The sequence below is a fragment of the Microcaecilia unicolor genome, chromosome 4 (assembly GCF_901765095.1).
Source record: "Microcaecilia unicolor chromosome 4, aMicUni1.1, whole genome shotgun sequence".
NCBI classification, from domain to species: domain Eukaryota; kingdom Metazoa; phylum Chordata; class Amphibia; order Gymnophiona; family Siphonopidae; genus Microcaecilia; species Microcaecilia unicolor.
Genome location: NC_044034.1, coordinates 119,188,757 through 119,332,935, shown reverse-complemented (window position 1 = coordinate 119,332,935; position 144,179 = coordinate 119,188,757). Strand labels below are relative to the sequence as shown.

General features: G+C 41.9%; 1 protein-coding gene across 1 annotated transcript; it reads right to left on the bottom strand.

Annotated features, from left to right (window-relative positions):
* Positions 1-34,481: 34,481 nt before the first annotated feature.
* On the bottom strand, positions 34,482-109,417 carry EDNRB (endothelin receptor type B). Its single transcript, XM_030200575.1, has 8 exons — positions 109,252-109,417; positions 105,734-106,304; positions 50,958-51,070; positions 49,981-50,185; positions 45,557-45,706; positions 43,585-43,718; positions 42,223-42,331; positions 34,482-39,055 (listed from the first exon to the last, which is right to left on the bottom strand). Exons 2-8 carry the CDS (start codon positions 106,211-106,213, stop codon positions 38,924-38,926), a joined length of 1,323 nt encoding a protein of 440 aa, XP_030056435.1. The 5' UTR covers positions 106,214-106,304; positions 109,252-109,417; the 3' UTR covers positions 34,482-38,923.
* Positions 109,418-144,179: the final 34,762 nt, after the last annotated feature.

Genomic DNA, 144,179 nt, shown 5'->3' with positions numbered 1-144,179 from the left:
CCCCTCAAAAAAAGCTCTGGCTGCAAGGCTTCCTGTGTGTGGCAGGCACACACAGGCAGAAGGCAGTATTGGTCTCCTGCTCGTGTGTGCCAGGACCCGAGTTATTGTGTTAACGTGTTAACACTACTCTGCCACCACAGGTCCTTCTTCCTGCCTCATTCCACCGCTACCTGTGTGGCGGGGATGTGGCAGGAATAAGGACCTGTGGTGACAGAGCAGAGTTAACGCATTAATGTGGTAACCTGTGTCCCAGCACACAGGAGCAGGAGGGAGAAGACAGACTGAGGGAGCAGATACTGCCTTAACTATTCAGGACAGTGCTGTGGTGGCAGAGTTCGAGCTGGCTCATTTTAGGTGGCGTGGTGAACTTTGTCTTCAGTGACAGTCTTAACATCTTCAACAGACTTCATTTGCACTTAAAGTACTAGTACTGCCTAAAAATTGAAAGTAAGCAGATCTCTGAACTCCTATTTAAAGCAACTAATATAATTTGTGGGGAGGGGAGGGAGGGGCAGGCCAGCAGCATGGAGAATTTCTGTTTTCAGTTTTCACAGTGCAACTGCAACTTTGTTTGGAAATGGTATGGAATGTAATATTCAATGGTGTTCCTTGGTCGGCCTCCACCTGTGGTGGATCGCTGCTGTGCACCCCCAAGCACATTACATCGCCTCCCCATCCCCGGCACATCGCATCACATCACATGGCCTCACCTCCCCCCCCCGGCACATCGCATCGCCTCATCTGCCCCCTGGCGCATTGCCTCCAACCCCCCCCCCCCCGTGCATTGCTGTTACCTCCTGGGGGTGCTGGGAGCAGCTGCGCGGTTGCAGGGCCGCCAAGAGACTGGGCTGGGCCCAGCCCCCCAAGGTCGCTGCCGCCGCTACCCCTCCTCCCGTCCCCCTCCGTCTGCCACCGGGCCGGGCCCCCTGCATTGAAATCACAGTGCCTCTCACCTCTGTGTGAAAGCACTGCAGGCAGCAGATCGCCTCCCTTCGGCCCTCCTTCCCTCCTTGTGTCCCGCCCTTGTGGAAGTTACGTCAGACGAGGGCGGGACACAGGGAGGGAAGGAGGCCCGAAGGGAGGTGATCTGCTGCCTGCAGCGCTTTCACACGGAGGTGAGAGTCACTGTGATTTCAATGCAAGGGGCCTGGCCCAGTGGCAGACGGACCAGACGGTCGATGACGGAGAGCGGGTGGGACTGCTGCGACGGGCCCCCCTTGGAGGCCCAGGCCCAGGGAATTTTGTCCTCCCTGCCCCCCCTCTCGGTGACCCTGCATGGTTGTTGGCTCCACCGGTTCCCTGCCCCGGAACAGGAAGTAACATCAGAGGGAGCAGGGAACTGGTGGAGCCACAGCCACGCAGCTGCTCCCTGCACCCCCATGCAGTGTGCACCCGGGGCGGACCGCCCCTACCACCCCACCCTCGGTACACCATTAAACCCTGTTCTCAATTAAACACATTTTCTACTTTTGTTGTGAATCAAAAGAGTGCCCTGCTTTTGACTAATGATGTGTGTGTGTGTGGGGGGGGGGGGGGGGGGGGGGCTCTTGTTTGCCCTGGGCCCAGCTTTGTCCCTCGATGAACCTGGCCCAGCCTGGTTGTGAAATGCAGCCTTTACCTTTGCTCCATTATCTGTAACGTAAAAATCATTTTGTTGGTTTGCATCAAAATCAATCAGAATTTTATGTATGACTGACCTGATGTTGTCAGCTGTCTTCACTTCCTTCATGTATTTCGTAGCCAAGATGTTTGCCCAAAGTTCCCAGTTTAAATTAATGTAATGTACAGTTACAGTAATGTAGCTGGTGTTGGTTGATTCTTGGGTCCACACATCAGCTGTCACTGCCAATCTGTGAAGTCCAGACAATTGCTCCTTCAGCTTTATTTCTTCAATGTTGGCCAAGATGGATAAATGACAAGACACAGTTTGAGTGCTGGGAAAAACATCATGAACTGGCACCTTTCCATGTTTTGCCCCCAACGAAATCAACTTTGATGCCAAAGCTTTAAAACCTGTACCTTTGATAATAGTGAATGTTGTAATATCTTTGGCGCCCATTTCAGCACAGTCATTGACAATAATGTTCTTATCTAAAATCATAGGCTTTGGTCTATCTGGCACTTTTTGAAAGCCTGGCATTGAAGTTATGGACTATATCCCTTCAATCTTGTTCTTTTGTACATGGCAAGCCTTCAGATGAGCCTTCAGACCAGTTGTGCCATCCTGTGACTTCCACTTCAGCACACCACAGCATTTCACACAGACCACATGACAGCAAAATTCACCGTCATTGTTGACTTTTCACAGTGAGGCCACATATCGTTTCATATTTCGTAAACAAGACACAATCACTCTTTGAATTTAGTAGTTTTTTGACATTAAATTTTTCAAAAAATGCCATCAAATGCATCAGTGATCTGTAAAATAAATAAATAAATAAATAAAATCATATATTAGCATCAATTTAAATACCAAGATAGAAACCTAAATCTATGTTATAAAAACATCAGCATTGCTTCATCTAGAGTTGAAAGAGGAGGTGAGGGGAGGGGAGCTTTTTAATTTAAATAAACTTATCTTTGTAATTATGTGGAGTTAGCAATCAGCAGTACAAAAAAATGGAAGCTTAATTCACGCCTCAATTTTAATTACTTTATCTATATTTCTGCTGACCACAAGAGAGGTTTACAACAAAATTGTAATAAAAAATAATAATATAATGCCAACGGGTAAATCTTACAGTAACTTATGATTGATTTTTGAGCAATTTCACCTAGCATAGTATTAGAGAGAAAGGAGGAAGCAGGGGAAACGGGCAGGCAACCCTTTGTACAGAGTGGCTGAAAGGGAGAGAGCCATGTGCATACCTCACTAGGCCCCCTATCTGCCAGTCAAAAGAGAGTCCAGCAGGTCTGTGCTCCTCTTCCCAGGGAGGGTCTGCAGTGCCTGGTTGTGAGTTCTTCGCTGGCTTGAGCCCTGCCAGCTCAGTCCGAGGAGGTGGCGGCTGACAGTTGCTCAGTGAGAAGATCCAGGAGCAGCACACCCTCATGCTCTTCCTCACTTACTCCCTTGTGATCCTTTCCAGCACAAGCTTGCCCAGAGCCTCAAATCATTGGAACTTCGCTTCCGCTGTTGTTCTCCTTCTTATTGTTGATGCCTCACCTGCTTTCCTCCAGCATCTACTGCCTCCGTAAAACCCCAACTACTCTCCAGCGCTCCGCCAGGTGAGGCCAATCCTAGCTTACTCAGGCACACTAACACCTCCAGACAATGAGAGAGAGGGAGAGAAAAACATGCTTATGTGCTTAGACAGAAGTCAGAAAGGAGAGCACAAAGCAAGATGGGATGGCGGAAACGTTGTAGCTGAGGTAAGTTGTGCATGCTGGTCTGGCTTGTCCACATTACTTTGGAATTACCGCTATGATGCTCCCCGTTCCATATCCATATTTCATAAAAAGCACACACATGAACTATGGATATATAGAAGTAAAGTTAAAAAGTAATAAATTAAAAAAGAATTTTTGATGTTCAAGGATAGTGGAGAGGCTTTTGGCCAATGACAGAAACATTGTCTGTAGGGTGCTGTATGAAGTATTGTGTACAACAGACTTCTGAGGCCTTTTCCTCTCTTTTTTTCTGAATATATATATTTTTTTCACTTAGTATCTGGATGCCTCTATTTTGGTTTGGATTGAATGAAGAAGGTAGAAATTATTATTTTCTGCAAGGTGTTTTTAGTATATTATTCTGTTTTCATTTGTAATGTTATGTGATTTATATATTATGTATGTAGAATTGTGATCTGCCAAAGACTTTTGGATTGTGCAGAATATAAGTTTGTTAAATAAATAATAAATTAATAAATTACTGTGGACTTACACTAGCATTCTGTAACAGATTTGGCAATGCAGTTGTGCTGTTATAGAATACCAGCTTAGTGCCCATTTTTTTGGCACCTGAGTTATAGTGCTATTTATTGAATTGAGCCCAAAAGGTCAGTCAGTAATCAGCAGTAATATAATATATTAAAAAAAAAAAAAAAAAAAAAAAAAATATATATATATATATATATATGTATATATATATAGTTAGTTAGTTAGTTAGTTAGTTAGTTAAGTTGGAGCATTAACTATATAGTCCTAAAATTAACTGGATAAGCTATCTATTTACATTACACACTGTGATACCCGCACTCTGGAATGCTTTGCCTGAAAGGCTCCGCTTAACACAAGACTATCTGTACTTCAGGAAGCAGGTGAAAGCTTGGCTGTTCAACCAGGCCTTTGATGGAAGAAGTAACTTAACTTGTTAGTCTCACTCACACACACAAGGAGTGACTCGGGCTGCACATACTGCAGCGGAACATGTTTACCACTTCTACCCTAGCTGAGATAATATTTAACCATCTCTATGACTCAATGTAAAACTTTCTTCAAATCAATCACCTTACTTTCTAACTCTTCCTACTTTCTTACCCATCTATATGTTACAACTTTGCCCTACCCTTCACTATCAATTATAATGTTCTATTACGTATTGTGTTGACATTGTAAGTAATATACCATGCCATACTTTGTATTGTTTGTTGAATATTTTTACTGCTGTAATTGCCTATTGCTCATGTTTGATCTATTCTTATTGTACACCGCCTTGAGTGAATTCCTTCAAAAAGGAAATAAATCCTAATACATAACTAACTAACTAACTAACTAACTAAATATTTAACATTTATACTATCCAACTTAACTTCCTAATGTTAACTGGATAGCACAAAATATCAGGGCTATCAAATTAGAAACATGCCCAAAACAGCTGCCAGCCCTTTTGCACTTATCCAGAAATCTTCTGGCCAGACATCAAGATGTCCATCCAAATACTTCTGTTCCCTGGCACTGCTCTAAGATACTGTACCCTCAGTTGCCACTCCCTTAGAGACCTGTTGACTCAGGGCCTCTTCCTGGAAACCTCTTCACTTTGAGCCTCCCTGAACTGTTCTGCTTTTGAGCATTTAATCCCTGCCCTACCTGAGCCCTGCCCCTCTGACACAGCAGATTAGCACCAACCTGTCACAAGGTGCTTCAACTTCAGCCTCATTGAGGGTGTGATCCCAGGGAAACCCAGCCATGTACTACCCACTCCATCACAGTGGATTTGCAATTGAATAGCTGGTGTGAACCATCATATAGTAGATTAGAAATACTAGCCTGGACACTGTATAAACCTATTTATATTCTTCTTTAAACTTTGAAGCTATCACACATGAAGGCATGGATAATGAATTCTTCCTGTGCTGGCAAAAATAGAGGCATCTTTCGTTCTTTTGCTTTTCTAAATAAAAATGCAAGTGAACCACACATGGTTTTGATTCAGACCCCTTCTATTGCCAAATGGTTTATAAAGTATCTTACTAAGATATGTAAGCAAGATTTAATCTGACCCTACCTCTAATGGAAAGCTTTTGAGACAATACATTACCACATATCGTATGCTTATTTTTTTTCAGTGTTCCCAGGATTCCTTAAAGGAAAGTTTAGCAGAAAAATTATTTCAGCAGGATCTGTCACAGCTGTATCTTGGAAAAAAGGTGCAGAGGAATAAAAATACAGCACACATGAATGCATTTTGACTCATTGCATATAAATAATTACTCATTGATACATTCAGAGAAGTTGATTCCGGTTAATATGATCTCACACTGGGTGGAGACACCACATGAGACATACTGTTTATCAGGGGTGAGCTCAAAGATGATGTTTAAAGTTAGTTAAGCTGGATTTCACTGAGTGGTAATTTGAAATGGGAAACAGAGAAAAAGTACGATTTTTAAAAATTAAAGAGCCAAATAAGCATTTCCACCATGGACACAAATTAAAAAAAAAAAACCTCAAACAGGGAAGGTGGCACCTTGGCACTCTCCTTTCATCAAACCACACATTCTATAGACCCACATGACAAATTATCCGAGATGAAGTGTGGAGTTTTATTATGGCCAAGTATTCTATTGCTTACACATATGAAGACATTTACAGTTTTGTGCAAATATATACATGCATGCAATTAACAATATCTAGCAATAACATATGTATAGATCTGTCTAAAGCATTTTTTGGCAGGGTGCCTAACCTTCTGAGTCATACAGCTCCACTGAGTTCCACCTTACTCATGAGGCTCCTTTTCTGTTCTGCCCGAGGCATATACCATTGACATGCCTAGGCGCTACCATCACATCCTTGATGAGGTGTTGCCGTAAAGCATATCCTCTTTTAAGTTTTGACTCTCTTTCTTGATGCCTTCAGCCTCCCCATCCTGTAAAAGTCTGAGGCGGGCACCATCGACTCTTGATGCCTTCAGCCTCCCCATCACATAAAAGACTAAGGTAGGTACCATTGACTTTCTGTTATGCTGGCATAGGTCCCCTTCCATAGAAGAGAGGAACCACCCTTGGTGTTGGCGTCACCCATGCCACTGCTAGAATGTGACCCAACTACTCATCAGTGGTGTACCAAGGGCAGGGAAGTGGGGGCAGTCCACCCCGGGTACACGCTTCTAGGGGGTGCAGGGAGCAGCCGTGCAGCTGTTGGCTCCGCCAGTTCCCTGCTCCTTCTGTTCCGGGGCAGGGAACTGACAGAGCTGACATCCACGTGACTGCTCCCTGCACCCCCTCCCAGGAGGTGATGCGTCGGGGGGGGGGGGGGTGATGTGCTGAGAGGGTGCACAGCGGAGATCCACCCTGAGTGGCAGTGGCCATAGGAACACCACTGCTACTCACATTTGCCCACTGTTGCAGCTTGAAATTGGTTTGAAACATACTGCTGTGTGCTCAGTTTGGCTAGGACCCACTGTCACAGACCAAGACAGTGACACCTCGCTTGTCACAGTCTACCCATCCCCCTATTCCTAGCTGTGGCCATTCCTTAACTCCTGCACAATCTGCAACCGCCACTTAAGGGTCAGCTTCATTGTCTATATCCTTAGTCAAGTACTCTCAAAGTCCTGAGCTACTGTATCCTAAAGGGACAGCTTCGCCATACTATGTCTGCAACTCATGTACTGGCAACATCCGAACCTAAGGAGCTGTAACCGTACTTAGGTCAGCTTCATCTACATATATGCTAAGTACTTACTGTGTAGTTGTGCATAAAGCGTCCTTAGGAACTCTAACTTTCACTTCTAGAAATGACCCCGATTACCCCTCTATATCAGAGCTATACTTGTATACATGTGTAACCAACCAACTTACTGATCAGCTTAGGTGTTAACGGGTTGACCCTTAGGTTGCCTGTTGTATTCTATAATTTTGCATAAAAACTGGGACCAATTCTATCAAATACGCCCTGATATAGATAATCCAGTGCGTAGTGTTCTCACCTCAATTGCTGAAGATATTCAAATGACGTAGCATGGACAAAACTTAAACACGGACAAAGGATTCTAATTTGGTGCACCTTTGGTGTAATTGGACAGCATGATGGCATTGAATATGAAGGTGAAGATGGTGATGAAGAATTATGTGGCACCACTTCTGATGCAGATAATGACTATGATGTAGTGTACATGCAGGATCAGTTAGTGTAGAAGCAACCTGTAAGACTGAAGGCTATTGAAGACATGTACCTTTTAGTACAGGTGGCATACAAGAACACCAGCAAGCTGAATGCTATAGAAGTAGCGGACATCCCGGTGTAGCTAGAATATAAGAATCTGCCAGCCCATGAGCTATTGAAGTCAGCATATATTAAGGTGCTTGTGGTACAGGAAACTGCAAGCCCGAAGGGTCCTCAAGTAGTGTACAATCTGGTGCAGGTAGTATATAATAAAAGATTCCTATCTAGGACTATAAGCAGGATAGCATCAAGTGTATGTGGTATATGATGAACCTACAAGTCCAAAGCCTCTGGAACACTCTCTACATTCGGCGACAGGTGGTATATATATGCAACCTGCAAGCTGGAAGGCTACTGACGCAACATGTTTGGCTGCATATAATAAACAGAATCGGAAGGCCGAAGTATATGGAAGCGATGCACATACCAGGCGCGAGTGGTATACAAGAAACCTGCAATAACCGAAGGCCGTTGATATAGTATACAGACAGGTATAGTTAGTCTATCGGGAAAACCTCGTAGGCACACCACACCAATAGCTGGTGGACCTGTAGAACGCGGGCTACTGAAGTGGTGTACCCCTAGGTGAAGGCGACTGAAACAGTGTGCCTGCAAGCCCGGTGTGCATGCAAGGCTGTAAGCTATTGAGGCAGTGTACTTCTAGGTGCAGCCAGAGTGTCAGAAACATATTTAAACGGGTACATTCAGGTGCAATCAGTATACAAGCAACCTGTGTTTTGAGGCTGTGGAAGCAGAGTATATTCAAGTAATCTTTCTCTATAACAGACCTGCAAGCCCGAGGCAATCGCATCAGTGAATTTTCTAGTACTGCTAGTTTATAAAAGCCTGCCAGCCCGCTGCTATTGAGGCAATTAACTAGCCCGAGGCTATTGAATCAGTGAACATTTGAGTACTGTTAATCTATAAGAAACCTGCCAGCCCAAGGCTATTGAAGCGGTGTACATCTAGGTGCAGTTCGGCTATCAGTGACTTGCCAGTCTGAAGGCAACTGACGCGTTTGCCAACTCGAGGGCAATTAACATGCTTAGTGTATAAGAAAAACTGCAAGCCCTAGGTGCAGTTAGTCTAAAAGTAACCTGTGATCCGAGGCTATTGAAGTGGTGAGTGTTTGACGCATGCTAGATGTGCGTAGGCCCTTAAGCACCATTGTAAAAGAGCCCCTAAGCATTTAATTACATCTGTACCTAACTCATGTTTTACTGGTCTAACATTATATGATGTATTTTATTTTCTGTTAATATATTTTGAACATGTTCATGCTTTTCTAATTGTTATGTAAGCCACATTGAACCAGAGTTCTACTCGGGCCAATAGGGGATATAAATGTTACAAATAAATAAACTTAACATTCAGGGCCAGATGCATCAACCAAACGTTAAAAAATCTAAAACGTAAAAGTCCCTAACGAATTTAAAAAACGAAGAATGCACAAAAAAAACAAGTCACACATGTTCGGTGCGGTATTGTAAAGAACAATGCATCAAACTGGTGTAATCCCTGTCGGTAATCGGCCCCTAAAGCATGCGCAGAGCAGCCAAGCGTTATGCTGGCTGCTGTGCGCATGTCCCAAACGTCAAAACAACAGCAAAAAACAAACAAACAAAAACACGTGTGTTTCGGGAGGGGGCAAAGGCGCTCGTCAGGAGCATCCTTTATAAGCATCCTTGCACCCCCCCCCGCCCGAGGTCGCCGCTGCTCCCCGCTCCCCCATGCTTAAGATCGTGCCTTTTGTAGGCAGCCCCGACTCCCCCTCTCCCTCCCTTCCTGCTTTTTTACAAAAAACAGCTCCTTCCATCCTCCGCCCCGAGGTCCCCTTGCGCCCCCACTGCCCGAGGTCTCCGCTGCTCCCTGCTTCCCCCCACTTCCCAAAAATCAAAACTTTAAGCTGCCCCGGCCAGCCCCCTCCCTTCCTCTCTTCTCTTTCTCCCCAGCTCCACCTCCCGCCATCCTCTGCCCCGTGCCCCACCCCTGCTGCCCCCCCAGAGGTCATCGCCGCCGTTCCCCCCCTCCACCAGTGCCCCCCTCCGTCTTACCGGGCCGTGCAGCACCTCTCACCTCTGTGTGAGGGCGCTGCACGGGGAAGAACAGCTGATCGCCTCTTTCCTCTGCCGTCTCCGACGCCCCTCCTTCCTCCTTCCTCCTGGGCCCGCCCTCGCCTGGTTACGCCCCCTCCCGATCCTTTTTTCATTTTGTTTTGATGCGTGTCTGACAGCTCAGGCCTTAAGGACAGCTCTGAACTGACGTTAAATTTATCACGGTAACTGATTCGGTGCAATCGTCGGTATGGTTAGTGCATTCCGAATTATCCTCATTAGAATGGTAGTTACTCGTTTGCTTTCCGTTTTCGTTAGCTGCTAGCATCGTCGGAAAATAGCCTTTAATGCATGCTATGGTTGAAATTTTCTTCGTTAAAGGGTCGTTAAAGCTTAGTGCATCTGGGCCTCAGTAAGGAACTTTGCTGTGCAGTAACTACAGGGGACATGCTGGACACATCACCAACAGTTATCTCACAGTCTTTGCACTTAATTTGTGCTATAAAAGTAAGGTAAATGCAAAACCTTACTACACTTAAGTAAACTGGCCACAAATAAGTCATCTTAAATAAAGCCAATTCTCTCTTTTTCTTTACATCGGGATACTATTGGCTATAATTTCATCATCACTTGCCAAAAAATCCCCCACTTGTATATAGAAAGATCCATAAATATATATCAGAAGATTTGTACATACAATGGAATTATCATAAACATGAACTCTTAAAGACTAATCTCATATATTTTTTTTTCACTTAAGTCAATATACAGTATGTAATGTAAATGTTATAAATTATGAGATACCAGACAGAAGAATCAAGATAACTGATGGTAAAATAGTGTCTCCCTGAGCTCTGCTGCCTGTCAAACTCTGAGGCCTTGAGCTCAGAAGGAAGAACTCTTCTGTTATCTCCAGCTTCAGCATCTGCAGCTGGTATAAGTGATGTGGTTTCTTTGTGCTGAATGATGATGACACCAGAGTGCTAGCAATACTGTCAGAGAGGAATAGAATTGTCTTCAAATTTGAAAGGAATATTTTCAACACCATGGATACTTCTGCTATCATGCTTTGCCTATACTGTTGTATGACCCAAGTTAATTTTGCTTCCTGGAATGTCAACAGTCTAAATCATCCACTGAAACAATGTAGGTGTTTGATCATGTCTCTAAAAATGAATCTGATTGCCTTAAACTGAAGTTTGCATGGGCTGGGTGCCATATCCACTTCACCGCTTTGGGTAACACAACACCCAAAAGAACATATCTCCAACTCATGTCTGGGAAGCTTTCAAAATTTGCTTATGGGGCGAGATTCTCAGCCATGCTTCTTGGCACCAAAAGAGTGATCTGGAGCATTATCATCTCATGGAGACTGAAATGTCTCGTCTTGAACATCTGTACATTCAATGTGGCAGATGAGATGTACTCACTGATTTACTGAAACTTGAGTATGAATGTAACAAGCTATGCAGCTCAAAGGTGCAGCAGGAGTTGGTCATACATACATCTGGCCATTGTGTATCTGTCAATAAGTCAGGTTGATTATTGGCTCTCTTTCTGGTTAATCATAAGCAACGTTCAAGTTTTGCCACGTTTGTCACTTATGATGTCTGCATGCTAAATTATGACTCCTCCATTGCCAAAGAATTTGAGTTTTTTTTAATGGAAACTTGTTTAAATCATCTGCTAACAGTGATGATACCTTAATCTAGTCCTTTTTGCAGAACTTACCTCATCCTGAGTTGGCAGAATCTTAAGCGATGCTTCTAGGGGCTCCTATATCTGTGGATAAAATTATATTCCCAATTCAATCCTTGGCCACTTACAAGACTCCTGGCCTGATGGATACCCCATTAAATTCTACACAGATCTTGCACCTGCCTCAGTGCGCAGCAAAAATGGTGCCCATCACTAGCATAGGGTCCTTTTTACTGCAGCATGGTAAAAGGACCCCTAAGATATGTGTGCATCTGCCCTTATTCTATAACTTGCACATGCAATTTTGCATGCTGGTCACAAAATTAGGTGTGCAACTTTACAGAATTGGTGGTATGTGTATTTCAGTTCTAAAGTATAGAATACATATATACCTGAAACATAAGCATCACTATGGGTGGCAAGTGCCACCCAATTTCAGGCAAGCGATTTTTAGTATTCTCTGATCCAGTGTCAGATGGATGCCAGATTTTGAAGGTGCCAAATATCCAGACAAAACAGAAGTCTGGCACTGTTTACTCTAGGTTATAAGAGACAGCTCAATGAAAAAAGTGAAGACCTTACAACAGTCTCAAGTGAACGGAGGAAAAAGATCTCATCATACTGTGGCAATGAGGACCTGTAGTTCTCCTTCTAATAACTTTTAGAGCACACAGTTAAAAAGTAATCACCGATCAAAAAACCTCCTAAAAAAGATTTTTTTAGTTCAATAATTTTTATCGTGCAAAATAGTTTTAATATTTATTTATTTGTGTGGTTTTTGTAAAAAGATTTGCTCAGTAATTCAAAATCACAGCAGACATCATCCTGCAACCAAATAATGAAAAAAACGGGACTTAGCTGAATGATGCAGCATTCATGTGAACAACCCCAGCTTCCAAGCACAAATCCATGTTCCCAACGGACCCGTTTCGCGGTAGCTTCTTCAGGAAACTCACTGGAAATGGCTGTGCTGCTGCTGGAAAAAGGTCGCTCCCCTGCTAGTCAAGAGCAAGCTGTTTACTCTAGGGCCATATGTATGTCCTGTTACAAAGGAGTGCCACTGTTGCACTATTCCCTTCCTCTGCTTCTTTTCTGGTTTTTCAATCTTCGGTAAGTGCAGACGTGTCATCGGCAGGTGTGACAGCCAGCACATGGTACTAACCTGCATGCTAACTGTCACAGCCAGCTACTCCTCTGACCTGCCCATGTTATACCCAGCTCCCACCCAATGGTGCATTAAGCATCTAGCGCAGGTCTGTTACTACGCTGGCTGTGGGTCCATATTAATGTCTACCATGCAGTACAACCTATGCTAGCTGTTTAACGCACCTTAGTAAAAGGGCTCTTTAGTATGATTTTATTTGTTTGTTATCCATCTTGAACTTGTGAGGGTTAAGCATGCTATAAATGCCATATTAAATTAAAATAATGTACTGATCTTTTTTTTTTTTTTTGGATCAATGCTTTTATCTGTTTTTCCACCTCACATCTGCCTTTGTGACAGTTTCTGTTTAGCAAGTTCCCTCTATTCACTCTCCAGAAGTTAAATTTTGGGTGAATAGAATGCAACATTTTTATTAGTGTTTATCAACTAGTGGCTATATGTGTCTTTGGAAGTAAAGAAAAACACTGCAGTAGGAACAGAGTAGGCAGAAGCATTCTTCCTAGCTATAGCAATGCTCAGCTCTTTCCAAATGGCCTAGTTACCTTGAAGGGTAGTTAAATTACATAGCAAGTCAACAATCATGCAGAAAACAGGGCACACCCAGCTGAATTTTATTGTAGCTATCACAGGATGTTATGTCACAGGATGCAATAAATTAACCAGTGGACATGGGTGTTGAATTTGGAATAGAATCCAGCTCTCCAAAGAAATAGACATTGATAAAGTGACTTTTTATTAGTAACTAGCCGTTGAGCCCGTTAAAACGGGCTGGTGGGTCGCCGCCCCCCCGAGTTCGCTGCCCCCGCCGCCCCTCCACCCGGCCCGTCTCTTCGCTATTCAACTTACATCTCCGCAGCAGGCAGAGATCAGCTGAGCTCCCGTCGGCCTTCCTTCTCTGCCTGTGTCCCGCCCTCGTGTGACGTAACATCAGCGAGGGCGGGACACAGGCAGGGAAGGAAGGCCCGATGGCAGCTCAGCTGATCTCTGCCTGCTGCGGAGATGTAAGTTGATTAGCGAAGAGACGGGCCGGGTGGAGGGGTGGCGGCAGCGGTGACTCCGGGGGGGGGGGGGGTACCAGTGGCGGCGACCTCGGGGGGGGGGGTAGCGGTGGCGACCTCGATGGTTCCCTCCCCTTCGCGCAGTTTCCCTCTCTGTCCCGCCCCCCGTCATCACGTATTGACGCGGGGGCGGGACAGACAGGGAAGTCTCTATTGCGCAATTGCGAGTGAGTACGGTCACTCGCCGTTTATATGTTTGATTGTTCATACATGCTTGGTAGAACTTGTCAATTCATAAGGAAGGTTGATCTATTAATATCCAGAGTTTGGCCAAGAAATTAGAAGTCAAACCTGTCATATTCTATTTTAATCTTACAATCTTTATTTTTTTACCAGTTGAAGTGTGATAACATCATTCCAATTTATTCCAGCTAATGTTGCACGAAAAGGAAATGACTACTATTTGTATAATCATAGTACAGGTTTTATTTATGCAGCACAAAAATTTATTTATTACAGGGATGCTGTATCCTTCAGCTCTGTTAAACTACTGTACCTTGATATGGCCCAGTACTGTCAGTGCTGAAAATGGCAAATTATCTGCTTGAAAGATTTCAGATTATCACATGGATGTACCACTCTGATTAACTGGTCTTGAGGCATACCTCATACATACTGTACTTACGAAATACACTACACTTTCTCAGAACTCCTCCGTGTTTAATTGAGCTCTTCCAAGTTGTTCATTGTTCTACAAGCCAGTGCTTTTCCTTTAACAGTTTGTGAGACCATCTTTTGTCGTCATAGGGTATAGCACACATTTGGTGCCTGGATAAACCCAGACAATGCTGCTATCCAATGGATATGGCTGTTAAAGGGTTCAGGCCCTATTCAGGTCCATCTAGTTAAAACTGAAGTTATTATTAACGATTCTCAAGTATTCAGCAAAAACAAGCTTTCTGTTCCACTGACAAACTCATTAGTGGGCAATTTTAATCAGTTGGAAGTGAAGGTTTGAGAACTGGCTGTAGCCCAGCTTTGATTCCAATTAGCTCCTTTGTGTCACATTTCAGATTACGGCATTGATGGTAGGGTTGATTATGAGCCACCTGGCATTTTGATTTGGGGGGGCCTAAATTTGGAGATTGATTTCATTGTGGTCTTTAGTATCTCATGTCATTTTTATAAGAAATAAACTAATGGGTACAATATTTGTGTGGGCAAAAATGTTTGGGCATGCAGCCTTGCAATGCATGAGTTTTTGCTTGCTTCTGGATGACTGAGGCTCTGCAACATTTGACTTCTTTTGTAGGAGAGTCAGAAAATTGATGGTGTTGGTGTTGAAAGCCTCTCTCCTATTCATGTATTCACTGATAGGATTTATCTTTGTGCCCGCACCATTAACACATTTCTCTTTACATAAAGTGTGAGAAAACGACTTATGCTAAAGGGGGTGATATTATTTAGAGCAATTCTCTTTCTTCCTCAGTCTGCATCTTGTTCCATTTCCTACTTTTCTGTGGCAACGAGACTATTTTCTTTTCTGCAAATGGCTATCCAGTGAATTCATAGCCTTCTGTATGAATGAACAAGATTTCCTTCTCTCTTAGTGACTACATATATTTTCAGCAGCTGTGTAGTTTGGGAACATTTATGAATTCATGAGGATGAAAGGTCCCTCAATGTTTGTGATAAAGATCTGCTACCAACAGTCAGCTTTTTTTGGAAACCAGCATTTACAGAACTCACCAATGTCAACTGCAGAACTTGCTAGAAAAGTTGCAGTACATATGAAGAGGCATTTTCGATATGATGTCCAAGTAAAAAAATAAATGCCTACCTCAAAACATCCAGACAAGCACAGATATAATGGATTGTCAAGAAATACCCCCCAAAACTGTCCACAATGAAGATGCAGATAGTCGTGTCCCACCAATGGCAAATAACCCTCATTAAACATCTACATGTGGAAGTAGTCCTGCACAGAAAAAACATTGTCTGCCATGTCTATATATGGTGCTGCACATGGAGTAGTCAAAACCAAAGAGTAGGGGTGGACCAAGAAGTCTCGCCAGCCAAAGGTTGATTGAAGTAACTTTATTGGCACCAAATATGTATATGACCCGACATGCGACCGTGTTTCGACGGCTCTACTGTCTGCCTCAGGGGTCAAAATACTACATACAAAAATAAATGCATAAAACTATGTTAAAATGTGTAAATAATTAACATAATAACTGTAACAATAATAATAATTCTAACAATAAATAAATAAAAATATTTATAATAATAGTAGGAAGACTAATATAATGGACTATTAAAATGTGAAAGAATGTAAAAAATGAACTTAGATGGCAACTAATAATAAATGTAAGGATGAAAACGTGATAAAAATGGAAATTTACATGAATAATAGTAATAATAAAAAACCATAACAGAACTGACCTTCTGAGAAGTATCCCAACGAATGGGTACATAAATGAAACAGAAATAGAAATGATATCTAAAGAAAAGGAACACATTGTAAAATCACAAAAGGGAAGAAAATTGGAACACATGGATCTAGTTACAATAAATATATAACATGGAGGGGCATTTTCGAAAGAAACTTCTATGTTTGGATTTGGACGTCTTTGTAAAACGTCCAAATTCGGGGGCGGGGAAAACCGTATTTTTGAAACAAGATGGACATCCATCTTTCTTTTTGAAAATACCGTCAAAGATGTCCAAATCCAAGGATGCCCTTAAATTTGGACGTCCCTAGATTTGGAAGTCCTTGGATTTCGGTGTCTTTGACTTTCGGCAATTTTCGAAACCAAAGATGTCCAAGTCAAAAACGTCCAAATGCAAGCCATTTGGATGTGGGAGAAGCCAGCATTTCTACTGCACTGGTCCCCCTGACATGCCAGGACACCAACTGGGCACCCTAGGGGGCATTGCAGTGGACTTCATAAAATGCTCCCAGGAACATAGCTCCCTTACCTTGTGTGCTGAGCCCCCCCAAAACCCACTACCCCCAACTGAAATCATAGATCAGAGACGCTGCTCCGATTTTCTCCGCTCGACTTCATTTTGAGTATAACTGAGTGCTACAGCATATATTGGTAAGACACATATATTGTTTTCACAGTTGGATAGAATTAATAATCAACACACGGAAAGAAGACTCCTGACGCAGGCCAGTACGGCCGAAACACAGCTGTGTCGAGTCCCTTTCTCCCTGCTATCGTTTGGCTAATAAAGTTGATTTTTTTAATTTTTACATCCAAAGTGTCGTCTTTTTAATGTAATTTTTAATCTTTATGTATTTATATTTTTTAAATACATATTTTATGATTATTTTTAAATTTTGATGTTTTTAATATATTTTGTTTTTTAGTTTTGATTTTTTGTTTTTTGTTTTTGTTTTTGTTAGTCATCGTCGCTGTTTTGTTTCCTCCACGAATGTAACAGGTAGGGGGGAGGTATGGACCTGGGTCCGCCTGTCTGAAGTGCACTGCAGTACCCACTAAAACTGCTCCTGGGACCTTCATGCGCTGTCATGGACCTGAGTATGACATCTGAGGCTGGAATAGAGGCTGGCACGAAATATTTTTAAAGATTTTTTTGAGGGTGGGATGGGGTTAGTGACCACTGAGGGAGTAACGGGAGGTCATCCCTGATTGCCTCCAGTGGTCAGCTGATCATTTTGGGCACCTTTTTGTGTCTTATTCGTAAAAAAAACACGTCCAGGTGACAACGTACAAGTGTTCGTCATGGACGTCCTTGGTTTTTTCAATTATGGGTCAAAAATGTTCAAGTGTTAGGCATGCCCAAGTCTCGCTTTCATCTATGCCTCTGTCATGCCCCCTTGAAATCTGGACATCTTTGTGACGGACTGCAGTTGGAGACATCCAACATCGGGTTTCGATTATAGCAATTTGGGCATCTCTGGGAGATGGACGTCTATCTTCCGATTTATGTTGAAAGATGGACATCCTTCTCTTTCGAAAATGAGCCTGATAGTAACATAGTAAGTGATGGCAGATAAAGATCTGTACAGTACATCCAGTCTGCCCAACAAGATAAACTCATTTTCCTTGATATGTGATACTTTATATATATACCCAAGTTTGATTTGTCCTTGTCATTCTCAGGGCACAGACCGTATAAGTCTGCCCAGCACTCTTCTTGTACTAAAAGTTCTGAAGCTAACGTTGAAGCCCCTTAAAATTTACACTCAAGCACATCCCTATCTATTCATAACTACATAAGTAATGCCACACTGGGAAAAGACCAAGGGTCCATCGAGCCCAGCATCCTGTCCACGACAGTGGCCAATCCAGGCCAAGGGCACCTAGCAAGCTTCCCAAATGTACAAACATTCTATACATGTTATTCCTGGAATTGTGGATTTTTCCCAAGTCCATTTAGTAGCGGTTTATGGACTTGTCCTTTAGGAAACCGTCTAACCCCTTTTTAAAATCTGCCAAGCTAACCGCCTTCACCAAGTTCTCCGGCAATGAATTCCAGAGTTTAATTACGCGTTGGGTGAAGAAAATATTTCTCTGATTTGTTTTAAATTTACTACACTGTAGTTTCATCGCATGCCCCCTAGTCCTAGTATTTTTGGAAAGCGTGAACAGATGCTTCACATCCACCTGTTCCACTCCACTCATTATTTTATATACCTCTATCATGTCTCCCCTCAGCCGTCTCTTCTCCAAGCTGAAAAGCCCTAGCCTCCTTAGTCTTTCTTCATAGGGAAGTCATCCTATCCCCGCTATCATTTTCATTGCCCTTCGCAGCACCTTTTCCAATTCCACTATATCTTTCTTGAGATGCGGTGACCAGAATTGAACACAATACTCAAGGTGTGGTCGCACCATGGAGCAATATAACTGCATTATAACATCCTCACACCTGTTTTCCATACCTTTCCTAATAATACCCAACATTCAGTTATGATCAGGGCGTAGACCGTAGAAGTCTGCCCAGCACCGGTTTTGCTTCCTAATTGCCAGTGTTGTCACCCAATCTCTGCTAAGATTCTGTGGATCCATTTCTTCTAAGCAGGATTCCTTTGGTGTTTATCCCACACATGTTTGAATTCCATTACCGTTTTCATTTCCACCACCTCCCGCGGGAGAGCATTCCACGTATCCACCACCCTCTCCATGAAAAAATACTTCCTGACATTACTCCTGAATCTGCCGCCCTTCAGCCTCAATTCATGTCCTCTAGTTCTACCACCTTCCCGCTTCCAGAAAAGGTTTGTGTGCAGATTAATACCTTTCAAATATTTGAACGTCTGTATCATGTCACCCCTATTTCTCCTTTCCTCCTTATAAATATATAAACCTCAAAGGTTAATAATATAGTTAAGAATATGACATGAGAAGAATAAATGAGATGGAATTAAGTAAAAACAACACTCAAAAGTCATATTGGTTGTAAAACATAGATATTGTGTGGAGGGGCATTTTCGATATGACATCTAAGTCCGACTTTGGATTTTTCGCAAAAAACATTCAAAATCTGAATAACAAAGAAGGTCATTTTCAAAAAAGAAAAGCATCTATCTTTTATTTTCGAAAATAGAAGGTTTTGTGATTTGGACATTTTATTTTTTGGTCCATTTAAAAAAAAAAAAAAATGTCCAAGTGGAAAATGCACAAAATCAAGCCATTGAGATGTAGGAGGAGCCAGCATTTTAGTACTCTGGTCCCTCTGACATCCCAGGAAAGCAATAGGGCACCCTAGGGGGGCAGTGCAGTGGACTTCATAAAATGCTCCTAGGTACACATCTGACCTTTGCTCCCTTACCTTGTCTGCTGAGCCCCCCAAAACCCACCCAAACCCCACTACCCTCAACTGTACACCACTACCATAGCCCCAATGGATGAAGGGGGCACCTATATGTGGGTACAGTGGGTTTCTGGTGAGTTTTGGAGGGCTCACAGTTTCCTCCACAAGTGTAACAGGTAGGGGGAGGTAGAAGCCTGGGTCCACCTGTCTGCAGTGCACTGCACCCACCATTAGACTACTCCAGAGACCTGCATGCTGAGCATAACATCTGAGGCTGGCACAGAGGCTGGCAAGTAATGTTTTTCATCACATTTTTTGGGGGTGGGAGGAGGTTAGTGACCACTGGGGGAATAAGGGGAGGTCATCCCTGATTCCCTCCAGTGGTCATCTGGTTATTTAGGGCACCTTTTGTACCTTATTTGTTATAAAAACAGGTCTAGCTCAAAACGTCTTAGTTTTAGTCCTGGACGGTTTTGTTTTCTTCCATTATGGCTGAAAAATGACCAAATGCTGCTTTATGCCACTGTTTAGACGTTTTTCTGTTTTGAAAATGAGCCCAATAGTCAACTTGTGAATTGTTAAGTAAGTAGGTGATGTATAACATATCTGTCTGAATATGAATGTACAAAAGAAAACTAAAATCTTGTGATAAACATCATGGTTGAGTTTTACCTAAGAAAAACAAAACGGTGAGAAACAAACAGTGTTATAAACAAAAAATGAAAGTAAGTAAAAAAGTAAATTAATTAATTAATTAATTAAATACTACTGTATGTTAAACACAGTAGTAAAATAAAAAACAAACAAATAAAAAGAAAATACAAATATGCAATAAGACAGGCCAAAAGGTCATATTACAGAACTCGTAAACAAACTACTAGACACCACCCTGGTCACCACAACCAACACAGACATCCCATCTGCAGATAAACTTGCTAAATATTTCAATGCAAAAATTGTAAATGTACGCAATACACTTCCTCTTGACAATACTGATATCGAAAACTTCATCAACGGTCTGGACCCAACCCCTGGAGAATACCCAGTGGACCAAATCTGGACAAACTTTGCCCCTCTCACCACCGAAACAGTTACCCATGCGATTAACAAGTTCTCCGACACTCACTGCAAATTGGATACACGCCCCAGCTACCTAATAAAATACGCCCCCGACTGCTTCATAGCAGATCTCACATCCCATCTAAACCACTTGCTCCAACAAGGTCTCTTCCCTAAGGAAAATGGTAACATCCTACTCATCCCAATTCCAAAAGACAACAAGAAAAAGACAAGTGAACTCACCAATTACCGCCCAGTAGCATCTATCCCACTAGCAGTCAAACTGATGGAAAGCATGGCAACCAAACAACTCGGTGATTACATAAACAAATTCTCAATCTTACATGAATCACAATCAGGATTTCGCCCCCTCCATAGCACTGAAACAGTACTCATTACTCTCCTGGCCAAATTCAAGCAGGAAATAGCAACAGGTAAAAGCATACTTCTCCTTCAATTCGACATGTCTACTGCATTTGACATGGTAAATGATAATATACTACTAAGACTCCTAGATTACTTTGGTATTGGTGGAAACATACTTAGTTGGATCAAAGGTTTCCTAACCACTAGAACATACCAAGTGAAATCAAATTCAAACATATCATCACCGTGGAAAGCCGACTGCGGAGTACCTCAAGGATCACCACTATCAACAATCCTCTTCAACCTAATGATGACACCACTAGCCAAGTCTTTATCCAACCAAGGCCTCAACCCATTCATCTATGTAGACAATGTCACAATATACATATCTTACAAACATGACCTGACAGAAATCACCAACGAAATCAAGCTCAGTCTAAACATCATGGACTCATGGGCAAATGCATTTCAACTAAAACTCAACACAGATAAAACACACTGTCTCATCCTCTCATCCAGACACAATACGAACAAACCCACAAATATAAACACCCCAGACTACACCCTCCCTATCTCAGACAGCCTGAAAATCCTCGGCGTTACTATCAACCGTAACCTTACATTTGATAGCCAAGTTAACTCTACAGCTAAGAAAATGTTCCACTCAATGTGGAAACTCAAACGCAAGAAACCATTCTTCCTGAGGGAAACATTCCCCAACCTGATACAATCAATGGTACCAAGCCATGCAGACTACTGCAATGGAATTTACTTGGGATGCAAAGAACAACTCATAGAGAAACTTCAGACCGCTGAAAACACAGCAGCCAGGCTTGTATTTAGAAAAACGTGATTCAAAAGCACCAAACCCCTCCAAGAAAAACTACACTGGCTACCAATCAAAGAACATATTGCTTTCAAAATCTGCACCCTGGCCCATAAAATTATCTACGGTGAAGCCCCGGGATACATGACAGACCTCATAGACCTACCAACAAGAAACACAATTGGAACCACACAAACATACCTAAATCTCCACTACCCAAGCTGCAAAGGACTCAAATACAAATCAACTTATGCATCCAGCTTCTCCTACATAAGCATACAACTGTGGAACGCACTACCAAAAGCCGTGAAAACAACATACCACCACCTAAACTGCTGGAAATCACTAAAAACCAACCTGTTCAAAAAGGCATATCCTATTGACCCAACTTAAGTGCCTAAACCCTGCAACACAATGAAACCAAAGCTTGTATTAGACTCTGCATAACTCTTCCTCTCTACGATTCCCCAATAACACATGAACCTTACTCGACCACAAGAACTCATTGTATTTGTCTCTCTACCGGAGATGGCGAACGCCTCTACCGTAAAATGTAAGCCACATTGAGCCTGCAAATAAATGGGAAAATGTGGGATACAAATGTAACAAATAAATAAATAAAATAAATAAAAATAAACTAAAAAAAAATATGTAGCTGAAAATGAAAGACAACGGCTAAAAAAAAGGGGTGGGGCATATCGTATGAAGTAACAGGGACACTATCAGGGGCATTTTCGAAAGAGAAGGGCGCCCATCTTCCAACACAAATCGGGAGACGTGTGTCCTTCTCTCAGGGTCGCCCAAATCGGCATAATTGAAAGCCAATTTTGGGCGCCCTCAACTGCAGTCCGTCGTGGGGACGACCAAAGTTCACGGGGGCATGTTGGAGGCGTAGCAAAGGCAGTACTGCGGTGTGCTTAAGAGATGGGCATCCTCGGCCGTTAATGGAAAAAAGAAGGGCGTCTCTGACGAGCATTTGGTCAACTTGGTCCATTTTTTTCATGACCAAGCCTCAAAAAGCTGCCCAAACTGATCAGATGACCACCGGAGGGAATCGGGGATGACCTCCTCATACACCCCCAATGGTCCCCCTCCCACCCTAAAAAAAATATATATTTTTTTGCCAGCCTCAAATGTCATACCCAGCTCCATGACAGCAGTATGCAGGTCCCTGGAGCAGTTTTAGCGGGTGCAGTGCACTTCAGGCAGGCGGATCCAAGCCCATCCCCCCTCTACCTGTTATACTTGTGAGCCCTTCAAAACCCACCAGAAACCCACTGTACCCACATCTAGGTGCCCCCTTCACCCGTAAGGGCTATGGTAGTGGTGTACAGTTGTGGGGAGTGGGTTTTGGGGGGGGGGCTTGGGAGGGGTTCAGCAGACAAGGTAAGGGAGCTATGCACCTGGGAACAGTTTGTGAAATCCACTGCAGTGCCCCCTAGGGTGCCTGGTTGGTGCACTACGAATGCTTGCTCCTCCCATGACCAAATGGCTTGGATTTATCCTGCTCTCATGCCTTTGACTGAGTAGCTTGAATTTGTTTCAATTTTATCAAGGTCGATACAAAAAAACTATGAACCCAATGACCAAAATTATTTCATTGATTTCTGGTGGTATCCTGATTTATTAAGATCATTCAACAAGCAGTTGCATGCAAATCTCTTTTAACCAGCTTGCGTCCTTTCAGGATATGTTTTAGATTTACTTAAATGGTTGAATACTTATTCCATGTTTAACTTTATTTTCCTGGGATTTGAACACATCAAAGTAAGAAGGGAATGGAAGCTAATGTACAATTATTGCATAATAAACTTGACTTTGGGCTGTTGTAAAGCCAAACAGCTAATGGATATCTGTTTCTGCTTTAAGCTGTGGGTCGAACAGCTTAAAACAGAAACAAGGCAGATATTTATGGCATTTAACAAGCTGGACTTCATTTTTCAGAAATAGTAGAATTGGGTGTGGAAAATTGTCATTTTCAAATGTGCATAAAAAGTGACAATGGAGGGTTAAGTAACTTGTCCAGAGTCTGTTCCCTTCTAGCCAACATCTTTGCTTTCTCCCCCTCCATGCAACATACACACTCTCTTTTATCCCCCCATAGTCCCTCCCCTTCCAAACATCATCTTTTTTCCCTGCTCCTCCACCCTGGGATTTTTTGCTTCCCCTTACCCTAGCTCCCTGGGCACCCGAGCAACTACTGTTTTCTGGGACCAGCCGCAGAGCTGCATCCCTTCTATCCACAGCTGCTGACTCTAACGCTCTCACCCTCCACTCTCTGAAACAGGAAGTGATTTTTTTTTTTTTTTTTGGGGGGGGGGAAGCAGCAGAGCTGGCAGCATAGGTATACAGATTGCGGCTCTGTGGCTCTTTTCTGTTCTTTTGCCGCTGCTGGTAACAGCGGGAGAGCAGTGCAAAAGCTCACTGTTTGGGGCTGGGAGGCTGAGCCTCCTCAAGCCTCTTATATCAGGTGCCTATGTCATGAAGTAACACAAAAACTTACAAATATGCTGCTCAAACTATATAGAAAACAGAATCTATGAAGAGCAGACCTGAAATATTTTTTATTGAGGGTAATAGGGAAGCAGAAATGGTGACCAGTTACAGGGATTTCAATAACCTGACTCTCAAGATTGCTGGCCTTCACAACTTGCAGACACTGATGGTTGTAAAGGAAGCACAAGCTTGTTGTCTACACCAACTGTTTTGTGACACACCTCCCACCTCTTGGGGACAAACAGGTATGTCCTGACACAGGTTGAGAACCACTGGTATAGAGAGAGAGAGAAGAGTTCCTAAGATGGAGCTCTGAGGTACACTAACAGTGGGATAGCAGTTGAGAAGGATCCATGAGAGCATACTCTAAAAATGTGAATGGAGAGATAAGAAGAAAACCAAGACAGAGTGGAGCCCTGAAATCCAAGTGAGGACAATGCTATCAAGGAGCAGATAGGTCAAGAGCAGCAGATAGTTCAAGAAGGATGGAGATTGAGTAAAAGCCCTTGAATCTGGCCAGGAATAGGTCACTGGAGACTTTGGTAAAGGTTATTTCTATTGAATGTAGAGGGTGAAAGCCAGATTGTAGTGGATCAAGAATAGCTTGAGATGAAAGAAAGTCAAGACAGTGGCAGTGAACAGCATGTTTAAGTAGCTTGGATAAGAAGGGGAGGCGGAAGATGAGATGATAGTTGGAAGGGTGGGTAGGGTACAGTGAAGGTTTTTTTTTAAAGTGGTGTAACCACACAATGTTTGAAGGCATCAGGAACAATTGTCGTGGAAAGTGAAAGATTGAGGATATGACAGGAGGGATGATAGTAGTAAAGACAGAGCTGAGTAGATGGGTGAGATGGGGATCAGTGGAACAAGTATTAAGTTTGGAGGAGGAAAGAAGATGTTCCGTTTCCTCTTCAGTGATGTTAGAGAATGAAGAAAGAGAGGCAGGGGTTGAAGGATGGTTGTGAGAATGAAGCTGGGGAAGGGGAGATGGAGGTGACCTGGTGGAGAATTCAAGGTTAATCTTGTGAACTTTGTCATGAAAGTACTCAGCCATAGTCTGGAGAGAATATGAAGGTGGGATTACAGGTTGAGAAATCGTAAGGAGAGAGTTCAGTGTGGCAAAGTGATTGTGAGGATTGCAGTCAAAAGACTTTGTAAAATGGATGTAGTAATCTGGTATTTGATATACAAGCCAACAGAGGACTTTCTGAGCTTATTGGGGTTGATATTCAAAGTGATTTAACTGGCCAGAAATGGCTCCTGGTGGGTTAAATCGCTTATTTAGAGCTATCTGATCATATTCAGTGGCACTTAGCCAGATGGTGCTGCTGAAAATGACTGATTAACACCCAATATGAAACCAGGTAAATACTATGAGCAAGGTTCTAACATTTTACACATTGTAGCTTGAATTTTTCTTCTAAAGTTTATGGCTTTCAGAGGATGATGCATGTTTGTTGGTCACTGCATGGGATAGTCTTGATCAGTATTGTGGGATACAAACAATACATTTTAATGTTTGTATCATATCTCCTCCTTCCCTTTCTTCTTGCTCGTTCAATATCTCTGTGTATGGTCTAAATAGGGCAATTCTATAACCTTGGTAGAAACATTTGCATGGCTACATGCATAAAGGTTCAGAATTCTAGCATTCAGATGTGTAAGTGTGCATGTATGAATGTTGATGCTAGCATGCCAGCATGGAATTCTTCAAATACCTGCATAACTTATAGAGCATATGTTTGCAAGGGGCTGATAGGCACACAACTACTGCGTGAAAACAAATAGAAAACATTTTATTCAATAAGATCATGTACATGAGTGCATCATCAAATGTCAATGACATTGAGAATCATTTGGGGATGATTCTATAATAGGGAGCCTATGGTAGGTGCCGGCTATGGCACCTATTTTAATCCTATTCTATGATATAAAGAAAAGTAGTCAATAAAAAGGGGTAATTATATAAGGAGCTGCCCAGTTTTGGGCAGGAAATATATTTATAAATACACACTCTGCCCAAACTCTGCTATGGTTTCAATGATGACAGCAGTTATTTGAACTTGTTCATCTGTGTGTATAAAGTTATTCAAGGTTCAAGGTTAGGTTTATTTGATATCTCACTTAGGGTCAAACCATCAAAGCAGTGTACAAGTAAAAAAAAGCATGATATTACAAGCAACATTTAATCAAATTATAAACAGGACAAACAAAACAAGCATAGAAAGAGAAAGTTACGCTTTGAACCAACAGACCCTGGCTGAATCAGCTGGTCACACTCAAAGGTGTGAAAATCAACAATTAAGCTTTGAGCATAGCTTTAAATAGAGAGAGAGAGAGAGAGAGTCCATTGTTTGCAGATCTAATGGTAAGGCATTCCACAGAATGGGACTCCTAACATGGAAGTGCAATAGCTATACAAAGGCACAGCTCAATGGGTGGGGATAACCAGCAGCTGTTGTTGACTGGAGCATAATGTGCTAGAGGGGATGTAGGGAAGCAGATATGAGAACAAAAAAGCTGGGGAACTGGAATGTAAAACTTTATAAACTAACAACAAGATTTTATAGTTAATCTGGTATTCCATGGGAAGCCAATGTTCAAGCTGTAATAGCGGTGTTCCATGATCAAATTTATGTGCTTTATAAAGCAATTTAACAGCAACATTTTGAATCAGTTGCAGTTGCTTGGTCTCCTTCTGGACAACCCCCACCCCCTCCAGGACGGTGTTACAGTAATCTATGCATGTTATAACAAGCACATGAATGAGAACACATAAGGCATCTTGGTTGAAGAGATGTTGGACAGAGCAAACACAGCATGATCAACTGTTGAAAAGGCTTAGTCAGATTGGAGTGAGTGGTACTGTTTTGAAATGGTTTAGTGAGTTTCAGAAAGGGTTCTAAGGTATCCTTGCAGTGGAATGCAGGTTGCAGAGTTCCTCAAGGGCCACCGTTGTTACCTTCCTTGTTCAACATCTATTTAAGTACGATGGAAACAGTGCTGTCTCCCTTGGGAGTATTGGTCTACTCATATGCTGATGATATTTTTCTTCTATGTGAAACTCGAGAAATGTGTGAAGATACTATGACTTTCTTGAGGGAGATTGTCATCAAAACTGATAACTGGGCTAAAGCTAATTTTCTGAAATTGAATAGTCTAAACACTAAGGTTGTTTGGTTTGGAGATTATGAGAAGCTGACAGCTAAGTGCTTGGAATTGAGTACAGGTGAGAAGCTAATGATGGAGGACCACTCAAAAGTTTTGGGAGTCATAATTGATTCAGGCTTAATTTTTGAATTACATATTAAAGCATTATCTAAAAAACATTTTTTCCGATTACGGCAGCTGACAGCAATTCGATCTAAATTACACCCGGATAGCTTTAGAACAGTGGCACAGGCAATCCTGATACCATACTTAGATTATTGTAACTCACTATTTGGGGATTTTATGAAAAAAAAACCAGTTATAAAAACTTCAATTTCTGCAGAATACAGCAACAAGATTGATTTACAGCTGGGGAGAGTATGAAAGATCATCCCCACTGTAGAAGGAGCTACATTAGCTTCCTGTATCTTCAAGAGTGAAGTTTAAGCAAACATGTGTGATGTACAAAATGCTGTATGGTGATGGATCTGGTAGACTGATGAATGATTTGGATTCCCCAACATCTTTTTCCTCAGGTAGAACCGAATGCTGTTTGAAATTAAATTATCTTTCCTTTAAAGGTATTTGGAAGAAATCCATGCTAGAGCATTCCTTTTTACATCAGGAAGTTAGGCTTTGGAACAGACTGCCTTTAGAAATTCAGAAAATAACAAAATATTATTCCTTCAGGAAAGCGTCTTTTTTGTTTGATGAGAAAAATGTTTTTTTAAGTTCAGTGTATTTGATGAGAAACGTATTAGATATACAATTGTAAATTCTCCTGAAGAAAGATTTAATTGTTTGAGATCCGCTTAGAATCTCTTTTGAACTTAGCAGAATATAAGAATCATATAGAAGAGCACTTTTCTGCTATTCAGTATTATACACGGGATTATTTATGCCCATAAGTACCTACTGACTCATGTAAAATGACTAGAATACCAGCACTTTGCTGTGTTCTTGCTACATAAAACTAGACCGTGCTCTTTATAGAATTAAGTCCAAATGATGTAGTGATGTGAACAGAAAAGAATTATGTCAAAATTGCATTCAGGCATAAGATCTGAAATGTATGATACAAAAAAAGTTGTTTAAATTCATTTTGATTTGGATCATGAAAAGTTAGAAGCCATCCCAAACAGTATTATTTTGAACCATGTATTCATATTTACTTCAATTCTTTGAAGGAGTAAACAAACATGTGGACAAAGGGGAGCCGGTTGATATTATGTATCTGGATTTTCAAAAGGCGTTTGACAAGGTGCCTCATGAAAGGCTAAAGAGGAAATTGGAGGGTCATGGGATAGGAAGTAATGTCCTATTGTGGATTAAAAACTGGTTGAAGGATAGGAAACAGAGAGTGGGGCTAAATGGGCAGTATTCACAATGGAGAAGGGTAGTTAGTGGGGTTCCTCAGGGGTCAGTGCTAGGATCCCTGCTCTTTAATATATTTATAAATGATTTAGAGATGGGAGTAACTAGCGAGGTAATTAAATTTGCTGATGATACAAAGTTATTCAAAGTCGTTAATTTGCGAGAGGATTGTGAAAAATTACAGAAGGACCTTACGAGACTGGGAGACTGGGTGGCTAAATGGCAGATGACGTTTAATGTGAGCAAGTGTAAGGTGATGCATGTGGGAAAAAAGAACCCGAATTATAGCTACGTCATGCAAGGTTCCACATTAGGAGATACGGACCAAGCAAGGGATCTGGGTGTCGTCGTTGATAATACACTGAAACCTTCTGCTCAGTGTGCTGCTGCGGCTAGGAAAGCGAATAGAATGTTGGGTATTATTAGGAAAGGTATGGAAAACAGGTGTGAGGATGTTATAATGCCGTTGTATCGTTCCATGGTGCGACCGCACCTTGAGTATTGTGTCCAATTCTAGTACTACTACTACTACTATTTAGCATTTTTATAGCGCTACAAGGCATACGCAGCACTGCACAAACATAGAATAAAGACAGTCCCTGCTCAAGAGCTTACAATCTAATAGACAAAAATAAAGTAAGCAAATCAAATCAATTAATGTGTACAGGAAGGAGGAGAGGAGGGTAGGTGGAGGCAAGTGGTTACAAGCGGTTATGAGTCAAAAGCAATGTTAAAGAGGTGGGCTTTCAGTCTAGATTTAAAGGTGGGCAAGGATGGGGCAAGACGTAGGGGCTCAGGAAGTTTATTCTGGTCGCTGCATCTCAAAAAAGATATAGTGGAATTGGAAAAGATGCAGCGAAGGGCGACTAAAATGAAAGCGGGGATGGGACGACTTCCCTATGAAGAAAGACTAAGGAGGCTATGGCTTTTCAGCTTGGAGAAGAGACGGCTGAGGGGAGACATGATAGAGGTATATAAAATAACGAGTGGAGTGGAACAGGTGGATGTGAAGCGTCTGTTCACGCTTTCCAAAAATAGTAGGACTAGGGGGCATGCGATAAAACTACAGTGTAGTACATTTAAAACAAATAGGAGAAAAATTTCTTCACCCAACGCATAATTAAACTCTGGAATTCATTGCCGGAGAACGTGGTGAAGGCGGTTAGCTTGGCAGAGTTTAAAAAGGGTTTGGACAGTTTCCTAAAGGACAAGTCCATAGACCGCTACTAAATGGACTTGAGAAAAATCCACAATTTCGGGAATAACATGTATAGAATGTTTGTACGTTTGAGAAGCTGCCAGGTGCCCTTGACCTGGATTAGCCACTGTCGGGGACAGGATGCTGGGCTTGATGGGCCTTTGGTCTTTTCCCAGTATGGCATTACTTATGTACTTATGTACATATTTGAATCAAGGCCCCTTACTCTGACATTGCTAGTTCCCTCTCCTTTGTGTTCACACTTAGGGGCCTTTTACTAAGCTGCAATAATCATTAATGCGTGTTTACCACAGGTTAACATGCACTACCTCGGGGCATGCTCAAGCATCCTGCGGTAGTTTTGGCATGTGCGTGCGCTACCCATTCATATTTGAGCATGTGCATTGCCGCACGCTGATTAGCACACAAACTCTTACCACCTGCAAAATAGGTGTCAGTAAGTGTTCACGCAGTAATGGCCACACACTAATGGGAAAATTAGCACATGGCCATTATTGCAGAATAGGGAAATTGGCCATTTACCGGCAGCACAAAAAGTAGCCTTAGCATGCAGCAAAGACCCGTGCTGGGGATAGCGGAGGCCACTTAAGTGCTGCTTAGTAAAAGGGCCCCTTACAGATTTGTGAGTTCGGTAATTATTACCACATTGCATGACACTGTGGGGCTTATTTTAGAAGAACTCTTCAGGCCCTGTTTACTAAGGCATGATAGAGTTTTTAACGTGCCTACAATTAGCATGCGTGTTAACCATGTAGGTGCCTATAGGGATATTATAGGTGTGTACACGGTTAACGTGTGACCATGGTTAACGTGCCTATAACATGGCTTAGTAAACAGGGCCCTTCATGTTTTAGACATTCATAAACTGGAACTTAACACATTCATATTGCATAGATGTCCAAATCCAGATTATACAAAGCCGGGATATGAATGTCTAAAACTAAAGAATGTGCATCTGACAAGAGAGTGTGTTTTGGATGGGATTTTGGGGGGGGGGGGGGGGGTTAAAATATAAATGTTCATTGCTGAAGCGCGCTCACACGCACACACACACAGTGGCACCTATTGCATATAGTGTAGCAGAACATGTTTATCTACTCCTACCCTGTCCCTCTCTGACTTAATGTGCAACTTTCTTTAAATTAGTCACCTTATTTTCTAACTCCTCTTATGTATCTATACATTCCATGTTTGCTTATACCCTACACTGTCTATTAAAATGTTTTATTACATATTATGTTATTTTTTTTATTACATTTGTACCCCGTGCTTTCCCACTCATGGCAGGCTCAATGGGGCAGGCAATGGAGGGTTAAGTGACTTGCCCAGAGTCACAAGGAGCTGCCTGTGCCGAGAACCAAACTCAGTTCCTCAGTTCTCCAGGACCAAAGTCCACCACCCTAACCACTAGGCCACTCCTCCCATCTTAAAATGTTGACATTTTAAGTAATATACTATCTAAATTACAGGAACCACTAGTTTAAATTCTATTTCTTAATACTCTTGCCAGTTGGAGTTTTTTACGTTGGCTTATGAAGACTTGGTCCTATGAGGATTGAAAAAAGAAATACGACCAGTGATAAGACTAGCTCCAGTGATAGCACTGGCACTCGTATACAAATACTGAGCAACCTTCATCTAATGGAGATTTGCCAAGCCTGGAAGCATTGAGGTCCATTTAGATAAATTAATAGAGATAAACACAAGCTGGGAGGAAAATACTTATGTACCAACTGGCAAGGGTATTAAGAAATAGAAGTAACATACTATGCCATATTTTGTATTGTTATTTGAATATTTTTACTGCTGTAATTGTCTATTACTTGCGTTTCATTTATTCTTGCTTTACACTGCTTTGAGTGAATTCCTTCAAAAAAGGCAGTACATAAATAAATAAATAAAATAAATAAAGGATATTGGTATTTAAGCCTGCTACCCAAGAATGTCCAGAGAGTCCTATTTGGAAAGAGCAGTAAGCATTTGCACTTACCCTGTGTTAAATGAAAAACATAACACAGGGTAAGTGCAAAAGCTGTGAGGTATTAGTGCTAGAAGGCAGACACTCCATTTTGGATCCTGATGCCCTCCTGGGCAGCAGGAGAGGGAGACTGCCAGTGGGAGCCCTACCATTAGGCCGGGAGCGGCATATCCCCCACACCGGTTGTGGTCTAGCATCTCCCCCTTTTTTTCTTCAATCCCTTTCCCCGAGCCTACCTTTGTTTATTAAAAGATGGCAGTGGCAGCGATTCCCATTGGCTGCCCTGCCACTGGCATGAGCCTCTTCTCTCTAGTGAAGCCCACCTCTGACATAACTTCCTGTTTCCTCAGAGGCGGGCAGCAGTAGAGAGAAGAGGCCGGGCAGCCTATAGGAACTGCTGCTGCCGCCATCATCTGGAAAACAAAGGTAGGCTCAGGGAAGGGGGGAAGAAGGAAGGGGGGAGATGCCAGACCACAACCAGAGGGAGGGAATGCCATCTCAGCCCTTGCCTTAGCAGCATCCCAGCCCTCGCCTCAGGTGTCAGATTGCCTTGGGCCACCCCTAGAGACTGCTGCCACCCAGGAACACTGATGGCCACACCTAGTTTCCTTTGTAGAATAGGCTGCATTTAGTCATTCTCTAGGCACCTAAATGTAGAGGCCCCTTTATAGAATTGCCCTCTAAAAGTATGTACATTGCTTCATACCTTTGGCAGCATTAATGAAGAGAGGGATAGCTGTGTAAATCATTATTCACATTATTAGATGCTGCTGAAAAATATCCTCTCATTTTTATAGAAATGAAATGTGCAGTGAGATGAATTAAATAGGAACTTTTGGTTGTTAATTTTTATGCAGAATCTACTAATGGAATGCATATAATTAGAAAAATGTTTTTGCGAGACTTTTAAAATCTGAGACATATTAAGTAAAATATCTTTATTGGTAATTCAGTTTTATAAAGTACTGAGCCACTATACAAAGCAAACTTCACTGCTATTTTACATTGTTATAACTGACTCTATAGTCAGTGATTTTACATTATCTTGTACAAACAGAATAAGAACATCTCAATGTATTACATAGTTAAACTTTAAATATAAAAAAACACATATAAAATACATGTACAATAGTGTTGTTAATATAATATAAAAATAAGATTGACCAATATAAATTTTAGGAGTGAACCTGCTTACCAATTTTTATTAATGATTTATTCAGGTACATTTAAAAAGAAAATTAAAACAGTATCATACGCACTTAGGAAAGCATGCAAATCAATAAAAATTGTTTTAATCCATTAGTCAGTTATAGCATCATATCAGTCAAACAATTTACCCATCTTTCAAGTCATAGAAAATCAATAAAATATATTGATATGATCTTCTGTTACTACAGGAAGTGATCTAACCCAAGGATGGGGTTTTGCTCCTAAAAACATGGAGATTTCGCCATTCACTAGACTACACATATATTGACAATTTCTATCACTTTTGGGGGGCTGAGTCCATAGGTGAGGATAACATGGAATAGAAATAATATTTTTGACCTCTAATCCAATGTTATATGTACAAATGACATGATAATAGGTCAACTTGCTTCTTGAAAAAAGAATCATGTTTCTTGCTTTTGATCACCTGGCTATTGGAACCTAAATCATAATAAGGGTTATCCAGCCTAGCTATCACTTATTTTTCTACAAGTCAACCTTGTTAAATTGGAACCACCCTTCACGATTTTCTGCCCAGAGAAATACAACATTTAATTGAAGTTGCCTGGCTTTATATTTTATTCCAGAGGAAAACTATAGAGAAAATCTAATCACAGTATTACCAGTGTGAAAGGACAGAGAGTGGCTTAATATATTTTCCCGAAAGCACCATACAGGCTAATGTACTAACATGAAAATTTGTGCATAAATGGGATTTTGCACAAATGGGAAAAAAAACCACAAAACAGCTCTAAAACACTCAGAATTTCCTAAGTTTAGAGATTTTGTGCTTTTTTTTTTGCTTGAACCCTATTAGAAAAATATTCAGACAATAAAGAATCCTTATAAGTTTAGTTTAGTTTATTAGATTCTTGCTAAACCACCTTTCAAATCAAATCAAAGTGGTGTACAGTCTAAAATCAGAAAGGAAAGGAACTTCAATATATCAATGGACAGTAAAGGGCAGGAAAACAACGGAAGAGAAAAAAAAGGCCATTAGGCTACTGGTCCTCAAGGCCCCAGCCAAATGAAGTCCAGAAATATTAAGACAAATAAATAAGGGTCCTGTTTACTAAGCTGCGCTAGAGGCGTGCTAGCATTTTTAGCGTGCACTAAGCATTAGTGTACGCTAACCAGGTAGATGCCCATAATATTCCTAAGGGGTCCTTTTACTAATGTGCGCTGAAAAATGGCCTGTGGTAGTGTAGGCACATGTTTTGGCCATGCGCAGAATCATTTTTCAGTGAACCTGTAAAAAATGCCTTTTTTGGGGGGGCCGAAAATGGACGTGTGGCAAAATGAAAATTGGCGCGCGTCCATTTTGGTTCTGAGATTGCCAGCCATTGTCTTAGCAGTAAAGTCTCATGCATTAACTTGACGGTAATGGTCAATGCACTTTCAAATGTCAATTACCACCCGCACGCAAGAAAATAAAAATATTTTCCAGCACACATAGTGGACATGCATAAAAAATGAAATTACTGCCCGGGCCATGCAGTAGCCGGGCAGTAACTCGGAATTCACACACGTTGGGTGTACATAGGCGCTTACATAGCTTAATAAAAAGACCCCTAAGTCTTTAATGCTCCTTTAAATTTGGGGAAGGAACACTTTGAAAGGAGGTCAGGTGGAAGAGAATGCCCTAAAAAAGGGGCAGGACAAAAAAAGCAGGATGACGAGTGGATTGAAGATGGGAGCAGTGAACAGGGGGAAGAGAAAGATGATTTTCATATGCCAACCAGGGAGCATATGAAGGCTGGTAGGGAGAAAACAAAGATGAAAGATAAGGTGGTAGACTGGTATAGAGAACTTTTTGAGTAAGAACCAAAATTTTATACTGCATACGGAAAGAGATGGGAAGCCAGTGGTGCTGGACCAAAAGAGGGATAACATGGTCCTAACGGGACATGTGAGCAAGAAAGGCGGATGGCAGTATGTCTCTTCAGAACAGATAAAGCCTTTTTATGAAAAACCATTGCATGGTAAATAATACAGCTTCTGAGCTGAGGGCATAGATTATTTATTTCATTTCAAAAATATTTAAACACAGAGGTACAATATGGTAGTGTACATGAACAAATATAGCTATATATAGGCACTCATTTTCAAAGCACATAAACTTACAAAGTTCCATAATAACATATGAGCTTCATAGTGTATCAATTAAGCCCTTTCTAGAGTGATGCTTTTATTTACTATCACAGTATAGCTTCTCTGATTCAGACCTATGTATAAACTTTGGATAAAATTGAAGATAAAATGCTCATCTAAAGAGGAAAGCTTTAGAACTTCATAGTCAAGGAGGATATTCTAATAACAGTCTTAAGCTAAAAAGAGAAGCAGCAGGAGTTTTGTTTAACTTGCCATATGTGAAGCTTTAATTTACTATTTCTACTGAAAATTGTGTACTGCTCCAGGCAATACCTCTGTTGTTCTAGAGACATAAGGGATCCTGCCCTCATCTCCATGATCTGGTTTAGTCATACATCTTAAATGCATGTTTAGAATACCATTAAACTATATAAAATGAACTGAGGGAGAGATGCATTAAACTTACTGGACCAGCAACATACGTTTTTGACCGGTTCCAGCCGCTTTACTGAACAAGATATTCAGCGGGAGATACACAAAGAGGTTCTGTGGGCTTTTAAATGTTCATGGCAGCAGACAATGGGAAGAGCATGCTAATTTATTTAAAAGAGATCATCAGGATTCAAATGTGCATTCCAAGGGATGCACAGCCATATATGAGCGATGTACAGAAAGGCCTGCCAACCTTTATTGAGGGAAATTTAATGGGAGGTCTGGAGCAGCCGTAGCAGGCAGTGCTTCATTGTTACTCACAAGTTCTTCATTGCTCTTGGCTGTCCTAGACAGGGCTGCTGGCAGAGTTTACAGAGTGCCGTGGGAGACCTTAGCTGTAGGGCTGACCAGCAGCAGCTAGTGTGTAGAAGGCAAAAGCAGAGTAACTAGCAACCCAGGAAGTGAAATCCCCGCATATTGATGAGTGTCTTCATCCTCTAATACCATCTTCCCTTTTTTCCCCACCACTTCACCCTTCTCCCTCCATCATTGCCATCTCCTCTTCAGCTCTGGTGGTGATGGGGGGAGGGGGCAGCTTCATACTTGTACAAAAGCCGTGTGAGGAGACAAGCTACACATGGCTTTCATACACAAACAAAAGAGGGACATAAGAGGCTTCTAGCCCTCAACCCCAAGTTAAAGCGCCTCCAGGAGAGGTAATTTGTAAATGCCAGGATTGAAAAAATAAAACAACCCCCGGGGTGCGAAAACTGGAACCAAAATGGTTGCCATGGAGTTGCTTCTACAGCACATACTGTTCAGGGCATGCATAGAGCAACCACGGTTAGCAGGTGGATGCTCTGCGCATGCCCTGCCACTTTCCCTAGCAAGCTACATGGTAAAATTCCATGTAACTCATTTGCATGTAGTTTGTTTTGAGAATCACTCGCTATTTCCACCACAGTAATTTTTACCGTGGTTGAAATAGCAAACAATTTTTTTCCGGGGACTTTTGTGCATCGGCCTCTAACTTTCTAATTGTGGTGAGAAACAGTTGTGTACTGTTTCTTTTCAAGAGTTTGGTCACCTATTTAGAAGAGCAGGCTGGATTTAAGATTTGAGCACTCATAGGCTGGACTAGAGAGTGAGGACAGGAATCCTCCCCTGGAGCTTAGAAAATAAGGTGAGACCCCATGGAGGCTTGAAAGCAGGGATGGAGGTGTTAGGCCAGGGTGTCATTATGGTGCCTTTTTGAAGTAGCACTAGTTGATGGCCCTTAAGTTAGTAGGAGACGGCTCTTTTTAGGCCTGGGTATTTGGCATCTTCAGTAATTAGAAGCCTAGGAAGTTGCCTATGCCCGAATCCAGGCCTGTACAACAAGTAATAGGGGAGTTCTAGTAGCCATATTGGTCCTGGAGATTAATAGCTAGTGATAGCTTTTCAATGACCAAGATACAATATGATATGGCACATGAGCTGCTGCAGAAAGGACTTCTCTGATCTTGAAAGATGGTTTTGAAAGGTTGTGCAATGCAACGTCTTTTTATTGGTGATCTGTGAAACAGCTATCATAACCTTTTAAGACCATAAGGGCCAACAGAACATGTTCCTTTCTATCTCTTTTCTATTGTTAATGCTCAGTGCTTCCCTCTGTTACACGTGAAGCCCCAATTTACATAGAATATGAAGATCAGAAGTGGGACATCCAGGTTGGGATGTATTCTATTCCAGTGGCATTTTAGAAAAAGATCTGCTGTCACAGAGCCTTTTCTAAGATACCTGCAGGGGTGTACATGAATTTGCTGACTCATGAAGCAGGAATAGTCATTTTAAAAATATACATGTTGAAATGAAGAGCAGGGGACTTGGCAGCTTCTGTGTGGAAGTGCTGACACTTCCACACGGAAGTGGCGATTTTGCAGCTTTTACATGTTAGCTGCCCTATTTTACCAACCTACATGTGTAAGTGCTGTTACTATTAAGTAGTGAGGCTGCAATTTTATTTCAAAAGGTGGACCAAAACCTACATGGGATTAAGAAGAATACCTATCTCAGGGGCCTTTTTACCAAGCAATGGTAAAAGGGGCCCTGCGGTGGCATTGGTGCTACCGCAGTGTTTTTTTTAAAAAGGAAATGGCTGTGCGGTAAGTACAAACTCGATGCATGGCAATTTCCTGGGGGATCCCTTACCGCTTCTTATTTAGGAGGTGGTAAGGCGGTAACTGGGCAGCGATTACTGCCAGGTAAGCCCCCAGCAGTAAAAATAAAAAAATATTTCTGGTTGTGCCGGAAATGGCGCACAGTGGGGGCGGCACTACCAGTGGCTCCTGCACTGGACTAGTGGTAGCTCTGGATTGGTGCACACCGGTGTCGTAGTAGCTGTACCGCGGCATTGTAAAACAGCCCCTTCATTTTTCGTATAAAGCTTTGGCCAAAACAAGCCCTTTTAAAAATCTGATATGTGCCATTGAGCAGGTGTAAAAGCTAACATGGAAATTTCCCCCATAGCCTTTGTGAAATGGGGAATACACATGTAGATTTTAGTCCTGTCCAGGCCCTGCCCATACCTCAACCAAACCACACCCCTTTGAAATCTTTATTTAGGGTGGACTTCCACGTCTAAATTGTATCTTTCAGACAGGTGCAAATGTTGGAAATAATAAATAAGGCTTCTAAAAAGAAAAAGCTCTTTATCTTTTCTAACATGCCTCTCATTAAATATAACTCCGATTATTCTTCCTCACTATTTTTTTCTTTATTTAAAGGTAAACTGAATATTTCCATTAATCTCTTACAAAAGAACAAAATGTTCTTAAAACTGTGCTCAACAGGGCTGCGATAACCCCTTAAATACCACGCCTGAGCAACAGTATAACAGCCTGCTTTAAAGAGTTAGAACAATTGTTTTCTTTTAATCTCTTCTACAAAAGATCTGTGGCTTTTGAAAATATGTTTAAAAAAAGTATTTTGTTAAAAGGCTTTCCAAAGTAAACCATAACCTTTAAATACATTCTCGATGTTATAGTAATCTGAAGCCACTGATCTTCATTCATGGGTGGTAATTATAAGAGCTCTTGCCCTCCAGTGCTTTAATGCAGGATATGATTGACTATTTCAGATGAACGAACTCAGGATGAAGTGTAGACCCCAAGTGCTTTAAGTGCTTTAACAACATGTCTTTAGTTCTATTATATTACGTCTCCTATGTGTTATCATTTTGTAAATTGATAAGGACAAAACCTGCAGGCATAAATGTTTTAGTGAATGGACTTCAGGGGAGTCTTTTTGCAAAAGACATTTGTACAAACATAGGTTTCTTGGGAGAAGTCGTATTGCTTTGATTAAGAAGAGCAGTTTATTAAGGCAGATCAAAGAAAAAAAGAAAGTTGAAATCAACTTGAAAAGGATCCATCCATCTACGATGAGCTGTCTTTGTTACTTGAGTGGAAATTGTCATATGCAGGGTCGATAGCTTTGAAATTTAGGCAGGAATGCTTTTCTTCCAAGGATAACATATCTTTAGACTGGCACCAGCAGCAAAGACAGGACTATTTCAAATAAATATATATAAAAAAGAATAATTATTTCTTGGGTCTGAATTACAGAAATTTTACAGATTTACGTTGAAGAAATGTCTGAAACTTTGAAGTAAGAGCTTTATTTTTTACATCTATATAACTGAGAGCAAAGAAGAAGAAACCTTTTATTAATATGTACTAATCAAAAACAGCAAAACTGGAGATGAATGTTATATAACCTATAAGGATGCATCATGAAATTAATTGTTCATCTTGATACAGTTAAAAGTATTTGGTTTATACATTATTCACAAGGGTAGAAAATATTTTTAAAACGTTAAAGCTAACCAAACATTTTAGGAGCTAGTAACTTTTGTGGCTATTCTTGATTTGATTTTGTTTAACTCAGATTATTTTTAAGGGCCCTTTTTATTAAAATGTGCTGTAGGTACGCTAACGATAGAAACACCCATTATATTCCTATGGGTGTCTCTAGCATTAGCACATACTAATTTTTAGCACACGCTAAAAGTTAGCGTGTCTATAGAGTAGCTTAGTAAACAGGGCCCTAAATGTTATTATTTTTTCCTCTTCCTCCTCTCTAGCCTTTCTTCCCTCCTCCACAGCTGCTAACCTCTTTTTGGTCCTCTCCTCTGCAACTGTTTATTTGAGTGGGGAAGTGGCAGTTTAGGCCACAGTACATTTTTAGGCCTGGGCCTTCTGAAGTAGCGGCAGCAATAGTTCCTCTCTAACCACAATAGCAGTGGCTCCGCTCATGCACATACTCACCACAGTAAAGGCTTAGGGTCCTGAAGGTACCAGCAGCCATTTTTTTAGGCCCACAAGTTTTTTTCCACATCATTTAGGGGGTCTTTTACTAAAGGTTAGCTTGAGTTATCTGCAGCAGGTCCCATTTTATTCCTATGGGCCCTGCTGCAGATAACTCAAGCTAATCTTTAGTAAAAGACCCCCTTACTTGTTTTTAGTTTTGCCATTGATAGTATTTCTTCCCATCTTTGCCTTCCCCTAGAACTTTCTTTATATGCTCAAAGAAGGGAGATTTATTGTACATTTAAATGTAATATTTGTGTTCATTTTCCTGTCTTTTTTTTTTTTACACTTTCTAATATGAGAAATACATTTCATTATATTTAGTATTTCAGAATAATCACTGAAATTTCACAGAAATTACTTTTTTCAAATTTAGGCCCTGTTTACTAAGGGGCCCTTTTACTAAAGTTCGTTAAGTTTTGGACTTAATGTGCTATAATGCAGGATTTTAATGCATAGTAAGTCCAAACCAAATGCAACATCAACAAGGGGCATTCACAATGTTTTTTATTGTAGGTCATGTGGCAACATTCAGATTAATGTGCAGTACCTACTCCAGGTTAACGTGGACGAACTTAGGACTAGATTCTATATATCACACCTAAACAACCTAGGCGTATTCTATAAACTGCACTTAAATTTAGGAGCGGTTGATAGAATACGCCTGGCGTCTGTCTGTGTGACTAAATTTAGTAGCAAGCAGTTAAGCCAAGTAAAACTTGGTGTAAATGCCTATGCCTAAATTAGGTTCGGACCGGGTGTATTCTATAGAAATGCTCATAGTTTTAAGAAATGCCCATGGCCATGCCCCTTTTCCAACTAAGTGCCTTAGAATTTACACACATTACTTTACAGAATAAGCTTAGATAGTTGTGTACATAAATTCTAATTAATGCTAATTAGTATCAATAATTGCTTGTTAACTGGCAATTATCAGCAGTGATTGAATCGTTCAATTAAGTTACATGCACAAATCCAGAACACGACCGGATTTGTGCGCGCGACTTTAGTCTCACTATATAAAATCTGGGGGTTAGTGCCTCCTATTTAGAAGATGGTAAGTGGTCCCACGTTAATTCTGCATTAGCAAGTTAGCACACAGTAAGTGTAATGTACTAGCGGACTAATGCTTCCATGTCCACTCTCTGCACATGCCATGTCCCTGACAGAAAAATTTGGTAACACACAGTTTAAAGTGTGGAAACAGGCAAACTAGCAGTAGCCTGTTTCTGCATGTTATTTGCACATTGAGGACTAAGGGGGTCTTTTACTAAGGTGCGCTGGCATTTTTAGCACATACTAAATAGGCGTGTGCTAACGCTAAAGAGCTAATATATTCCTATGGGCATCTTTAGTGTTTAGCACGCGCCCATAGAAATACATTGGCGCAATTCTATAAACTACGCCTAAAGTTAGGCGTAGTTTATAGAACATGCTCACACGCCATTCTTGTGACTAAAATTTAGGCGCACCCATTTTGGCCACCTAAAACCAGGACTAAATACCTGCACCTAACTTAGGTGCAGAATCAGGTGTATTCCATAATAGTGCGCATAGGGGTCCTTTTACAAAGCTGTGGCAAAAGGGGGCCTGCACTGGCATCGGCATGTGTTTTTGATGCATGCCGAGACCCCCTTTTACTGCAGTGGGTAAAAGGCAGGTTTCCCTTTTCTTAAGGAAATGGTCGTGTAGCAAGCGTAAGACTTGCTGCGTGGCCATTTCGGGGGGGAGCACTTACCGCCACCCATTAAGGTGGCAGTAAGGTCTCCCACGCTAATCCAGCAGTAACCGGGCAGCATGCGGCACTGCCCGATTATCGCCGGGTACACGCCAGCACTACAAAAATTGCAATATTTTTGCAGTGCCGGAAATGGCGTGCACTGGGGGAGGGAGCTACTGCTGGGCTGCTGCTGTGGTAGCCCAGCGGTACTTCCCTTTTAGCGACCAGTAAGCCCATGTTGGGCTTATTGTCACTTTGTAAAAGGCCCCCATAGTTTTTTGAAATGCTCACAACCCACCCATCCCACACCTATGGCCATGCCCCTTTCAATTGCATGCATTAGAATTTACACGTACCACATTGTAGACTACGCCTAAAAGGTTGTGTGCGTAAAGTCTAATTAAAGCTAATTAGTGCTGCTAATTAGTAGTTAAGTACCAATTAATGACACTGATTGACTTATTAATCAATTATGTTGTGCGTGCAATTTGACCATGTAGCAAAATTAGCGTGCACAACTTAAGGTGTCCTTTATAGAATTTGGGGGTAAATACAATAAAAAATGCCTCTGAAGGAACACAAGCAATCACTGTATCTGAATGGTAAATAACAGAAAAATAAGATGTGTGTTTGAATAACGTCTTACCTTAAAACAGTTCTTGAACCTTGTGCTCACCATGTACAATGCTATTGGGTTAATGCAGGAATTCAAGGAAGCCATATTGATACCAATGTAACCCATGATCAAAAAAACACTAAAATGCATGGAAAATATAGAACAAAACTGTCAGCTCACTTATTGGTCACCTCACAGTATCCAACTCTATTGATATCTTCAAAACAGGTTAACTTTTTTTTTTTTTTTTGGGGGGGGGTGTTCATATATGTTTGTTTGAGAAATCAATATGTGCTACTAAGGGCTTGATTAATCAGGGTCTGCTTCCATACAGAGAATGGGAGATAATTCTTAGAGGCAAATCTATAAATGGCACCGAAAGATAAGCCAAAAGAAGGGTCCACACAGCTTCCACAAAAAAGTCAAAGAACAACACAAGAGTGGAAGAATGAAATAGTCTAAAAGACACAGGCAAATATGAAGTAAGAGTTCCTCAAAAGTTTATTTGGCAAAAAAACAATGATAATCCACAATGTAGCAAAGAGGCAACATAAGGGACCCTACACGGGCCGTATTTTGGCATAACAGCCTTCCTCAGGGGTCCTTTAGGTCAGACCTATGAACTTCACTACTTGGGGACAAAGTGGATTCTCCAAAAATGCAGAGCAAAATGCTTAAAGTCAAATTGCTCCTGCCTTCACTTGTGGCTTATTTGGCCCCAAGTAGTGAAGTTCATAGGTCTGACCTAAAGTGACCCCTGAGGAAGGTTGTTATGCCGAAACACGACCCATGTAGGGTCACTTGTGTTGCCTTTTTTGTTACATTGTGGATTACCATTGTTTTTTGGCAAATAAACTTTTGAAGAACTCATGCTTCATATTTGCCTGCGTCTTTTGGACGGTTTTATTCTTCCACTCTTGTGTTGTTCTTCATCGAAAGATCAGCGTAAAAAAATAACGCTTAGATACCATTTATACACTAGCGCTTAGCGTCAGGATTCATGACTATGTGTGAGCATTTAAATAAACTGAACCTGGTTGTAAATCTATGTGCCTAAATTAGGTGAGGATCCCCTTATTCTATAAGAACAAACATAAATTACAGGAATACCCCCGATCCACCCATAACCCTCTTATGGTCACGTCCCTTTTTGGATCTGCATGCATAAATTTGCATGCGTAAATTTCCACTCATACCAATTAGCACCTATAACTGATTGTTAGGGCCCAATTATCAGCACTAATTGGCTTATTAATCAAATTACGCTCACACCCAAATTTACACGTGCAATTTAAAGTGCCATTTATAGAATTTTGGGGGATAGTGGGTCTGGCCTTTTTATATGTCATGCTTTTCTAACAAGCAACTACAGCTACTCAATGACACTCTTACCTTAGAAGCTCACATCTGTTTGGGTCCTTCTCGTCATAAATAGTGAGTTTCAAGATCCTGGTGAGATGGAGGGGAAACCAGCAGATAGCAAATACCAGCACAAGACAGAAGACTGTCTTTGCTACTTCACGTCTCTAGAAAAATAGATTGGAAACATAGAAAATTAGGAATGCATTTCCTCTGTCAGATTAGAAAACTACCCTGCCTCTGGATCTGTTAACTACAGATTAATTGTATTCCAGCTTTGAAGCTACTGAAAATGTTATTTTGGAATAATGCACTCTGGGGCCCTTTTACTAAACGGTGGTAAAACCACCACAGGCTTACCATGTGCCAATCTGGAGCTACCACTGGCCCAACATGGGTGCCGGTAGTAGTTCCACACCCCCAGTGCGCGACATTTCTGGCACTAGCGGAAATATTTAAAAAATATTTCCGCAGGGGGTTACCCGGCGGTAACCGGGCAACACCGCAAGCTACCCAGTTACCACTGGGTTACCGCGGAAGCCCTTACCTTCACCTCAGTGGGTGGTGGTAAGTGCTCTCCCCCACATGGCCACGCTGTAAGAGCAATCTTACCGCATGGCGATGTCTTTTTTTTGGCCTTTTTATCTGCTGCAATAGAAAGGGCCTTTAGCGCCACTAGCAGCCGGCCGATTTTACCGAAGCTGAGTAAAAGGGTCCCTCTATTTTCTTCACTTTTCATATTCCCTAGTTGTTCTCTGACTTCACACACATTAGTAGGATCCAGTAGGAGTGTAGTTTACTATGAAAAAGCCTATCTACTGGATCAATTAACGCTACCAAAGGGAATAAGAAATTGGACCTTGTTACTGTCTAATTATGGCTGGGTACCGTGAGTGATAAAGTATTGCCAGGATCACATCAGGTAGAATCCAGTGATTCCAGTTCCTCCAGCTCTACTCCACTTGTTGAGACATTCCATTTTCATAAAATTATGTCAATTGAAATTCTTGGGAAACTATCAATAAAACCAGCTCCTGTGCAGAGCTGGCTTTAGGATGGGGTAAGCAGGGTGGTTCCCCAAGTGCCATGCAATAGGGGGCATTACTGAAAACTCCAGAGGACGTGGCACAGAGAAAGAACAAGACAGATAATGAGAATACTTGTGAATCAGAGGAAGAAGTTCTCCCCACCAATTTCCTGCCTGTCATTAGTGTGAGGTACGCACTCATCGTAATATAGTCCGCAGCCTCTCCTGTCTTACCATTGCTTCTTCTAACATTTCCAACTACCATTTCTTCCATCACAAAAAAGGACCTTGCAGGAATTCCCTTTACCTTTAGAGGAGGGGAATAGTGGTGTGTGTATAGTGGGGGTGGGGGATGGGGGGGGGGGGGGAGAAGATGGCTAAGCTAGGCAGCCATATTATCCTAGTCTGTTTGGATACATTGCATTGTCCAAAGACAATACCACACACTCTCTATTCAATAACGTCTAGGCACACAGAGTAAAACACCAAAATGTTATATAGATGAGTAATGAGTCTTGTGACCTCATTATGTGCACAGTTGATTCTGGCGCCAATCTTTTTTTTTAAGACTACTGAGTGGCAGAGCCGGTGGTGGGAGGCGGGGCTGGTGGTTGGGAGGCAGGGCTAGTGCTGGGCAGACTTCTATGGTCTGTGCCCTGAAACTGGCAGATACAAATCAAGGTAAGGTATACACAAAAAGTAGCACATATGAGTTTATCTTGTTGGGAAGACTGGATGGACTGTGCAGGTCTTTTTCTGCCATCATCTACTATGTTACTCACGTTACTTTATGTCTCTGTATATTTATATGCATATTTGTTTGAGGTGTGTGTGTCTAATGATTTTTTAAATATGAGGACTGAGAATGTTGGGGATATATATATATATATATATATATATATATATATATGGACTTCAGATATGCACTTCACAGACAGTATATTGCTTTAATTTGTGGTGGAGCTATTTGTTTCATACCTGTTTGAGATGGTCAGTTAAGACCATCTGCATTCCGCTTTTTTTCTTCAGCATCTCACATGTCATAAGAGTATAGAAAAGTCCGGTAACAGCCAGTGGCAAACAAAAATAAAAGCTGAACAGCCACCAGTCCTTTGTTTCTTTGTATAGCTAAAAAAGAAATAAGAATTAAGGGTTTCAAGGAAAGTATTACCTCTGAAGGAGAATATTTTGCAATAATGAGGCATTTTGTTATTTAATTCATCTACCCATCTGCTATTGGTGGCACATAAAAAACTTCAACATCAACTTATAGAGGAACAGAGCAATCAGAAATTCAGTAAACTCCATTCATTCCTCTTCCAAAATATAATGGGAATTTGTTTTATTTTTCTTATTAATGGTCATGCACTAATTTTCTCATTAGTGCATGGCCATTAGTGCGTGGGTCCCTGTAGCCACCCCTTATGTAGGCAGTAAGGGCTCATATGCTAAGCACACGCTAATCGATTATCATGCAGCAATGTAGCTGTGCTAACCAATTAGTGCAGAACACACTCACTCTCTGCCCCCAGACCTGCTTCCAACTTCCATGAATAGTGGATGGGAAGTGTATAAATAGTCATTATTTGAAATTAATTTAAGTATTTTAGCACCCTGTTTACTAAGCTGCACTAGAGATGCACTAGCGTTTTTAGTGCGTGCTAAGCATTAGCGCACATTATGGGCATCTACATGGTTAGCATGCTAAAAACACTAGTGCATCTTAGTAAACAGGGCCCTTAGTTTGTATGTATGCTTTCATTTCTCTTGTGTGAATGATTAGTATTTAGTTCTTTCCTGCCTTAAATTGGAGTTCCATTCTGTTTTTAATTAATTGTATTTATTGTTTGCAACAATGGGGCATAGCAAATTTAATAAACAATAAAAGATATATTTTATTTTTTGAACGGGAAGAGCACGCACACATCCATATACACGTTATATATGCAGGCTGCAAAAAACATCTACTCAAGAAATTACAGACTGCTCAGAACACTGTGGCAAGACTGATCTTTGGCAAATCTAAATTCAAACCCGCCAAGCCCCTTTGTGAAATACTGCACTGGCTTCCCATTAAGGAATGAGTGGCCTTCAAGGTTTGCACCTTAATTCACAGGATAATCTACGGAGAAGTTCCAGAATATATGCTTGAACTGATTGATTTACCACCTAGAAATAGATCCAGTCTCTCACAATCCTACTTGAATTTACACTACCCAGATTGTAATAGTCTCAAGTACAAATCTATGTATGCCTCCAACTTTACTTTTATAGGCACACAATTGTGGAATGCCTTACCAAAATCAGTTAAATCTACCCAGATCTACCTAAATTTCAGAAAACTATTGAAGTCCGTACTGTTTAAAAAAGCTTATTCTCCAGGTTCAACATAATTCTGTCCAACGTTTAGTCATTACAGCAATATCTTAACAGCTGTGAGACTGTTTTTGAAAAGGGGCTGATAAATGATATTAACATTTGAAATCCCAGTAATTGTAATGTTTCAAAAAATACACCACCGTTCGTAATATCAAACCTAATACAAAGTACACAATACTTATTTCAAAAAATATGAAGTAAACAGAGAAATGAAGGAGTCTATTTTAGAGGTCTGGCACATATAAATAATGACTTTAGACAGGGCCAGTTAACCATTATGCAAGACAGCCAGTTGCCTAACTTGGGGGTCCTTTTAGTAAGCCACTGTAAAAAGTGGCCTGCGGTAGTATGGGCGCGTGTTTTTGGCATGCGCTGGACCAGTTTTTACCATGACTGGGAAAAAAGGCATTTTTAAATGGGGGGTAGTAAATGGCTGTGCTCTAAAAGTAAAAGTAATGTGCGGCTATTTACTGCTTGAGCCTTTACCGCCATCCATTGACCTAGTGGTAAGGGCTCACATGCTACCTGCGCAGTATTCGTGTAGTATGCGCCAATATGGCTGCACTGACATAAGTACATAAGTATTGCCATACTGGGACAGACTGAAGGTCCATCAAGTCCAGCATCCTGTTTTCAACAGTGACCAATCAAGGTCACAAGTACCTGGCAAGATCCCAAAACAGTACAATACATTTTATGCTGCTTATTCTAGATTGTAACCAGCACATACTGAAGCCTGGGGCATGAATCGGAATTATAGCCACTCCCCCTTGACAAAGTTTGTACGAAACGGGTACCTGTCGGGGATTCAAGAGGGCACCTTTTCGCCTAAGATAAGTGCAGTGTGTTGCTTTTTGACAAGTACATATCCACTGAGATTTAATACAAAGAGAACAGAGCTACAAAGAGAACAGAGCAAGTTACTTTTTGTTATTATCAAAGGGTTGGTGGAGGTGGAGTCAATGATTATGACATGAATATATGTAATATATTCACCTATTGAGTGAAAACATTATTACTATCAACAGATAAATTCTGTATGAGACTCCCTTTCACCTTAGTCCAAACAGGATTTAAGACTACCGCATTGTCATTTATACACTCTGTGTATTTTGTTTGTTATTTTAACATATGAGACAGAGTGACGGTCTTAACTATTTTTTGAGTTATTCTAGAAATAAGCAGTGGATTTTCCCCAAGTCATTAATAACGGTCTATGGACTTTTGCTTTAGGAAGCCATTCAAACCTTTTGAAAAACCCGCTAAGCTATCTCTCAAACATGACAAAAGTACTGGAGGTAAAATGTCGAAGGACCGACTGACGATCATCCTTTGCTGCAATATGGATGGGAGTGAGAAGTTGGAACCCCTTGTCATTGGAAAGAGCAAACAGCCCCGTTGCTTCAAGAAAGTTAAGCGACTTCCTGTGTCATACGAGGCTAACACAAATTCATGGATGACAGGGGAAATTTGGAAGCAGTGGCTAAAGAAGTTAGACACTAGAATGCGGGCACAAAAGTGTCAGATTTTGCTGCTTTGTGATAATTGTGCTGCATACAGGGATGATGTCAGGCTGTCTAACGTCAAGGTGGTCTTCCTGCCACCAAACACTATCTCTGTGATCCAACCTATGGATCAGGGCATAATAGCCAATTTCAAACAATATTATCGGGCTCTTGTGCTACGTCGTCTGATGAGCGTTATGGATGACCAGACTGGCAAGGATAAACGTGTTGTTGAACTGGCTCATAATCTATCACTGTTGGATTCCCTACATATACAGAAAGAAGCCTGGAATCACGTTACACAGGCAACAATTGTGAACTGCTACAAGCGGGCCAGCTTTGTTAGGGATGTGGAGAGGGACGAAACAGATGCAGCTGTTGCAAACGCGTCAGATGAACAGGTTATTTAAATCCCAGCCGGTGTTACTGAAGAGGAGTTTCATCGCTATGTAGCTGTTGATTACGATCTACAAACAGCTGACGACAGCACTGATGTGGAGATATGCACCTACACGCAGGCAACAACGGCTGATGATGAAACAGAGGATGAAATGAGCAGCGAGGCACATGCTGATGAAATTCAACAACCTCCTCCTGTCACTTTTGCAAGAGCACTGGAGAGTCTCAACACTGTGCGGGCCTATCTGGAGGCCACTGGATGTCAGTGCTAAGACAGTTTTTACCGTCTGGCAGACGTAGTCTATGGAACTTACAGACACAATAGTGTACAGAGGACTATAACTGATTACTTCAAGTAAGCCTAACGTCAGTTAACGGAGACTGTATACTGTATGTATAATAATAAACAGTACTGCACATATGTTCACTGCAGCTCCTTGTGACTGTGGGCAAGTCACTTTACCCTCCATTGCCCCAGGTACAAAATAAGTACCTGTATATATGTAAACTGCTTGGAATGTAGTTGCAAAATACCACAGAAAGGCGGTATATCAAGTCCCATTTCCCTTTCCCTTTATCAGATGTCAAGCTTCTTTGGGTCACAATGGTTAAGTGCTTGCTTCGGTTAACTACATGCATTTCTTTGGTCCCAGACCCTTGCACTTAAGCAGATTGCACTGTATATATAAAACAAGCCCTAAATACTGCCACATTAAATATGGGCTCAGTGCATGGAAATTCCCGCATTATAACTCATTAAGCTCAGAGTTTAATGTGTTTTAGTAAAAGGGCCTCAAATTGAGAATAACAATTTCTCTGCCCTAACTTTATCTGGATAGTTATTGAGGGGTCATGTTTATCGTGTGTTAATGATTAGCGCGCACTAACAATGCTAGCGTGCCTTTGTAAAAGGACCCCTTATTTATCAGGTCATTAGTCTGAAATCGCTGCTGGCTCGTCCCACGATCTACTAGCCCCGGTACTATTCAGACAGTGCTACTGAAAATCATCTGATAACCCTGGCCTGGCCAGGTGCTCCTATCTGGATACTTCTGAATATTGATCTAAATATTAGTACAGTGTTAAAACCTGCAATATTTTAAAAGGATGATGTCTTACCTGCATAAAAGGAGTTTTTTGAATTGGGTGAAGCATGCAGGTTTTAAGCAACTGCCCTTTGTAGACGATGGCAATCATATCAAAGCCGATTGCTTCAGGAAGAGCCACAATGACAGAGATAATCCAGATCAATACAATTTCTATTGCAGTCCATTTTGGCACTCCAATTCCTTTAATACGACTCCAGGAAGCAACAGCACGATATCTAAATGCCAAAGATGAATGCTTATGAAATTTCTGCCTAAATGGAAGAGGCAATAGTGACCAATTTTGTTAATTTGAAAATACATGATGTTATGGAAGTGAGGTACAAGTTCTTTTTTATATGTATCTGAAGAAAGCTTCTAAGATGTAGTCGGGAAAACTTTGACACATAAGTTATCCATACTCATTGAAGTGCCATACAAATTATGAATTAGCTTAAGTCAGTGGTTCTCAATCTAGTCCTTTGTACACACTCAGGCAGTCAGCTTTTCAGGATTTTCACAATGAATGTGCATATGGGAAATTTGCATATAGTGAAGGCAATGGATGACAATCTGTCTCTTGCGCATTCGTGTGAATATTCTTAAAACTAGACTGACTTGGTGTGTCCAAAGAACCCACGGCTGGTATTAGACGTTGGGGTCCAGGGCAGAAATTTGGAATGAGACCCCAAAGTTTGGCAGCAGGCTGTGCTTTCTTGAGCTTTGGGGGGGGGGGGGCACGTGTTGGGCCCCCGTAGCATGGTGACCAAGGCAATTGCCCTGTTTGCACTAATCTAATACCGTCTCTGCCTATGGCTTAGACAGGCTGAACTTCCACTGGAGTGCTTTATATCTTAACACTGGTGATAGGTACCAGTGACATCTTGACCATGGCTACAGCAGGCAAAAATGTGGTCTTAGACCCTGGTGACACAATGAAGGTTAATATTTCTCAGGCAATCAACATAACATGCATTCAATGTGATAATTAAAAGTACCTAATTCTCTTACCTGTCAATGCTGAGGGCACAGAGGCTTAACACAATGATTCCTACTGATACTTTCTGAATAAAGGGTATAAGCTTGCACATCACAGCTCCAAAGGGCCAATCTTGTCCTAGAAGCTTAAAAGAGAAAGGAACCCCATGTTAAAATGAGATTTTGTTTGACCTGTTTGACAGATCCCTTTCCTTTTGCAAATGTTTCCCTGGGTATAATTTACTATAAAAAATTTTTAATTCACCAATGGCTGATCAATAACTTCTTCTGTTTTAATTAGCATTAAGTGCATTGTGCTAACTCAGTATGCAGTCCATGCCCATTCTCTGTCCATGGCCTACCCAATTCCACCCCTTCATGCATCATATGTGGTTAGCACAGGATTTTTAGTGCACTGGCTGTTTTAGCCTATTGTTGCTGCAGTAAATAGGCTCAAGGTAATTTTCTAGGTCTGACACATTATTTATGGAACGCACTACCGAAGGCCATAAAAACAATGCAAGACCTCACCATCTTCTGAAGACTAATGAAAACAGAGCTCTTCAAGAAGGCATACCATAAACATCCATCTTAAATACTCATCACATGACAGACACCACCACCCTAAACCTTATGCAAAACAAGATCTCTCTACAGTCGATGACCTAATGTAGATTATAATGCAATGTATCACCCTGAAACCTTCAGGCAATACCATATTTATTCTTCTCTACCACGTATGTATGCACATGGTATATATATATATATATATCGTGATCTATTCCATATAAGTTATGTTCCATGTATGATATCATGTATGTAGGCACCATACGCAATAACCTTTGCAATTCTACTACCCGAAATGGCATCCGCCATTACGGCAAATGTAAGCCACATTGAGCCTGCAAATTGGTGGGAAAATGTGGGATACAAATGCTACAAATAATTTAGGGGCCTTTTACTAATGCACAGAGGGGAATAATCGAACGTCGCCGGCAAAATAGGTCGCCGGCGATCTATTTTGGCGGCGGCGCAACAGCTGGCCGGAACCGTATTTTCAGAAAAGATGGCCGGCCATATTTTTTTTCGATAATACGGTGTGGCCCGGCGAAATGCCTTGGATTTCGCTGGGTTTGAGATCGCCACTTTTGTTTTTCCACGATAATGGAAAAAACTGCCGGCGATCTCAAACCCGGCGAAATCCAAGGCATTTGGCCGTGGGAAGAGCCAGCATTTGTAGTGCAATGGTCTCCCTCACATGCCAGGACACCAACCGGGCACCCTAGGGGGCACTTCAAACATCTTTTATAAACAACCAAATTAGCTTCCAGGTGTGCTGAGTCCCCCAAATCCCACTGCCCACAAGTGTGCACCATTACCCTAGTCCTAAGGGCTGAAGGGGGGCACCTACATGTGGGTACAGTGGGTTTTGGGGGGGTTTGGGAGGGCTCAACATTACCCACCACAAGTGGAACAGGTGGGGGGGGGGATGGGCCTGGCTCTGCCTTTCAGCAGTCCTGCTGTCAGGGTACTGGGTATGACATTTGAGGCTGGCAAAAAAGGTTTGTATTTTAATAATTTTAGTGTGGGAGGGGGTTGGCGACCACTGGGGGAGTAAGGGGAGGTCATCCCCCATTCCCTCCGGTGGTCATCTGGTCAGTTGGGGCACCTTTTTGAGGCTTGGTCGTGAAAATAAAAGGACCAAGTAAACCCGGCGAAATACTGCTTATCGCCAGGTTTTATTTTTCCATTATCCGCGAAAGCCGGCCATCTGGTAGCCACGCCCAAGCCTGCCCATGTCCCGCCTTCGCTTCGCCGCCAACACGCCCCTTTGAACTTTCGCCGGCGAGGCGAAGGGAAAGCGGCGAAACTATCACAAATGTAGCTTTCAATTATACGCTTTTCGCCGCTTTTGCAAAATCGCCGGCCATATCTCGATTTGTGTCGGGAAATAGCCGGCGATTACTTTCGATTATAAGCTGGATAAGCACCTATGCGTGTCCAACGTGCATCAATTTGGAACTACCGCCTGGCTACCGCGTGCCCTGGGCGGTAATTCCATTTTTTACACGCAACCGATATACACGACTGAAAATATTTTTTATTTTCTACCATATGGTGCTAACTGGGCAGTAATCGGCAGTGTATGTGTGCTGATGATTACCACCCAGTTAATGCGTGAGACCTTACCGCTACGTCAATGTGTGGTGGTAAGGTCTCAGGGAAAAAATGGTCGCACACCAATTTTTATTTTGCCGCACATCCATTTTCGGCCCCCAAAAAAGGCCTTTTTTGCAGACGCGCTGAAAAATGGACCTGCACACATCCAATACATGTGCCTACAACAGCACAGGCTATTTTTCAGCCCTCCTTAGTAAAAGGACCCCTTAGAGGGGCATAATCAGACACGAACGCCCATCTCCATGGGCATCTAGTCTATCTCTGAGAACGGGTACGTGAAGGGGCGGGGCAAACCGTATTTTGTAAAAAAAATGGGCATCTATCTTTTTTCCGATACTACGGTTTGTGCCAGCCAAATGCATCGGAGTTGTGCGAATTTGAGCTGGATGGTATCGTTTTTCAGCAATAATGGAAACCGAAGGCGCCCAGCTCAAAAACGACCAAATCCAAGGCATTGGGTCATGGGAGGGGCCAGGATTCGTAGTGCACTGGTCCCCCTCATATGCCAGGACACCAACCGGGCACCCTAGGGGCACTTGTAACAATAAAAAAACTAAAGTTACCTACCTCTGAAGTCCATAGCTCCCTTCCCTTGGGTGCTGAGCCCCCCAAATCCCCCCCAAAACCCACTCCCCACAACTCTACACCATTACCATAGCACTTATGGCTGAAGGGGGGCACCTAGATGTGGGTATAGTGGGTTTTGGGGGCGGTTTGGAGGGCTCCCATTTACCACCACAAGTGTAACAGGTAGGGGGGGGAATGGGCCTGGGTCCATCTGCCTGAAGTCCACTGCACCCACTAACAACTGCTCCAGGGGCCTGCATACTGCTGTGATGGAGCTGGGTATGACATTTGAGGCTGGCATACAGGCTGGAAAAAAAAGTTGTTAAAGTTGGGTTGTTTTTGGTGGGAGGGGGTTAGTGACCACTGGGGGAGCCAGGGGTGGTCATCCCCGAATCTGTCTGGTGGTCATCTGGTCATTTAGGGCACTTTTTTGGGACTTGTTCGTGAAAAAAAGGGTCCAAAAAAAGTGACCCAAATTCGCGCTAAAACGCCTTTCTTTTTTCGATTATCGGCCGAGGACGCCCATCTCTGCTCGGCCGATAAACACGCCCCAGTCCCTCCTTCACCACACCTCTGACACGCCCCCGTCAACTTTGGCCATTTCCGCGAAAGATAGCAGTTGAAGACGCCCAAAATCGGCTTTTGGTTATACCGATTTGGGCGCCCAAGGGAGAAAGACGCCCATCTCCCGATTTGGGTCGAAATATGGGCATCTTTCTCTTTCGAAAATAAGGCGGTTAGTGTTGGTGGCCTGGCATTTGAGTACCGGCACCTTTTTTGCTAGAAAAATTGCACTGCAGCAAAGAATTAAGAAAAGTATCTTAAGTCAGTAGCGGTAATGATCCCAAATACAATAGGAGTTAGAGCGTGAAACTTCCAGAGTACCAACAACCTGCTGCTGTTGTGCTCAATGCATCACATGATCTTCTCATAATGCAGGATTTTAATGCGCGGCAAGCCCAAAACTAACACGGCATCAAGAAGGGGGCATTCCCAGTAGATGCTGTTACTGCAGAAGCCCTTAGCACCTCCTATTTAGAATGTGGGAAGTCATTGGCATTAACTGCTTTAGGCACTTACCTTCAGATTCTGCATAGGTCACCCAGATTTTCCAAGATCTGTGCATAAACTAGTCAATTAAGTGCTAACAATCAATGAATGGAGTTAACAAGCACTTAATTGGTAGTAATTAGGAGTTATGCGCAGATATGCCCTACGACCATGGCGTCTAAATTTCATAGGGGTCCTTTTACGAAGCTGCAACAAAAGAGGGCCTCTGCTGGTGTCAGTGCATGTTTTTAAAATGCACTGAGGACCCCTTTTACTGCAGCGGGTAAAAGGCAGGTCTTTTTTTTTTTTTTTCAAGAAATGGCCATTCGGCATTTGTTGTGTGGCCATTTGTGCGGGGCAGCACTTACCGCCACCCAGTGAGGTGGTGGTAAGGGCTCCTAAGGTTAGCCTGGCGGTAATTGATTACTGCTGGGTACACACCAGTTCTACAAAAATTGAAATATTTTTGTAGGGTGTGGCCTGGAGCCCCAACAAACAAAGTCAGTCAGAGTGCTAAAAGTAAATCATACACTATTTATATTCACAAGTATGTAAAACCTGTTTCTTTCACAGAGTGGATCAACTAAGAACAAAAGTCTCTTTAAGTTCATGTAATAATCTTTCTGCAGCCTGTCCCTGAGAGGGCCCTACAATCTCATGTGCACTTGTCTTGTCTTAAAAATTCATCAGAACCAGGCCTGGCTCTGGTTTGGCCTCAAAGATTAGCAGTTCCCAAAGTTCCAAGGTAAAACTTAGCCTACCTGAATTAAGCTTCTGTTGCTTACAGATAAGAGGTGAAGTCCTGAAGACATCTGTGGGAGGGCTGCCTTTGTCTTCACTGTGCTTTTGTGGCTTAGCTGTGTTTGGAGATTTTTATCTGCCTGGACCATGCCCTTGTTGCTCTGCCCTCACTGAGCCATGCTCTCTCTCTGCTCTGTATTGCAGGATTAAAGTGGCTCTATGAGGGAGTATTATTAAGGTGGACCATTAACTTCCTACGTACACCTTCACAACGTGCATAAAGTACGTGCTAATATTTATACCTGCTCTAGAGCAGCCATAATGTCTGCACCATGAATGTGGGTGCTATTGCTACTGGATTTGTGCTAGTATTTTTATAAAGATACATTGGCACCAAAATAGGCACCTTTCTGCTTACTGAATCTAGGTACCCTGTTATAAAATTATCCTCTATCTGCTAGATCCTATATAGCGCACCTACTGTTCCGTGCTGAAATCTAAGCATATTCCATAACAAAGTACATAACTTAATTGGCTTAACAAAATGGAGGAGTGGCCTAGTGGTTAGGGTGGTGGACTTTGGTCCTGGGGAACTGAGTTCAATTCCCACTTCAGGCACAGGCAGCTCCTTGTGACTCTGCGCAAGTCACTTAACCCTCCATTGCCCCATGTAAGCCGCAATGAGCCTGCCATGAGTGGGAAAGCACGGACTACAAATGTAACAAAAAAAAAATCAGCATTGATAATGGCACCTAACAACCAATAATGAGCACTAATTGGCTATAATTAGAATTTATGCACAGAACTCTCTAAGTATATTCTGTAATGAACTGCACCTAAATTCTAATGTGCGCAGTTCAAAAGGAGCATGGTTATAGGCAGAGAAATGGGCATTTTCTGGGCGTTCTAAAATTTATGCATGTAGTTATAGAATAGGGACCAGTGCCTGTAAATCTACAAGCAGTGATTTACACCACATTTTCACTGGTGTAAATGGAGGCTCGTAGTTTTATGCACTGGGATATCAACTAAGCATATTCTATATACAGCGCCTAAATCTAGGTGCCACTTATAGAATACGCTTAGCCAGAAATGTTTACTGTGCAGATTTTCTAGGCACCTTATATAGAATCTGGCCCAATATGGACAGCCTTTGCATTTACTTTAGGACTTCTATATGCATGATGACTGGCAGCTAGTTGCAAATAGGTACATTCAGCGCTACTGATTATCTATATAATGCAGTCACCATTTAAAACAATGCACTGACCACTGGTTTTAAAAACTAACCCTCAAGTATTTAATTTTCTATTTGGTATTGTCTACTGCAACTTTTAAGATATTGATTTTGTTTTAAAAGAGTCTGAATTTGATTTATGTTTATAGGAGCAGAACTCCAGTTATTTCAGTGGCTAGTCAATTATGTTCTTTGTTCCAAATATTTTATTAATTTCCAAGAAATACAAATAACAGGAAAACAATGATGGAAAAAACATAGGAAGCAATAAACACAACAGGTGGGAAAGGAAAAAAGAGAAAGGAAAGAAGAGAAAAATAGAGGGGAAAGCATCCAGGTGTTTAACAAATAAGTCTTTTGTACTGGTTTAAGGTGTGGCCTGAATAGTTTGGAGGTAGCTGTCCAAAATAGACCAAATTTTTTCTTAGATACTATCATCCGACTTTTCGCAGCCATGGCGAGCTCAAACTTCTGATGCTGCAGGACTGTATTCCACCAGAAGTGAATATTCAGCAACTGTGCGTTTTTCCAGTTTTGCAAAATATGCCGTTGAGCAATAGTGAGGAGAATGTCCAATAGTTTTGATATGCCTTATTTCATATTCTAATGCTACAAAATGGTTTAACTATTTTCATATCAATATTTAGGGAGAAGAGTTTTAATATAAAATGTGAAGTTGTTTTATTTTACTGTTAACCTGAGTTATTAGTAACTATGTCTTATTGCATAAAATGGGGCCTGGGCTAAAATACCATGAACTGTGGTAAAATAATTTGTCTTAATAGTAGCCCACGGAGCTAATTTTCAAAGTAGATAGATGTCTCAAAATGGCCAAGGTCCATATGCTGAAAACATCTAAATCATGATTTCTGAAAAGGCAGAATTTGGACATTTTCCATTGAGTTTGCCTAAATAGTAAAGGAGCATATTGGAAGTGTATTTTGGGCTGGACTAGGGAAGGCCCAAAATTAGCATGTCTTTCAGCGATAATGGAACAGGAAGACATGCTCAAGTCAAAGAAAAAGGACGTTTGTATTTAGACCTGTTTCAAGTAACAAAAAAGGTTCTCTGACCAGCTGACCACTGGATGGGTTAAGACTTGACCCCTCCTTAATCCCCCAGTAGATGCTGTCCCTCTCCCACCCACCCCTAAGAACTGAAACTGAAAAGGGATACCAAGCACTATGACAGCCTCAGGTATTATAGCATACCCAACAGAACAGGAAGTATCTCCCATGAGTAGCCTAGTGGCTAGTGCAATAGACTGTGAACAAGGGGATCCAGATCCAAATCCCACTCTACCTAGTACATTTGTGGTGAAAACTGTGAGCCCTCCAAAACCAACAAATAACCTATTGTACCTAAATATAGGAGCTGTAGCATACCAATGGTGGGGCGGTCCACCCTGGATGCAGGCAGCAAGGGGGTGCACGGAGCAGTCGCACAGCTGTTGGCTCTGTCAGTTCCCTGCCCCCTCTGATGCTACTTCCTGTTGTGGAGCAGGGGTCTGGCAGAGCCGACAGCCACACAACTGCTCCATGCATCCCCCAGGTGGTGAGGATCAAGATGGTTAGGATGATACACATCGGAGGAAGGGGAGGTGGGTGATGCACTTTGTGGGAAGGGGGTGATGCACTAGGGGGTGGGGGTAGCAATGACCCACCCCAGATGGCAGCCAACCAAGGTACACCGCTGTATAGGAGATACCTGCAGAGTGGAAGGCGATTGTAATGGTGTACAATTAGGTACAGTAGGTTTTATTCTGTTGCTGGATGGCTCACAATACAAAATAAAGGAGTTATGCTGAGAATTGTACCTGGGTGCCATTGTTTAAAGTCCACTGCACTGACCATTAGGTTGCCCCTTTGATCTGCCAGGAAATCTATGTGGCCGTTTCTCTCAAAATGATGACAGACAGACATTCTTTAACCTGTTTTTTGGCGTTTATAAGTTGGGTGTGTCAGTTTGGAAAATGGCTTTTCTTTTTAGTTGTCTTCTGTTCAAAAACATCCATCTTTGAGCCAGTTTCAAAACAGAAATCCAGACATTTTTCCTGTTCAAAAATGGCTCTAAGATGGATGTTTTCTTGGATGAAATGAGAAAAATGTCTTGATTCTGACTTGGATGACTTATTGAAAATGCCCCTCCATGTTGATATCTCTCCCTCTCCCCATTAATGAGCTGGCAAGCACCAAAGTTTCCCAGATTAAGTTACTGGGATAACCATAGGCAAATATTAATTAGCACCTATCTGGGTAAAATTGCAGCTACCACGTAAATATACTCTGCTAAAATTACCTAGGTAAATTTCTCACTCTCCGGTCATTTGATTATTGCAAGAAAAAAATAGTGAGCCAACGATTTCCTTATCTCTATCCCATGTAGAACAAAACATCAAGGGACCTAGAAGTGCCTCATCTTTACGTTCTTTTAATCCTTCAGGGGAAAAAATGTTGCAGTGGTCAATGGCTAGATTCACTTTCTGAAGTGATAAATATAAAGTAGCCATAATCAAGCTGTTCCCCCGCCCTATGCCTTACCATTAAAATCTGTTTCCCAAATCCCATAACCTATCCCTCAATTCTTCAAAGGTGTCTCTAAAGCCCAGTGCGAAGAGGAAAGGATCCTACCTGCTCCCTCTGGGCTGAAAACCAATGGCCTGATATTTTTAAACACTGCAGTTGGTGGGTTTTTTAAAATGCTGTCTGTGATGCTTAAATTATGCAGATACTATCCAGATACTGGGCAGTATAATGTACGTGCAAAATGGCAAGAAAGTGCTTATATACGGATAATGGTGATAATCATTTTGTTTATTGGGATTTATCAACCACTTTTATGAATCAGGGGCGTAGCTATGTGGGGCCATGGGGAACTGGGCCCCCGTAGATTTGGCCCTGGACCCCCCTGCCGATGACCCTCTCGACCCCCCCTCCCGCCGCCAACCCACCGTCAACCTGCCGTCGCCATCTGCTACCTTTACTGGCAGGAGACCCCAACCCCCGCCAGCCGAGGTCCTCTTCTTCCTTCGTTCTGTTTCTGAGTCTGACACCCTGTACGTACAATGTGCAGAATGTCAGACTCACAGAAACAGAATGAAGCCCTGCAGATCGCAAGGCTTCATTCTGTTTCTGTGAGTCTGACGTCCTGCATGTACAACGTGCAGGACGTCAGACTCAGAAACAGAACAAAGGAGGAAAAGGACCTCGGCTGGCGGGGGTTGGGGGTCCCCCGCCAGCAAAGGTAGGCAACGGCGGGGGAGAGTTGGCGGCGGGATGGGAGGTCGAGAGGGTTGTCGGCAGGGGGGGGGGGGTCAAAGTTGTTGTTGGTGGTGATGGCGGCAGGGGGGGTCAGCGGCGCCAGGGGGAGGGCTAAAATGTGCCCTCTCACCTCGGGCTCTGGACCCCCCTCCTGCCGAATCTGGCTATGCCCCTGTTATGAACAGATTCACCCAAGGTGGTATTTATCCATATAGCTATCTGGATAATTTTAGGCAGCTGTGTTGCTCACCTAAAGTTATTCTGATAGCAGACTAAATATTCTTGCCCTCCGTATAGTTCACTGGAACACCAGCAGTCAATCCATGTTCTGCCCTGACACTATCCAGATAGGACTAAATTCTATATATCGCGCCAAAAATTGGTGCCGAACCCCCCCCCCCCCCCCCCCCCCCGCTCAGCACTATCCTATAAACCATGCTTAAAGTTAGGTGTGGTTTATAGAATAGCGCTTACACCCAGGATCCATGACTACATTTAGGCATGGCAATTTACACCCATGGAAATGTGGTCCACCTTAGTCTATAATTATATGTGTAACTGAAAGGAACACCCCCAATCTACCCATGACCCTCCAATTTCCATGCCCCCTTTTTTGACTCACGAGTAAAATAGGCATGGATCTTGTGCCTAAATGTACGTGCATACATATTAATTCTAATTAGTGTCAATAATTGTTTCTTAAAAAGTCAATTATTGGTGCAAATTAGCTCGTTATTCAATTAAAGTGCACGCACAAAGTGAACACACGTCCAAATTTGCATGTGTAAATTTTAGCACTTTTTATAGAATGCGGGGGATAATGTTGAGGTGCTCTGTAATGCTTTTGAGCAGCCCTCTCTGGATAATGCACCATTGATTAGTCCCTAAACTGACAGAGAAAAATGGAGAGAAAAGACAACAAACACCCAATTCATTTGCAATGAAGAAGGGGAGAAAGCCTAGTTTAGGAGAAGAAACCAACAATGCCTACTCAGAGACCTTTTGGGAAGACAGCGCAAGACCAGGCGTCCTTAGTTCTCAGCTGACTATCCACCAGAACTGCTCTGAAGAGATCACTGCCTCTGGCAACCGGGTGCCCAGAGAGATCAAGTTAGCAGATAGCCCAATATTTAAATTAATTTGATTTGTAGATTTATATTTCACCCATCCAATGAACCATAAACTTACAATAGAAAACCAGAAAAACATCATGCCAAACATATTATTACTCAAATAAATTACATAAAACCATCATACAATCATAAATACAATACATCAACATTCATAGAACTAATTAGCCTCTAATTGCATAATGACCTCAAAAATTCATAGAGTTAATCAGCCTTTAATTGGGTAAATCATCCTCTAATTGTCTAAATAACCATGTCTTCAATTTCTTTCTAAAAGTCAAGTATGAAGGCTCCTGTTTAATTTCCAAAGGGAGAGAATTTCAAATAACAGGAGCGTGCCCTTGGATCATACACTTCTGCCAAGTAACATATCTTAAATATATTCAGCAGTTTAAAGTGGATTCTTTAACAACCTGGCAGCCAAAGTAGTGGAGGGGTGGTCCGTCCCAATATTTGCTACCGACAATCTGTTTTGCAGTGGTAATCTAGATGAGCTGTAGTCAGGCTAAGGATGCTTGGAAAGACATGAGTGGAGGAGTGTCTAATGGTTAGAGCACTGGTCTTGACATCCAGAGGTGCCTGGTTTAAATCTCACTGTTGCTCCTTTTAACCTTGTGCAAGTCACTAAAAACGCCATTGATCCGGTACAAACTTGGACTGTGAACCCTCCAGGGACAGGGAAATATCCAGTGTTCCTGAATGTAGCTCACCTTGAGGTACTACTGAAAAGGTGTGAGCAAAATCCAAATAAATAATCTGTCATAAATTGGATAATTACAAGAAATCCTAAAGTTGTTTAATAAGAGCTTTTCTTACTACTGCATTTATCTGTACTTTAGTGGAGAGATAGGAACCAATCTAAACTCCTAGACTAGATTGGAAAAGTAGAACTGAGGAATATACAATACAATACAATTTATTACTATAGTCTGCAAGTTCTACTTGGATTACAGAATAAAGAAGTCCATACAATTCTTTGAGAATTACAAAATGCAATAATACTATACATCAATTAACATAATTTCCTAAACAGAAAAGTTTTTTTAAAACTATCTAAATATAAAATAGCTAGTAATAGTTCTTAACTGCACAGGGAAAGAATTCCAAACCCAAGCGGATGAAAATGAAAAAGTAGAAGAGAATACTAATTTTAAGCAAACATTTTCATACTTTGGTATTGTAACAATATAGAGCCTTGGCCAGGAGCACTTTTATTATTTCTTCGCATTCAGAGGACCATGTTCTTCTCTAGATTTAACTTCAAGTGATTATTTAGCAACCACATAGAAATCTCAAGTCAGTTCTCAATGTCATCATAGGTGTCAGACATTGAATCTGAAATAGGGCAATAAAACTAGATGTCATCAATGCAAATGTAAGAAGCAAACCCCAATCTCTGAAGAATTTTCCCCCAGGAGGGACAAGTAGGCATTAAATAGAATTGGAGAAAGTAGGGATCCTTGTGGGACCCTGCATTCATGCTCCAAGTTTCAGAAGATGACCCCCCATTCAAACTTGCAATGTTCTCCCCTAATGAAAAGCCTCAAACCACTTGAAAACCATGTCATGAATACCTAACTCTTTGAGCTTTGCCAGAAGAACTGAATGATTGAAATAGTCAAAGGCAGCTAAGAAATCCACTTGCATCAAGAAACCCTTCTTATTTTCATCCAAAGTGAATTACTATTTCTCCACTAAGGCAACTAGCAATGTTTCCATGCTGAAAGTCTTCCTCAAAGCAGACTGAGCTGGATCCAGGAAATTTCTCAGTTCCAAGAAATCATTAACTTGTACAGCCACAGCTGTCTCCAATAACTTAACCAAAAAAGTAAGTTAGCAGTAGGGCAATAATATTAACAGGAGGAAGGATCTAAAGATGTTTTTTGTTCAAGAAGGGAGCGATCAGTTTTAATAAAGTGGGATAGTAACCCACTGCTAGGCAGGTGTTCACAAACTACCATAGCCACAACAGTATTAAGTCAGGAGCTTCTGTAAAAAAAACAGCAAGAGAGGGATTCAGGCAACAGCTACCTTTTCCACACTGCTTTCGTGAAGGGCAATTCTATAAAAGGCGCCAATTGTGCGCACTAATGTATAGGCATACCTGCATGCGAAAGGTGTTACAAATTAGCTTTTACACATGTAGGTGCTAGGCACTATTCTGTAAAACTGGCATGCTTCTCACATCGCACATAACAGCAAATGGGCTGTACCAGTGGGCTGAGCGTGGACATGCCATGGGCGTTCCGCTTAGCAATGTGCGCGCTTTGCCAAGATGTACTTAGGTGTGCCCGTTTTTGCATCCTATTGACCTAACATAAGCTCTTGCACCTAAGTTTTGACACGCCAAAGTGGCTTTGTGCTACTATTCTGTAATGGGTTAATGTGGCCGTGCCCTTATGTTCAGACCTACTTTTTCTCTGTATCTAGCTCTGTTACCTCTCCAGTCTGCCTTTTTTCCTGCTGTTCTTCTTCCTGTAAGCCAAGCCTTGCTTTGGTCTCCCTGCTTCTGCTACATTTCCTGTTGTTGTTCTTCCTGTTAGCCAAGCCTCGCTTTGGTGTCCCTGAAGCCAAGCCTCGCTTTGGTCTCCCTGCTTCTGCTTCATTTCCTACTTGTGACATCATCAGCCTACTCCTTTATAAGGACCCAGGGAGCTTTCCTATGTTGCCTTTGCAACAGGTCTATTTTCCTTTTTTCTTGTTGTTTGATTCTGAGGGAACTGATCTTCTTGTTAATCTGTGTCTTTGGGCACTGCCCTGAGCCCTGTGTGAGTGGTTTTGCTTTGAAATTGTATGGATTACCTTCTTGTTAGGTTTGCTTTCAAGCAAAGCCCTCTTCTGTTTCTCTGTGTGGGTTGTTTTGCTTAAAGCCCTCTTCTGTTTCTCTGTGTGTTGTTCTACTTTAAACCTGTATGGATTACTAGCCTGTTAACTTTGCTTCCAAGCAAAGTTCTGTTTTGTTTCCTTGTGTGATTTCCCTTCTTACCTTTCACTGTTCAGAGAGCTGGTTGTTGCCAGCCCAGCTGCATTTCTTGATTACTGTGCCTTCACAGCCTAGCTGCTTTCATTGATTACTTTGCTCCCGTGCAGCTGGGTATGCTCTCTCTGCCTGCCTTTCCCTTCCCTACCTGACTGTGTGTACTGGCTGAGTTCTGGTAAGAACATTGTTTTTTCCTTTGTATGCTTTATACCTTTGACTGCAGTGTAAGCCCTGCTTCTTTCTAATATGTATGTAAAGGCAGCTTTACCTGTTTGTTTGATTTTCCCTTTGTTTCTAGTGTTTGTTATTTGATTCTGTGGCACAGCCTTGTGTATTCCTATAGGTGGTTTTCCTTTACCCTTTTCCCTGAGTTCTGTAAGGTACAGCCTAGAGTGTTCCAATGAGTGGCTTCCCCTTTTTCCTGTGCTGTAAGGTACAGCCTAGAGTGTTCCTATGAGTGGCTTCCCCTTTTCCCTGAGTGCTGTAAGGTACAGCCTAGAGTGTTCCTATGAGTGGCTTCTCCTTTTCCCTAAGTGCTGTAAGGTACAGCCTAGAGTGTATTCCACTCTGGTTTCCCTTTTTCCTTGAGTGCCTAGTGGCACACCCTTGAGTATTCCTTTGAGTGGCTTCCCTCATCATTGAGTTCTGTATGGCATAGCCAAGTTCTGTTGAAGTTCTGTTCCTGTTGTGTGTTTGAGCCAGATTCTGCCCCTACTGTGTGTTTGAGCTAGTTCTGTCCTTGTTCCCTGTCAAGCCAAGTCCCTTTCAGAATCCTGTTCCCTGTCAAGCCAGGCCTGTTCCAGAATCTTGTTCCAGCCAAGCCAAGCCTGTTCCAGAATCCTGTTCCCTGTCAAGCCAGGCCTGTTCCAGAATCCTGTTCCAGTCAAGCCAAGCCTGTTCCAGAATCCTGTACCCTGTCAAGCCAGGCCTGTTCCAGAATCCTGTTCCAGCCAAGCCCATTCCAGAATCCTGTTCCTGTTCCAGCCAAGCCAAGTCTGTTACAGAATCCTGTTCAAGCCAAGTCTGTTTCAGAATTCTGTTCCAGCTAAGCCAAGCCACACCTGTTCCAGTAAAGCCAAACCAAGCCCGTTCCAGAATCCTGTTCCAGTCAAGCCAAGCCCGTTCCAGAAGCCTGTTCCAGCCAAGTCAAGCTCATTCCAGAATCCTGTTCATGCCAAGCCAAGCCCGTTCCACAATCCTGTTTCTGTTTGAGAATCCTGAATCCTGGTTCTGCCTTGTTGTATTGTCTTGCTTGTTGCTTGTCTTGAGTGTGCTCTATTTGCCATGTCTGGTATATTGTTTGTATTCAGTGCCTGGTTCGCCTCTGCGCCTTCCCAGAGAACTTGTCTGCTGCAGCCCAAGGGCTCACCAACCTGGGTTCCATGACAGTTAAGAGCTCTGCCATTATAGAATAGGCACTAAGGAGGAGATTCTATATATGGCGCCTAAAATATTGACGCTGAAATCAGTGCCGAGTAAGCGTATTCTATAATTGGTAACTAGATTTAGGTGCTGATTATAGAATATGTGTAGTTGATATTTTAGTGCTGATATCTGCGCGCATCCATTTACACCAATGAAAACCTGCTGTAAATCTCTCCATGTAGATTTAGGTGCACTGGGCCACATTCTATAACTAGACGCCTACATTTTGGAATGCCCATGAAACACCCATTTCCCTGCCAATAACCACACCCCTTTTTGCCTCTACGCATTAGAAGTTTGTCGCATATGGCTTGAGTTTGATACATCAGCTGTGCGCTACCCAGTTACTGCTAGGTTAGCGTGGGAGCATTTACCACCACCTGAATGGGTGGCGGTAAGTCCTCCCCCTCGCATGGCCACCCGGTAAGAGCAATCTTACTGCATGGCCATGGCTATTTTCAGGCTTTTTACCTGCTGCAGTGAAAAGGGCCACAGTGCATGGCAAAAATGGCCCTCATCGCTAGTGCAAGGCCCTTTTTACCGCAGCTTTGTAAAAGGACCCTTTAGTGTACGCTAATCGTTAGCATGCCTTAGTAAAAGGATTCCTATGTGCCATCACATGTAGGTGCCTGTTATAGCGCTTAGGCAGGATTTTGGCATTTACATGTGCATATGCACATAACATTATTCATGTCATTTACAAGTGCATTTGGTGTATCAATGTTAGCGCCTTTTTTACAGAATTATTGTGACACTGGATGAACACAGATGATTTAAATACTGTGGCTGGCTGTGGGGGTTTAAATATTGACCCATGAGACTGTAATTACCCAGATCAAAGTAGAAGCTAACAAGCAGGAAACAGCACAGAGCAGGGAATGTTCCTCCATGCCTGAGGCAAGATGCAGTAGAGTGATGAATGGTAAGAATAGACAGTGATTATCTCTCTCCAACAAGATCAGATGCATGGCCCCCATTGGCAAAACAAAGGCAGTCTGCTGTCTTGTGCTGCGGCTGGAAAATCCCACTTTGAGTCCACGGGGAAAAACATCTAATAGTGAGTATAGCTCTGAATGTGAATCGTTTGCATTATGCATGGATTTTGAAAACAAATGCTCTTCCAGTTTTACAATGAGGAAACTTCTGGAGTCCCTAGTCCTAATCTCCCTCCCCTCCAGATTCTGTATAGGTTGCCCAAAGTTGGCACGCATTTTTGGGCATAGATCATAGATCCACACGTAAACTAATAACTAATCGGCTAAATAAGTAATAAAAACATGCACTATTTGGCAGTCATTAGCAGTTATGTGTGGTTCTGCCACTACACCCCTATTCTATGACTTGCGTGGCTAACTTATCTCCTGTGCAATTCCAAAAGGGGCGTGGCAAGGGAACCAGGGAAGGGGCATGAGTGGGTCAAGGGTGTTCCCAGCCACCCATCTCCGCAAGAATTTAATATATAAACCTCAACCAGTTATGCTTAATGCTCTTTTATTACTTAATACAAAAGTGTATCATCCTCAAAATATCAAAATATCCTACATACATACTCTTTCATTCTTCATTCATACTGATTTACACATTGAGAATACTAACTAATACAAATGCTCACTAACTACCCTCCAAGTCCGTTAATCAATGCAGCTCAAATATACTTCAAATATACCACGGACTGGGAAGTATATTTGAGCTGCATTGATTAACGGACTTGGAGGGTAGTTAGTGAGCATTTGTATTAGTTAGTATTCTCAATGTGTAAATCAGTATGAATGAAGAATGAAAGAGTATGTATGTAGGATATTTTGATATTTTGAGGATGATACACTTTTGTATTAAGTAATAAAAGAACATTAAGCATAACTGGTTGAGGTTTATAAATTAATACTATTATGCACAGTTATTTAAAGGATTTAATATAGCCCACTAGTGAATAGTGTTCGCAAGAATTTAATGGTACCTAAAAAAAAAATTCCAGTTAGCTCTCTTAGTCTCTGGGTTCAAGCCACATCACTGCAGGCAAGGTAGAAATGGAAGAGGGAAGTTGGAACACTCTGGTGTGCACATGCAAGGCTCATCTCTGATTCACTGGCACTGTATGCTAAGAGAGGTCAGGACATGAATGCATCAATAGGTCAGGTGACCTCTGATTCCCAGGACAGTGTCAGAGCTGAAGCCTGTGTATCAGCCCAGGAGCAGAGAGGGCTAATGGAAGGCTTTCTACATTTGTGCTGTTAAAGCAAAGAGGAAGAGGAGGTGGCACTCAAAGAACTTGGTACTTGATAGGTGAGAGGCTGGCGCAGGTGCAGCTTTCACTTAAACGGGAACCCCACAGGAACTGCTTCCATCCTCAGAGGAACCCCACAGCCCCAGAGGAGATTTCTGCAGATTCTGCAGGATTCCTGTGATTCCCATTACCATGCAGGTCACTAGTGTGCAGTTATAGAATACTTACTGTACATTTCCATGCCTAGCTGATGTGGAAACCATGAGAGTGTAACTTAGAGTGACACCAAGGGGCCCTTTTACTAAGCCACGTAGGTGCCTATGCGCCCCCAATGCACGCCAATTCGGAATTACTGCCCAGCTACTGCACGGCCTGGCGGTAATTTCATTTTTATGCTCATCCAGTATGTGCACTGGAAAATATATTTTTTATAAATATTAATAAATGCAAAAGAGAAGAAGGTCAAGCTTGCAATTGATTAATTAGTTTATTGATCATTGTTCTGTGAAACCCGTTGGCGTGTGATGTCAACTGGTCTTTAAAAGTCACGCCATTTTTTCCAGGGGCTGTCTCTGTTGCTACCACTGGCAATACTGAATGGAAGTAAGTGTAAGTACACTGGTAATACATCATTTCAATGTAAGAAAAGATTTATTGAAAGATGTTTTCTTATTTTTAGATCGCCTGTCCAGTGATCCTGAAGCAGAATATGCAAATTTGAAACGCTGGCTGCCATTGGTCAAAGGCAATAAGAAAACACAGAGATCTAATTAAGCTAAGTTGATTTAAAAATTTTTTTGGCTGAGTTTATAAGTCTGAGATTGAAAACTATAGAACAGTTGTGCCTTATACGGTGGTTTTTCTGGCCGATGATGAGGAAGTCCAACCCCATTTTGACCTGTTTTATGTGTCAAAGGGTTTCTTAAGGCCTTTCCCTCTGTAAAACCAATCAGTGTATTTGCTACGAATATTGAGAACCCTATATATTTACAAATATATTTTATTTGCCAGCATGCGGCGCTAACCGAGCAGTAATCGGCATTGTACGCAAGCTGATGATTACCGCCCAGTTAACGCGTGAGACCTTACCAGTATGGCTACTCTTATGTTCTTATGTAAAATGAATGAATGGTAATGTGGTCATTACCTATCCCCCTACAATGCTCAGAAAAAAAATGGCTTTTGATGCAAGACATTTTTTGCCAAATTGAGAAAAGAGAGTGTCTAGTAGTACCCCTCCCTCCCCCAACCCAATCTGCCTGCCATCAATAGCTTACTGCACTAGTCTTTCATATCTAGCAGCACACCCTCCCTCTCCTGGCCTGACCCCACCCCTGCCCCTGACAAAAATTCCTGGTGACCAGTGGCCCTCCCTCCCCCTCCCTGGCTTAAAAAAATTCTCTGTGATTAGAGGAACCCCCCATGACCCCTCTCCAGGTCCCTAAGACCTCTCTACCTTTAAAGAGACAAGAGTGATGACTACTAGCTACTGCCTCTGCACCGCCATCTTGAAAAATGGTGGCACCTGTTCCCCATGCGGTGCATCCTGGGATGCACTGAACAGGGTCTGTCTGCCAAATAACCCTCACAGCATGATAATGCCCTCTATACAGGGAGGCATTGGTATAGTTCCTCTGCTTAGTTTGGGGGAAGTACACAGGTCTTATTAGTGGTGTGAAGTGGGGAGCCAATTCAGTCCCAACATTCGGGAAGTGGAGGGGGAACACAGATTGTAGCAGCCCTTATCTCCCAACCAGAAGGGACATGTGGGGAAAAGCCACATCCTAAACAATATATGTTTCATTCAATGCGGAAATTAAAAAGAGTAAGACCTTTCTTCCCAAGGACTGTCTTCCGTAACCTGGTACAATCAATGGTGCTCAGTCATCTAGACTACTGCAACGCACTCTATGCTGGCTGTAAAGAGCAAATAATCAAGAAACTTCAGACAGCCCAGAACACTGCAGCAAGACTCATATTCGGTAAAACAAAATATGAAAGTGCCAAACCCCTACGAGAAAAACTACACTGGCTCCCACTTAAAGAACGCATCATGTTCAAAATATGCTCCCTAGTTCACAAAGTCATTCATGGAGATGCACCAGCCTACATGTCATAGTAACATAGTAAATGACGGCAGAAAAAGACCTGCACGGTCCATCCAGTCTGCCCAAGAAGATAAATTGATATGTGCTACTTTTTTATTTGTACTGTCCTCTTCAGTACACAGACCGTATAAGTCTGGCCAAAGTCAGACCTGATAGACTTACCACCCAGGAATGCTAAAAGATGATCCCGCATATTCCTTAATCTGCACTTCCCCAACTGCAAAGGTCTCAAATACAAACAAATGCACGCGTCAAACTTTACCTACTTGAGCACACAGTTATGGAACGCACTGCCGCGCAACTTAAAAACGATTTATGAACTAACTAACTTCTGTAAACTACTGAAGACCTATCTCTTTAATAAGGCATACCATACAGATCAACAAATGTGAACATACACAACTCCTCCACATATATTCAGAACTGTCTTACAATATCTGCTTGCTATTCTACTATCATGTTCTATCATTATCATGTTACCCAAGATCCTTCTGTTACACTAAATGTCTATTTTCTAATATATTTCCACCATTCATGATGCATTGTAAGCCACATTGAGCCTGCAAAGAGGTGGGAAAATGTGGGATACAAATGCAATAAATAAATAAATAAATAAATAAATATATATATATATATATATATATATATATATATACTTTCTGCCAACATTTAAGTCTACAACAAAGTAAACCAAAAAAGAAGTTTTAATTTTTATATAGAAATTATAAAAAGAAGATGGTGGAGACTGTACAACACCCTAAATTGCATTACCAGGGTGCAATTGGAAACCATACAATCATCAGCCTTCAACCATCACACATTTCTAGCACAATAAGAGGGGCATAATTGAACGAAAACGCCTATCTCCATGGGCGTTTATCTCCAAGAACGGGTCCGTGAAGGGGCGGACCGAGCCGTATTTTGGGAAAAAATAGACGCCCATGTTTTATTCAACAATGTGTGAGCTGGGCATTTTTATTTTTCAGCGATAATGGAAAATGAAAGCGCCCAGCTCAAAAACGAATAAATCCAAGGCATTTGTTCGTGGGAGGGACCAGGATTCGTAGTGCACTGGTCCCCCTCACATGCCAGGACACCAACCGGGCACCCTAGGGGGCACTTTTACAAAAACAAAAAAAAAGGTAAAAGAGCTCCCAGGTGCATAGCACTCTTCCCTTGTGTGTTGAGCCCCCCAAATCCCCCTCAAAACCCACTGCCCACAAGTCTACACCATTACTATAGCCCTAAGGGGTGACGGGGGCACCTACATGTGGGTACAGTGGGTTTGGGGGGGTTGGATGACTAATAAGCATTAAGCAGCACAATTGTAACAGGTAGGGGGGATGGGCCTGGGTCCACCTGCCTGAAGTCCACTGCACCCCCTAACAACTCCTCCAGTGACCTGCATACTGCTGTCAGGGAGCTGGGTATGACATTTGAGGGTGAAAATAAAAAGTTGAAACTTCATTTTTTGTGCTGGGAGGGGGTTAGTGACCACTGGGGGAGTCAGGGGAGGTCATCCCCGATTCCCTCCAGTGGTCATCTGGTCATTTAGGGCACTTTTTGGGGCCTTATTCGTGAAAAAACAGGGTCCAGGAAAAGTGTCCTAAATTCTAGCTAAAAACGCATACTTTTTTCCCATTATCGGTGAAATGCGCCCATCTCTGTTTGGCAGATAACCACGCCCCAGTTCCGCCTTCGCCACACCTCTGACACGCCCCCATCAACTTTGTCCGCATCCGCGACGGATTGCAGTTGAAAACGTCCAAAAATCGGCTTTCGATTATACCGCTTTATTCGTTTTTGTGAGATAAACGTCCATCTCCCGATTTAGGTCGGAACTTGGGCGTTTTTCTCATTCGATTATAAGCAGGTAAGTCAACAGAAATTATAATCTAGAGGAGAAAGATCAAAATATGGCCAACAAAACTCCTCTATAACTAATATTGCTTGGCTTACAGATTCAGAAAAAACAACTCCCCCCCCCTTGTCCTACCAAATTTACACAAAGAAAATATATAAAGTCCAAAATTCAAAATCCATCCAAAAAAAATTATGATTCTTAATGATCAAAAGAACACTTATCTCTTTGCATTCCGGTAAATGATTTATGCAGTTCAATATTTCTCTGTTCCTGTCTCTTTCCCCTTCCCCATAGTCCATCATTCTATGGTATGCCCAGTGGTTCTACATTTCCTCTTCCTATTACTAACCCCACCCCACTAATCCAGCATCTCTCTACTACTACTACTTATCATTTCTAAAGCCTGCCCCTTTCCCCATGCTCCAGTATTGCCCATTTTTTATTTCTCGGTTCTCCTGTACATTGCCATTACAATTGAGCAGCTAGAGATGATCAGCAGCAGGACTTTTCTCTCTATGCATATGTTGGAGACCTGTTGCATCCTTGCCCACTGCATAACAGGAAGTCTGCATCAGCATGTGCAAGAATGTAGCCTATAGTGCAGCTAAGGAGTAATATAAATCCAGTACTTTCTTTTTGTCTTTGCTACTCCGATCAGCTCCATCTGCAACTGTCCTGATGCAGCTGCACAATGGGAAAGTGCACAGAGCAGGAAAGGACACCATTCGCTGTTGCAGCTTGAAATATAGCAAAGCTATAACATTTAGGGATGGAAATTCTTATATGGAGTGCCTGTGGCCTTCTCAGAAAGAAAGGATGAAAACTAACTCAGAACTGAACAGGTAATTTCCCACCATCTCTAGTCAATTTTTATTTTTAATGTCATGGCTTAGTCTGTGAAAGGCAGACGATATATCAACTAAAATAAAAACACAATTGATCCCATGGGCAAAATCTTCACATACTGTATCAAGAACAGACAGCAACAATGACTCCATGCTAGATGCTCTATAAAAAGCAAGCTGAAATGGATTCAGGAGATTATATTTCTCTATAGTTTATAGTTTAGTTCAGCTTGCTAGACTGCTCTAGCTGCCAGGACAGTACAGAACAGTGTACAGACTAAACATCAGAAAGGAAAAGGAGCTCCATTATAGACAGTAAAGCTCAACAGTCACACAGAAATACCAAAATACAGGGCAAGGAAGCCAAAAACAACCTTAGCCAAAAACAACAAAGAGGACACTCCATAATTGCTCAGATCTGCAGGCTCTAAAAACTCCTTCTTTAACAAAGGATGGATGCTTGGCAAAGAAGCATTAATTGGTAGGATAAAACTAAACAGATCTCATGACTCTTGGCCATCATAATCACCAGAAAGCAGGATAATGATTGTATTTGAAAGCACCCTATGTGGTTATGTCATTTAACAAAAGTCCTTTTCCAGGTGTAAAACAGACTTTATATGCAGAAAAAAATCGAATAAAATTATCCTGTAAGTATACCATTAGCACAATGGTCCTCAACCCAGTCCTTGGCACACATCCAGCCAGTCTGGTTTTCTCGATATCCACAATGAATATGTATGAGAAAGATTTGCATGCAATGAAGGCATTATATTCAGATCTCCCTCTATTTGTTATGGATATCCTGAAAACCCAACTGGCAGGGTGTGTCCCGAGGATTGGTTTGAAAACTCCTGCATTAGCAGCATGGAAATAGCCTGTGCTCACCCTGATGAGCATCCAATTACTTGACATAAGAGGTTTTTACTAAGCTGTGTTAAGTGCTAGCACGTACGTTACTGCAGCTTAAAAGGTCTTACTGAGGGACATACTTGGGCGTCCTGCGGTAAGTTCCTAATCTGTACATGCAAACTATGTGCTAAAAATATATTTAATTTTTCTGAGGAGGGGAGCGTGTGTTTGTGGAGGGGGGTGAAGAATGAGCATTTCTATGCTAATCAGTTAGCACAACTAAATTACTGTCCCCTATCCTATATAATAAAATGCACCTCCAACATTCTGAAGCTGACTGCATAGCTGAGGCATTCCTGCTCTCTGTATCCATCTCCTGAATTGACATCACGTACTTCCTGGTTCGTCACAAGCAGAAGTGACCAACCACACGAGGTTTCTCGGCTTCAGAATGTTGGAGGTGCACTCTATTAAATAGGATTGGTCAGTTCCTTGAAGCATAGCCAGAGCTCAGCGTCCTGCACAGTAACGCTCAGACACCAGAGAGAGAGGGGGGGGGGGGGGGGGCCCTGACACCAGAGAAAGGGAGGGAGGGAAGGGGGGCCTGACACCAGAGAGGGGGGTATCTCTGTCACACACAAACACACACTCTCTCTCTCACATTCAATGTCTTTCTCTCTCTCACTCTCACACACTCTATGTCTCACACTGTATCACATTCACTCTCTATGTGTCACACAGTCACTCACACACTCTCTTGGTCTCATACACTCAGTCTCACAGAGAGTCTGTGTCTCACACACACTCTCTCTCTCGCACACACTGTATCTGTGTGAAACACACTCTCTCTCTCTCTCACTGTGTCTCACATAACGCACTTGCACACACTCTCATTCTCACACACACATTCTCTCTCTCACAGACACACTCACACCCAGACTCACTCTCTCACACACACACTCGCACATTCACTCTCTCTCTCACACACAGTCACTCTCACATACACTCTCTCAAACATACACACTCCGAGGAAAATCTTGCTAGCGCCCGTTTCATTTGTGCCAGAAACGGGCCTTTTTTACTAGTCTTATTTAATATTCTGATCTCTCAGCCATTAAACTTTCTTCTGCCAATTTTTTGACTTACATTTATGCCGATGATGTTACAGCTATAATTCCTTTCACAAATTCTCTGTCTGAAATTGTTCCTCAAATTGAACAAGGGTTTGGCATTCTTCAGAACTAGACATCGACTTTTAAGATAAAATTAAATAATGAAAAGACTATCCTCCTTGTTTACTAAACCTTGCTAGCGGCTGCTGTGCGCTAATGCCGGCACAGCCCATTCACTTTGAATGGATTGTATTGGCACTGCTGCACGGCTAAGTAAACAGGGGAGTAGGTTCCTTAAGTTAGGGAACTCTTTCAAGCCATTCACAGGAACATAGTCATTAATGAGATAGTATTTCAGTTAGGAGGCGGTAAGGGCTCCCACGCTACTTCTACGCTAATCGGGTAATGCACAGTAATGTACCTGCATTACCTGATTAGCACAGGCATGCCTACTCTCTGCCACCACACATGCCTTCTGCAATAAAAAATACAAAAAGCTTTAAGGCGGGAGTAGCGCGCACTGCTACCCAAACTACCATGGGATGCTTCAGCACATCCCACTGTAGTGGCCTTTTACCCCATGTTAGGCCCACATTACGTCTACCTTGCCTTAGTAAAAGGGCCCCATACAGACTTATGAATTAACACCCAAATAATCAATTTGCATAAAAAAGTTCTAAAATGTGTGCTAAGATGTTTAATTAATATGAATGTGTGAAATGAACTGAAAATGAACTGCCTGAAAATCATGAAACATTCAGAAAATTCCAAAATCAAATACGATTTATTTTTTTGCCTGTACCCTTCTCTAATAGGCACAGTCCCAAGTACATTTTATTAAGTGCACAGTGGTGTGCAAAAGTCTGGAATAGGTTATCTGCAATATGGAATTTTGATATCGTTGGCATTCATTTCATTTTTATTTTTTAAAATTTGTGCTTATTTAGTATTCTTTGTGGCTTCCCGCACAATGATTCTATAATGCTGCTTTAGTCATAAATGCATGTTATATGTGTGAAACAGTGAAAAACACCAGTACTGATCTATACATTGCAATTTCAGATGTTGGGTCCATGACTTTATATGATTAAAATAGAGCATCAATTTTTTTTAAGTGTGGCAAGAAAATGGCCATTTGAGTGTGTGCTAGTGATGGTTAGTATTTAGTAGGCCAGTCTTTACTTTGTAGATAGCCTTGCACCGTCCAGGCATTGAATGGACCACTTTAGAAGATAGTGGCTGCAGCTCTCTTTGATGCAGGTTGCTACTATGATATATACAGTGCTATGCCATGTCACAAGTTCTTGATGAGATTCAAGCTTGGTATTTTGGTTGGCCAATCAATTTCTTCCAGTCAACACCTGTTTGTGATGATGACATGGGGTATTGTCATACTGGAATATATAGCCACCTGGAAGACGTTTCTCAGATGATGGAATCATGCACGTCTTCAGTACCTTGATGTGTATTCCTTGGCATTTACATTGACGATTTGTAGACATCCAAATGCCACTTGTTTTCATGCAACCTGAAGACATGATCTTCAACAGATGTATGTTAGATACATTCAAAAACTCTGGCTTGCCTTCTTCACCTGGAAATCACCTTGCATAAGTGTGAGCCTGGTCTCTAAAGAGGCAGCAAGTGTTTTTGTCACTGAAAAGTACCTTTTCCCACATCTTACAAGTTCATTTTGAGTTCTTCTTTGCTCACTTGACTCCAGGGCTTTTTTTCAGGGGGTACTTGGGGGTACTGAGTACCAGCACCTTTTCCATTGTCTGCTAAAATTGACCCATGGACCCCAAGGTTTAATGGAAGAGCTCAGGCTCTGCGCACCAATTCTGCCTTGTCATAGATTCTGTGACTGGTTGCAGGGGGCATGGCCATTGTGGGGTGGGTCCCTCAGTGATCACCCCATCCCTGAAGGGTGGCCTATCATTTGAGTACCGGCACCTTTTTTGCTAGTAAAAACACACTGCTTGACTCTATACTTCCTTTGTGCTTCTGTCAACAACACCTTCCTCTTATTTTACATCCTCTCAATCTACATTCCAGGCATCATCTATCCACTGTGGACGAAGAAACAGCCACTCTACAGTCAAACCACTGCCTGAATAGCTAAGGTGAGGTGAGCTTGCAGTCAGAATTATGTGACTGTGATTGGCTGAAGTTGGATTCACTTTTTCTGAAGGATCTAATTCTGCTTAACTTTACTGTTAAGCAGTAGAGAATATGAATATGTATCCAACATACAAAATTAGTTGCATTTGAAAGAGGAATGAACTGAGACACAAAGAGTTAAATTCTATAAATGTTGTGTAAAGATAGATGCCGAAATGATGCGCACTTAGCTAGTAAACGGTACTCTGCACTGAACAACCTTTACAGAATATTAGCTTTGCATGCATTTCGCTTCTAACTTTGGGTGTGAGCATCTATGCATGCCAAAGGCTCATGTAAATGCTGGAATCCAACTGATCAAACAAATACTTAACCAGGGTTCTATGTTAGTATTGGGTAATTGGGAGAATAAGCATAATTAAATGAATGAATAAGTGAATATAAGACAATAATAATTATTTGTGTTGGATAATCTCAGAGGGAATAACTCACCCAAACGAGGAAACGCCAAAACGATTTAAACCTCTAGGGGTGGATAAGCTTCTCAATCATTGACATACTCCGTGATTTCAAATTTAAATTAATATCAAGTGAGTAAACACCCGGTGCACTAAAAATTACTTTCACTCTCAAATGGCTGTTCTCTCAAAATCCCATACTAACGCTCTCACACTAGCAACAAAAATAATAGTACTGTGGAGATCCTATACTTTAAATATTATTCAAAATGTCTTATCTCCAAATACCCCCATAGTCTATATATATTGCATATGCTTTTTACTAAGGGGGAATAACATAGAAAAAAAGTTTTATTTTTATTTTTATCTGTGGGGACTTAGCTTTTTTGAAGGTGGTCCGCTGTCAAATCATCTTTCAGGCCAAAAAGTCCTCTTGTGACAGTATTAATGGCTCACACCTGTCCTTCTTTATAAGCAAATAGCAAATGCTAGGGAAACCACAATCTTTCCAAAGGCTCCCTCACGTTGCTCTAGCTCATAATATCCACGCAACCAGTTCCAAACAATTTTTCTAGTTATAATCCACCTCAAACCTCTGCAAGTTCGACTCTGCAGGGTTTCGACTCTTCTTCATCAGGAACTCCAGAGATATGATGGTGAAGCTGGAAATAACGTGCCTCTCCAAAGTGAGTACTCCTTACCCATCTAGTAGTGGCCATTTAAATGCTCCCTGGGAAGAAATGATGTCACGTTCCAGACTCCACCTCAGGGTAATCGCGTAACAGATCTTATATACAACACTAAACAGCACTAATAAGTTTCACTAAATCATGGTGTTCCATTCAATGCAATCATTAAGTCCGTTAGGAATCAAAGTGTCCAATTCAAAAATCCAAAATTGTTCCTTGCGATTCAAAACTTTTGTCAAATCGCCTCCTCTCGGGGGCTGAACCACCTGATCAATGATTAACCATTTCATTTGAGAAAAATGAAGATCCTTCTCCATACAATGAGTCACCATAGGAGCTGTCAAAACCTGGTTTCGCAATCTACTCTTATGTTCGGTTAATCTAATTTTCACTTGTCTTTGGGTGCGACCCACATACCACAGTTTGCAAGGGCAAATAATGGCATATATTACATGTGTGGATTCACATGTAGTATCTGTCCTGTATTGATAGTTCTTATTAACTTTCTTGGGATGTTGCCATTGTTCACCCATAATCGTTTGTTCACAAAATTGGCAATGGCCACAGGGTTTATGACTGTGACTTTCAACAATCTGGACAATTCTTCTAGATGTATGTACTAGCTTATCTCGCAGGTTAGGACCCCTGCGATAAGCTATGCAGGGGCGCAGTTGAAACACTGGATGGAATGAAAGAACATCCCAATGAGTATTAATAATACGGGCTATTTGCGGCGCCAATTCCGTGTACGTAAGAGCACACACCATTTTATCTAAAGGTTCCTCCTTTTTGTCTTGCAACAGTAAGGGTCGCTGGGATTACCATACCCGTTTATAAGCTCAGCGTATACACTGATCAGGGTAACCCCTTTCTTTCAATCTCTCAATCAAAATTTTGGATTGATCACAAAATGACTTGTCAGTGGAACAAATGCGCCGTAATCGTAAAAACTGACCCACTGGTAATGACTCCTTCATCCGCTTAGGATGGTGACTCTCATACTGCAATAGGGAATTTCGATCAGTCTTCTTATGGAAAACTGTCACTCCTGTTTGACCATCTTGCTTATAAACCCAAGTGTCCAGAAAAGCAATGCCTTCACTACTGCTTTGCATGGTGAACTTCAAATTTTGATCTTTCGTATTCAACCAAGCAATAAACTGTAGTAACATCTGGAAAGTAGAGTTCCAAATGAAAAAAACATCATCAATAAAGCGATGCCATATTGTAATGAACTGGAACCACTCTGAGGTATAAAGATGTTGTTCCTCGAACTTGCTAACATAAAGGTTAGCTATGCTAGTTGCAGCGGCTCTGCCCATGGCTACACCATGAACCTGAGCATAAAAGTTGTCTCATAACAGAAATAATTGGACTGCCTTTTGCACTATTTCAGCTATCTCGTCTACTAAGAAAGGTGTAGGATCTTCTGTTAAAGGAGAATAATATCTACCATCCGCCAACTGGCGCATAACCTCCTGCTGGTATTGATCACTGTTCTGCACAATGATAGATCCACCTTTATCAGCTGGACGTATGATGATAGCGGTATTAGATGCTAATTGTTGGACAGCCTCCCGCTCTTGTTTAATAAAATTGACATATCGTCTCCTACTGCCCTTTTGTTGAATCTGCATTTGTTCTAATCAATCAACGTCCCTAATAACCAGTGCCATAAATGTAGAAATATAAGAATCAATAGGGCCAGGAGGTATCCATCTAGACTTAGGGCATACTAAAGGGCTAGTAGGACTACAAGATTGATCAATATGTGTGCCTGACTATTGAAAAAAATGCAGCTTCACTTGTAAGTTGCGAAAAAAACGGGCAAGTTCCATTCTAGAATTAAAACTATGGTGGATATTAGTAGGGACAAAAGATAATCTATAATTTAAAACCCGCAATTGAATAGGGGACAAGGTAATGTCAGATAAATTAATCACATTTGATGACCCTGTGTGACTGATTGAGTCACTGTTCCTGGTCCTGCCCAATATTGTTGTTGATTGTATTGTTGCGCTCGTCTGCGTTGTCCTCTGCTGCGTTGCCGCCCCCCTCCCCGGCCGCCCCTTAAAAAATGTTGGCCTGTACTGCTGCTGTTGATACTCTCATCTTAGCTGGACAGATGTTCTGTAATGGTCCCTAAATGAGATCTAGGGGCCAATGGAGCTTGAGTTGTGACGGTCCCAGATGGATCTTGTAACCAAGTATGTATTGGTCCCGCTGCATAATCTTGTTGATCCCTAGCGAACTTTTTTATTTTGACTTGTTTCAAATTATAATGATATTGATCCAAAGAATGGATTTCTGCACTCAATTGTTCTTCAACTGCCAGCGATTGACCACTCTGTTGATTCACTGGTGTCTGCAACTGGGTTAAAACCCCATCTAATTGAATTTGTACCTCTTTTGTGACCTCTTGGGCTGTCTCAATAATTAACAACATTAAATCTCTTGAGCATCTATTTAAAATAGCAGCCCAACGCTCCAAAAATTGTTTACGATCCTGAAAAATTCTAGATATTATGAGCTACAGCAACGCGAGGGAGCCTTTGGAAAGATTGTGGTTTCCCTAGCATTTGCTATTTACTTATAAAGAAGAACAGGTGTGAGCCATTAATACTGTCACAAGAGGACTTTTTGGCCTGAAAGATGATTTGACAGTGGACCACATTCAAAAAAGCTAAGTGCCCACAGATAAAAATAAAAATAAAACTTTTTTCTATGTTATTCCCCCTTAGTAAAAAGCATATGCGATATATGTAGACTATGGGGGTATTTGGAGATAAGACTTTTTGAATAATATTTAAAGTATAGGATCTCCACAGTACTATTATTTTTGGTGCTAGTGTGAGAGCGTTAGTATGGGTTAGCGTGAGTTGAGAGAACAGCCATTTGAGAGTGAAAGTGATTTTTAGAGCACCGGGTGTTTGCTCACTTGATATTAATTTAAATTTGAAATCACGGAGTATGTCAATGATTGAGAAGCTTATCCACCCCTAGAGGTTTAAATCGTTTTGGTGATTCCTCGTTTGGGTGAGTTATTCCCTCTGAGATTACTCCAACACAAATAATTATTATTGTCTTATATTCACTTATTCATTCATTTAATTATGCTTGTTCTTCCAATTACCCATTACTAACATAGAACCCTGGTTCAGTATTTTGTTTGATCTTATATTATCAGAGGTTTATTCTGGGTTTGAGTATATTTTTATTTTGGAATCCAACTGATGGCAGTTAGGTGCGCAAATGTTGGTATTCTATAACATTGTGCCTATTTTCTGGGAATGTCCCTAACCCATCTATGCCCCTTCTATGGCCACACTCCCTTTGGAGTTGTGTGCTATGAAATTTAGGCACGCATGTTATAGAATAGAGTAGACCATAGACCAATGCGTAAGTCCTAATTGCTGTGTTTGTTTTGCTGGGAGCTGCTTCATCGTAGACATTTTTAAATAAAGATAAATTTGGTGCTTAACACCAATTATTGATTGTTAGTGCGTAGATTTGGGGTCCATGCCCAAATTTGCACACCCAACATTTGCACATCTGGTGGATAAAGTATGATGTTCCATCATAACATCTACAGTTAAGTGAAAAACTGCATACTGAAGCTTTGAAACAGCATTAAGAGCTGCTTAGTACAGATTTTGGTACACCACTATATTCCGGAAAGAAATCTTTCTTCTTTGCATGCTCCTTAATTAAACTTAGCATGCCATTCAACATGGCATACAATCTATAATCACTTACAATAGATACACAAAATAACATCAAAATAAAGTAACATATTCAATATTCAAACAAAATGTAAATATAATATTTTTCTTGTGGAAGTTAAACAGATGATTTTTTTTCATGTTTGTGTCCTAGTCTATGGAATTCTAGTCTACAGAAATACATTTGACAAGGGATTATCTGGATTTCTGTAAGATCTGTAAAATCTGGTCATTCACTACTTTCAATTGTTCATAATAATGTTTTTCATTCTGCTTTCCTCTTCTGATTTTTATATTTGGATTATGTAATTGTTATCAACATGATTGCAATATTTTGTTTTTATTCAAATGTGGATACATTTACTATAATTTTTAAATGTTCTGTCTGCTGCCTAGTATCCTTATGTGCTGAGGTGATGTAACTAAACTGCATGTTTATAAAGAATGACTCAGTGATGAATTACTTCATATTTTATGTTTATGTAGCTTTTTAACTTTTGGTCCCGTCTCTAGCTCCTCAGAGTCTACTAGGTCTGGAAAAGCTACAGATACAACTGTAGTTTCCAGGAGATGGCTTTCACGTGACACAATTCCCTTACAGCACCACGCATCTGGTTGTGGAGCAGCACTGGAATATCTGAGGAATCTGCTTCTCCTTTGAACACAGAGCGGGCGCCAGAGGCAGCAGATCTGAGGGATCACATCAGAGAGGAAAGACGGGTTAACTCCTACCATCCATACTGCCACCAACTATGGTTCTGCTTGCGTCAAACAAACTTTTGATTCACTATCGCAAAGTAATGAGAGCCTTTTAGATATAATAATGACCTATTATACCATCCACTGCTCAACAATCTCTTAAATGTATTGAAGAGGCAAATTTTCCTATGTAGCATGGCACACATTATTTGAATCCTCAGAAACTCTTCAGTGAGAGTGTAATGCAATGAATGACACATATTAATGTCCTCTTTACTTCTGTAAAGGAAGCCCTAGCTGTCAAATAAACACATTGCACTGCTAATATTTTTTCATTCTAAAATGTCTAATATATTTTAATCTATTTAGGCCACTCTCTCCTCACTTTCAAGTTGAGGATAGCTAGAAGACAAAAAGTTACAATGTTCTTAGGAACTAAAGAAAACATTTTTAAATAAAAGATTTCAGTTAAAAATTGTGCAAGGTTATTCCAAAGAATTATACATATGTAAAATTAATGGTTTTGAGTCCTATTTTTGAGAACTCTGTAGCAGCGATGTTCCTAGGGTGGCTGACACCCGGGGCGGATCGCCGATGCGCCCCCCCAGGTGCAGCGCGACCCGTCCCACCCCCGGCGAAAGGACACCCCCTCCCCCCTGGCGAAAGGACACCCCCCAGGTGCAATATTACCTGCTGGGGGGGTGCCGCGTGCCTGTCGGCTTCGCTCGTTCCATGCTCCCTCTGCCCCTGAACAGGAAGTAACCTGTTCCGGGGCAGAGGGAGCACGGAATGAGCGGAGCCGACAGGCGCGCGGCACCCCCCCAGCGGTGTGCACCGGGGGCGGACCGCCCACCCTTGGTACGCCACTGCTCTGTAGCCAGCCTGGTTTCCAGGATATTCATAATGAATGTGCACAAGACACATTGGCATGAAAAGATTTCATCACTGTAGATATCTTGCATGCATATTCATTGTGGACATCCTGAAAACCCAACTGGGCAGAGAACTGCTCCTCTACATGAAGCAAAGTAAGTTCTCTTAATCTAAACATGGTGCATAAAAACATCTAGCGAATTTTTCTCAATTCAGTCTGCTTTTCACGTCTCTTGTGGCACATCACAAATCACGAGTGAAGACGGCCACATCTGGACATTATCAGACTGCTGTGTGTGTGATTGTTTCATGTTCTCATATATATTAAAGTTGCTTTGTCAACTCTAGCTTTCATGCAAAAAAAAAAAGCAAAGAAAAAGGACATGAGCATTGCTACCAAAATTAAAATAGAATTTAGACAGGGAACTCAAAAGAAAAAAAGAAAGAAAGGTGAGACTATCATTTAGCTTGACAATAAACTCATAAGACCAAACTGGATACAAAATCTCTGAAATAGCATGCTGTAGTGGCTCGACACACAGCTGTGCACTGCAAGGTAGGTTTGCTTTCTTATTTTTAGTTTAAGACTTTTTTTAGGTATACAAAGAAAAAAATATAAAAGTAGAAACAAACAGTAGGGCCTTTTAACTAAGTGCCAGCATGCCGCCCCATGCCTATATACTGATGGGAATGTAGGCATCAGCTCACTAAAGTACATTGAACCACCCCAAGGCACACCAGGTTTACCACCTCCCAGCAACAGTACACATGCTCCACAGAAAGGCCACCATGCCACCCTCTGACCCCCATGGCCATCTCAGCTCACACAGAACCTGTACCTGTGTACTGCATACCCACCCCTCCCCCACCATCTGGCTGTAGCCATCTGTCTCAGGCTATGTGAAGACCATGCCATTAAAAAAAATAATGCATGCGACACCAAGAAGGCCCATAACTTGAACCCTGTCTCCACTAAGTTTTCTTTTGTAGGAGATTCGGCATCCACAGAGACCTTGAAGCGCTCAGGTGCTGGTACCGTAAAAATACGGCAGGAAGATCCAGGTCTCATCTGCTCCATGAGGGTTAATCTTTCATTGCCTGAGATGCAAAGTTAGATTGTGAGCCCTCCAGGGATAGAAAAATACCTGAAAGTGCAGTGCTGTGATGGATTGCAAGTAATATATAAGACATTATATACTACTGTCACAGACCCTGGCATCCCTTGTCAGTATCACATGGGCATTGGGGGTGGGAGAATAGTAATTGTTTGAGGATTAAGGTGGTGACTTCCCTTAATCCCTCAACTGGAGTACATTTCTGTAAACTGGAGGTTCTGGGTGTTAGGTCTAAATACCAATGCCCATCTAGTTGGACATAGACATCCCTTTCCCTGCTGACATTGAGACAATTAGTGCTGCTAATTGTGCTCTAACAATCAATTATTTCTATTGACTTAGGGGGTTGTTTACTAAAGCTGAGCTTGAGTTATCTGCAGCAGGGCCCATAGGAATAAAATGGGCCCAGTTGCAGATAATTCGAGCTAAACTTTAGTAAACAGGGGGGTTAAGAGCAGTTTTCAACATGTTAGAGGCAGGTATTTTGGTGTGGAGGTATAAGCAAATGGGCTTGGGAGGGCTGGTATTGTGTTTGCTCCATTCTTCCTGACTGAAAGAGGTTATTGAGTGCAGTTTTGGGGAGAATATTCAAAAAGCGGTTAAAAACACTCTTGATCCTTAATCCAGAAAAGACCAGAGCATGTTGGTTGACAGGACATCTATCCCAGCCTACTGCGGATCTGCCCTTGCTTGACATGCATATGACTCCAGTATCATCACTTCATTATTTGGGAGTTGAAATTGATTTGCATCATAGTTAGTCTGTAAGAATTTCATTCATTACTGATAGCTTTGCTCATTTCATGTATTAGACTACTATAATATTGTGTACTTGGGGACATCTTGAAACAATGTTATTTACAAACACTTCATACTACAGCCATATGCGTATTTTGTAGAGCACGATAGTTTAATCATTCTACACCATTGCTGAAAAAGTCTCATTGGTTGCCAATTCATCTTAGGATATTGTTTAAACTCCTGTTTCTGCTATTTAAGGGCCTAAAGATGGGAGCCCTTCATTATTTAGCAAACTTAACAATCCCTTATATTCGAAGTAGAACACTTTGGTCTATAAATGACTATCGTCTGCTACTTCCTGGTCTTAGATTGGCCAGGTTGAAGTCAACTAGACAACGTGTCTTCTTTTTTGAGGCACCTTTTGAATGGAATCATTTTCTCAGTCAGGTTTAAGGTGAATTATCTTTTTCCAGTTTTAAAACACAACTTAGAATGTTATTTTTTAAACAAGCCTCTGGAGCATTGAGTTAGACACTGGTTACTCATCCTGAGACAATTTGCACAGTTTACTCTTACCGTACCGCCATCCGCTAAAGCGGCTTTGTAAACAGGAGGGTTAGTATGGAAGCTGGCGATTGCTTTCTAGTGATGAAAGAGGCATAGAAATCGAAACGCGCTGAACATGAAAGATCAGTACCAAAAAGAGGTGAGAAAAGAAATTGCACATGGAAAGGAGGCCCTGGAAACAGAGTTAAGCGCATAGACAGAGGGAAGCAGAACCAAAGTTTGGGCACAAGATGATTGGAATAATGAAATCACCAGAGTACAAAGGTAGGAAAATTATTTTATTTTCAGTTTAGTGATTTAATTGTATTGGTGTTCAGAATTTACATCTGTTGGCTTTATTTTGCACTATGCAGGAGGAAGTGCATTTCTTTCTGTTTCTCTGGTGTTGCATGACATGAGGAGTCCTGTATCTCTGCTTTCAGTTTTCGTCTGCATGTTTTTTGTGGTTCCTTATTTTGTATCAGGTGAGAGTCATGTTCTGCATCTGCAACTGAAGTAAAGGATTCTGCTGGTATGTGGTATCTGTATAAGAATCTGTAACAGTCCATCTTGTTCCATTTCCCCAGTAAAAGGTTTATAGTTCATTAAATTGAATAGATTGCATTACATAATTCTATATCCAAGCAGTTTATAATAAAATAAGTATAATAAGAATAAAAAGAAAATAATTACAATAATATAGAAAAGCACACAACACTCAGATCACTCATTTCAAAAGCATAACTTAATTAAGAAGCAAGGGTGCTCTGCTGTATTTCAGTAGCATAATTAAATGAAATAACTACTTCTGAAGGTTACAGGTGTGGATGGGAAGGAGGAAATTATTTGCGATGATGGAATGGATCTTAGCAGGGACAGGTGGGTATGGGTTAGATTCCAGTGGTATGCCTTGACAATTTTTGTGCTTTGTAAGTGTGCTGCGAGATGAAAAAGATTGAATATCCCAGGGTTAGAAGAAGGGTCACCTTGCTTTTCTGAGGGATTAAGGGAACACAAAATGAACAGTGTACCGGTAAAAGAGAACTTGGGAAAAAAATCCAAGTGTGGAGAACTTAAATGCTTGGAGGAAAGGGCCAATCAGTATCATTTAGAAATTTTCCCCCTCATATCTGAAACCATTTAACTGGCCAGGAGCAGCTCCTGGCCGGCTAAATGGCTCTTAACCACCTATCTGGCACTATTCAGCAGAAGATCACCGGTTATCTCCCGCTGAATATTGCCGATTAGCAGTTAGCAGATAGACGGCTATATCGTGCCCAGATTTATTTATAGAGACTTGATATACTGCAAGAGGCCAAGACAGCTTCTATGTGGTTTACAATAAAAACAATTAACTACCATTAAAAAGAGAAGTGGCCAAGTGGTTAGGGTGGTGGTCTTTGGTCCTGGGGAAGTGAGGAACTGTTCAATTCCCACTTCAGGCACAGGCAGCTCCTTGTGACTCTGGGCAAGTCACTTAACCCTCCATTGCCCCATGTAAGCCACATTGAGCCTGCCATGAGTAGCAAAGCGCGGGGTACAAATGTAACAAAAAAAAATACGATGTGTGCGTAAATCCCAGTTAAGGCCAATTAATGCCAATAATTGGTTGTTAGCAGACAACTATTGGTGTTGATTGGTTCATTAATCAATTAATTTGCACACACAAATTTAGTCTCCTTATATAGAATCCAGGGGTACGTGATGTTGCTGCTGCACCTGGGTAGCTAATCCACTTTGTATAGTCTGTTTTTTATTTTTGTTTCATGTTATATCACTGCTTTTACTCTGTTTTAGTAATTATTGGAGTGCATAATTTAGACACATGGAAGCATAGGCGTAGTTTGACTGTTTCATTTGAGGGGGCAAAGGAAGGGGCGGGGCATATTAGCATATTCATTTGCAACATGTATATGCAGATTATGCTAATATGGAGGAAGGAAGAAAGGGAGCAAGAGCTGGCTTTTTTTTGGGGGGGGGGGGGGGATATTATTTGGATATTAGCTCATGCTTTTTTCAGTAATAATTCAAGGTGAGTTATAGCCAGGTACACTAGCTATTTCCCTGTCACTGCAGGGTTTATAATCTAAGAGGGCAAGTCTGTAACTGGGCACCACAATTGGGCACACTGAGCACCAGTTTGATAAAGGCACCTGTGCACTTGCTAATGCCAGGTCAGTTTTATAGAATAGCATGTAGTACACACACACACCAATTATCTCAGCACTTATTTTCACCTGGGACAAAAGAAGGTTAAGTTACTTACCCAAGACCACAAGGAGCAGCACAGGGCCATGCCTAGGGTCTCTGGCGCCCCCCTGCAGCCTATCAGTTGGCACCCCCCCTGCAGACTATCAGTTGGGGGCGGCGGCGACCCCCCCCCCCCCCCGTGAAAATGATCGCTCACCACTTGCCACACTGACAGGAATTGTCAACAATATTCTTAGAAAGAAATTGCTATACATTACAAAATAAGATAGCAGATGTAAATTCTCAAAGTGGACATATTCCAAACACTAAAATGAAAATAAAATGATTTTTTTTCTACCTTTGTTGTCTGGTGACTTTCTTTTTCTGATCATGCTGGCCCAGTATCTGATTCTGCTGCTATCTGTCCTCTTAACTCCGTTTCCAGGGCTTCCTTTCCATTTATTTCTTTCCTTTCCTCCTTTCTTCTTCATTTCTGGTCCTCAGCTTCTGCCTATTTTCTTCATCCATGTGCAGTTTTTCTCCTCTCTTCCTTTTCCCTCATTTCATCTCCTTCATCTCTCTTCCCTCCCCTCTATGTCCAGTAATTTCTCCTCTCTCCCTGAGCCCTGCCCTCCCAATCCATGCCCATCCATGCTCCTCTGTCCCCTGCCCCCTCCATTCATCCTTTTCCAGCAATTCCCCTCTCTCCCTGAGCCCTGCCCTCCCAATCCATGCCCATCCATGCTCCTCTGTCCCCTGCCCCCTCCATTCATCCTTTTCCAGCAATTCCCCTCTCTCCCTTCCATGACCCCCCCTCGCATCCATGCTCCTCTCTCAACCATGTCCCAGCCTGGCCCGCCCTCTTCTCCCTTCCCTTTGCATCCATGCCCCCCCCCTTCGCATCCATGCTGTTGTTTCTCCCCTGCCCTCCCGCTCCCATTGTTCAACTGCCCACCCTCTTCTCTCCCCCCAACATCCCTTTTCTTTTTTTTTCTTTTTAAATTACCTCCGTGGTGGTTCCGGCAGCGCAGTGTCAGGGAAGGAGGCGGCGCTCCCGACGTCTAGCCTTCCCTTCGCTGTGTTCCGCCTTCTTCTGACGTCATCCTTGATGTCAGAAGAAGGCGGAACACAGCGAAGGGAAGGCTAGAGACGTCGGGAGTGCCGCCTCCTTCCCTGACGCTGCGCTGCCGGAACCGCCACCACGGAGGTAAATTTAAAAAGAAGAAAAAAGAAAAGGGATGTTGGGGAGGGCGAGCGAGGTGAGCATGGTGCGGCGGCGCCCCCCAGAGGGAAGCGCCCCCCTGCCATGCTTACCTCGCTTACCGGGTTAGCACGGCCCTGGAGCAGCAGTGGGATTTGATCCAGGCTTTTTTGGTTGTCAACCTGGTGGTCTAACTACTAGGCTGCTTCCCCACAGGTTGGCTTTTCTGCACTGAGACTTGCCTCTTATGATGGTGGCTTGGGGGAGCCTGGTACCAGGGGCGTAGCTAGACAGCAGATTTTGGGTGGGCCTAGACAAGAAGTGGGTGGGCACCAAGTGTTCTACCCCCTCTCCCACCAACTTAAAAATATATCTCACTAGCGGAAAAACACTGCTCTCCACCTTGGCAGCCTGCAGCAGGCATGTGCTGAAAACTGAGCATGCGCAGGTGCCAGCTTAGGAAGCTCAGACTGCTGAAGTGGAGAGCAATGTTTTTAGCACCATCAGGGGGAGGTCTTCAACTGGCAGAGCCTGGGATCCCCACCAGCTACCACTAAATGAGTGCTGCTGTTAGGTAGGCCTGAGTCCTAAGTGGGTGGGCCCCGGCCCACCCAGGCCCACCTGTGGCTACGCCACTGCCTGGTACACAGTTCCTTCCTTCATTTCTTTTCAGACTCCAGAGGAGCAGGGGCATTGTGTTCCAGCCCCCCCTTCCAACCAGCTTGTAGAGAAGAAAGGATTATCCTAGGGAACAGAACAGACACCCTGATTCTTAATTCAACCCTCTTTTCCTGTTGCTCCTACCCCTGGCCGGTCCACCTGCCCCTCCTCCACTTCTACAATTCCCCTTGTCTACAAATTGAGCCCTGGACACATTCCTAATGAGTGAGACATGGGATCTCCCAGTCCTCCCCTTGGCTGTCTTCCACCATTTCCCCAGCTAGGTAACTCCTAAATCAAACTAAAAAGTGCAGGTCCTTATTTAAAATTACCTCCGGGCTCCAGAAACCCACTTCCTATAACAGTTTCCCTACCTCAGAGTACCTTCTTCAGCCTTGATTCTGAACTCTTCCACGAACCTACACCATCAACACCCCCCCCCCCCCCAATCTCCCCTCTAACTCCTCCAGTCCCGCCTTTAACTTATCTATTGCTCTGGCCACTGATCCAAGCTCTGCCCCCTCCCAGCCTCCCAAATCACCCCTCTAACTCCTCCAGTCCCGCCTTTGTTATACATTGCTCCGCCCACGGGTCCAAGCTCCGCCCCCTCAGCCTCCAAAACAGGAAGTTGCAATACAGTAGGCGGGACAAGAAGGCTGACTGAATTGCCGGTGCTGCAGGAGGGAGACGGAGAAGGCAGGCTTCAGGTCAGTGAGTGCCCACGCGGACAGGAGAGACGGGCACACGAGGACTCGGGAGGGAGGGAGCAGCGTTGTGCCGGCTCTCTGGCCCTGCATTTGGGGGGGCAATGCCCCCCCTCACCCCCCCAAACTACGCTCATGCGTGGAAGGCAATTCTATAACTGTACGAATGCAGTTATGCATGCGATGCACACGTAAGTGTAAATGCATGGGGACATACATGTGGGTGGAGCATGGGTGGGACATAGGCATGTCTCCCACTTATTTGTGTAACTTTCGGAATATTGTGAGTTATCCCCCATGTCCTATAAATGGCGCTAAAAATTGCATATGGTAATTTGGGTGTGCATCCAATTTGAATATGCAATTTAATTGGATAGAGCCAATTAGTGATGATTGTGCTGCAACAATCAATTATCAGCGCTAATTGACCTCAATTAAAATATACCTGCACATATTTATGTGCCTGGATCTGCGCATAAAATTTACGCACGGCTCCAAAACGGGGCATGGCCGTGGGAAGGTCATGGGTGGATCAGGGGCATTCCTTGTAATTTATGCACACTGTTATAGAATAAGGGGGATCCATACCTAACTCAGTCACAAGGACTTACACCAGGATTTAGCTGGTAGAAATTGTCACACCTAAAGTTAGGCACGGTTCCTGGCATAAGTGCTGATCTATAAACATCACCTAACTTTGAACACCATTTACAGAATAGTGCTTAGTGCACTTTTTAGTCGACGTTGATTGTTTTGACACCATTTATAAAATTTAGTCCTATGTGTACTGCATGTGGCACTTAGGCAGTAGTGTATCTATACAAGATGCATCTGTTGTGTACACACCCCCTGTCCCTTCAGTGTGGATGCTTGGGGCACACTGAAAGCATCAAGAATGAGGTCTGGAATACACCAAGAGAGGCTATTGGAGCATCAGAATAAGGCTTGAAGTTCACTGAGAGAGGCTTCAGGAAATCACTAAAAACCAACCTCTTCAAAAAGGATTACCCCAACGACCCCATGTAACCCTCTTCACCTACCAACACAGCATGACTACGATCGAAAAGGACAACACGCAATCTTCATCCATTCCAACCCTCCACTTATACCTCATACCTATACCTATACTTATACCTATACAACTTTGTATTTGTTATCCACCGACTGGACAAACGCCTTTGATGGTACTATGTAAGCCACATTGAGCCTGCAAATAGGTGGGAAAATGTGGGGTACAAATGCAACAAATAAATAAATAAATAAATAAATAGTGGAGCACCAGAATGAGGTTTGAAATACACAGAGAGGCAGTTGGAGGGCTCATGGTTGGAAGATCTCACTGTTGCACCCCCTGTCAAAACTTTCTGGCTATGTCACTGCATTTAGGTGTGCTCATTTATGCTTGCCCATGACCTGGTGTAAACGGTGTGCCTAACTTTAGGTGCGCCAATGTGAATTCACACCAGTAATCTATAACAGAATCAGAACACCCAGATGCTGTTATAGAACAGACACTCCCTGTACAGCATTAGTGTGGCTAACGGGGTGCCCAGTTATAGAATTTATTTACTTATTTATTTTGATATTTAGCCTGTCCTCCCAATAAAACCCAGAACAGTTACAAAAAGCATATCTAACCAAATAAAACAAATGCAATTAAAACGTCATAAATTCAAAAAAAACAAATACGTAAAACAGTTCATTAAAAATTTGCCACCATTAGCTAAAATTATGATTTTTAACAGCTTTCCTAAATTCCAGTAGATCATCAATAGATCTCCAAAAAAAAAAAGGAATTTTATTCCAGGAGAAAAGAACAAAGTGGGAATATGCACAAGAATGTGACTGTTCAAGGTGGAAAGATTTAGCTGAGGGAATAAGAAAACGTCTTTCCCCTTGAGTACGCAGAGGATGACTAGGCATATAAACTGAAATCTTATTCAAAAAATATCCTGGAGCAGTCCCATGAAAAATCTTAAAAGCAAGAACTAACAACTTTAAAAGACCATGTTTCTCAACAAGCAACCAATGTAAGGCATCAAGAAATGGAATAATATGATCACATAGCCCTGAATTTGTCAAATACATGCAACAGCTTTCTGTCCCTGTTGTAATCACTAAACTTTTAGCATGCAAATGACCTTATTCTAAAAATTGGGCACCCAACTTTGCTTGCTAGGCATATGGTTGGGTGCTCAATTTTATAGAATTAAAGGGTTAGCGTGCTACATCTTGGCACCTAATTTTTGGTACCCTTCATAGAACTGCCCCAACACTGTAACTCTGAGTATAAATTTAGGCACTGAGCCCTAGTAAATTTTCAAAAAGGCCAGATTAGGAGCATAACTCTCAAAGTTAGAAGCATAAATCCTTTACATTTTGGTCCCTAGGTTTTTTAAAAAAAGCCTCTGAATTGCAGATAGACATTTGCTACATATAGATAGTCCTTTAGAGCACTCCAAAGAATGGGCATAGCATAAGAAACTTCTCTTATTGACCTATAAGTGCATTCACTCTGCCGCTCCCCAGTACCTCTCCACTCTTGTCTCTCCCTACGCCCCCCCCCCCCCCCTCGGGTACTCCATTCTGTTGATAAATCTCTCTTATCTGTCCCCTTCTCTTCTACTGCTAATTCCAGACTCCGTTCCTTTTATCTTGCTGTACCTCATGCCTGGAATAGACTTCCCGAGCCTGTATGTCTAGCCCCCTCTTTGGCTGTTTTCAAGTCTAAACTTAAAGCCCACCTCTTTACCACTGCTTTTGACTCCTAACCACTGCTCACTTGCCCTGTCCTTTTTATCCTCACCTCTTTATTCCCTTACCCTTAATTGTTCTGTCTGTCTGCCTGTCTTATCTAGATTGCAAACTCTTTGAGAAGGGACTGCCTTTTTTGTGTATGGTGTACAGTGCTGCGTATGCCTTGTAGCGCTATAGAAATGATAACTACTAGTAGTAGTAGTAGTAACAAAGTGTTCTATCATGTGTTTGTGGCAAGTATGACATTTTCTCTGAAGGTACAGCTCCCAGAATGTAAAGCGTGCAAAGGAGTTTAAGCAAGAACATGTGTACATAGTTTTTTTGGACTTTTATCATTAATGTACTTAAAAACAGGGGAACAAAAGAAGAGAAGGAACAGCAGTCTTCCACAGCAAACAAAGAGGAGCAAAAAGGAGTGGAATGGTGATGTTCCAATGATGACAGTCCAGAAGATTCAAGTCTTCTCAAAATACTTAATTCTTGAACAAAATACCAAAAGGATATACAGTCCTGGCCCACCAATGAATGAACAGTTCTGACCCTACATGGGCCATGTTTTGGCACATAGCATTCCTCAGGGGTCTATCAATAAACAATAAAATGGCATGTTAGATATACAGACAGAAAAAAACTGGATAAGTGTACATAAATATAAATCAAAAGTACCAGTCACTAATACATATCATACCAACAGAAGGAGAAATACAGAAAATGTGAAAAGAGTAGATTTGAAGTCTGAAAATACAATGTGATGAAGTGACAAACACAGTGAATTTGAATAAACATAAACGTTATAAGACATACAGAACCCAAAAGAAAGCAACACAGTCCGTGTAGGGTCAGAACTGTTCACTCATTTGGCGGGTTGAGACTGTTTATGCTTTTGGTATTTTGTTTGCGAATAAAGTATTTTGAGAAGCCTTGAACCTTTTGGACTGTCATCCTTCGAACATCACCCTCAAGGGTCAAGACTTAAAAATGAGCTCAAAAAAGCAGCTGGTAGTCGATGTAGGTGGTGAGCACTGATGTAATCTGCTCTCTGAATTGCAGTCAGTGGCGTAAGAAGGGTGGGGCGGTGGGGCGGTCCGCCCCGGGTGCATGCTGCTGGAGGGTGCAGAGAGCAGCCGCGCGCCTGTCGGCTCTGCTGGTTTCCTGTTCCCTCTGCCCTGGAACAGGTTACTTCCTGTTCCCGGGCAGAGGGAGTAGGGAGCCAGTGGAGCCGACAGGCGCGCAGCTGCTCTCTGCACCCTCCAGCAGCCAAGAATGCACTCGGGGGGGGGGGGGGGGGGGGGGGGGCTTGATGCACTGGGGAGGAGGGTGACATTGCGCTGGGGGTGGGTGCACAGCGGCGATCCGCCCCGGGTGGCAACCGACCTAGGATCGCCACTAATTGCAGTACTCTAATAGTCCAGGTGACGTCATGCAGATCTAACTGTAAAACATGAAAGAGCCCTTTTACTAAGCAGTGGTAGTGTGAGCCTACCAAGTGCCAAAAAGTACTGTCGAGGGATGCTGTGAGGCATTCCGAAGTAGTTTGCTGATCGGCGCGCACAAATCCTTGCTAAAAAATAGGTTTTTTTTTTTTGCACAGGGGTGTGTTTATGGGTGTTCCCTGCGCTTTTCGGTTAGCATAGGGGCATTGCTGCACACCAACTGATTAGTACCATATTAACTTGGGAGGCCCTAGGGCCTACAAAATAGATGGCGGTAAGAGCTCCCCCACTAATGGCCATTAAGGGAAACAAAGAAAAATGTGGCCATTATACCACCATGCTAAAAGTGGCCTCGGTGTGCAGGAAAGCCATGCACTAAAACTGCCACAGGCCACTTTTTAGCGTGGTTTAGTAAAAGGGCCCTGAAATCGTTGCTGTGGAAACATGGGCCAATACTGGAATGCGTAGTAAATAATGCATGTCAACTATCTTTTAGTATAGCTAGCTCGAAGCGTACATGGCACAGTTGAAAAAAAATGCATTTATGGTGATTTTAGTAAAATAAGTATCCATTTTTCACTTCATATATAATATGATATTTACATCACACACATTCTCTGTAGGACAAAGGGTGTTATTGTTTAATACCAATTTAGTCCCCTCTACCCTACAGTTCGTTAACTGCAAAATTGACAAAGAGCCACTCATTAATCTACTGCAGACTTTTATTAAGCCCCTAATTGAGAAATCTCTGTTTCTACCAGCTGGAACAACAGTTTATCTGCTTGCAAACAGGGGCTAAAAATATTAAACAATGTGGCTATAGGCTTTATATATGTGTAGAAAATTAAAGGAGAGAAAAATTGATTCCCAGGGAACGGCAGAAGTTACATATTCAGATGTAAAATAAAATTCTACAGGGATGATCTTCTGAGCCCTTTCCTTAAGAAAAGCTGGTAAATATGCAAAAGCCACTCCTCCCGCCTGATCTTCTAATCTCTTTATCAGAATTTCATGATCTGCCATATCACATGCTGTTGAAAGGTCCAGCAAAACTACAAAAGATCCTGGGCCTCTATTTGAAAAACACAATAAATCAGCAGGAACCACGACGAAATGAATCTCTGCACTATGTCTGGCTGAAAGCTGGACTGTTGATTATCTTACAGTCGATGTTCTTCCAAATAGATACATGTCTGTTTGTATACTTTACACCCAATAACTTTTGTAAAGAAAGATAGATTGGAGATAGGAGAAAAATACTGTATTTGAATTAGTAGATTCATAGGGGCTATTGTTTCTGTGTGGACTGCACAAAGCTCTTTTTAGGGAGTTTGGATAGTTAGCCTTTGAAAGAATGTTGCAGAACAAGAAAGAAGATTTCACATAAAACTATATCTCTAAGACAATTCTTCACCTCTGTGGCAAACCCAATCTACCAGATTTTCTCTCATTCTGAGTAAGTCTAAAATTCTTCCAGTTCTGCAGTCCATGTGCACCTCCTGGAATGGAGATTTTTCTCTCGCATGGGAAGATGACACTTTGAGTTATGGGCATAGACATACCAATAGATCTGTCTGCCTTGTGCAGTAAAAATGTGTTCCCATTGTTAGAAGATACAAGAGTGAGATTGCACCTTTGGAGGTCATATCTGCTCTATGGGGTAGGATCCATCTATTTAATATGATAGTAGCACCTTGTTGGCTCTATATTTTTCAATTACTGCCCCTGTATCTTTATCGGAGAGAAGAGATGGCTTTATACAAAATTATTCAGACCTATCTATAATTGGGAAAAAGCCTTGCCTTCCCATGGAGGTGACACAGACTCCTAGGAAACACGGGGGGCATGGGATTATTGAATATAAAATACCTCACAATAGCTAGTGGCATGACACACATTAATGATTGGTTTCGGGGTACACATTACTTTTCCCTATCCTCTGAGGAATAGTCAGGAGGTATGAAGGTGACTCTGCTGTAGGCATCATTTTTCAGCACAAGTGACACCTTACCTATCTTTGTGGGATAACCATGCTTTCCCCTCTGGTAAAGGATAAAGTGTTTTTACATACTGGGCTGCTAACGGTCTGAAATATTTGTTTCAAGCACTGGCTGATGAGGGAAGGCTATGGCCTTTTCAGGAGCTGCAGAGAGAATTTTCCTTATTACCCACCCATTTCTTCGCCTATGTACAGCTAAGACACTACCCTGCTTATAATCGAACGAAAAAAATGCCCAAGTTCCGACCTAAATCGGGAGATGGACGTTTATCTCACAAAAACGAATAATGCGGTATAATCGAAAGCCGAACTTGGACGTTTTCAACTGCACTCCATCGCGGAAGCATACAAAGTTGACGGGGGCATGTCAGAGGCGTGGTGAAGGCGGGACTGGGGCATGGTTATCACCCAAACAGAGATGGGCGCCTTTCGCCGATAATGGAAAAAAGTATGCGTTTGTAGCTAGAATTTAGCGCACTTTTCCTGGACCCTGTTTTTTCATGAATAAGGCCCCAAAAAGTGCCCTAAATGAGCAGATTACCCCCAGAGGGAATCGGGGATGACCTCCCCTGACTCCCCCAGTGGTCACTAACCCCCTCCCACCACAAAAAAAATGATGTTTCACAACTTTTTATTTTCACCCTCAAATGTCATACCCACCTCCCTGGCAGCAGTATGCAGGTCCCTGGAGCAGTTGTTAGGGGGTGCAGTGGACTTCAGGCAGGTGGACCCAGGCCCATCCCCCCTACCTGTTACAATTGTGCTGCTTAATGCTTATTAGTCATCCAACCCCCCCAAACCCATTGTACCCACATGTAGGTGCCCCCCTTCACCCCTTAGGGCTATAGTAATGGTGTAGACTTGTGGGCAGTGGGTTTTGAGGGGGATTTGGGGGGCTCAACACACAAGGGAAGGGTGCTATGCACCTGGGAGCTCTTTTACTTTTTTTTTGTTTTGTAAAAGTGCCCCCTAGGGTGCCCGGTTGGTGTCCTGGCATGTGAGGGGGACCAGTGCACTACCAATCCTGGCCCCTCCCATGAACAAATGCCTTGGATTTATTCGTTTTTGAGCTGGGCGCTTTCATTTTCCATTATGGCTGAAAAACAAAAACGCGCAGCTCACAAATTGTCGAATAAAACATGGACGTCTATTTTTTTCGAAAATACGGTTCGGTCCACCCCTTCACGGACCTGTTCTCGGAGATAAACGCCCATGGAGATAGACGTTTTCGTTCAATTATGCCCCTCCACGTGTCCTCTCTACCATGGAGAATGTTAGAGAAACAATAAGGCTCTCAGCTCTCAGTACCACTTGCCTTTTACCTTAGATTTCTTCAAGACACCACACCAGATCTGGCTTACACAGCTCTAGCGCGAAAGTGGTCCCAGGACAAAAATTGCACCCTCAGTGGAGCCTGTTTGCAAACTTTTATTCAGCGTTTTCACAAAACTTTATCTAATGTACTTTTCAAGGAGACCTTGTATAAATTTGTGCTATGGCTATATATTTCTCCTCAATATAAATTGATGGAAAGGAGCAGTCAAAAATCCAACTGGCAATTCAGCTGACCATATTTTAAGTTTATAAGTACGAGAGGTGACGCCTCACGAAGCCCCCGGCTACACAATTTGAAAGCTGTAGGAGGCGGAGTTAGAACTCAACAAGGTGCCATGACTGGGGCAGAGAGAGCTGGGAAGGTTCTCTGGAAGCCCACCTTATAGAAGCCAGCTAGGAGGAAGGGTGTGTCCTGCAGGCAGAACTGAACTATGGACAGGCTTTATCCTATGTCCAAATGCTGGGAAAGGGAAACTTGAGAAACACTAGAGGCTGCAGACTGACCAGATTAACGTAGACCAGACGCAGACCAGGTGACCCTGAGGCAGGTAACGAAACGCTGGCCACCGTTGGTCTTGGTCTTACACAGCGTCTTGGGAGTCCAGATGAATTTAAGCTAAGTGTTATTTATAACGAATTTCTAAGTAAAGGAAAAGCAATAAAAGAAAAGTTTGTAGAGGTGGCTGCCGATGATGAAGCAGCCCAGCCCCTGTGAGCTTTCAAATTGTGTAGCCGGGGGCTTCGTGAGGCGTCACCTCTCGTACTTATAAACTTAAAATATGGTCAGCTGAATTGCCAGTTGGATTTTTGACTGCTCCTTTCCATCAATTTATATTGTTGTTTGAACAGAAGTATTTGGAGGGATTTACCTTCACATTATGTTTTAATTATATATTTCTCCTCACCAGGCACATCAAGCAGGTTTGATCTTTCAAGCTTAGTGCCCTAAATGTGATCTGCAAGTGCAGCAAGGTGGTGTGATTTTGCCAACAACTCCTCCAAGCAATCTGGAAACTTTGGAATGTTATCATTTCCCAGATTACTTTGATGCTGTTTGGTAATTACTCTTTACATGACCCAATATCTGAGGGATTTAAGAGATTTTTCCAATATGCACTGTTGTTTGGCATTCAAGCGATTTTAGGTAACTGGTTACAAACTACAGGACCTTCTCTGCACAGATGGCATGCTTACTTAGCAACAGAGATGCATCTGGAACGGCAGGGAGTTCATGATCTCACAAATTCAGTAGGATGAGGCTTTCAAGCTAGGTGGGAACCCCTTTGGCTGATACTGCCATCACTTGTCCAAAGTAGAATCTTGCTTGTAGGTTCATAAACTCTTGGGGACAATGCTTGGAGTCCAAGTTATTAACTGTCCCTGATGTGAGCGGGCTTGAGGAGGGAACAGGGCATTAGTTTCTCTTGTTCTTCAAGATGTTCTGTTTTCACCGAGAGTGGATTTGTACTGTTTCTTATTCCTTTCAATAAAAAAGATTTTAACATGATCGGCGACTGACATTAAGCACTGTTTATAGAATAGCACTAAGCACTACTTTTGGCGTCGATTTTTTTAGGCCCAATTTATAGAATTTAATCCTATGTGCACATACCCCCAGATTCTATATATGACACTGAGATTTTGGTGCTGGAAATTGAGTGCAGATGCAAGATGCATGTGCATCTTATTTAACTAACAAGCCATTAACTAGTAATTAATTGATGGTAACGATCAATTCTTCTAGTTAATTGGCAATCATTAGGATTTGCATGTGTATCTGCCTATGTGCTATTCTATAACACTGCGTGTCTAAATACCCTAGCGCGTGGTATTCTATAACATAGGCACGCAACTACCTTAGCCTATAAATGCAAGGGGGGGCATACACATAGGCAGGGCTTGGGCGGGTCACACATTTTGTGAATTCTGTAAGTTACATGCTAAAGTGCCACATTTAGGTGCATGATTGATATGGAAGGGCATTTTTAATATGATGTCTAACTTCAATTTGGGACTGTTTTGTCCAAAAATCGAGTGACGAGTAGAGCTGTTTTTGAACCAGAAAAAGGTCTATTTTTCTGAAAATATCCATTTTCTAGACATTTTTGTGCTCAGTACATCTTTCTTTAAGTACCATTTTCAAACAAAAAAAATGTCATAGGGAAAACGAACAAAAACAAGCCACTGGGATGTCTGGGGGCCAGCATTTTTAGTAGAACAGCCAAACAGACATCCCAGCAGAGCAGTGCGGCAGCCTAAGGGGCACTGCAGTGCACTTCACATAAAAGGTCACAGTTACTACTTTTACCATATCCCCCTTATATTGTATGATGAGCCCTCCAGGAACAGAAAAAAATGCAACCTCACTGTGCACCACTTCAACAGCCCTCAAGCCTGCAGGTATCACCTATATGTAGGTACAGCAGGTATTTAGTGGTTTTTGGAGGACTCACACTTTCTACCACAAGCGTACCAGTTAGAAAGGGATATGAATCTGGGTTCCCTTCTCTAGTCCACTGCACTGACTGCTAGCCTACTCCTGGGACCAGCTTGCTGCTTTAATAGGAATGGACATGATTCTAAAATTGTCATAGAGCATGATATGTATTGTTACTGTTACATCTTTGGGGGGTGGGAGGAGATCAGTGACTACTGGGGGATTAAGGGGAGTCATACTTTAATCTCTCCAGTGGTCATCTGGTCATTTAAGACACCTTTTTGTAACTTAGTCATGTTTGAAACATGACTAGATAAATCCGTCTCAATTTTTGCCCTAGATGTTATGGTTTTATTCCACTATGGCAGAAAAACGTCTAACTTTTGGGAATGCCCAAGTCCTACCCAAACGCGCCCCATATGCCCCATCCCTTAAATTTGGATGTACTGTGGAGACAAATGTCTCAAATCAGTGTTTCAAAAATTGCAACGTGGACGTTTTAGCAAGAAAAACGTCCTTCTGCCGCTTTATGACATTTTTCAGATTTTTTTCTCTTTTGAAAATGAGCACGATAATGTAAGTAGGTGCACCTAAATATATGCCAATTTACACTAGTATTCTATAATGGATGCCGTTATAGCATGAGTCCAACATAAAGTTCACAATAATCCCTCGCAAGCCTAGAAGAAAAAAATGAAGTGCACGAACACACTGTATGCTAAATTGCTCATTTTGGAGATTATTTGCTCCATCTGAATGGTGGCTATTTGGAAATGCTGACAGTCAAAGAACTTGTTATTCAAAGTTTGATTAGAGAGTTTTTGCGTGAACTGAACAATCATGAGTCTAATGAGCAGTTAGGACCTGCCCAATTACAAGCTGCTGTGGAATGCATTATAAGCCTCATTACCATATTCATGACCCTTATCCATTTTCTGACCTACAAAGCCCAATTTTGTATAGGACATTTAGGTCAGAAAAGCGACATCCAAGTTGGGAATTCCTGGGTATTTCACAAAAGACTTGCTGGACATGGGGCCTTTTGTAATATATGAATAAGGACATTCAAGGGTACATCGTTATTTGTTAACATATATAGTGGGAACAGCCATTTTGTGAAAAACATGCCCCAAAAATTCCAGTTTCATGTCGGGTGTTACAGAAGTGACTGTACTTACATGTATAAGTACTGATTTTGCAAACTTACATATCTCAGTGCCTGCAAATCAACATGTACATGCTGGATTTTACAGAACTACACATATGAGAAGTCCCTTCCACTCTTGTCCCCGCATTGCCCTGAGTTCAAGTTGGTGCTGATGAGCCCTAGCAGTAGCCTCACAGTGCTATCATTAGGAGTCATCCTTCCATATGAGCAGACCACTCTGAGGGGGCCAAGTCCCAGGGGGGGGGGGGGGTCAAGGTAGGGGCAGGGTATGGGAACAATTACTTTTGGGGGGACCTGCTTTGGAAAGGTCTTTGAGAGGAGCATAGATCAGGGAGGGTCAACTTTTTTGGAGGATCAGTTTGAGGATTCGCTGTTTGGAGGGTCCTGATCAGGGGGTTGCTATGTGGGCAGATCTGATCAAGGTCCTCTGTGTTGGGAGTGATCAAATCTGGCGGGGAAGGTTGGGGGATGTGCCGCTGTAGCTTGGTCAATTCTTAATTTAGGCAGTGGCTGTGCTACCTGACTGCCAGTAGTGTAGCTAAACGTTATTTTTTGATGTGGCATAAACAGGGTACATGCCTGATACGTGCATAAATATTTAGAATACTAGCAGATGCACGCATGTGTGCACACATATGCACACATATGCTGAATGTGTGCCTAAGTGCTATTCTGCAAATAAGTACATATCCAACATCGTGCATATTTTACATGGCCATAGTTTGGACATAGCATGGGCAGGATGCACAATTACGTACGTAACTTACAGAATACTGTACGTTATGCAATATCTCCTGAACTTAGGCATGCTCATTTAAATTAGCTCTTTGGCTAGTGTGAGTGAATATGCATGTATATGGCCTGTTAAGTTAGTACTCTATCAAGGAAAGTAGGAGGGAAGGAGTAGCCTAGTGGTTAGTGCAGTAGACTTTGACTCTAGGGAACTGGGTTCAATTCCCTAGTGCAGCTTCTTGTGACTCTAGACAAGTCACTTAACCCTCCATTGGCCCAGGTACAAATAAATACTTGTATATACTACACGTAAACCACTTTGAATGTAGTTGCAACAACCACAGAAAGGCAGTATATCAAATCCCATTCCCTTTCCTTAAAGAATAGGATTCAACCAGGTGCCTCCTAAGTGCAGTCATAACAGCTAACCTATACACCCCGATAATACTTGTGACCTGCAGCAAGTGAAGGTTTTTTTTTACCATGATGGATGATTTTAATGTTTGGTAGCTATTAGAGTGCAGCTTTATAATATGGCCCTGAGAGTATTTAAGCATTTTCTGGACTTCTTCTGCTTTTGTGTATAAGCAACATATTTTATTTTGATTTTATATTTGTGCATTGCTCATTTGTTTGGGATTCCTGGTTAATATAGTCAATGCATGAGATTGTATGAGCCGTATGCAATCTGAGAAAGATGTAAAATATGGATTCTGATCCATTTTCCCCTCCATATTTGCTTTTGCCTTGTTTGGCTGTAGCCTCTCTATATGAATTTGGCACCAAAAGTAACATACTGATTTACCCAGCAAACTTGGTTATCTTATAACTACCCGGTTTTTTCCTATGTATGTGCATAGATCAACAATATGCGGCCTTTGAGCTGGATAAATAAAGTAGGGGGTTCTGGGGACATACTTAGGTTGGGGGGATGGGAAGTGGTAAATAACCACGCCTAAATTATGAGGCTACTATATAGCAGGACAAAACTGTATAGGAAAGGCCCCTACTTGGTTATCTCCTGTTGACCAGGTGTTCCTCAGATTTTCAGCAGTGTATAATTGGACAGGGCTGCTGAAAATCTGTGAAGACCACCGCAGCACTATCCAATTAGTGTCAAGACAATTTGAGGACCGAGTCAGGAGTTACCTGGGCACTGCCAATATTCAGCAGCAGTCCTCAGATAACTATCCAGTTAACATAGAACAGCAAAAAGGCTATTTTTAGTTAATCGAATAGATACCCAGGAACCACTGTTGAATATCAGCTATATCCAGGTAACTCCAATGGCCACCTCGGAAATTCAGTGCTGGTGCCTGGATAAGGTCTGGCATTGAATATCCAGATCTAATTTAGTTGGTGTGTGCCACCATTTAAAGAAATGCTGGCTGCTGCCAGCTGAATATTTTCAAATCTATGCACATTTATTTTCATGAGAAAAAGTGCCTGCAGAGAGAGCAGATGCAAATTTCAGTGTGTACTTTTTCACAGTTCAGCTTTCCAAAAGATAGAATGCAGTGACTTTTCCTTTCAGAACTGGTGCAAAAGTCCAGGGGAAAAAGTACTCACAAACTCTGCATCAATGAGGCTGGTTTTGAAAATTCCCCTAATTTTTGAGTATGGCATAAACACATTTCCTCTTTACTAGGTGTAAACGTGAAAAATAATCAGAAACCATTTAGTACTGAAAGCAGATGTTCTACTACAATAATACATTGTATTATACTTACATTATTATCACTTTTAATATCATTACTCTGAATTAAAGGGTTTGTCTTCAAATGTGTCCACATATGCATGAAAGCCTATTTGTTTAAGAGCAGTGAGCAGAGGTTAAGGATCCAGTAAGATGGAAGAAAAATATTCATATGGTATTATATAACTTGTTTACTAAGAACAGCAATTAGCTGAGACATTTTGAGGTATCTTTAATCAGATGGTATTAATTATCATGATGATCCAGTGGTGTCAATCAGATGACACTAAACAGATGAGAAAGCAGTGTTCACAACCTTAGGAGATAAAGGCAGCAGGAGAAACTGCTCTGAAAAAGGTTAACTTTTTAAACTCTTCAGTGAGCACTTTTCTGCTCCTGTTAAGTAGATGTTAAAAGCAGCGGGCTGGTGAATAATGGCTCCACAACAATTCATCTCCAGGGCTTTTCCTAACAGTTCATGATAAGCCCTGTCTTTTAGCAGCCAGCCAGATAGTTGAGTCTATCAACTCCCCCTCAACACGCCCACAAACATACACACATTCCCTACGAAGTAAAAAACGACTTGGGGTGAAGGAAATGAACAGTTCGGTGAGATCAGAAACAGTTAAGAATCTCTTAGATCTGATTAAAAGAGTAGTAAGAAGGGGAGTTCATGACAGGGACTAGCAATATGGGCTAGATTCAATAAATGGCACCGAAAAAAAGGCTTAAGCGGTATTCTATAAGCCACTTCTAAAGTTAGGTGCAGTTTGTAGAATAGCGCTTAAGTGCAGGGGGTCACATTCAAATTTAGGCGTGTCCATTTGCAGCAACAAAAACATGGTACAAATGCCTGTACCTCAATTTACATGCAGGGAGGGACCTTATTCTATAATTTCATGCTTAACTGGAATCCACGCCCATACCCTGCCCCGAAATGCCCATGACCCTCTCATTTCCTCACCCCCTTTTCCAAAACATATTCAAAATTTAGGCGTGGACCACCGGCCTAAATTTACGTGTGCCTATATGTTAATTGATTTCAATCAACACAATAATTGCTTGTTAAAAAGCGAATTATTGGCATTAATTTATTCAATTAAGATGCATGTGAAATTTGGGCACATGCCCAAATTTGCACACACCTCTCAAGGCATGTTTTTGAGAATTAGGGGGTATATGGATAAGTTACTACCTTAATTAATACTTATATACTAAGGGGCCCTTTTACTAAGGCACACCGAAAAATGTCCTTACGCAGGAGTAGGTGCACGTTTTGGACGCGGGCAGGTCCGTTTTCAGCGCACCTGCAAAAGAAGCCTTTTTGTGGCCAAAAATGGATGTGCGGCAAAATTAAAACCAGCGCATGTCTTTTCAGCATGAGTCTTTACCACCACCCATCGATTAGTGGTAAGGATTCATGCATTAACCGAGCGGTAACTGTCGGCATGTGTACACTGTTGATTACCGCCGGGTAAGCACCACGCGGAAGAAAATTTCTACCATGTATTTTGGACGCATGTCAAAAATGAAATTACTGCCTGGGGCACAGGGTAGCTGGGCAGTAGTTCCAATTTGACGTGCATTGTACACCCTAGGCGCCTATGCGCCTTAGTGAAAGGGCCCCTTAAGTAGCTAAGAACACAGCCAAGGCTTATTGATTTTGGTTGCAGATCAGCAAAATCTATTAGTTTTCCTATTGTTACCTTTGATACCTCTTTTAGAAATTGGTAGTACAATTTTTCACTCTCTATTTTATAAACTGAAACATATTTTCATTCAGTTGATTATTTTAACATGCAAAGTCTTCCTTTCGATCATTGATTCTACTTGAAATATATTCTATGTTATTTGCTCTCTTGGCAACTACATTTGAAGACACAGTTTGTGATTCTCAACTACACATGGATTGAGTGTCTTTAGCATCTATATTTGAAGACATCTGGACACTTACCTTGTAGACATTGATAGGGATATCTGTGATGATATGAAGCAAATCTCCTAAGGCAAGACTAGCAATCAGAATGTTAGGTCCATTTCTCATGAATTTGTTTTTGTAAATGATCCTCAGTAAGGTTGAGTTACCAACAATACCCACTACAAAGATCAGACAGGACATCACTGTGTTTATATATTTGAAAGTTTCCATGATTTCAATCTGTTTGGGGCACATTGGAGGAGGTGGAGCTCTGGGTCCTTTGGGTTTAAAACTTTTTAGATCAGTTGTATTGTATTGAGGGATGGAAGAGTTAGACAAGGCGGTGCTGCCATTTCTAGCCCCTGCTGACCTCAGTGGTGCTGTTGCAGTTCCCAGAAATGGGGTGTTTCCATTGGTGATTGGTCTAAAGTGGGGTTTGCTATCATCTCCATGCACAAAAGCAATGCAAAAAAATAAGAGCACTGGAGCAAATTGTATGTTCAATCTCTCCATCATGGCAAGTCCTTCTTTATTGTACAGGGGTGATGCAAATAAATGTTGACAAAAAACAAAATCAGCTTTTTCGGTGCTTCTATCCAGCCAGAGCCTAAACAAAGAGAGAAAGAGACAAAATAAGAGGAGATAAAATTGTAATGCCTGCTTCAGAGTAATAAGATGGCTGTTACATTACATTACATAATTTTAAGGAAAGAAAAGTAGAGGAGTAACCTGGTAGTTACAGCACTGGGCTGACAAACAGCAAAGTCCAGTTCAAACCCTGCTGCTTACCTTATGATCTTGGGCAAGTCACTTAGAGGTCCTTTTGCTAAGCTATGGTAAAAAGTGGCCTTAGCGCACCCTTACGCGGGGTTTTCCCGCATGCTATAGCCATTTTTACCGCAGTCGTAAAAATGGCCTTTTTCTATTTTTTTTTTTGTTTTAATGGACATGCGCCAATGTTCCCATTAGTGACAGCCATTAAAAAATTAGCATGTGTGCACTTACTGCCATCTTTTTTATAGGTGGTAAGGGTTCATGTAACATATAGTAACAACAGTAACATAGTAAATGATGACAGATAAAGACCTGAACGGTCCATCCGGTCTGCCCAACAAGATAAACTCATTTTACATGGTATGTGATACTTTATATTTATACCTGAGTTTGATTTGTCCTTGCCTTTCTCAGGGCACAGACCGTAAAAGTCTGCCCAGTACTGTTCCTGTACTAAAAGGTCTGAAGCTAATGTCGAAGTCCCTTTAAAATTTACACTCCAGCCCATCCATATCTATTCAAACACGATCAGGGCACAGACCGCAGAAGTCTGCCCAGCATTGGTTTTACTCTCCAATTATTGGTGTCACCACCCAATCTCCACTAAGTTCCTGCACTAACCAGTTAACACGTGGTAATACAGCTACGCTAATGGATTAGCACAGAAATGCCCACTCTCTACCCACGGATATACCCCTCATAAAAAAATGAAAAATATTGGTTAGCACATGCACATTTGGCATTTACTGCAGGATATCTGAGTATGTCCCATGGTATGCATTTTAAACTGTATTCGGTGCGCATTAGTATCTAACGCAGCTTAGTAAAAAGGGCCCTTAACTATCCATTGCCTCTGGTTCAAAAGCAGATTGGAAGCCCTCATGGAAAAAGGGAAATACCTTGTATACCTGAACGAAATGTGCCTTGAGCTGTGACTGAAAAAGGTGTGAGCTAAATCCAAAAAAAAAATTTTTAAAAAAAATATATATATATATATATATATTTTTTTTTTTTTTTGGATATATATATAACTTGGAGGAGTAGCCTAGTGGTTAGTGCAGCAGACTGTGACCCTGGGGAACTAGGTTCAATTCCCACTGCAGCTCCTTGTAACCTTGAGCATGTCACTTAACCCTCCATTACCCCAGGTAACAAAACTTAGACTTTGAGCCCTCGAGGGGCAGAGAAAGTATACTCTGTACATCTAGTATCATTATAGAAATGATTAGTAGTAGTAGTAAAATTCTTGTATCAAAGTGCATTGCAATATATCTCTTGCTTACAGTGTGGGAAAGTATAATACCGTGGGGCATACTCAGGCTTTTCGTGGTAGTGTTGGCATCTGTGCATGTTTCCCAAGAGCTAAAAAATGTTTTTTATTCTTTAGCTCTGAGGCGTGTTTAGGCAGTGGAGAGAAGGTGTGCCCAACACTGATTGGTTAGCACAGCTACATTGCCGCGCGCCTACTGATTAATGTATGGTTAGCAAGTGAGCCCTTTCAGCCTACTAAATAGGTGTCAGTAAGAGTTCACTCCCTAATGGCAACACGCTAATTGGGAAATTAGTGCATGGCCATTAATTAAGGAAATGAAAACTCTGCTATTTTACAGCTACTCTAAAGGTAGCCTCAGCATATGGGGGAACCCATACGCTGGTCATAGCGCAGACCTCCTTTTAGCGCAGCTTAGTGAAAAGGCCCCAAAATGTTAGTACAACCAAAATCTACAATCACTAAATATCCTTTTATTTGTTGAGGAGAAAAATGTATCGCTTTGGAACTACATAATCATTTTCACATTTAAAAAAAAAACAAAAATAAAAATTGTTAAAACCTAACAACTTTCAAAGCAGCTACATTGAATGTCAATATCTAAAGAAAAAGATTGGGGCTCAATTGATCTTAGTCACATTAAGGGGCATAGTTTCAACATACAAAACTTAGGTTCAAAACTTACATTCTGAGCCCACTATGGACAGAGAAAGTACCTGAATGCAAATATGTAAATTGCTTTGAGTGTACCATAGAAAGGTGATATATAAAGAATATAATAATAATAATAATAATAACATGGATTATGGTTAAAAGACATGCTATTTTACCAATAACACATGCTATTTTAGAACAAATCCCATTTTATGCAATGAGACCTAGTTATTAATAACTGGGGTTGACAGTGATATAACACCACATTGACAACGTCACCCCTAAAAGAAATTACAGGATACATGATAGGGACCATCACCTACACTTCGTCACAATAGAATTTGGAGCTCCCTAAACTGTACTTCTTCTTACGGGATGTTAGACACTGGCCCAGTAAAACATATTGTACAACTTTCCCTAACTTGGTAGTATTGTTCTCTTTCTCTTTTGTGATATACCACTTTCCCTAACTACCATGAAAGAAGACAGACAGACAAATGATTATTTATGTATGTATTTGAAACACATCCCACTTTCCTATTCTCTAAAAATTATGTAATAACTGGTAGAAGAAGTAGTGAACTGGATAAATCCACTATACCAATATTTAACATTCAATTTCTTCATAACATCCATATTCTACAATTATAAATGTATTTTATTAATTATTTTAAAGACTTTATGAATCAGTTGTCACCACAATTGAGTGGCTTCCAACCTACATACACAGTAAAATAACAAATTCTTCTTACAATTGATTTCCCCCCCCCCCCCCAAAAAAAAGTATTTACATTGCTTTATCTAGTAAAACTAGTAGAATGATTTGCTTTTCTAAATACATTGATATATAATTTACCTTGGTGACTGCTCCCTCTAAAGCATGTATTCTCAGGCGCTGCTGGTAAAGCACAAGTGACCAAAGCACTGCTGGCTGCTAGCAAGTGACCCTGGAAATGTGCTGAAATACTCCAGCAGGGATTGCCTCTTTCTGAATGAGTCAGAGGATGTCAGTGAGGAACCAGCCAGACCTTGCTTGTGCAAGGAATCATTTGAATCCTGTGGCTGAGTGACATGCTTCTCCATCAGTCGCCCGCAAACTCCGCCTGCTCCCTCTCCTGTGGAAAAGTAGCCTTTTTTTCATCTCTTTTGGTCTCTGTTTAAACTGCCTGCACAGTATCAGCTGAACGTGCAGCAGATGATCAAAAGCTGTTGCTTTAAGGGGTTTTTTGAAAAGTCTGACTTTCCCTTTCTGAAATAGTCGCTAAATGTTTCAGATAGATTTGATCTTTTCTGACCAAAATCTGGATCCAGATGGGCTTATTAAACATTTATAAATGTTATGAGATTGTAAATTGTTAGCGTAAGCACAACCGGCGCATCAAGGTAGTTGCGCCAATGACAAGTGCTGAACACCAATTCTACAACAACATCTGTGCATCAAGATGTTGTTATGGAATATTAGCATAAGTTGGCCTTGATGCACATAGGACTAGATTCTATACATCACACCTAAAAAATCGATGCCAAAATAAAATTCGCCTAAGCATATTCTATAAAGAACACCTTAATTTAGGCGTACTTTATAGAATAAGCCTACATTTCTGAGTGGTTTATAGAAGACAGTGAGTGCCAGTCTGCACAACTAAATTTGGTCACGGGCAGTTACATCAAGTACAAATAAGTGTAAATACTGATGCGCTGACCTGATGTATTCAATAATAACACATAGATTTTAGAAATGTCCATGACCCACCCATTCCATTCCCATGACCATGCCCACTTTTCAACTATGGAGCCCTTTTACTAAGGTGCCCCCAAAAGTGGCCTGCACTGGTGTAGACATGTGTTTTGGACATGCGCTGGTCCATTTCCTGAGCTTGTCTGGAAAAAAGGTTTTTTTTTTAATGTGCCAGAAATGGACGTTCGACAAAATGAAAACCAGCGTGCATCCATTTTTGGCCTGAGACCTTAATGCCACCCATTGAGTTAGCGGTAAGTGTGTAGCGCACCAACTGCTGTTTGCCGCCAGGTAAGAGCCCCGTGGTAGAAAATAGAAAATATTTTATAACGTGTGTTTTGGGCATGTGCTAAAAATGGAATTACCACCCAGGGCACACGGTAGCCGAGTGGTAGTGCCAATTTGACATGCATTGGACATGCGTAGGTGCCTGTGCACATTAGTAAAAGGGCCACCATGTGACTTAGAATTTACACGCAGCACGTTATAGAATATGCTTAGACAGTTTTGCGCGTAAGTTCCAATTAATGCCAATTAGTGTCAATTGCTTGTTGATTGGAAATTATTAGTGCGGATTGGCTTGTTAATTAATTGTGTGTGCAAATACAGAATATGCCTGTATTTGCACAAGTAATGCAGGTGCGTAGCCAGATTTTGGCGGGAGAGAGGTCCAGAGCCCAAGGTGAGGGGGCACATTTTAGCCCCCCCCCCCCCGGTGCTGCCGACCCCCCCCCCCCCCACCACCATTTTTAACCCCCTGCCACCATTTTTGACCATCCCGCCGCCACAAGCACCTTTGACCCCCCCACGGCGCCAACCCTTTCGACCCCCTCTTCCCGCCGCTGCCAACCCTCCCCCGCTGCCGCCATCAGGTACCCTTGCTGGTGGGGGTCCCCAACCCCCACCAGCCGAAGTCCTCTTCGTACAAACATGCAGGACATCAGACTCACGGAAACAGAAGCCTGCCCTTGCAGATCAGCAATGCGGCCGTTTCGGAGAAGAGGACTTTGGCTAGCGGGGGTTGGGGACCCCCGCCAGCAAAGGTACCTGACGGCGGTGGCGGTGGAGGAGGGTTGGCGGCGGGAGGGGGGGTCAAAGGGGTTGGTGGCGGGGGGGCCAGGGCCAAATCTACGGGGGCCCATGGCCCCACGTAGCTACGCCCCTGGTGTAATGTAAGTCACACTATATTGAATCTGGGGGATAATGTTAAACATGAACAGTTGTGCCAGGTCAATGGTAGGCATAAAAACTGATGCCTAAGGGGCATACCCCGGATTCTATATATATATGGTACCCAAAGCTGGGCACACTTTTGAGATGCATGCACAAATTAATTGGATAATAAGCTCTGAACCATCACTAATTGGGTGCTAACAACCAAATATTGATGTTACTTGGCACTCATTAAAATGTGCATGAGCATCTGGATGTGCACTACTCCATAAGGCACAACGCCTAACTCCCATGGCATGTGTCTCAAAAGGGGACATGGCCATGGGCGTGTTGGGGGTGTTCTAAGAAATTTGTTGAATTACAGATATATTGCCTAATCATGCCTTGGACACCAGGTCTGTTTCGTCCACCCCTACTTTTTGACTTTTTGCTAAAATAGAATAAACACCCATAAAAAAACAAATCAAGAACCAAAAAGAATAGAGCATATGGATATCTAGTACATTATCCACTAATTCTATAAACTTGTGCACTCATTTTTGTGCTTAGGGCGTCTTTTACTAGGCTGCGATAGTGTTTTTAGCTCGTGATAAAAATCAGCTGGTGGTAAACACTGAGATTCCCATTATATTCCTATGGTAAGCACTTACCACCCTAAGGGCCCTGTTTACTAAGCCGCGCTTTAGGCATACTAAAAATTAGCCCGCGCTAATACTAGAGACCCCCATAGGAATATATGGGTATCTCTAGCATTAGCGCACGCTAATTTTTAGTGCATGCTAAAAAGTTAGTGTGCCTACAGCGCAGCTTAGAAAGCAGGGCCCTAAGTGCATAAAGTTGTGTGAGCAAGTTATAGAATAATGGCAGTTATATGTGCAACTTAATAGTGAGCTGCTAATTGATGTTAACAAGCAATAATTGGCTATAATTGTTGTTAATTGATGCTAATTGGCTAATAGATCTCTAAACTGGAAGCTATAGCATTTTTCGCCGGTTATTGCTGTTTTCTGATTTTGGAAATTCTTGCAGCTGCTTATGATTAACCCTGGTCTTTGCTTGACCAAAACACCATTACTTCAAGAAATTTCGTATGTAATAAAAAGTGAAAAATGAATGAGACACATTGGCAAACGAGTGACGCTTTCATATAAGCTGTGCCCTGAAATAGTACATAAGTATTGCCATACTAGGACAGACCAAAGGTCCATCAAGCCCAGCATCCTGTTTCCAACAATGGCCAATCCAGATCACAAGTACCTGGCAAGATCCCAAAAAAACACAATACATTTATGCTGCTTATCCTAGAAATAAGCAGTGGATTTTCCGCAACAAGTCCATTTTAATAATGGTCTATAGACTTTTCCTTTAGGAAGCCATCCAAACCTTTTTTATACTCTGCTAAGCTAACCACCTTTACCACATTCTCTGGGAATAGCTGAGTGCTAAAAGAGGTCTTATAGCTTGTTTCAACCTATGTCTGATGCCAACTTGCCTTCTCTGTGCATTCCTTACAAAGTTTCTTGCAACATATTTGGTGCGTTTGATTTGGGAGTCTGCTAAACTTATTCCATTTCTCCACAATTCCTGTTGATTTTCATTGAAGGAAGGTGTACCTATATAATTTTTGTTTTCCCTTTTACTTTAATTCTTGTAAATACATGTAACTGGTATTAGAAGGTATTCACAAAACGTGTGCGGAAAATCCACAGCATGCAACTGCAAGGAGGCGTGGACTTGAGAGGGGCGTGTCTAGCACTTATGCAGGCGGGTTGTAGAATACTAGCAGTTACATGCCTACCTGCCTGCCTTTAGGTGCAAACATTTACACCAGACATTATTCTAGCATAAGTGCTCTTGCCTAAAGATAGGCATATAACTGCGGATTTATGCTACTATTCTATAACAGTAATTGTACACACAATTGCCACCATGCTTAGCCTGCATCATCCCAGTATCTAACTTTAAGCGACCTGTAGAGAATTACCCCCTATATCTGTAACACGAGGAAAAGGGGATAGGGAAAAAGGAATGGAATTTGATATACTACCTTTCTGTGGTTACAATGAAAGTCTGTGCCCTGATGATGGCTGGACAGATAGACCAGTGCTGGGCAGACTTCTACGGTCTGTGCTCTGATCATGGTTGGACAGATTTGGATGGGCTGAAGTGGGGCTTTGATGACAACTTCAGAAGTTGGAGAACAAGGCCAGTTCCAGGCAGACTTCTACAGTCTGTGCCCTGAAAATGGCAAGGACAAATCAAGATCAAGTATACATATGTAGTATCACATTATACCTTATGCTATGGGTTTACCTTGTTGGGCAGACTGGATGGACGGCACAGGTCTTTATCTGCCATCATCTGCTATGTTACTATATGTAAATGACTTGTCCAGAGTCGCAAGGAACTACAATGGGAATCGAATCCAGTTCCCCTGATCCTGAAGCCACTGTACTAACCATTAGGTAACTGGGCAGGCCTAAATAATCAGCAGAGATAAGGAAACTGATGAAAGGCATGGGTGAATAACCAAGTCTTCAAAGCGGTTTTGAACCTTAGATAGTTAACCTCAGCTCAAATTTCTACTGGCAGATTATTCCCAAATGCAGTGCCAAATACGTAAATGATGAATGGCAAGTACTACGGCTAATTGAGCCTTCTTTATGGCTATTCTGAAAAATGTATACCTGGGCTAGCTTAGGTGATACTCAACCTTTCCCCATGGGAGTTTAGTCCTGCGTAAAGGGAATGGGACTTGATATACCACCTTTCTGTGGTTTTTCAACTACTTTCAAAGTGGTTTACATAGTACATACAGTACTTATTTATACCTGGGGGAATGGAGGAGGGTTAAGTGATTTGCCCAGAGTCACAAGGAGCTGCAACAGGAATCAAACCCAGTTCCCCAGGATCAAAGTCTGCTGCACTAACCACTAGGCCACCATAGAAATGGCAAATATCATCATCATCATCATCATCATCATTTTGTATAGTGCTGACCACAGTGTTTTACAGATACATATAATAGACAATCACTGCTCCTTGGAGGTTATTGTTTAATCAAGACAGAGTGACAAAGGTCACAGAGAGAAACAAATGAGGGGCTAAGAGTTAACGCAGAGAAACTGAAGGTGAAGAACTAAACCATGTGGATTATAGGTGGGGATTAATCAAGGCAGGAGCAACACATAATGGAGCAAGATTAAAACAATGAGGTTTCTTGAGAGGCTGCATGAAACTACCAGTGGGGCTGATGAAACTATAGAAAAGTGTGATTAAGTGGTTCCTACCCTCAAGTAAACTCCACCTAGTGTAATTGTGGAAACCAGCAAAATCCAGAACTCTGCTCTACAACCAGTCTATAAGAGATTTGCGGAGAGATTTGTTTATTAGCCTTGACACAGGGAACTCACCCAAACTCCCCTCCCTGTCGCCATCACTCTCTCTCTCACTCATGCCCTGATGCTCAGAAGCAAACACAGACGCTAGAAGCCATTAGCACTGAATTAGCACCCACATTAGTAGCGCAGAATGCTCAGATGCTCTGGCGTGGGAAACAATGAGCACACCAGAGATTATTGCAAATAGCATGCTAATGTAGTCAAACGCATGTTAATGAGGTCATTTCCTATTCCGTCCCAATGATTAGAGGACAGCGCACAAAACAAAGCCACCCTTACCGCTGAAAAGATAATGTAAGCTTGGAACAGGTGTTAGAGTGTTTGAAGAGAAGAGTTTTCATGATTCTTTCTTTAAAATCTGCCAGTTTTTATACAATTTGGATGCAGAAGGAAGCTTGTGCAAGCCCCTAAGTGCCATTAGTGAGAAACAAAGGCGTGCAAGTCCGAGCAAACCTAAAAGTGAAATTACTCATTGGCGCCTGTTTTCTGCATTTAAATATAAGTCTTCCAGTTTAAAAAAATTGAAAAGTTTATATTTAAAGGCGCAGAACACAGGTGCCAATTTCTGCTTCATTTTCAGGTTTTGCCTGGCACATTCACACAGAAGCTAAGCACGTCCTCCCTCCTTCCTTTAACTTTAACAGTGTGCACGTAATTTGCATACCATTTCCATTGAGTATCCCCAATCCTCTTCAACCTTATGATGATTCCTTTGGCCAAATCCCTATCCAAATCCGGACTTAACCCCTTCATCTACGCTGATGACGTCACAATATTCATCCCTTTTCAATCCAACCTCACAGAAATCTCAGAGAAAATAATCACGGCCATGAACATCCTAGCAACCTGGGCCAACGCCTTCAAGATGAAAATGAACAAAGAAAAAACTCAATGCCTAATCCTTTCATCACAACACGCTACTCTGCTCCCAACCACCCTGACCACCCCAGATGTTACAATCCCAATCTCTGGCAATCTAAAAATCCTAGGAGTAACATTAGATAAACACCTAACTTTAGATACTTGTGCAAAAGCCACGACGAAGAAGATGTTCAACATGATGTGGGCACTGAAAAGAGTAAAACCATTCCTCCCACAGAAAACTTTCCGCAACCTAGAACAATCCACAGTACTCACCCATGCCGACTACTGCAACAGCATCTTCATCGGTTGCAAAGCCCAAATCATGAAAAAACTCCAAACCGCCCAAAACACAGCAGCCAGACTCATTTTTGGCAAATCACGGTTTGAAAGTGCTACACCACTTCGTGAAAAACTTCACTGGCTCCCTATCAAAGAATGCATAAACTTCAAATCCCACACAATGATCCACAACATCCTCCATGGCGAATCTCCAAGCTACATGACCAACTTGATCGATCTTCCAGCCAGGAACGGGTCCAAATCTTATCGAACATATCTCAATCTTCATCTTCCCAACTGCAAAGGCCTCAAATACAAAACCTACAATGCGTCCAACTTCTCCTTTATAGGCAGCCAACTCTGGAACGCAATACCCTGTCACATCAGAACAACCAATGAACACCTACCCTTCTGAAACTGCTGAAAACTTACCTCTTCAAACAAGCTTACCCAAACAACCCAACTTAATTCTTGAACCTAATTCCTCACCATCAGCACTACCTACACTCCAACCCTCTCCCTCACATCTCTTCATATTGTTCTACTCTTTATAACTTGAACATCTCTTAATACTTTGTACCATACTTTGTGTCATCTATGTGAATCTTTGTACCATACTTGTGTAACCTCTGTGATACTTTGTAACACAACTTGTAAGCCGCACTGAACTTGCTATTGAGCGGGAAAGAGCAGGGTATAAATGCTATAAAATAAAAATATTGGTGAGCAAATTTTCTGCGCTGTTCTGAAAGTATTTTTTCTGCGCAGTTGGCTTACCTTAGCAGTTCTGAACATCGGGGTGTCTGTTGCTCTCTCTGTTCCCTCTCAGCACCCCCCCCCCCCCCATGTGACCCCAGCATTCACTCATTCTGTCTTTGAAATGTCTCTCCTTGGCCCTGGTATTCTCTCTCTTTTAATCACCCTTCATTATCTGCAGCATTCACTCAACTGTCTCAATTCCCCTCTCTATCACAGTTTCCTCTTCCTGTTCCCAGCACACACTCTTGCTTTTATCTTTCCCAGCGCCACTTTTTTTTACCCAACTATATTTTTGTGTGGACAAGTTTCCCAAATAAAATTTAGGTGGGGAAGGTGGGGGAAAATATTCAAATCTTACATTTGAAAGGACAACTTCAAAAGCTTATTCTCTGTATGTTAATTGGCTCATTAGATAGGAGCCTAACCTGTCACATACTTTCCCTGGTTCTTATCTCTTTCATTCTCTCTATAACAGTGCATGATGAACCCCCCCCAATCCAAATGTAGATGACTGTCCAACAGAGAAAGTAATACATTCTCCTTGCTGAACTCAGATGTAAAACCAGACAGAAATAGATTGCAAACCCACCCCAATGCCCCTCCCCCCTCCACACACACACAGACACAGGAAGAAATGGAAAGAGGATGGGATTTGGTATATCACTTTTCTGTGGTTGCAATCAAAGCAGTTTACATATTATATATTTATTTATTTATTCATTTGTTGCATTTGTATCCCACATTTTTCCACCTATTTGCAGGCTCAATGTGGTTTACATAGTACCATGATGGCGATCGCCAATTCCGGTGTGAGAAATACAGAGAAGTATTACATTAGAGTTCAAAAGTGGCAGAGTAATTTAGATAGTCAAGGAGAAGAGTTAAGTTTTGTCCATTTCTAGTATTGGTTTCGTTGTGTTGCATGATCCTGGTGTTTAGATTGTATCATTATGGTATGCCTTTTTGAACAAGTTGGTCTTTAATGATTTCCAGAAGTTTGTTAGGTCATGCATTGTTTTCATGATGTTTGGTAGTGCATTCCATAGTTGTGTGCTTATGTAGGAGAAGCTGGATGCATAGGTTGATTTATATTTTAGTCCTTTGCAGCTTGGGTAGTGAAGATTTAGGTATGTGCGTGTTGTCCTTTTTATGTTTCTGATTGGTAAGTCTATGAGGTCTGCCATGTATATTGGGGTCTCCACCTGAATAATTTTATGGACCAGGGTGCAGATTTTGAACGCTATTCGTTCTTTGATTGGGAGCCAGTGCAATTTTTCTCGTAAGGGTTTGGCGCTTTAGAATCTCGTTTTTCCAAATATGAGTCTGGCTGCGGTGTTTTGGGCAGTTTGGAGTTTCTTAATGATTTGTTCTTTGCAGCTGGCATAGATTGTATTACAGTAGTCTAGCTGACATGGAGGGGCATAATCGAACGGGGCCGGCGATCTATATGGGCGGCCATCTCCAAGGCCAGCCCCGGAAAGCGGCATACTCGACCGTATTATCGAAACAAGATGGCTGGCCATCTTTCTTTTCGATAATACAGTCGGGGCCAGCCAAATCTCAACATTTGGGCTGGTGTTAGAGATGGCTGGCGTTAGAGAACGCTGCCATTGGTTTCCCACCAATAATGGAAACTAATGGCGGCCATCTCAAACCCGGCCAAATCCAGGCCATTTGGTTATGGGAGGAGCCAGCATTTATAGTGAAGTGGTCCCCCTCACATGCCAGGACACCAACCCGGCACCCTAGGGGGCACTGCAGTGGACTTCACAAATTGCTCCCAGGTGCAAAGCTCCCTTACCTTGTGTGCTCAGCCCCCCCAAACCCACTACCCACAACTGTACAACACTATCATAGCCCTTATGGATGAAGAGGGGTACCTACATGTGGGTACAGTGGGTTTCGGGTGGGTTTTGGAGGGCTCACATTTATCACCACAAGTGTAACCGGTAGGGGGGATGGGCCTGGGTCCACCTGCCTGAAGTCCACTGCAGTGCCCACTAAAAACTGCTCCAGGGACCTGCATAGTGGTGTGATGAAGCTGGGTATGACATTTGAGGCTGGCATAGAAGCTGGCACAAAAATGTTTAAAAATGTTTTTTGGGGGGGTTGGTGACCACTGGGGGAGTAAGGGGAGGTGATCCCCAATTCCCTCCGGTGGTCATCTGGTCAGTTGGGGCACTTTTTTGAGACTTGGTCCTAAAAATAAATGGACCAAGTGAAGCCGGCCAAGTGCTCATCAGAGCCGGCCTTCTTTTTTCCATTATCAGCTGAAGCCGGCCATCTTGTAACCACGCCCTGTCCCGCCTTCCGTACCCTACCAAAACGCCCCCTTTAACTTTGGCCAGCCCTGCGACGGAATGCAGTTGAAGCCAGCCAAAATTGGCTTTCGATTATACCGATTTGGCCGGGTTTAGGAGATGGCCAGCCATCTCCCAATTTGTGTCGGAAGATGGCCGGCCTTCTCCTTTGAAAATAAGCAGGTTAGTACCATTGATTGCACCAGGCTACGGAATATTTTCCTTGGGAAGAAAGGTTAGCCACAGCTTCTTAATTTACACTCCTTTACATTTAACGCATGCTACTTACCGCACCTTATATAGAATCTGTCCCACAAGGTGTATGTCTAATCGTAGAATCACAAAGCAATTGCAGAGCAAGGGCACAGCATGAGTGTTCCATCCAGCTGTATGGACAGTTGGTGATATTCAGCTGCTATCAGTATTTCTAAGTAATTTAATTTTGTCCAACAAAAAGGCTATCCTAAATATATGGTAGCAATTGCATATTGCCATCATAAATATAGCTAGGAAGTGTTACGTATATTTGGCAGTACTGACTATTTATATAGCAATGCTTAATATATGTACATTTTTTTAAAGGCTGAGGCCAGAATTTTCAAAAGAATTGACAGTGGGGTTTCAGTATTGGCCCAGTTAGTTCTATATAGTTTTTATATACCCCATGAGAAAATGTTGGCTTGTAAAACTGTGCATTCTAGTGCTTCAGCCATTCAGTCCACATGTTTTGTTTTTTTTTTCCCTATCGGAACAGTGTATATCAGTGAACTGAGTTTTATTTACTGCCCCACAATTTAAATTGCTGCTCATTACATGGCTCTGGGCTCCAGCAGTCCTTCCAGGCGCCACAAGCCATAATTCAAAGCTGCTGCTGGCACTTTCCTCCCTATTATGTCTCCCACTCTCCACCCCTCCTGCTTGGTCCCTACAGCAATGATTCTTGTCCAAAAGACACAGGCTGTGACTCCCTTCTACACATGGTACAAGTATACTCTATGCCAGCCAGTAGATATCTGATAGGGCTACACTCACATGGAAAAAAAATATCATTGTATATTTGTGAATTACACAAGCGAAGGGAAGGAAGCATTTAACTAATTCCAACAGCTGAGTAAACTCCAATTCATTCCACAACACAAAAGTATCACTGAATGGAATACAGGATTTTATTTTATTTTTTTTATTATGACATTTGTATCCCGCATTATCCCAAACAGAATTCAGGTTCAATGTGGCTTACATTCCAGTTATAAGCAGTTAGAATGAAACAGCTTTCACACTTTTAAGATGCAACCTATAGACTATATATTTAGGGGAAAATTCTATATATGGTGCTAAACGATAGGCACTACTTCTAAGTATGGAAAAGTGCTCTAATGGAGGCAAGGCACTGAAATAGAGCAGAAATGGCAGATCCATGCAAAAACATACACTCTCATTTATAGAATAGTGCTTAAGTGTTTCCGTGTGGATCTGCAAAGGGGGCATGGCCATGGGAGGAGCATGGATGGGTCAGGGGTGTTCCCTTAAAATATGTACAGTATTATAGAATTCAAGGGATCTGTACCCAACTTGCATGCTGGGATTTACACCTGGATTCACAATCAAAGTTGAGCACGGATCCCAGCTCTATGTGCTATTCGATAAAGGGTGCTGATCCCGGAACACCAGTTGTAGAATACCATTCAGCACCTAATCTTTTTTTGGCGCCAAGTTTTGAGTGCCACTTATAGAATTTTCCTCTGCAATTCTGTAAGGGTATCTGGTACTTACGGCCTATTCTATACAGGAATATAGGTATATATTTCCAGGATACTCGTGTAACGATAAGGACTATAATTTAGGCATGAGCACTTTCACAAGCCATAGAATTGGCATAAGTGTGCAGGCCTAAGCAGCAGAGATACAAGTATAATCTAAATTACACATGTAAATGTGAGTTCTACCCATGCGCCACTCAGACTCCACCCATTTCTATACCTACCTATAAAAAATGCACTATGTACGAATACGTATGTATTTACAGACTAGTGCTTAGGTGTAAATTTGGCATGCAAGCCTGTATATGCATACCTATAGGCCATTATTCTAATTACATATGTACATAATCAGCATGTATTTTATTTATTTATTTATTAGGATTTATTTACCACCTTTTAGAAGGAATTCATTCAAGGCAGTATACAGTAGGAAAATCAAACATGAACAATAGACAATTACAGCAGTAAAAATATTCAAATAACAATACAAAGTATAGCATAGTATACTACTTACAATGTCAACACAATATGTAATAGAACATTTTAATTGACAGTGTAGGGTATAAGCATTTATTTATTTATTGCATTTGTATCCCACATTTTCCCACCTCTTTGCAGGCTCAATGTGGCTTACAATACATCATGAATAGTGGAAATAAGAAGAGAATAGACGTTTGGTATTACAGAAGGATTTTGGGTTACATGATAATGAAAAACATGATAGTAATATAACAAGAGAACATTTTAAGACAGTTTTGGATACATGTGGGGGAGTTCACATGTGTTAATCTTTGTGGTATGTCCTGTTAAAGTTGCTGAATCCAATAAAGAATCACCTGGTTCCATTTTTATCCATTGACTCCACTGTTTGATTGGCTTTTGGTTTGCTCAATCCAACTGCTCATGTAAAATTTATAGACTTGCCCTACGTTGTGGTAATTCTATAAGAAACTGCCCAGACTTAGGTGGCAAGAATGTGCATAAATGGCAGTATTTTGGTTATTTACATGCATTTGTGAACACATAGGTGCATAAAGGACCATTTTTCAGGGCTATTCTGTAAAATCACACCTAGATGTGATGGTGCATACTTTGGGGGTGGGTATTCACATGAGTGGAGTTTGGGAGGAGCACACATTTATGCACGTACTATAATCAAGGTCCAAGAAAACAAATGGGCAATGATCTGCAACAAACCAGTGGATTAGTAGCAGGAAGGATCCAATTTTATTCACCACATACAAGCACACATGTAAAACTTAGATGCCCGGCACGGCCATGTTTCGCCCTATCACAAAACCAAAAGATGTGATCCAACTGTGTCACCTGTTGGATCCTTCATACTATAATCTATACACATTCTTCAACAATCTAGGCAGGAGCATTTACTGTACGCCTGGTCTGTGGCTGGTGTAAGTCAGTGTTTCCCAAGTTTAGTCCTGGAATGCCCCTTTGAAATCAGGTTTTCAGGATATACACAATGAATATGCATGAACTTGGTTTATTTATTTATTTATTGCATTTATATCCCACATTATCCCGCCCATTTGCAGGCTCAATGTGGCTTACATAGTTTTGTTATGACATTGTCATTCCAGGTTTGCATACATTGCTCCCATTATATGCAAATCAATTTCATGCATATTCATTGTGGGTATCCTGAAAACCTGACTGGCAAGGGGTACTCCAGAACCGGACTTGGGAAACATTGGAGTAAGTGATTGCTCCTGAAACAGGTGCATTTTATTTATTACACTAGTATTCTATAAAGAAAAGTAGGTGCCCTATAGGATAGGCTCCAAGTACGATATGCACATTCTTGGTGCCTTGAAATAGGCATTTAAAAAAAAAAATTACCCTCTTAGATGTAGACTTTATACCTGGATGTGAAGAATTCTTCAACAATGTAGAATAGATGATATTAATATCTTCCTTCCAAAAAGCGCAAATATATAAGGGAATTTTTCAAAAGGCAGAATCAGTTCCAAAAAATATAGAGTAAAACATATATACAGAAAAGGGAAGGAACATGGATGAAATATGAGTATTCTAAACTTCACAGGAAGGTTTCCGAGATATGTTGTTTCTAGGTTTTACAGGACTGAATGGGCAGTCGTACAGCAGGATACTGAAATAACAAGCTGAAGACAGTGGGTGGGTGACATTTGACAGCTAACATTCTTCTGAACTTTTTTTTAAGGAAAAAATACATTCAAACATCAGTCCTTGCTTGGTTTGGGAAGTATACTGGCATCAATGAAACACTGAGGACTGGATAATCAAATGGAGTATATTTGTTTAGCAGCAGCACTGAGTATTTTCTATGCAGTGCTTAGATTTAGGTGTGGTATATAGAAAATGATTAGTTGACACCCTAGTGCATAAATCTATGTGCTTCCATTCACACCAACAAAAACTGCATAAATTCTGGTGCGTAGATTTTGGCACAGATGGACATATTCTATAAGAGTGCGCATAAATTTTGGAATGCCCACAAAATGACCATTTCCCTGCCCATAACCCTTTTTGCCTGCATACATTAAATTTTAGGCGCTGTGCATTAGAGAATACACTTAGCGATTTCCATGAGCAAGTTTTAATTATTGTCAATTAGTGCCCATTATTGCTTGTTAAGTGCTGCTAACAACACTGATTGACTTGTTAAGGTAATTAAGTCACGCGCATTGTTATAGAATACACTTGCATTTTGGTATGGAACACTAGGAAGCGTATTTTCAAAGCCCTTAGAATTACAAAGTTCCGTAGAGGAGCATAATCGAACGAAAACGTCTATCTCCATGGGCGTTTATCTCCGAGAACGGGTCTGTGAAGGGGCGGACCAAACCATATTTTCGAAAAAATAGACGTCCATGTTTTATTCGACAATTTGTGAGCTGGGCATTTTTGTTTTTCAGCGATAATGGAAAATGAAATCCAAGGCATTTGTTCGTGGGAGGGGCCAGGATTCGTAGTGCACTGGTCCCCCTCACATGCCAGGACACCAACCGGGCACCCTAGGGGGCACTTTTACAAAAACAAAAAAAAAGGTAAAAGAGCTCCCAGGTGCATAGCACCCTTCCCTTGTGTGTTGAGCCCCCCAAATCCCCCTCAAAACCCACTGACCACAAGTCTACACCATTACTATAGCCCTAAGGGGTGAAGGGGGGCACCTACATGTGGGTACAATGGGTTTGGGGGGGGTTGGACGACTAATAAGCATTAAGCAGCACAATTGTAACAGGTAGGGGGGGATGGGCCTGGGTCCACCTGCCTGAAGTCCACTGCACCCCCTAATAACTGCTCCAGTGACCTGCATACTGCTGCCAGGGAGGTGGGTATGACATTTGAGGGTGAAAATAAAAAGTTGTGAAACATCATTTTTTGTGGTGGGAGGGGGTTAGTGACCACTGGGGGAGTCAGGGGAGGTCATCCCCGATTCCCTCTGGTGGTAATCTGGTCATTTAGGGCACTTTTTGGGGCCTTATTCGTGAAAAAACAGGGTTAGGAAAAGTGCCCTAAATTCTAGCTACAAACGCATACTTTTTTTCCATTATCGGCGAAAGGCGCCCATCTCTGTTCAGGTGATAACCATGCCCCAGTCCCGCCTTCACCACGCCTCTGACACGCCCCCATCAACTTTGTACGCTTCCGCGATGGAGTGCAGTTGAAAACGTCCAAGTTCGACTTTCGATTATACCGCATTATTCGTTTTTGTGAGATAAACGTCCATCTCCCGATTTAGGTCGGAATTTGGGCATTTTTCTCATTCGATTATAAGCAGGATAGTAATCTAAGGAACTTTATAAGTCTAAATGCTTTGAAAATGAGCCCCTAGGTGTGCACCTCTTTTTAGGTGCCCTAATGCCGTGTGCTATTCTGTAGTGGCATCTGGGCACCCAGAGTTCTTGAAAACTAGTGTAACCAATTTATGTGCCCAGCCATAGACCTAATAACTTGGAGGGGCATTTTTGAGAGGACGTCCAAGTCAGAATAGGGACATCCACGTCAGAATGTCCCTAATAGACGTCCATCTTACATGTATTTTTGAACATGAAATACATCAAGATTTCCTTTTCAAAAATATGTGAGATGGATGACCATGTGCTGAAGACGTCCAGCACGAAACAGCCATTTTACAAACAAGACTGTCCAAATTATGAACCGGGGGGGGGGGGGGGGGGGGAGAGAAACAAGAGGCATGGATGTCTGCATGGCAGTGTTCTTAGAAAATGGTCATACAGATGTCCATGCAGAGCAGAAGGACAGCCTAATGGTTAGTGCAGTGGGCTGTAAATCAAAGGACCCAGGGTCAAATCTCACTTTAGCTCTTTATTTTATTTTTGTAATTTTGAGCCCACACCAACAGAAGGTAACCTCTCCACTGAAGATCAATTCCAAGCGAAGAAAAGTGGAGCAAAAAAATCTCTCTCTCATTTTTGTTTGTCAATTTAAATAAAGACTTTGTTGAGAACACCATCTGAGATAGGTTTTTTTGCTCCACTTTTCTTCGCTTTGTAATTTTGAGCCCTTCAGGAAGAGAAAAATGCCTACTGTATCTGAATGTACATCACTTCTTCAAGCTCTGCTCAGAATGCCCATAATAACTGAAGCTGTCACAGAGCCTGGTATTCCTTTCAAGTTTCACTTTCAAGGGAGAGGGAAGAGGTGTGGTAGCTGTGTTAGTCCACTTTTAAAGGTAATCAATAGAAATAAAACAAAATAAAACATGAAAAAGAAAATAAGATGATACCTTTTTTATTGGACATAACTTAGTATATTTCTTGATTAGCTTTTGAAGGTTGCCCTGGAGAGGGAGAGAGACAGTAACGGGGGGGGGGGGGGGGGGGGATTAAAGAGATGTCGTGCCTTAATCTATCCAGTGGTCAGCTACTCATTCAGAGCACCTTTTTGTACCCTAGACATGACTGAAACAGGTCTAAGGACATCCTTCTTTTTAGACTTGGAAGTTTCCTTCCCTTAGGCAATCACTGTTGGACATCCTGATTTTGGTCCCCCCCCCTAATCTTACCCAAAACACACCCACAATACTCTCCCTTGCTATTTGGATATATGACAGTGTTGGACTTCCAAATCCTACCTTTGCAAAATCGAGATTTAGACATCTCAAGCACATGGATGTCTGTTTTGGCATTTTGTTTATTTTGCATCTCCTAGAGTAAAAGATTCTTCCATGGAATCCATTTAAGGTCTACTAATTTGTTTAACAGTAGAATGAAATCCCCCCTCTATTAAGACTTTTCTAAAGAGAATAAAAAATAATAATGTTTTAAAATCTTTCAATATAGGTAAGACATTGTATCCATTATATTAGATTAATGGCCTTTTTATAGGGGGGGGTTCAACATTTGAATATAATCTTTGCAGGTGGTTTATCATAACTGAACTTCATAGTACAAACATTGCCTAACAAGGGCCTTATGCAGGGGGAAAATGACATCTTTATTCCTTGCTTCCATCTCTGGTTAGTAAACATTAGTATACTGCTGCCGCTTGACTGTGGGTCTCTTGCCAAGGTCATCATCAACTAATACTATATGTTGAAGTCTCTTTTCTGCTTAATGTTAACTAGTAAATTCCATTGAAACTATCTTCCATCTGCTGCTTAATAACTTACATGTATAAAAAAAACCTTCACCCCTAAGAATTTATAATTACTATAAACATTGAGTCTTGGAAAACTTATTGTGAGACTTTCATACTTATAACTAAGGTCAGAAATATCTTAGTACTTAAAAAACCCTTTATTTTTGCCATCCCTACTAGTCTCAATAAGAATATTTTTTAAAAATCTTTTTTTACTGCATTTAAAATCACATGAACCTTAGCTTGAACAATATACAGTTAAATAATGTCCACATCCATCAAGGATGTGGACTGAAAATATTTTTTGGTTCAGTTTGTTTTCAGATCAATCACCTTTCTATTTTGTTTCAAATCCCCAAAATTTGCATTTCCATTTGTTATAACTGGTTCCATTGGGGGAAGAAATATTGTACTCAAACAGTGTAAGGTTTGGGTTTCCATACAGTTTTAATGAAACTTCAGCCAGAGGCAACAACACTCCAAGATTTAAATCCCCAAATTCTATAAATAGCGTTCAAAATTGCACATGCAAATTTGGGTGCATGACCAATTTGTGTGTGCAATTTAATTGAGTAACGAGTCAATTAGTGCCTGTAATCGGGGGCTAACAATTAATTATAGGTGCTAATTGGCAACAATTTGGATTTACATGTGCCTCTTGGTAAGCACTATTCTAAAAAATGTGAATATAATTGTTTTAGTATGTAACTGAAAAGGGGGTGTGGTCATGGGAGGGGCATGGAAGGGTCAGGGGTGTTCACTAAATTATAGAATTTTGGGGATCTAAACCTAACTTACATGCCAGGATTTATACTAGGTGTCAGTTGGTGGAAATCCTTGTGGATCCCAGCACTGAGTGCTATTCTATAAATGGCGCCCAACTCAAAGCACCATTTATAGAATAGCGCTCAGCGCACATTTTTTTGGCTCCAAAATTTGGGTGCCATTTACTGAATCTAGTCCCAAAGGTGGGATAAAGACTCCAAACCATCATAATAATAATAGTAAATCAGTGCTGAAAGCAGAATGATGGCCCAAGGGACAGTAAGGGGAAATAAGCGAGTTTAAGGCAGCCTAAAGGTTCATCTGCTCTGTGCCCCTGTCACAAAGGAACTACTATTGACCTGTCCCAAAAAAGGGATTCCAGAAGAATAGAAATTTATCATTTGAAATCAATAAAGAAAAAAATAATATAAAGACCTTGAGGCACTGGAATAGGGACAAAACAGCACCCAACATTGACATGAATGTCCCAAGACAATGAGGATAAAATTTTTGGGCACCGATATTCTGTGGAGAAAGATACGTTATCTCCTACAATTTGGCTAGTGTGATTTAGTAGGCAGCGACAATTTAGCATTTTAATTTGCATCAATACATCAAAGTTTTCTGAGGTACTTGGGTAATTGCTAGCTTAGGAAATATTATCCTGGAAGGCAATTGGTAATTAGGAATTACATTAATTTCACCTATGCACCATGAAGGGAAAAGGCTCTAAGGCACTGAAGAAGAGGTATAATATTATCAGCTTCTATAGAATTAGAGGGCAACCAAAACCAGGGCGTGACAAAACAGTGTGTTTTAAGCCTTTAAACTGTATTGATTATTTCTTGAAGTGTATTTCTCTAGTTTGGCCAGCAGGTGCTGAATATAAATGGTAGATGAAAGGGGGGCAAGAAGAGGAAAACACTGGCTGGTGAGGGGGAGATGCTGAATGGATAGAAGGAGGGAGGGGAGATGCTAGATATAAGAGTTGTAGCCTGGGTCTCGGCCCTTAGGGCTACTCTCAGTTCCCAACCCGGGCTCACAGGGACAATTCTATCAGTTCACCCACTCTATTACACCACATACTCTTGATCCGGGGGTTTGGGAGGACAATTCCTCGTTCTAACTCTGGGTTCCACTTAGCTCTCCATTCCAGGAGCCACACAGCACTCCAGAGGCTTGATAACAAAACTCAACTTTTATTATAACTTCTGCAACAGGCAGGCTTCAACGTCAGTATTCCTGCCAGCAAAGATATTATTTTTTACACACTGGGGTGGGGGATATGTTGCCCCCTCAGTCCATCTCTGCCCCCCCCCCCCAGAATTGCTTACACACACATCTGCCCTATAACATCCATGCATAAATTTAATAGTGTGCAACTCAAAAGGGGTGTGGCTATGGGACGAGCATAGGCAGATCAGGGGGCACTCCCAGAAGTTAGGTGTGATGTTATAAAATACTGTCATTTGCATATTAGAAATTAAGTGCCAGAATTTACACCAGATTTCAGCAGGCGTAAACGCTGGCAACCAAAGATCAGACATGGATGTTATTCAAAAATAGCATCCTGGAAGCCCAGACCAGATATATTCTATGTATTAAAAAAGGCAGAAGAACAGTCAAACAAGAGACAGCATGATTAAAAAGTGAGGTGAAAGAGGCTATTAGAGCTAAAAGAACATCCTTCAGAAAATGGAAGAAAAATCTATCTGAAGATAATAGGAAATAGCAAAAAGGAATGGCAAGTCAAATGCAAAGCACTGATAAGGAAGGTAAAAAGAGACTTTGAATAGAAGAATGCCTTGTAGGCAAAAACATATAATAAAAACTTTTTTAGGTATATTAGAAGCAAGAAGCTGGGAAAAGAATTGGTTGGACCACTAGATGATCGAGGAGCAAAAGACTGAGGCACTCAAGGAGGACAAGAAAATAGCAGAAATTTTTATTTTTTTGTTACATTTGTACCCTGCACTTTCCCACTCATGGCAGGCTCAATGTGGCAGGCAATGGAGGGTTAAGTGACTTGCCCACAGTCACAAGGATCTGCCTGTGCCAGGAATCAAACTCATTTCCTCAGGATCAAAGTCCACCACCCTAACCACTAGGCCACTCCTCCACTAACCCCTGGGTTATATATATGACACCAAGGTTTGCATGTCCAAATTTGTGCATGTGCACAAGATGCACGTACAATTTAATTGAGTAATGAGCCCTTAACTATCAATAATTGGGTGCTAACAATCAGTTATTTTATTTATTTATTGCATTTGTATCCCACATTTTCCCACCTCTTTGCAGGCTCAATGTGGCTTACAATTTATCATGAATAGTGGAATAGATTAGAAAATAGTCATTTAGTGTTACAGAAGGATCTTGGTAGCATTAGAGTGATAAAACATGATAGTTATATAACAATCAGATATTATAAGACAAGTCTGAATGTATGTGGAGGAGTTGTGTGTATTTACGTTTGTTGATCTTTTTGGTAAGCCTTATTAAAGAGATAGGTCTTCAGTAGTTTACGGAAGTTGGTAAGTTTGTAGTTCGTTTTTAGGTTGCGCGGTAGTGCGTTCCATAGCTGTGTACTCAAGTATGAAAAGGTAGACGCATGCATTAGTTTGTATTTCAAACCTTTACAGTTAGGGAAGTGAAGATTAAGGAATGTGCTGGATGATCTTTTAGCATTCCTGGGTGGTAGGTCTATCAGGTCTGACATGTAGGCTGGGGCTTCTCCGTGAATGATTTTGTGGACTAAGGAGCATATTTTGAACATGATGCGTTCTCTGAGTGGGAGCCAGTGTAGTTTTTCTCGCAGGGGTTTAGCACTTTCATATTTTGTTTTGCCGAATATGAGTCTGGCTGCAGTGTTCTGGGCTATTTGAAGTTTCTTGATTATTTGCTCTTTACAGCCAGCGTAGATTGCGTTGCAGTAGTCTAGATGACTGAGCACCATTGATTGTACCAGGTTACGGAAGATGGTCCTTGGGAAGAATGGTCTTACTCTTTTTAATTTCCACATTGCGTTGAACATCTTCTTGGTTATGTTTTTTGCGTGGTTAAGTGTTAGATGTCGGTTGATGGTAACTCCAAGAATTTTTAGGGTGTCTGAAATTGGAAGGGCCAGATTTGGTGTGTTAATGGTGGTGAATTTGGACGTGTTATGTTGAGAGGTGAGTATTAGGCATTGAGTTTTTTCTGCGTTAAGTTTCAGCTGAAATGCATCTGCCCATGCGTGCATGATTTGAATACTTTAGTTGATGTCACTGGAAATTTCCTTTAAGTCTTATTTATTTATTTATTGCATTTGTACCCCACATTTTCCCACCTATTTGCAGGCTCAATGTGGCTTACAGAGTGTTGTTATGACATAGTCATGAGAGGATCTTAGATACTTTCGGTGGTAAGCCGAAGATATTAAAAGATAGAGTAGGGGGTTGAAGTTAATTGGCACTTATTAAAATTTATGCATGCCTGTGGCTGTGCACTATTCTATAAGGCAAGGTGCATAACTACTGGCATGTAACTCAAAAGAAGGTATGGCCATGGGCAAGTCAGGAACATTCCAAAACATTGAATGTATAGTTATAGCATATGGCCTCAGTGCACCTAACTCGGGCGCCAGCATTTATACCAGGTTTCAGCAGGTGTAACTCTGGCACCTAAAGTTAGATATCGGAAGTGCCCTTTATAGAATCGCGCTTAGCACTGATTTTTTCCAGCACCAAATTAAAGATTAGCAAATCACATGGACTGAATGGTATATATCTCATAGAACTAAAAAGAGGACCTTGCAGAGCTATTCTTAGTAATATGTAACTTATCTTTAATTTCAAGCATTGTACCAGAAGATTGGAGGGTGGCCAATGTAAAGGCATTTTTAAAAAAAGGTTCCAAAGGTGGCACAGAAAATTATAGACCAGTGAGCCTGAGGTAAGTACTGAGCAAAATAGCAGAGACTATTAAAAAGAAGAAATTACTGAGCATATACATAGGTATGTTTAATGGGTCAAAACCAATATGAATTCAGTCAAGGGAAAGCTTGCCTCACCAATCTGCTTCAGTTCATTGATAAAGGTGAGCCATGTGGATAAAGGTGAGCCAGTTGATGTGGAGGGGCATAATCGAACGGAAACGCCTATCTCCATGGGCGTTTATCTCCGAGAATGGGTCCGTGAAGGGGCGGGCCGAATCGTATTTTCGAAAAAATGGACGTTTTTGAGCTGGGCGTTTGGTTTTTTTTAGCGATAATGGAAACTAAAAACACCCAGCTCAAAAACGTCCTAATATGAGCCATTTGGTCGTGGGAGGGGCCACGATTCATAGTACACTCGCCCCCCCTGATATGCCAGGACACCAACTGGGCACCCTAGGTCAGTGCAGTGGACTTCAGGAAAAGCTCCCACATGCATAGCTCCCTTACCATGGGTGCTGAGCACCCAACCCCCCTCCCCCAAAACCCACTACCCACAAATGTACAACACTACCATAGCTCTTAGGGGTGAAGGGGGCACCTACATGTGGGTACAGTGGGTTTTGGAGGCCTCACATTTACCAGAACAAGTGTTACAGGTAGGGGGGGGATGGGCCTGGGTCCACCTGGCTAAAGTGCACTGCGGTACCCACTAAAAGTGCTCCAGGGACCCGCATACACGCAGGCCTCTAGGACTTGTTACTGCTGTATAACATTGGCACACCAGTTTACACCTGAAGACTAATCTCTCCGAAAACGTCCTTTATTGGAATAAGCATGCTTACTCACAGTTAACTGCAGATCAGAGGTTGTGCCCCACCACTGGCAACGAGTCTCCCTGGTACTGAGATGAGCAGTAGGTCAGAGCTGGCAGAATGCTGTACAATGCCCTCTTTCAGCCACATTCAATGTAAGAACTAAGTTCTCTAACGTGGCTAACACATGGAAGGGATCTAAAACTAGCTAACAAAAATGGCCACTACCTCATGGACTACCAGAAACACAACAGGGCACACTCTGACCCAGTAGGCAGGGGGAAAAGCACCATGGGAGAAGAGCCTACCAACTACCAACATCTTGAGACTGTAACACAAGCTAATGAAATCACGGAGCCCAATACCCTACACCCACCACAATGCAATGCTGATGTGACCCTGTAGTGCACCCGAGAGCCACATCTGACCCAGGGAACGGCTGTGAGAGGATCGAACATATTCTGCTGTCATGGAGGTGGGAACGGCATTTGAGGGTGGCATACAGGCTGGAAAAAATGTTTGTAAAGTGGGTTTTTTTTGGTGGGAGGGGGTTAGTGACCACTGGGGGATTCCGGGGAGGTCATCCTCGATTCCCTCCAGTGGTCATCTGGTCAGTTGGGGCACTTTTTTGGGACTTGTTCGTGAAAAAAAAGGGTCCAAAAAAAGTGACCCAAAATCGCGGTAAAAATACCTTTTTATTCAATTATCAGCTAAAGACGCCCATCTCTCCTCGGCTGCTAACCACGCCCCAGTACCGCCTCCGACACGCCCCTGTCAACTTTATTCGTTTCCGTGATGGAGTGCAGTTGGAAACGCACAAAATCGGCTTTCGATTATACCGATTTGGGCACCTTTGCCAGAAAAACGCCCATCTCCCGATTTGGGTCGAAATATAGACGTTTTTCTCTTTCGATTATAAGCTGGATTGTGTATCTGGATTTTCAGAAGGCATTTAATAAAATACCATATGAATGGCTCCTGGGGAAATCAGAAAGCCATGAGTCTGAATACAGTGATTTATTGTGGATTAAGAACTAGATAAAAGATAGAAAACATAGAGTAAGGTTAAATAGTAAATATTCTTAATAGAGAAGGGTGAATAGTGGGGTTCCCCAGGGATCTATGCTGGGACCTCTGCTTTTTAATATATTTATAAATGATCTGGAAATAGGAATAATTAGTGAGGTGATTAAGGGGCCCTTTTACAAAGCGGCAGTAGGGCTGTGTACTGTGTAGGTACTGTGCGCAGAACTAGCACTACCACAGGGTGTCCTGAGGCTGTTTCCCACACCAGAAAACAATTTTTATATTCTAGCACGGGGGCAGGGAGTAGGCATTCCTGGCAGTAATCGGACAGCATGGGCACATTGCCGTGTGCTGCCTGATTTCTGCATGAGTAGCACGTAAGCCCTTACTGTCTACTAAAGAGAAGGCGGTAAGAGCTCAGGCAGTAATGGCTGTGTGCTAATTTGGAAATTAGAGCATGGCCATTAATGGCAGAAAGAAAAAATTTGGGCCATTTTAGAGCCGTGCTAAAAAGTGTCCAAAGGCCACTTTTTAGCTTGGCTTAGTAAAAGGACCCCTAAATTTGCTAATGACAAAAAGTTATTCAAAGTTGTTAAATCAGAAGAGGACTGGAAAAAATTGCAAGAGAACCTTACAAGACTGGGAGACTGGGCATCCAAATGCCAGATGACATTTAATATGAAGAAATGCAAAGTGATGCATATAGGGAAAAGGAACCCAAACTATAGCTACATGATGTAAGCTTCCAAATTAGGAATCACCGCCCAGGAAAAGGACTTAGGTCTCGTTGTTGATGATACAACGAAGCCCTCTGCTCAGTGTGCAGTGGTGGTTAAGAAAGCAAATAGAATATTAGGTATTATTAGGAAAGGAATGGAGAATAAAACTGAAAATTTAATAATACCTTTGTACAGTATTGCTCCATGATGTGACTGCACCTCGAATATTGTGTGCAAGTTTGGTCACCACATCTCAAAAAATATATAGTGGAATTAGGAAAAGGTACAGAGAAGGGTGATGAAAATGATAAAGGAGATGGGATAACTTCTCTATGAGGAAAGGCTAAAGAGGTCAGGGCTCTTTAGTTTGGAAAAGAGAAGGCTGAGGGCGACATGACTGAAGTCTACAAAATCCTGAGTGGTGCAGAATGAATAAATGTGAATTGATTTTTTACTCTTTCAAAAAGTACAAAGACTAGGGGACACTCAGGGCTTCTTTTACAAAGCCGCGCTAGCGATTCTCCTGTGTCAAATGAGAAGAAGCCCATAGGAATTGAATGGGCTTCCTCTCATTTGCCGCACCGATAAACGGTAGTGTGGCATTGTAAAAGAGTCCCTTGATGAAGTTTCATGGTAATACTGTGAAAATGAATAGGGGAAATATTTTTTTCAGTCAACAAATAGTTAAGCTTTGAAACTCATTGCTGGAGGATATGATTACAGCGTTAGCATATCTGAGTTCAAAAAAAGGTTTGGACAAATTCCTGGAGGGAAAGGCCATAGTCTGCTATTGAGATGACATGGGGAAGCCACTGCTTGCCCTGTGGTTGGTAGCATGGAATGTTGCTACTATTTGGGTTTCTGCCAGGTATTTGTGACCTGGATTGGCCATTGTTGGAAGCAAGATACTAGACTAGATGGACCATTGATCTGAACCAGTATGGCTTTTCTTATGTTCAAACTGGAATTTTTTTTTTTAAGAAAAACATGAATGGCAGGCCATAGATAAAAAATAAAACCAAGATTGTAATATATTGGTTACTTGTCTGTTTCCACAGAATTGTGTGGGTTTAGTAAAATGAAACACGTATTTACTTGACTGAAAGGTTAAGGAATTTATCTTCATGCTTTTGTTGTTACCAGTTTTATTCATGAAAAAACAAGGACATGAATTTGGCAATTCTGCAAAATATCTAAAAAGCAATTCTAGTTATGAAAATATAAATGTATCTGTTTATGAAAAACTCATTGAGAGGTCTCATGGGATTTTCTACTGATACTCATTTTGCTAAAGGTTTTTACAAATAAGACATTAATTTGAAATCTATGTAAGTGTCTAAACATGATAACTCAGACATTTGTCTTTTTGTTTTGTATTTAGAATATGAGCAATTGATTTCCAAAGCACAATTACAGGAATTCCAGTTAACAGCTAACAAGGTTTTCATTTCCCTGGAGATACTAATGAAGCAGTCAAGGGAAATAGAATGACGTTAATATTGTATTTATAACAGCTGCTGCTCACACCCACGGCTGCATTGTTTAAACTGCCTTCTATACCAAAAATAAATGTTATAAAAGATAAACCAACAGGCATATGAATGTTCATATGTGCACAGCATGTCATATTTAAAGGGTAGTTACTAAGGTGCAGTAAGGCAATAATGCACCTGGATTCTATAAATTTGCCTGCCCTAATTTATCAAGTTAAGTTTCAAGTTTATCAAGTCCATTTCATTTCATATACTGCACATTGTAGGCACATCTATGTGGCCTAAAATCAAAATAATAATAAGAACGCCAATAATAAAAAGGAAAGAGTAAGGGATAGCTCTGAGTTCCTGCATGCCTGGGTCCCTGAGCCTCTGCTCATCTCACTGCCCCAGCAATAAAATTTCAAGTATCAAAAACCTGCCTGAAAAAGATATGTTTTCAAGCCTTCCTTAAATTTTTCATAAGAATTTTCAATTCACAGATGTAATGGGAGTTTATTCCAGAGGCTGGGCCCTATGGCAGAAAACATAGAAGAGTGAATAGTTACAGACCTAATCTGTCAGAAAGACAGAATGACTAGCAGACACTGCTGAGTTGATCTTAAAGCTTGACCTGGGGTGTAAGGAGCAAATAAATGAGATAGAAATGAAGGAAGACCTGAATGAGGAATGTTGTGCACTAGTGTAAGAAGTTTGTAAGGAATCCTGGCAGAGATAGGAAGCCAGTGTTCTGATTTAAAGAGTGGAGTTACATGATCAATATGCTTGGCACCATAACCATAAATTAATTTGATGGCATTATTCTGAACTAATTGTAATCTCCTGGAGTCTGTTTGGCAAATGCCATAGAAAAGTGCATTGCAATAATCAAGATGACCCATCACCAGGTAATGTAAACATTTATAAGGATATTTAGGGGTATATTTTCAAAAGAGAAAAATATCTCAAAATGGTATAAAATGGCATTTGGACATTTTTCTTAGAAAAATGTCCAAATCACAATTTTTAAAACTTGGATTTGAGACGTTTTTCTCTGCAGTGCGTCCAAATCACAAGGGGGGCGTGTTGGAGGCAGGATTTTGGCATTCCTAAAACTTGGACGTTTTTCTGCTAGAATTGAACAAAAAAAAAATGTCCAGGGCTAAAAGTTATCGTGGAAGCAAACAGACACGGATCAATCAAGGTATGGTATACAACTTTATTCTAAAAAAACTCCCGACACAGGCTGTGTTTCGCCCACTAGGGCTGCATCAGGGGCTCTACAATAACAAATAATAAACATATAAATCATAACATAATAATATGTTAAAACATATCATATCCTATAAATAATAAAATTCTTGGAAGGAAGACAAATAAATATCATGGCAACAAACATTCACTTTTTAATGATCTTATTGATTTATTATTTTAATTATTCATGTTTTGTTATCTAGGTCTTTATTCCTTTTTATCCATGTTTGATACTTAAGTATGATATGAAACAAAAAGTGAGGTATCATGAGGGTTTTCACCTCCTTTTTTTTGTTGTGGCTTTGATACTTAAGTATGTCTAGAATATCTTCTTACAGTTATACATGATTTAAATGTGTTTGGACATATTTTGCTAAATTTTAATGTTTGTTGCCATGATATTTATTTGTCTGCCTTCCAAAAATTTTATTTATATATTTTATTATTTACATGATATGTTTTAACATATTATTATGTCATGATTTATATGTTTATTATTTGTTATTGTAGAGCCCCTGATGCAGCCCTGTGGGCAAAACACAGCCTGTGTCGGGCGTTTTTTTAGAATAAAGTTGTATACCATACCTTGATTGATCCGCGTCTGTTTGCTTCCACGTTGGATTTTGCGGATTGTCTGCCTTCTTGTTTTCCAGGGCTAAAAGTTAGACATTTTGGTCTTGATATGTTTCAAACACATCTAAGTCACAAAAAGGTGCCCTAAATGACAAGATGATCAATAGAGGGATTAAGGCATGACCTCAATTACTCACCCAGTGGTCACTAACCCCCTCACACCCCCTAAATATGTGAACAGCACATTATCAGCCTTTATGACAGCTTCAGATGTTATGGCCAGTACTATTAGAGCAGCAAGCAGGTCCCTGGAATAGTCTAGTGGTCAATGCAGAGAACTGTAGAGAAGGGGACCCAGGGCCATATCCCACTCTAACTGGTACACTTGCGGTAAAAGGTGTGAGCCCTCCAAAACCCACCAAAAACCTAATGTACCCACATATAGGTGATACCTGCAGGCATAAGGGCTATTATAGTGGTATTCAGTAGGTTTCTGGTGGGTTTTGGAGGGCTCACCATACAATATAAGGGTACCTGTGAAGTCCACTGCAGTGTCCTCTAGGGTGCCTCACTGCTTTGCTGGGATGTCTGTGTATGCAGTCTACTAAGAATGATGGCACCCCATACATTCCAATGGCTTATTTTTGTGCATTTTTCCCTTGGATTTTTTTTTTTTAATGGTCCTGAAAGATAGATGCATTGAGCACAAAAGCATCTAGCAAATGGCCATTTTCAAAACAAAAGGTTGAACACTTTTCTGGTTTGAAAATGGCCATGTTCACTACTGGAGTTTTGGACGTTTTTCACAAAATGTCCAAAATCAGATTTAGACGTCATTCAAAAAAGTTCCTCTTACTATAAAAAAAACATTCTAACTTATGGATCAAATTAAGTTTAAAGAAATATTTTTGCAACACAGTCAATACATGTTGTTGAAAAGATCATTGATCATCAATGATAACACCAAGAATCTTAAGGGAATGCACCATCTAAATGAGAGTACCATCAATGGACAAAGCCATGGAGTGAAGGAGTGGCCTAGTGGTTAGGGTGGTAGACTTTGGTCCTGAGGAACTGAGTTTGATTCCTGGCACAGGCAGCTTTTACACTTCAAAATGAAACAGCAGTTTCTGGAACCTTGGGGACATCACCCAAATAATTTTTATATAGACTCAAAGGTAGAAGAAAATATATTTAGGGAAAATCCAGATATCAGAAATTGAGATTTCTAGAATTAATGTCTTCTGAGATGAGGCAACATTCAAGATGCAGTGAAGTAAAGGCAATTCAAAGTGCCTCCAAAGTGATAGTAGGAGGTCTTTATAAAGAGCAAAGGTTAGCCTCCAAGATTCAGGAGGTAGTGAGGCATGTTATGTTATGTTATGTTATGTTATGTTATGTTATGTTATGTTATACAAGGATTATTATCCACAAATACCTATACATAGTTCATTGCGGATTACAAGTTAAAGAAAAGAATACTGAGACATAACCTCAGGAATTAAATTATATCATATATCACTCATCATAATCATAATGGCCGCCGACAATTGGGCTTGGAACCATTGGCTCCTGATACCGTCTCGGAGCTTGTCCGTTGTTTGTTACTAAACTGGCCCGATTTTGTTCGCGTCGGTTTCCTCGGTTGTTTCGGAGCCTGTGATTCATCTTTTCGCCTGTCTGCTTTGCTGATGTGGTTGCGGATGCCAGAGTGTGAGGAGCGGCTTTCCCCTGACCTTCTGGGATGTTGCACTACGGTCCGATCAGCTGTGGTCCTCCGCTGGCCTCCGGTGTTCCCTGCGCGCTGGCTCACGTTGCTGCTGTCTGGCGCTCCTGTTTTTCCAGCTCTGCAGGGTGGCCTCCTGGGCCGTTTGCCTCTTTCTTCAGCCTGACCTGTAACGGCTCTTCTTCAGTGCGCCATCGGCAGACATGCTTCTCGGCCCTTCGTAACATGGCCTCCTGCACTGCTCTTTCTTCGCTTGATAGGAGAAGTTGGACAACGGATCATCTATATTGTGTGGCCTTCTCGGCTTTGCTGCTGGCCTGGGGTGGTCGTGATGTTGACGGCGATGCTGGCTGCAGGTCTCCTCCTATGTGGCTGCTCCTTGCCTGGAGAGTGTTGCTTGCTGACGGGGCCCTGATTTCTCTTGGTCACAAGTTCCGATTTCTTGTGATTTGGTGGAAGCTAGATGGATTGTGTATTTGGGCTAAATAAGATATCACCCTCCAGGCTGGAGAGAACCCCTCCCTTATCCTGCATAAATGAGGGGCCCTTTTACTAAGCCATGTAGGCAGCTACTCGCGCCCAACATGCGCCAATTCAGAGTTGCCAGCCGGCTACCGCTTGGCCCATGCAGTCATTTCATTTTTTATGCATGTCCGCTATGCATGCCAGAAAATATATTTTATTTTCTGGTGCGCGGCGAAAATCGGGCAGTAACTCTGACTTGACGTGCGTAGGTGATTTCCAAACGGTGAACACGAGAGACTTTACCGCTAAGTCAATGACTGGCAGTAAGGTCTCAGATCCAAAATGGACACACAACAATTTTTATTTTGCCTCACGTCCATTTTTGGCAAAAATGTTAAAAAGGCCTTTTATACAGGTGCGCTGAAAAATGGTTCTGCGCACGCCCAAAACCTGCGCCTACACTACCACAGGCCATTTTTCAGTGCACCTTAGTAAAAGAACTCCTAAGTTCCAAGAAACAGATAGGCAGTAAATAAAGCCCTGGGAGGATTGCTGGCAGAGCCTTACAAGGCAGAAGTCTTGGGAAGCAAAACCAAAGCTTCCTTTTGCACTAAAGCATAACTTAAATATGAAGAAGGAAGTTGCACAAGATACCAGACACACAGAACATTCTCAAGCATGTTATCAACTAAATGCCATCTTTATGCAAAACTAAAGATCTACAGGACCAACTGAGCCACTAGAAAATTAAGACCTTGTTAAATCTATGAATAGCTAATTCCCACTGAGATAAAAAGAGTACAAGGAAAGGAGAAAACTGCCAGCATTTAGTGCCCTATCCCCAAAAAGAGCACACAGAAAATTAACTTGCAAACTTTTGAACCTCCCCACTTCATTCTTTCTGTGGATAGGTAAAATCATTCGAGTCCACACTCCTTTCTGCTCTTTTTTCTTTCTATGCAAAGTTAGAGCCATACAGCACTCAGAACAATTTCTAACATCTGGTCTTCATGAATCTGTGCACCAAATAATGTGCAATAAAAGTTTCCAAAACATCTGCCCTGTTTGTTTTTATCCTTTAAATGTTGCATGAGCTTTTCAATTTCAATAATAAATCACGCAGTCTGAAACCAGTCACCAAATGACAGACTTCTAATTTTTCATTACTGCTAGACTACAGCAGCAGGTGATTGATTACAGCTGAATATTTAGGGGGGTCTTGTGCTAAGCTGCGCTAAAAATCAGCTGGCGCTAAAAGCTTAGATGCCCATTATATTCCTATGGGCGTCTCAGCATTTAGCACCAGCTGATTTTTAGCGCGAGAAATGCTAGTGCACCTTAGTAAAAGCCTGCCTTAGTTTCTTGTCTTAAGACATCCTTGCCCAGAACATTACTACTACTACTACTACTTAACATTTCTAAAGCGCTACTAGGGTTACACAGTGCTGTACAGTTTAACAAAGTTTAACAAAGAAGGTCCCTGCTCAAAGGAGCTTACAATCTAATGGACAACATGTGCAGTCAGCTTACAATCTAATGGACAACATGTGCAGACAGTCAAATTGGGGCAGTCCAGTTTTCCTGGATAGAGGTGAAATGGTTAGGTGCTGAAGGTGACATTGAAGAGATGGGCTTTGAGCAAGGATTTGAAGATGGGCAGGGAGGGGGCTTGGCGTATGGATTCAGGAAGTTTGTTCCAAGCATAGGGAGAGGCAAGGCAGAAAGAGCGGAGCCTGGAGTTGGCGATGGTGGAGAAGGGGACAGAGAGGAGTGATTTGTCCTGTGAGCGGAGGTTTTGGGTAGGAGCGTACGGGGAGATAAGAGTAGAGAGGTATTGAGGGGCTGCAGATTGAGTGCATTTGTAGGTTAGTAGGAGAAGCTTGAACTATATGCGGTACCTGATCGGAAGCCAGTGAAGTGACTTGAGGAGAGGGGTGATATGAGCATATCGGTCCAGGCGGAAGATAAGACGTGCAGCAGAGTTCTGAATGGATTGAAGGGGGGATAGATGGCTAAGTGGGAGGCCAGTGAGGAGTAGGTTGCAATAGTCAAGGCAAGAGGTAATGAGAGAGTGGACGAGAGTTCGGGTGGTGTGCTCAGAGAGGAAAGGGCGAATTTTGCTGATGTTATAGAGAAAGAAGCGACAGGTCTTGGCTATCTGCTGGATATGCGCGGAGAAGGAGAGGGAGGAGTCGAAGATAACTCCGAGGTTGCGGGCAGATGAGATGGGGAAGATGAGGGTGCCATCGACTGAGATAGAAAGTGGAGGGAGAGGAGAGGTGGGTTTGGGTGGAAAGACAATAAGCTCTGTCTTGGACATGTTAAGTTTCAGGTGGCAGTTGGACATCCAGGCAGCAATGTCGATTAAGCAGGCCGATACCTTGGCCTGGGTTTACGCAGTGATGTCTGGTGTGGAGAGATAAAGCTGGGTGTTGTCGGCATAAAGATGATATTGGAAACCATGAGATAAGATCAGCGAGCCCAGGGAAGAGGTGTTGATTGAAAAAAGAAGGGGTCCAAGGACAGATCCCTGAGGAACTCCAACAGAGAGCGGGATGGGGGTGGAGGAAGATTCATGAGAGTGTACTCTGAAGGTACGGTGGGAGAGATAAGAGGAGAACCAGGAGAGGATAGAGCCCTGGAACCCAAATGAAGACAGTGTGGCAAGAAGTAAATTATGATTGACAGTGTCAAAAGCGGCGGATAGGTCAAGGAGGATGAGGATGGAGTAGTGACCTTTGGATTTGGCAAGGAACAGGTCATTACAGACTTTAGTGAGTGCCGTTTCTGTCGAGTGTAGAGGGCGAAAGCCAGATTAAAGCGGATCGAGGATGGCATGAGAGGAGAGAAAATCGAGGCAGCGGCTGTGAACAGCGCATTCAAGTATCTTGGAGAGGAAGGGTAGGAGGGAGATGGGGCGATAGTTGGAGGGACAGGTAGGGTCAAGTGATGGTTTTTTGAGGAGTGGTGTGACTACAGCATGCTTGAAGGTGTCAGGGACGGTTGCAGTGGAGAGAGAGAGGTTGAGGATATGGCAGATGGAGGAGGTGACGGTAGGAGAGATGGTGTTAAGTAGGTTGGTGAGGATAGGGTCAGAGGAACAGGTGGTGCATTTCGAGGAGGAAAGAAGGTGGGTGGTTTCCTCTTCGGTGATAATAGGAAAAGAGGAGAAGGAGGCCTGGGTTGGTTGGTTGAGGGAGTGGGTTAAAGGAGGAGGTGGTTTGGTAGTAAATTCGAGGTTGATTTTCTGTACCTTATCGCGGAAGTAGTCAGCCAGTGATTGAGGAGAGAGTGAGGGGGGGTGGGAGCGGAGGGCACTTTAAGGAGGGAGTTAAGGGTGGCAAAGAGATGATGAGGGTTGGAGCTGAGGGAATTAGTTAGTTGGGTGTAATAGTCCTGTTTGGCAAGGAATAGGGAGGACTGGAAGGAGGATAGCATGAATTTGTAACGAATGAAGTCTGAATGGGTGCGAGATTTCCTCCAGAGGCATTCAGCAGATCGGGCACAGGATCGAAGGTATCGGATGCAGGGGGTTAGCCAGGGCTGGGGATTAGTTCGCCTTGAGGGACAGGAGATGGATGGTGCAAGGGTATCCAGAGCAGATGAGAGAGTGGCATTGTAAGCGGAGACAGCCTTATCGACAGACGGAGGGGAGGAGATTAGAGATACTAGAGGATAAGGTGGGAGGGTCAACAGCCTGGAGATTCCTGAAAGTAGTGGTTAGTGTAGGGCGGGACTGAGGGGGAGGGTGATGAAGTGTGAAGGTGATCAGGTGATGATCTGAGAGAGGAAGATCTGAGGAGCAGAAATTGGAGGGTGAGCAGGTAGAGGAGAGGATGAGGTCAAGACAGTGGCCAGTTCGGTGAGTGGACATCCTTGCCCAGAACATAAAAACATAAGAACATAAGAATAGCCATACAAGGTCAGACCAATGGTCCATCTAGCCCAGTATCCTGCTTCCAGCAGTGGCTAATCCAGGTCACAAGTACCTGGCAGAAACCCAATTAGTAGCACCATTCCATGCTATCAATCCTAGGGCAAGCAGTGGCTTCCCCCCATGCCCATCTCAATAACAGACCATGGACTTTTCCTCCAGGAATTTTTCCAAATCTTTTTTGAATCCAGATATGTTAACCGCCGTTACCACATCCTCCGGCAATGATTCCAGAGCCTAACTATTCTTTGAGTGAAAATATATTTCCTCCTATTTGTTTTAAAAGCATTTCCATGCAATTTCATTGCGTGCCCCCTGGTCTTTGTACTTTTTGAATGAGTGAAAAATTGATTCATTTCAACTCGCTCCACACCACTCAGGATTTTGTAAACCTCAATCATATCCCCCCTTAGCAGTCTCTTTTCCAAGCTGAAGAGTCCTATCCTCTTTAGCCTTTCCTTATATGAGAGGAGTTTCATCCCCTTTATCATTTTGGTTGCTCTTCTTTGAAACTTTTGTAATTCCACTATGTCTTTTTTGAGATACAGTGAACAGAATTGAACACAATACTCAAGGTGAGGTCACACCATGGAATGATACAGCTGCATTATAATATTTTTGGTCTTTTTTTACATCCCTCTCCTAATAATTCCTAGCATCCTGTTTGCTTTTTTTGGCCACTGCCACACACTGGAGAGAAGATTTCAGTGTACTATCTACAGAGACACTGGTACACTTGTGGTGGAAAGTGTGAGACCACCAAAACCCACCAAAAACCTACTGTTCCCACATACAAGTGACACCTGCAGGCATTAGGGCTATTGTAGTGGTGTAGTGGTGTACAGTTGGATACAGAAGGTTTTTGGTGGGTTTTGGAGGGCTCACCATACAATATAAGGGGATAATGGTAAGATGTGTAATGGGATGTTTTAAGTGAAATCCACTGCTCTGCCCCCTAGAGTGCCCCACTGTTCTGCTGGGATGCCTGTAGTACCAGTCTGCTAAGAATGTTGGCCCCCCAGACATCCCAATGGCTTGTTTTTGTGCATTTATTTCTTTTTTCCAGGTAGAGAGATGTGGTAGCCGTGTTAGTCCACTTTTAGAGGAAATCAATAGAAATCAAACAAAAAAAACATGGAAAAGAAAATAAGATGATACCTTTTTTATTGGACATAACTTAATACATTTCTTGATTAGCTTTCGAAGGTTGCCCTTCTTCGTCAGATCAGAAATAAGCAAATGTG

Bases quoted from the DNA above. Each gene is read 5' to 3' on its own strand.
- EDNRB (XM_030200575.1), bottom strand. From the start codon at position 106,213: ATGATGGAGAGATTGAACATACAATTTGCTCCAGTGCTCTTATTTTTT. The intron at 42,332-43,584 runs GTAAGAGTGTCA...CATGCATTTTAG, and splicing joins AACAGATGTGAGCTTCTAAG to TGTTTTTTTGATCATGGGTT. The intron at 39,056-42,222 runs GTAAGACGTTAT...TATTTGAAATAG, and splicing joins GGTTCAAGAACTGTTTTAAG to TCCTGTCTTTGCTGCTGGTG.